The sequence below is a fragment of the Arachis hypogaea genome, chromosome 16, assembly GCF_003086295.3.
Source record: "Arachis hypogaea cultivar Tifrunner chromosome 16, arahy.Tifrunner.gnm2.J5K5, whole genome shotgun sequence".
Classification (NCBI taxonomy): Eukaryota; Viridiplantae; Streptophyta; class Magnoliopsida; order Fabales; family Fabaceae; genus Arachis; species Arachis hypogaea.
The window spans coordinates 128879455-129023633 of NC_092051.1; the positions used below are offsets into that span (position 1 = coordinate 128879455).

General features: G+C 34.0%; 5 protein-coding genes and 1 long non-coding RNA gene across 13 annotated transcripts; 1 reads left to right on the forward strand and 5 right to left on the reverse strand.

Moving 5' to 3' along the window:
* Positions 1-7960: 7960 nt before the first annotated feature.
* Positions 7961-8997, reverse strand: LOC112754963 (small ribosomal subunit protein eS27y). Its single transcript, XM_025802803.3, has 4 exons — positions 8844-8997; positions 8571-8672; positions 8395-8423; positions 7961-8293 (listed from the first exon to the last, which is right to left on the reverse strand). The coding sequence occupies exons 1-4, from the start codon at positions 8844-8846 to the stop codon at positions 8167-8169; spliced, it is 261 nt and encodes an 86-aa protein (XP_025658588.1). The 5' UTR covers positions 8847-8997; the 3' UTR covers positions 7961-8166.
* An 11786-nt stretch (positions 8998-20783) lies between these two features.
* On the reverse strand, positions 20784-25588 carry LOC112754965 (calcium-dependent mitochondrial ATP-magnesium/phosphate carrier protein 3). 2 transcript variants are annotated; one of them, XM_025802804.3, is made up of 4 exons: positions 24293-25588; positions 21636-22424; positions 21456-21546; positions 20784-21344 (listed from the first exon to the last, which is right to left on the reverse strand). In XM_025802804.3, the coding sequence occupies exons 1-4, from the start codon at positions 24756-24758 to the stop codon at positions 21167-21169; spliced, it is 1524 nt and encodes a 507-aa protein (XP_025658589.1). In that variant the 5' UTR covers positions 24759-25588; the 3' UTR covers positions 20784-21166. The 2 variants fall into 2 exon arrangements, with proteins under 2 accessions (XP_025658589.1, XP_072077297.1); XM_072221196.1 differs by having other exon boundaries at positions 20784-21337; positions 24293-25432.
* Positions 25589-25748: 160 nt separating this feature from the next.
* Positions 25749-29303, reverse strand: LOC112754966 (uncharacterized). 2 transcript variants are annotated; one of them, XM_025802805.3, is made up of 4 exons: positions 28504-29303; positions 28256-28429; positions 27331-27721; positions 25749-26827 (listed from the first exon to the last, which is right to left on the reverse strand). In XM_025802805.3, the coding sequence occupies exons 1-4, from the start codon at positions 28831-28833 to the stop codon at positions 25977-25979; spliced, it is 1746 nt and encodes a 581-aa protein (XP_025658590.1). In that variant the 5' UTR covers positions 28834-29303; the 3' UTR covers positions 25749-25976. The 2 variants fall into 2 exon arrangements, with proteins under 2 accessions (XP_025658590.1, XP_025658592.1); XM_025802807.3 differs by lacking the exon at positions 28256-28429.
* Positions 29304-50027: 20724 nt separating this feature from the next.
* On the reverse strand, positions 50028-56289 carry LOC112754967 (uncharacterized). The gene is made up of 5 exons (XM_025802808.3): positions 55802-56289; positions 53838-54014; positions 52165-52579; positions 51564-51653; positions 50028-50937 (listed from the first exon to the last, which is right to left on the reverse strand). Exons 1-5 carry the CDS (start codon positions 56066-56068, stop codon positions 50159-50161), a joined length of 1728 nt encoding a protein of 575 aa, XP_025658593.1. The 5' UTR covers positions 56069-56289; the 3' UTR covers positions 50028-50158.
* A 24169-nt stretch (positions 56290-80458) lies between these two features.
* Positions 80459-85463, forward strand: LOC112754968 (histidine biosynthesis bifunctional protein hisIE, chloroplastic). Of its 5 annotated transcripts, none has more exons than XM_072221198.1 (8): positions 80620-80929; positions 81098-81159; positions 81720-81991; positions 82863-83023; positions 84002-84247; positions 84351-84446; positions 84550-84701; positions 84939-85463. In XM_072221198.1, the coding sequence occupies exons 4-8, from the start codon at positions 82871-82873 to the stop codon at positions 85153-85155; spliced, it is 864 nt and encodes a 287-aa protein (XP_072077299.1). In that variant the 5' UTR covers positions 80620-80929; positions 81098-81159; positions 81720-81991; positions 82863-82870; the 3' UTR covers positions 85156-85463. The 5 variants fall into 5 exon arrangements, with proteins under 5 accessions (XP_025658596.1, XP_025658594.1, XP_072077299.1 ...); XM_025802810.3 differs by having other exon boundaries at positions 80645-80929; positions 83993-84247; XM_025802811.3 differs by lacking the exon at positions 81720-81991 and having other exon boundaries at positions 80459-80929.
* A 43799-nt stretch (positions 85464-129262) lies between these two features.
* On the reverse strand, positions 129263-131988 carry LOC112754969 (uncharacterized). 2 transcript variants are annotated; one of them, XR_003178863.2, is made up of 3 exons: positions 131622-131988; positions 131358-131412; positions 129263-129563 (listed from the first exon to the last, which is right to left on the reverse strand). It is a non-coding gene; the product is annotated as an uncharacterized lncRNA (long non-coding RNA). The 2 variants fall into 2 exon arrangements; XR_011874547.1 differs by having other exon boundaries at positions 131498-131988.
* Between the last annotated feature and the right edge of the window lie 12191 nt (positions 131989-144179).

Consider the following 144179-nt stretch of genomic DNA (forward strand, 5'->3'; position numbering starts at 1 on the left):
AGAAATAGCACCTGGACACGATGACCCTGTCGTGATCACGATGATACTTTCCAATGCAAACCTCCACAGAACCATGGTAGAAAAAAAAAGTTCGGCCGACATCTTGTTTAAACCAGCTATTGACAAGCTGGGTTTAGAAAAAAAAAAAAAGAGTTGAGGGCATACCCAAACACTCTCTTTAGTTTAGGAGACACGTATATCCGGCCTCTAAATTTCATTTCTCCATATACCACCTTTGGTAAGGGCACAAAATCAAGGACCTTGATCATAGACTACATAGTGATTGATGTGACATTGGCTTACAACACCCTGATAGGTCGAACAACGCTAAACCGACTTGTTGTAGTAGTCTCCACCCCTTACCTTTGCATGAAATTTTCTACTCTTGAAGGAATAGCCACTATAAGAGGAGACCAGAAACTCGCAAAGAAGGTGTTACATAAAATCCTAAACCTATGAGAGTATATAAAAGGAAAGAGGTTAATACCATAGAACTCGGAGATGTCCGAGTTCGGGAGAAACTGAGACCTGAACCTGAAGGAAAGGCCGACGAGGTCCAGGTTGGGGATAAGGACGAGAAGATAACAAATGTAGGGACTAATCTAAAGAAGTAGCTAAAAGAAGAACTCGTTAAGCTCCTACAAAACAATTCTCACTTCTTCGCCTAGAAAGCCTCTGACATGCCCAAAATCCATCCTGACCTCATGAGCTACAAGCTTGTTATTTACCCGGGCTCACAACCTATCCAGCAGAAACAACAAAATCTTAGTTTCGAAAGAGCAATAAGTCATAGAAGAGCAAGTCCAAGCGTTGTTAGAAGCCGAGTTTATAAGGGAGGTAAAATACCTCTTATGTCTCACTAATGTGGTACTTGTGAAGAAATAGAATGGAAAATGAAGGATTTGTGTTAACTATATCGATCTCAATAAAGCCTGTCCCAAGGACCTTTACCCTCTGCCCAGCATTGATGCTCTGGTGGATTCAGCTTTAGCTTCAGGAGAAGACATCTTTCATCACTCCTATGGCAAACTACTGCTACGTGGTAATGCCCTTTGGGTTGAAAGATTCTAGATTCTCATATCAACGATTAATGAAAAAGGTATTTTCATCTCACTTCAGAAAATTGATGGAGGTCTACATGGACGATATACTTGTAAGACTAAAAAAGAAATCAGGATGCTATCTGACCTTACAGAAGTGTTTAACACGATAAGACAACATAGAATGAGATTAAATCCCACAAAGTGCACATTTACAGTGGAAGTCGAGAAGTTTATGAAATTCATGCTCACCTAAAGAGGTATTGAAGTCAACCAAACAAATTCAGGGTAATCCTGGAGATGAAAAGCTCGACCTGTCTGAAGGAAGTTCAGCAGCTAAATGGCAGACTGGCAACCTTGTCTAGATTCTTAGTGGGGTCGGCCTGGAAATTCCTATTGTTTTCAATTCTCAAGAAGGGATATTAATTCCAATGGACTCAAGAATATTTTAAGACTTCAAAAACTTCTTGAGCCAACCACCTATCTTTACCTGACCTGAAAAAGGAAAAGAGCTCATATTGTACTTAGCCGTAGCGGACAAGGCCATAGCCTCTATCCTTGTCCGAGAAGATAAGGAGGGACAGTGACCTGTCTATTTTATGAGCAATGCATTGGAAGAGGCAGAATTGAACTATCAAAAAATAGAAAAATTCGTCTATGCCCTCGTTCTAGCTACTAGAAGACTCTGACCTTACTTCCAAGCCCATACCATTAGAGTCCGAACTAACCAACCCATGAAGCATATCCTCCAAAAGACAAATATTTGAGGGTGGATATTACAATGGGCTGTGGAATTGTTTGAGCTCCATCTAAAGTATGAAGCTTGTATAGCCATCAAATTGCAATATCTGACCGACTTTTTAGCTGAATACATAGGAGAACTATAAGAAAGCTCTACAGACTAGCATCTATATGTAGACGGATCGTCAACTAAAGCTACTAGTTGAGCAGAAATCATTCTTGAGAATGAAAATGGGACTCGGGTAGAGCTTTCACTAAAATTCGAGTTTCCAGCCTCTAACAACCAAGCTGAATATAAAGCCATGATCGCTTAAGGCTAGCCAAAGAAGTCAAGCATCAAAAGTTATAGTGTTTAGTGACTCCCAAGTGATAACCACTCAGATAAATGAGGATCACCAAGCCAAAGATCTTAACATGAAGAGGTAATTGGAGAAAAAACTAGAACAGATAGCCTAATTCCAAGAAGCAGAAGTTGGGCATATAACTCGAGAACTCAATTGTCGAGCTGATACCCTCTCCAAACTGGCTAGCACTAAGTTAGGGAGCAACAACAAAAATTAGATCCAAGAAACTCTCTGCACACCATCAGTGGCCAAAGAAGTCGACAAGTTGGAGCTCTAATGATCTCCAATCTAAACCTAGGTTGGATGACTCACATTATCGAATATCTCAAATTTGATATTCTCCATAAAGAAGAAATGGAGGCAAGGAGACTTATAAGGAAAGCATAGAACTACACTCTGGTTCACAACATCCTCTATAGAAGAGGAGTATCTACACCTTTACTGAAGTGCGTTCCGACCTCTAAGACTGAAGAAGTCCTAGAAGAAATCCATAGTGGCATCTCTGGAAATCATCTAGGAGCAATGTGACTAGCGAAGAACGTGTTACGAGCTGGTTTTTATTAGCCGACCTTATAAAAGGAAACAGCCAACTTCGTCAAGAAGTGCCCACCGTATCAAATGCATGCCAATTTTCATGTGGCACCACCGGAAGAACTCATCAGCGTCACTTCACCATGGCCTTTCGCAAAATGGGGTTTGGACGTGCTCGGGCCATTTTCTCAAGCACCTGGGCAGGTGAAATACCACATATTAGGGATTGACTAATTCACTAAGTGGATTGAGACAGAACCTTTGGCATTCATCACATCTTAAATAAGGCAAAATTTTCTCTACAAAAAAATTGTCACCCGATTTGGAATTTCGTTCTTCATCACTACTGATAATGGTACTCAGTTCACTGACTTGACCTTCAGAAGCTTGGTGGCATGCCTTAAGATTAAACATCAATTCACATCAGGAGAGCGCCCTCAAGCAAATGGACAAGCAGAAGTTGCAAATAAAGTCATATTGGCTGGCTCAAGCAAAGACTATAAGACACAAAAAGAGCACGGGCTGAGGAGCTCCCCCAAGTTTTATGGACATATTGAGCAACTCCCCATTCTACAACTGGAGAATTTCTGTTCTGACTTGCTTACGGCATAGAAGTCATGATCTCTACATAAGTCAATAAAGAAAGCTCAAGGATAAGATTCTACAATGAAGTGAAAAACATCCAAGCTCAAAAGGAAGAACTCAACCTCCTTCCAGAAATCTAGGAGCAAGCTCGAATAAGGGATGAAGAATTAAAATAAAGGATATCCATGAGTATAACAAGAAAGTCATCAGAAGAAACTTCGCCACGAACGGCCTCATTCTGATCTGGAATGATATTAGGGTACAAAGGTCGGGCAAAGGAAAGTTGGCTGCAAATTAGAAAGGGCCTTACAAGATCATTGAAGTCTTAAAAAAAAGGTTATTATAAAGTGTCCGACCTACAAGAGAACGAGCTTCATAGGTTGTGTCATGCATCCAACATGAAGAGATACTGCAACTAGAAAATGAATCATGATTACTGATGTACTCTTTTTTCCGACTTTATGGTTTTTTCCCAATAAGAATTTTCATGAAAAGGGTTTTAACAAGGCATCATAGTAAGGGCTATGAGGCTAGGAGGTAAGATAGAAAAACTCTTAGTAGCAAATAGCACTTGTAAATCATTTTCATTAATGATAATTCGTCATTTTTCTATTTTCTACGATTGATTGTTCTACTATACGCACCAATTTAAGCTTGATAAAGTGCGAAAATTATTGTCCGACCTAGATGGTCGACAAGATAAAGCGACGAGGTCCAAATTGGTGTAAGAAGTTATATAAGCATATCGTGGTCTGACCTCATCAAACTACTTATATAAAAACAAGTTAGTAAAAGAGGCAAATCTAAAACGAATCGCAAAAGTAAATTGATAAAACAAATATAACCGACCTCCCAAGGTCGGAATAAGCATAATTAACTCTCCAGATTCGGAGAACAAATCATTATCCGATCTTATAAAAATTTGTTACAAGGAGGGTGATTTAAATAAGTGTCCAACCTCCCCAAGTCGAACAACAAGAACAATTTATCTGACCCCATAGAAAAACTCAACCAAAACGGCCTTAAAAGAGACTCAGAAATAACTTGTAAAAATTTTTACATCAATGAAAACTATCAATCTCACGTAGTTAGAACAACTAAAAGTAATTCGGAACAACCGAATTATGAAGAAAAAGATTTGCAGAAAAGATAACATCTTCAATTACTAAAATATGTTATAAAGAAAGCAAACAAAACTACTACTATGCAAGTTAAAACTATAAACACTTATAACACTACAAAAATAATTAAGTGTGAAAAAGTTTTTAAAAGTCCAAATCAGGACAAAATAGTATCCAAACTACAACTATTAAAAAGGAGTAAAGCCCAATCAACACTTTACAAGTATTGTTCAGGTCTACACGACCTCATGGAGGTCGGTCACGGTGACATGGGCTAAGCTTTATGTATCCAAATAAGTAACTAACTCCTACTATCTTTCATATTCATCTAAAAAGGAGATCTCAACAACCTCCTACCAAAAGGGAGTAACTAACCTACTATCAAAGGTAGGATTACTCAAAAGGTAGTTATTGACTCCACATTTACACTTATAAATACTCTGATATTCTCAGGTATTTTTCGAATTCTAATCTACTAAAAATCGGCCTAAAATCCTTGCTAACTTAAGCATCGGAGTCCCTTGCAGATATTACCCTCTGCCTCTTCATGAAGAACTCGGACGGCTTCGTCCTACAAGAAAAAACATTGGATCTTTCATCTAAAAGCGTCTGGATCTCACGGTCAGACCCAAATCACCGTGGTTCTAGGTAAGTCTCGAAACAATAATATAAAAAAGATGACATTTATTTAGATAATTAGTTTTCAAAATATAATATTTTAACAATAAATTTTAAAAGATGTGACACATTGGTAAAAAAATTCTAAAATTGCATAAGGAGTTGGCAACTGTGGCAAAAGATGCCTTCTTGCTATTTTATTATTATTGGTAAATATTTTTTTGGTATTTTATTATTGGTAAATGTAGTAGTACTCCGTCCAGTCAGAGAGAGAGAGTCACAGGGACTCGGTTTTCAGTGTATTTGTGATGTGTCCCCCAAAAACTTAAAAAGATGCCCAACCAAAATCAATAAATAATTTAAAAAAATATATTTTTAATTGTTGTGAGTTTCACACATAATGTATGTGGCTATATGACCAAAGGAACATTCAAACGAGGATTAAGCCAAAACATAGCGTTAGCAACCACCTTATTCGGTCTTTTCCTGTGTATTCTTTTGGAGATCTCACGTCAATTTGGGAGCATATATATGATTGTTGAATATTGAGTATCAAAAATATATTCTTATTACTAAATGCAACTATGCAAGTAAGCCACTTGTTTATGTTGCTTTATGGTTTGAACTTTTTAGTGTTTACGTTCCACTTGTTTTCTTGTGCAATGGGAGAATCTTAAACTACTTTGGATTCATTATGTTTTAGGCAGAAAGATTATCACGTTTTGGCTTTTTGTTAGAAAGAAAAATAAAATTAAGCTTTAGTGGTAATTTTAGATGATTCTATATTAAAGGAAAAAGATATATGTTTACTTTTTTTTAATATGCTTATTTATTTATGTTCTTTTTTTTTTTTTATGATATTCTCCAAACCCGACAGGTTAAGGATTAATTCGTTGCAGATCAAAACTCTATCTAAGAGTTTGCCATTGGTCGCATGCAAAAAGTGGAATTAAAACACCTGTTTAAGCGGACTAGTGAACTAACCAAATGTCCAATCCAACTTGGTTATTCATATGTTTATCTTGATCTTTTAAAAATGGATACAAGTCCATGGGATAAATTAAGGAAGAGAGATATTAAAAGAATATTACACGGTATCCTAAAAATCATACTTTTTGGTTCAATGTGGATAACATACAATAGAATATTACACTTTCTGGTTCAATTTTTCTCCTCTGCTTTCTCTACTCTCAAGCTTCAATCATCTTGTTCATCAAGAAATTGTTCATAATCTTTACATGGTATTCAGAACTTCTGGGTTGGATCCATGGGAGCCTTTACCCCTCTTCCTATTAAGAGACAAGCTGGACAAACAGGATTTCTCAGCCTTAAAAGATTTAGCTCTCATTTCTATTCGTGCCCGACAACTTGAAAATCATCTTTTCAAAAAAAAAAAAAAAAAATCCCAGCCAAATTTGATAAAGATGCAGATAAAACTAATAAGACTTTATAAACTCTGAGATGTTGAGTATGCATCGAGTCTGTAAACTGACGGACATTATTAGGTCTATTTAGCTTTTTTGGATCTATTAAATAAGGCTTTAGACATATAATATTTGCTTTTATGTGCTATGAATTTTGTTGATTACTTTGGTTATTAAGTAGCAATAATTTGGGTTTTATATTTTAAAAAAAATATTAAAAAATATTAATTCTTAAAATATACACATGAAAAAAGCATTCCACAATTACACTTGGGCTGATTCACAACAACCAGTCACGAAATAGGCCTTTTCAGTTTTGACATTTGAATTGGACCAACTCAGAAAGGGAGCCCACGAAATGGCAGATAATTGAAAAATGAGAGAATAGTTAATATAAAATCACTAATATGTAAGTGATTGTTTCTGTCGAGATTTGCAGGACTAGTTTTGTTTTTTTTTTTTCCACAAGTTCATTAATATCTAACTAGCAATAGCAATTTCAGGCGAACCCTGCCAATACTAATTTCGTGGGCTCTCTTTCTTCGTTGGTGGTTGCTACGAATTGGCCTAAGCATAACCTTAGAAAGCCTTTTTTTATCTGCAACTTTTAAAAATTAATATTTTTGCAATATTTATTTAAATAAAAAGCCAAGAATTTGATGTAATTTTATGATGTCCAGATTTATAATATACATATTTGTTGGTCTTTTAATTTTTTATCTATTAATATAACTGTTAGATGCCTCACCTTTTATCACATGATTTTGCATTGTATTGCATCATGTGATTTTTCTTACGTGCACATCTATTCACCTTTCCATTTTATAATTATGCTGTGCATTTAATCATATATTTTTTCTTGACATATCCCTGCTATTGGTTCATTCACTGGTATGTATATTATATTTTAAAAAGAAAAACCTACGCACATAGTAATATGTTAACATACAAGTAGAATCTCATTCCAACAATTCTTCTAAGTTCTATCTTTACAGTGACCGGATGAAAAAGAAACTAGACACTGACACACAAAAATACCGAAAAAACATATTGGCAAGCAACTTCAGATCCATTTTGAACCAGCTTTCAACTAGTTTTAAGTCTTTATCAGGCTTTGGATCCAATCATTTAACTAGGATTCTATTTGGGGATCAAACGGAACCTTGCAAGTGTGTAGCACTTCAGTGGCTACTTCCATGAAGACATCTTGTAAAGATGATATTATAAACAGATAGATAATTCAGTTAAACATGTCAAACCATCTAACAATTTTAAACATGTCAAACCATCTAACAATTTATAATATCATTTTCACATAGAGATGTCTTGGTTTTAGTAGAAACATCCACCTAAGAGAGGACAAGCAAAAAGTATATGCACCTACCCACCACAAAGAATACCCTACTCCCTTAATATACCGTCTATGGCTTCCCCAAACTAAGTGAGAAGCCTTAAGCGCATCATCAAGCATATCCACATTGAAAAAAACTAAAGTAGACTCTATCAGATCACATGTATAAACCGATCCAAGCAAGAAAAAATTATAACTCAGGAACTGCCAAAATCATGTTGCAATATAATAAGACTAAACAAAAATGCTTGGTGATATCATTACAGTCCTGGAGATAATGTCTTTGGAAAAAAAGTCTTAGAATGTAGCAAAATTAAATATATCATAACTCAAACATGACAAAGCCATTGATCAATCCCAAAGAAAACAAAACTCTCCAACCAAAGGCTAAAAGAAAAGATACCAACTCATTTAGTCTCCCTTCTTCCTAAAGGAGCAGCCCTCGGTTAGCCTTGCTCTTCCACCAGTGGGCTGGCACAAGATCGTTTGGCAGTTTCCACACACCACTACGGTCTGAGAATGGCTGAATACAGTGGTACTGCATCAACATGGAAATCAAAACATCAAAATCACAAAGATCAAATCATTTGTTTGCACACAATTATAACTTCGCAATCAACAGGGAAGGATAAAACTTACATGTTGAAGCAACCTTGGCATTTCACATCCTACAACAAGACAGGAATACAAGAGACAAACAATTAACAATTAAAACTTGGAAAGGAAGGCACCAACATTGGATCAAATCAAGAGTGTGGTTCAACAAATGAGAAAATACATAATTTATGAGAGAACTATTATAAAAAATAGAATACCATGAAGAAAGAATTAGGAGACTGAACAAGACGCTTGAGCTTGTGCTTCCTCTTCTCAAGCTCAGCCGGAGGATTAAGCAAATCAATATCGTTCTGCAGAACCTACACAATACAAAATCACGATAAATTTCAGTTACTGTTCCTAAGGAAGGAATAAAACCTTAAAGAAAACAAAAAATTCGAAAGTATATGACAGAAAAGAAAGTCGTCTTTGTATAAAACACACATTCATCTACGAAGAAACATAAATATATACAAGAAAACAAATCTTACCATGCTGACAAAAAAAATAAGTAGCGGCAGGAGAAACTCCGAAGAAGAGAACCCTAGGAATGTGGCAGCAACAAACTTAGAGTCTGGCCAAGTTTGGCTGCATCAGATAAAACAAAAGAAAGAGAAGGATGTAAGTAATGATGCTTATATAAGGAGGGTTTCCTCTTACCCAGCCCAATATGACAATATATAATATGGCCCATTTGTTAATAATCTCCCTTTCAAATTTTGTGGGCTCGGGTAGGGTTTTTCGGCTTAACCCAAACCCAAATAATATTTTGTAATTTAATACATGTCAACCCAAACAGCCAAAATATTCTAGAATACTCATAATATTTTTGTGTCAATCATGCTAACGTGTATAGTTTGGCGCCAAATTTCATGCCCATTATATATTAGTAATGGAATTTGCTAACAATCAATGATTAATTATAGGAAAATTTATTAATAATTATAATATTTTATATCATATTTAAGATTATTGCTTCATAATAATAGTCGATTTTGTCAAAACACTACAAATTTTTAGCGGAGTCATTATTTATTCTTTACTAATTTCCTGAGATTTGTATGTATGTATTTTAACACGTACGAATAACATGTATAATTTGTCAAGCAACGGATTAACATGAAATTGAAATGTCATATTATAGGCACTTAATGCATGAAAATAAATAATTAAAGGGACCACACTGCGCTGCACGGAAGCATGGTGGTTGTTGTGACTGCCATTATCATCAATCTCATATTCATGCATACCCCCCTCAGCTCCTCCTTGCCCTACCTCACCCCTCATATAACAGTAGCATCTTTTGCCAACCTTCCTCATTCTACCACAGCCCACACTCATCACAACAATCCCATTAATAATTCCATACCTATACGTGCTCTATTCCATCTTCCAAATTCTCTCAATCAAAATAAAATTAATACACTTGCAAAATATTCGTCTTATTCTAACGATACATGCTAAGCTAGTTAGGTAGATAAATCTCTCGCCTATTATAATTAACTAGTGCATGGTTAACAAAAGCGAAAAATATATTTTGTGTTTAAAATATTTATTAAAAATTTTAAAAATATTCTTACATTTTATTTTATTTCAATTTTGTTCGTAAATTTTTTAATTTTATATTTTTATTCACAATGTATACATTTATAACTTATTTTTATTATAATTTCATCTATAAATTAGACATTAATGTATATTATAAATATTTTTATTGGTCTTGTACTTTTCTTCGTCATATACTTACTCATAGTAGTTTGATGACAAATATTTTGTTCTTAAAATTTAAAATTAAAATTTTTATAGAAATAAATAAGATAAGCATGTCAAGCAAAAAGTATTTTATTATTTATTAATTTTATCACTAAAGATATATTTATCATCTCGCCGGATTCTCTCTACGTCTGCTAGCTCCTATGCCGTGTTAATAGTGGGCAGTTTAAAAGTTTAACTATTTAAAAGGAGATTGCACGTTAATAGTGAGCAGTTTAAAAGTTTAACGATGTACTTATAAATATGTTAACGTGATTCCAAAGTAAACATGTTAACGTGATAAACAGTACATCTTCCCTCTTATTTAAAATGAACGATTTATCTTTCTTATTATTTGAAATATTCTATTCAATTATTTGTATCGTTTCAAAGATTAATGTATACGTAACGATTAATTCTCCTATGCCGTCTCTTATTAATATATAATTTGTAATTTTTATCAATTAGATTTTTTTTACTATTATCGTATATTGATCTGATTTGATGCTAGTGTTGTGAGTTGTGAGTAAGGATATGTGATTGTTCTTTGTTGTATATTAATTGTTCGATTTATTTTTTTTATGATCTATTCGATTTATTTTGATACCAGTGTTTTGATTAGTAGTGGCCCCGAACCGCCGAACCAAGATGCCAAAATCCCCAAAAAAGATAGGTCATGACCAGATTTTAGATCCACCATTTTTTAAAAAGCCGCCAAATAAGCGAGCTTTGACGGAACAAAAAGGGCTAGTTGTCTTTTTTTTTTTTTAAGTGAATACTCCATCCGATTTTTGATAATTATCTCAAAAGAACTATAAGGTTCTTGATAAAAAAAATATCTAACCTAATCTTTAATTTTTTTTTGGCTGATTAATTTCTGTGTAAAAAAAAATTAACATTGACTTTTTTTTGACATAGAGGATAATAAGTGTCATAAAAGTAAAGATTAGGGAGCGAGTTGGGTATTTTTTTTTGTTAAGGGCATCGTTGTCTTTCGAGATAATTGTCAGGGGCTGTTTAGAGTTTTTTCTCTTTTTCTTTTTGTTTTTAAAGTTATTTTAGTCATTTTAAAGCATGATATAAGAGTAAATACCTAATTCAGTCCTTGTCCATTTTTACAAAGGACAAAACGATTTCTGTCCAAAAAAATGGACACTTCAACCCTTAACCTTTTTATTTTGGGACAATACGATCCATCTGTTAAAAAAACTATTTAGATAATAATAAAAACTGGTTTTGTGGGGTTTTATTTGTATTTTTGTAGGGGATTTTAAATCTTCACAAAAATATTTTTAATAATATAACCAATTACTACCACTACTACCACTACCTTCTTTATCTTCATTATTATTGCTCCTACTTCTATTATTTTTATTGCTTTATCATCAGCATTTTCTTCTCTACTGTCATCATCACCAATACTAATATTATCAACATTAAAGTTCTCTTTTTTCATTTTTTATTCGATGTTATTTTTTTCTTTTAAAAGGTATTTGTACTACAATTACTTTTTTTTGCGGCATCATTTTTATTGATAGTTTTTCTTCACTTAACCATTATTGGTGAAGGAATTTTTCAAAAAACAAACTTATTAATAGTTTATGGAGGTTTAAAATCCCCACAAAATACAAATAAAACTCCCACAAAACTAATTTTAATTATTATTTAAATAATTCTTTTCATAGAGGGATCATATTGTCCCAAAATAAAAAGGTTGAGGGTCAAAGTGTCCATTTTTTTGGACAGGGATTACTTTGTCCTTCGTGAAAATGGACAAGAATCGAATTGGGTAAGAGAAATGCTATGAAGTCATCAGAATTTATTATTTTTGGTCATCACTAAACTATTAACTCAATTTTTTTAGTAGAGTTCTTTTAGTCTATTTCTTTATTCTATACTTTTAAACATTGATTGATGACTAATTGACAGACAAAAATAATAAATACTGATGATCCTCTATGATTTTTCAAATACAAAAATGATAGAGATTAAGGATTCAAAAAAATTGCCTCGCTCCCTCTTCAGTCTTCACTCTCATCTCTCACTCTCTCGCATTCCCCCTCTCTCGCATTCCCTCTCTCTCGCAGTAGTGCACAAAAAATGCAGAGGCTCCGGCTCAAAGCACCTGCAGTGGCCCTCCCTCCCTCTTCACTGTCGTCTCTCAATCTCTCGCATTCCACCTCTCTCTCTCGCAATCCCCCTCTCTCTCTCTCTTGCAGCGACTCAGAGCACCGACAACAGCAACAGCAACTCCCTCGCACCAGCATTCCTGACTCAGAGCGAGTTCTAATACAAGCAGGAGAGAGTTCCAATGGCACGGCAGCATCTTCTGTGAGTTCCAGCATCATGAGAGGGTTCTAATACAAGCAGTTCTGTCACTAACAACGTTTGTTCTGGAGACTCCAAAAGCAGCGGCGGGCTATGGTCGGGGTCCAACACTAGTAGCGGCATCTTTTTTTAAGCGAGAGGTTCTCCAGCAGCAGTCTTCCCTTGTCAAAAAAACTATTGCCAAAAAATTAAGTTGAATTGAAATTTAATTCAAACAATAGGAACAAAATTAAATCAAATTAACATTTAAAATATTTTTAAATTTTTTAAAAAATTAAAAATAAAAAATATATTTTACATTACTAAAAAAACTATTGAGAGGCTTTTTGTCCAACGTTGGTTACTCTATTTTAGAAAATGCTATTTGTACAATAAAATTCAATCTTTAAATTTAATATTTTATTATTTTAATTTTTTAATTAATCATATTTTCTATTTTTAAAGAACCATTTTTATTTTGAATACTTATCACCATACAATTTGTAACCACTTACAATGCATTAATTTTTTGCAAACTAAACCATAAAATTCGTAACAACTTTTTGTGTACTAATTTTTTATAAAATTAGTGAAGTTTTCAAAATCAATTAAACTCACTTCAATTTTTTTTTTATTCAAAACATTCAAAACTATGTCAAAAACACATCTAAAATTAAATAAACAACATAAACACATTTACAATTATGTATTAACACATCTAAATTAATGTCATTGTAGTTCTAAATTACATATTGAACACAGAAAAAATTACTCAAATACACATCCAAAATTATAAGAATGCACTCTAAATATTTTATCAACACATCCAAAACTCATGTAAAAAAACTTATATATGTACATAAAAACATAATGAACAACATAAACACATCCAAAATTAAGTATTAGGTAAACATTACAACTCCCAAATCAAACATATGAGTGCAAGAAAAAATTATAATCACAAATACATTTAGAAAAAAAGAAAAAAACACAGACACTTTCAATATTATACATAAATTTAAAAAAATAGAACTTTTTATTAAGCGAAAAAAAAGGGGTAACATATCTTCATGAATGAGCTCAACCAAATTTTTTTAAAATTTTGCAAGCAGAAATACCAGAGACAGAAGGAGTGCGACGTGGAGGAGGAGATAGGGGGAGGCGCGGGAGAAGGGGGCGGTTGTGCGTGGCGCGAGGGAGGAGACCAGGGACGGAGAGGAGCCCATGGATAGAGGAGGCGTGGGGGTGTGCACAGGGGAAGTGCGCGTCGTGGGGAGGAGCGCGTCGCCGAAGGAGGAGATTGTCACAGAGGAGTGCGCAACGCGGGAGAAGACGAAAGCGGTCATAGATGAGGAGGGGGAGGTGTTGCAGCTCTGGATCTTTACAGAGCAAAGATTTTACTAGTGATTTAAGATGGTTTAAGATTTATTTTAGAATTTTAAATTCGAAATTTTGATTTCTAACTAATTTGATTTTTGGATGTGTATTTAAATTATATTATTTTAATAATTAAATATATTAAATCTGAAACAAAAATTTAAAATTGAAATTGAAATTTTAAATTTTAGTTTTATTTAGTTTGTATTTTGAATGTGTATTTAATTTTAAAAAGACACTAAATCTATTTATAATTTTTAGATGTGTTTGTTTTATTTTTTTAAAATTATTGTAATAAAAAGCTGAATATTGTACAACTTTTAAAGGATACCTAATTGAATTGTTCTATTTTATCTGTTTGTTTATGGATAATTTAGATATTAGTTATTTATGTTGGAATATAAGAGGGACTAAAAACAAAATGTTCTGGGTGTAGAAATTTAGTGCGTAAATTCCATCCAACTTTTTTCATTCTTCTTGAAACTCATGTTCTTTTTGAAAGAATGAATCTGTTCTGGAGTAAGTTAGGATATAAGAAGGTTGGTTTGGTTGAAACCAGAGGTTATAGTGGGGGTATTTGAATCTTTTGTTTAGATTATTCTATTACTGTTAATGTGGTGGATGTGATTTATTAGTGTATCATTTTTGAAGTTCACAGGGATAATGTTTTTAGTTTTTGTAGTGCGATTTATGCCAATCCTCATATTCATCAGCGCATGGAGTTATGGAGAGATTTGTACAGGGATTTTAAGATATTTCAGGGGCCTTGGATAGTTTTAAGTGATTTAATGAAATCTTGCTGCATGGAGAGGTTAGAGGTGAAATTTCTAAACGTGTAAGATCAGAAGGGTTTGCTGAAGTTCTGAATAGCTGTAACTTATTTGGCATGGGAACTATTGAGAGGCCTTTTACCTGGTTCAGAAAGATAAGAGGAGGAGTACAGGTGGCTAAGAAGCTAGATAAAGCGGCTATTAATATGGAGTGGCAGCTGCAGTTTTCGAAAGCGTATAATGAGGCCTTGGGGCGTATGCATTCAGATTACTGTCCAATGTTAATTAGAAGTAAGAAGAATGAAGTGAGTAGAAAGGGGTAGTGTCCTTTTAGATTTCAAGTGACTTGGTTAACTCGTCTCTTTTTAAAAATGTTGTACACACTTCTTGGAACAATATTGCACCTGAAGTTGCTAATAGATTAATAGAAGTTCAGAAAGAGGCACTTAAGTTTAATAAAGAGATTTTTTGAAATATTTTTGTTAAAAAGCGGGAGTTAGAGATATAGCTTAATGCGATTCAGATTTCTTTAGAGAAGACCGAAGATTCAATGTTGAGAGCTAAAGAGCAAGATCTTCATAAGAAATTGAATATTATCCTTCTTCAAGAGGAACTGATGTGGTACTAAAAATCTAGGGAGCGGTTGGTGAAGTGTGGAGACAAGAACACAGTTTTTTCATCTCCAAACGGTTGTAAGGAGGAAAAGAGATAAGATTTATGGGCTATTTTTAGATGATGGGACTTGGAAAACTAAGACAAATGTGCTTGAAGCAAAAGCAAACTCTTTCTTTCAAAAGCTTTTTTTCAACTAGGGAAGAGATTGACCTTGATGCTATAGGGGATTTTCCTAACCATTCACTTAGTAGAGAGGTCTGTCGTAGACTTGTGGAGACAATGACTTTAGAAGAAATGAGAAGGGTTGTGCTAGGTATAAACTCTTTCAAAGCTCCTGGTTTGGACGAATTTCAAGCTCTTTTTATAAGGAGTTCTAGGACTCTATTTATCTTGATGTTTAGGGGGTTAGTCAAGAGCGCTTTTGAGGGAGAGTTGCTTAATGCATCCATCTTTGATACTCTTATTGTGCTCATTCTCAAAGTAGAAGTTTCTCTTCTTTAAAAGAGTTCTGGCCCATCATTCTCTGCAATGTCATTTATAAAATTATCAGTAAGGTACTGGTGAATAGGTTTAGACCCTTTTTTACGGAGATCATTAGGCCTCTTCAAGGCGGTTTCATTCCGGGAGAGAAATCACAGAAAATGTTATCATTGCGCAAGAGGTTATGCACTTCATAAGGAACACCAAGTCTAAGAAGGGAACCATGGCCTTCAAGATTGATTTAGAAAAAGTATATGACAGGGTGGATTGGAGGTTTCTTAAAGCTTTTCTTTGTAGATTTGGATTTTCGAGAATCACTATCAACATTATCTTGAATTGTGTGACTTCATCTTCTTTAGCGATTTTGTAGAATGGAAATAAGTTGCAAAATTTTAATCCTAAGAAAGGGGTTGAGGCAAGGGGACCCCATGTCTCCCTATCTCTTTGTACTTTGCATGGAGAATCTGGCTTGTTTGATTTCTCATAGAGTCTCCCAAGGCTCTTGGATTTCGGTCTTAGTTTCAAAGTAATGGCCTAAAATTTTCCACTTGATGTTTTGCAAATGATCTTTTATTTTCTCTACAAAGCTACAAAGTCTTGGGTAGTGGAAGTTATGAGGACCCTAAACATGTTCTCTAAGGCGTCGGGCATGAAAATAAATGTTAATAAATCCAAGGCTCAATATTCAAAGAATATCTCAGCAAGAAGAAAGACGGTTCTCTCTGGTGTTTCTAACATTCGCTTTTGTCAAGACTTAGGCAAGTATCCGGGGTTAATATTAGGCATGATCGGGCCTCTAGGAGGACGGCTCAGGAGGTTATTAGAAAAATTCAAAGTAAGCTTACTAGTTAGAAAGGGTGTTTGCTTAATAAAGCTGATCGTTTATTCTTGGTGAAATCAGTAATGACTTCTATTTCGGTTTATAATATGCAAATTGATCTTCTTTCGAAGTATGCTTGTGATAAGATTAATTCCTTAACGAGAAAATTTTTATGGAAAGGTTCTGCTAATGGAAAAAGGTTGTCTCTGGTCAACTGGGATATAGTTACTTCTCCTAAGAGGTCGGGTGGTCTTGGGATAAAAGAGTTTCAATGTGCTAATATAGCTCTCTTTGAAAAACTGGTTTGGATTTGCCTTGATAATAAAGACAAGTTATGGGTACAGGTTCTCACTCATAAATATCTTCAGAATTTCTTTTTTATTGGTAGTAACGGTTCCTCTAATTCTTCAGTTATCTAAAAACACATTATCAAAGCTTATAATTTTCTCAATGAGGTTTTAAGTAGTGTGTTGGAAATTTTCAGCAATCATTATGGTATGATGAATGGAATCCTCTTGAAAAAACTGTGTGATCTTACTTCATATGTGTATATCTAAGACTGAATTACAGTTGGGGATTTGTGGATCTTGGGATTGGGATAAGCTAGCTACTCCGCTCTCTACAAAGGCTAAGCATATTATTAGCAACCTTAGTTTTCTTTTTCAGACAGGGGAGGACGTTGGGTGAAGATGGTGGCCAATAGCAACAAAAAAGTAGTGCTAGAGAGGGTTATAGATGGCTTGCAAGGAGGGAATTCAATTGGAGTGATTGTTCTAATTGGCGGTAGCTATGACAACTTAATCTTCCTGAGAAGATAAAATTCATTATCTGGCTCAAGTTACATAATGCTCTCCCTACTGAGGTTCTCCGTTTCAAGCGTCAGCTGTAAACTCAGACATCTATCAAAGATTCAATAAGACTCCATAAATTATGGAACATTAGGGCAAAACACTATAATAAGTCAAGGAGAACGAAATTTTACACAAATCAGCCAAATAGAAAACTAATTCATGAATCCAGCAATGCATAATACTATATAGTTTGAATCAGTATGTTTTGAACTAGAATTACATGTAATCTGAATCAATGTGATTCGAATTACTCACACACGCAGACACACTATAATTCCAATCAACCTGATTCAAATTACATCCACGGTAATTCGAATCAGGTTGATTCGAATTACACTCACACACGCTGCACATAGTAATTTGAATTGGCCAGATTCGAATTACTCATGATTTAATTCTGCTCATTCTTTTATTAAAAAATTAATAATTGATTAAAAAATTAATAATTTAAAAATTAAAAAAATATATATTTTATTTCATGCATTAAAAAAAACTAACAAAATATTTAATTATGAGACTTCTTTAAAATATTAATGAGTTATCAATTCAAATTTCATACAATACTCTTTTGCCCATTTTTAATAGCTCATGAATATTTTTTTTAATAAATTTATTTAAATTATACCACAAAAAAATATTTTATTCTATACAAAATAATTTTAAAAAATAGTTTAAAAAATGTTAGGAGTACTATAAAAATTTGTAATGTCCTAATGACTTAGGATATTAAAGAAATACTCTACATAGTCAATAATAATTTAAAAATTAAAATAAATATAGTTATAACCAGTATTTACCTAAATTACTAGAATATTACAAACTTTTAAAATTGTACTCCTAACATTTTTATAGTACTCCTAACATAGTTATAACCATAGTCAATAATAATTTAAAAATTAAAATAAATATAGTTATAACCAGAATTTACCTAAATTACTAGAATATTACAAACTTTTATAGTACTCCTAACATTTTTAAAGCTATTTTTTTAAAATTATTTTGCATAGAATAAAGGGCATTTTAAGCCATTTTCTATGCAAAACAATTTTAAAAAAATGACTTAGAAAATGTGTTTTTAAAAAAATGACTTAGAAAATGTTAGGAGTACTATAAAAGTTTGTAATATTCTAGTAATTTAGGTAAATACTGGTTATAACTATATTTTTTTAATTTCTAAATTATTATTGACTATGTAGAGTATTTCTTTAATGTCCTACGTCATTAGGACATTACAAATTTTTATAGTATTCCTAACATCTTTTAAGCCATTTTTTTAAATTATTTTGTATAGAATAAAATATTTTTTTGTTGTATAATTTAAATAAATTTATTAAAAAAAATTTCATGAGCTATTAAAAATGGACAAAAGAGTATTGTATGAAATTCGAATTGATAGCTCATTAATATTTTAAAAAAGTCTCGTAATTAAATATTTTGTTAGCTTTTTTTTTAATGCATGAAATAAAATATATATTTTTTAATTTTTAAATTATTAATTTTTTAATAAAAGAATTTGCAGAATTAAATAATGAGTAATTCGAATCTGGCCAATTCGAATTACTATGAGTAACGTGTGTGAGTGTCATTCGAATTACTGTGGGTGTAATTCGAATCAGGTTGATTCGAATTATAGTGTGTCTGCCTATGTGAGTAATTCGAATCACATTCATTCGAATTACATGTAATTCTAGTTCGAAACATACTGATTCAAACTATATAATAATGTGCATTGATATATTCATGAACCAGTTTTCTATTTGACTTATTTGTGTAAAATTTCGTTCTCCTTAACTTATTATAGTGTTTTACCCGGAACATTATTTGAGGGACTATGCGAAATCTATATCTATTTAGTGGATGTTGGATCATTCTTTAGTTGATTCGATTGGTGGAAGGTCTCTTGAGTCTTGGCTTCGAAGGTCTTGCCTGACAATGAAGCAATATTTGGTGCGAGACTGTGGCGGGTGTAGAAAAATAGGTGCAATGACATTTTTAATGCTGAGAGTAGATTATAAGGTGGTTACGAATGCTAAGATCATGGCTAACATTATAGGTTTGCGGCTAAGAAGCCTTCTCTGTTTCAATGTTTTAATCATTGAATGAATCGGGAGCCCTCATTAGGTAATGGTTTTAAAATTTACTGTGATGTTAGCCCGTTTTTTTATTTGAATATGGCTGATTTTAGTTGTATAATTAGAGACTTTAATGGTGGCTAGGTTATGGATTGTTCGGATAACATTTTTCTCTGGTCTATTTTTAGATGAGTTATTCGCTGTGGAGATGTTTTGTTTTAGTTTGGGACTGTGGCATTTGTTTTAGTTTGGGACTGTGGCATCAAAGATATTGTGTGTGAAACTGACTGCTTGGATATCTTGTATCTTCTGAATGATAGTGCTTATGGTGGCATATCTGAAATTTTTGATCTAGTTGCAAAGATTAAGGAACTTCTGGCCAGACAATGGGTTGTTTATTTTGAGTGGGTTGATTGCGAGACGAATAAAGTTGCGGATTGGTTGGCGCGTTATGAGATTTTGGACAATCAGAAACACATTATTTAAAATTCTCCAAGCGAAGATCTTCAACAAATTATTTACTCCGATACAGTTTTGCTAATTTGCTTTGTTTTCTTGTTTGTTTAGACAACCCCCTAAAAAAAACTTGTGAAAAAAAGAAGACTACAAATTAGGCCATTGTTGTTACAATATTGTTACAATACTACTTTTACCCTTCTCTCTCTCTCTTATATATAGACACACACTTTGCGCGATCCCTTTAGTTAGTTACCTCATTAAGAAAATTATAATTAATAATTCAACTTTGCTTATTCGACCTAATCACTTTCCATCATTATGTAAGTATGAAAGCAACGTACAAAAGGGCAAGATTCATGGAAGTGCAAGGAACAAAAAGGCAAGCCTACTGCGTCTTGCATCAACCCAAGGTTTAAAGAAGGATCACATGGAGAGAATATAATTTAAACAGCCTAACTATATAAGTGCAAGAAATAAGAATAAAATACAAATAAAATCAATTATAAGAGTCAGATATCAATATGAGCCACTAAATATTACAAGGTACAATTACAAAATCGAATCATCAGGTTCGTATACCTTTCTATATCATACAATATATATATACACAAACACACTTAATAGTCCTTTTAATTAATTATTTCGTGAAGAAAATTGTAACTAATATATAATTCAATTTTGCTTAGAGCATTATAAAACAATTCTTCGGCTTAAACAGATTCAATAATTATAAAACAGTTTTTTGGCCTAAACAATGTCAAGTGTAACTATGTATATGAAGGGGAGTACAAAAGGACAAGACTCATAGAAGGTGCAGAGAGCAAAAAAAAACAGTTCGTTGCGCAAGCATTCTGGGTGCGCAAGGTTCAAACAAAGATCATATCCAAAAGGTATAATATAAGCTGTCTAGCCTGATAAGGGCGAAAAGTAAAAATAAAAATAAAATCAATTATAAGAGTAAAATATCAATATGAGCCACTAAATATTACAAATTACAATTACAAAATCGAATCCTCTGATCCGTATGCCTCTCTCTATCATACAACAAAATGTGCTAATGGATATGTAGCTTCACATTATTTTCATGAAGCACCATGCAGGACAAACCAATTTCGTCCTCCCAAGAATTTTGAAGAAAACAATGCTATTATATGAATGAATTTAGACAATTGTCCTAATAATCAATTGTGTACTTTATTCTTGTCATCATTATCATTGTCTTCATTGCAAAACAATTCCAACACTTGCAAAAGTCAGCCATGTCAATAATAGTAATATCTTCAAATGAAGCAGATGCACGAGTAGAGTTCTTCACTCCAAATCCAAACCCTTTTTCATAGACTCATAGACCAAGTAAGTGATACTTGCCGATGGCACCACTTTGAGTAGGTTAGGGAATATTCCTTTGTAGAATCCCCTAAACCCTTCATGTTTCATGGTTTTCCTGAATACATCACCCATTCCACTATAAGTACTTTGAGCCTGCATTCTGAAATTAACAGCTATGTCAGTATATAATTTCCATACAGAGCCAAGGTGATTTAATTTAATTATTAAATATTCAAGTAACAATTTAAGACGGTTTACAGCGAAAGATCACCTTGTTCTGATGACCTGCAACGGGTAAACACATGACGCTCCAAGGGCTCCTGATATAGTACCACATCCCAATTGCACAAGAGGACCAGGTTCTGCAGAAAATAGCAGATTTTCAATAAACAACTGGAGGGCACATCAGGAATAGGGCATAACAAATGAACTAGTTAATTAATTTCTCTACCTCCTTCATGAAGAATATACTTCTTGGACATATCCTTCAAGGTCTCATATGCAGCAAGATCTATACCAGCGTACGGGATAATCCCCAGAAGTGAAGGAACCAGTCCCCTATAAAATGCACGTGGTCCTTCTTGAACCCATATATCTCTGGACAGAGTTCCAAGACTAGGAATCTTTCCACCTTCACAAGCATGGGTTTGTAGTCGTGTTTTAACAAGATCCATGGGATATATTGCAGTTTGAGCAACAGCGCCTGCTATACCACCAGCTAGCAGCCGGCCCATAGTTCCAACATCTGACTTTACCTCTTCTCCTCTAGCATTTACAATGGCAGTCTTCAGCATCTCATAGGTATAAAATCTAATGGCACTCTCAGGGGCAACCTTAAGAACGTTTAAGCCATTGCCTCGAAAAAATCCTAAGAAACCACCTTCTTTCCATATATCTTTTACAGCTGGCATTATACGGGCTCGTGTTGTCTGGACTTGCAATACAACCTTTAGGCGATCAAGGGGGGCTGTTGCTGTGCGTGATGCAGCACCAGCTACTCCTCCTGCAATCAAATACCTACTTGCATGAATGTGCTTACTAATGCCTGCAGGTATAACAGTTTGTTCCCCAATATCAACCATGCATATCCTCTCCAAATAATGGTAAATGTTCTCCATAGTTGCTTCATGAGGGTAAAGCAGCAGAAAATCCCGCCATTCTTCAAATGTTATAACCCCATTGTTATCCTTATCTACACGCTCAACAAAACGAGCGAGCTCCTTATCATCAATCTGGATCCCTACAATAGAGAGACTAGTGTGGCTTATAGAATGAAACAGTCAACAAAAAATCACTAAATCAAGAAATACTAAAACACATAAACAAGACTAAACCAAATAAACTAGAGACCTGCTAGCCAGCTTCAACATTTGCAATAAAGATAGAAATCAAACAGCTTATAGGGTGCAATTTGCCAATCAAACACTGAAGGCAGGTAAAAATAAAATTGCTAACACTCTGTAATGTGTCAATCAAATGACATGCAGAGGTGGTACTTTGATATTTTGACATCAGAGTATGTTACTGTAATTAGTCACGGGCTGGTTTAATATAATAGAACCAAGAAACAGGTAAACCACTTAGTCAAAAGGAGCTGTTTGTGCTCTTGGCACCAAAAACCATCATTAGGTGGTGTTAACAAAACAATCAATGCAGCCTCACGAGGGCCTGGTTACTGAACTTCAGGAAACACAAACACCAGTATCAACTTTATTAACTATTTTAACCAGTGAACTTAAATTTTACTGCCCTAGATGTTGTGCATAATTCTTTCTCAATCTATTCATCCTGGAATAATCAAAACCAGTAAAAGTGAAGCACTCAACACAACTAAGTAATTGGACATCAATTTGCAACTCAAAATAACACATAAACACTAAAAAACAAGAAATCCTTGTTAACCATAAAACAGACCATATTCCTCTCGTGTTCTTCCAGATTTTTTCATTAGAGTGATATTATATGAACATCTAAGCTGTTCACATGGAGTTAACTCAAAATGAACAGAGAATGGTAGTTTGGATGCTCAAAAAAAAATTTCCTTATAAGATGAGAATGAGTTTAAAAGAATGTCAGCAGATACACTATGAACAAACCATACCTTACTTTCTATAACATAAAACTGTGACGCAGTTTTAACCAGATTCAGACAGTCTTATTGGTGTTGCTATACATGAATGGATGAAAAGTTCCATGCTTGGTAAAATTTAGTACACTGTACATCTAACACTTAGGCTGCGTTTGTTTTTCGAGACTAGGACTGAAACTGGGGATTGGGATTGAGTATTGTGTTTGGGTTAGTATTGTGTTTGGTAAGTAACCCTGGAACTAAAATTTCATAGTACGGTTAGTACCGCCAACAGGATACTTGAATTTCTAGGACGAAGACTGAAACTTTAATAATATTTCTTTTCAAAATACTCTCATTTAACTTTTCAAATTCTAAATCTACCCCTCAATCTCCATATTTATCTTAAACTAAACATGATACTAGGACATAACTTAGCCTTGTACATTTAACATTTCTCTGTCTCCCAGTCTCAGACTCTCTTTCAATCCAGCCTATAAAACCAATTGTAAGTTCATAACTACTCCCTCCGTCCAACAATATAAGTCACTTCATATTCAAATTTTGTCTAAATCTAAGTCACTTGAGTAGTTTAAGAATGTCTTAATATCTTTTTCCCCCCTTTATCCCTATTCATTAATTTATATTGAATAATCGTTCTACAAAGAATATTTTAATATCTTTTTGCTCACCAATATCCCTATTCAATAATTAGTAATTCAAATATACTATCTTCACAAAAAAAAAAAATCACCAAATCAACTACGGTATTTGTATATAAATACATGTGTTGTTTAACTCATTTTCAGTGTGTATTTTGTATTTCATGGAGTACAAATGGCTGATTTAGTGGCTGTAAACGTAGTTTTTAATAATTATATATGCACTAGCATTTAAGCTAAGAGAATGTTACCGTCAATATAATCTAAAGTGTAAACACTTCAAATATTGTTGAAGTTAACATCAATGTTAAATCCAAGTAAGATCATATATATGAGAAAGGATACAAAAATACGAAGCAAAAGAGAAGAATTACATGCCTGCTCTAACAAGTGCCTCCCAGAGCTCCTCAGGGAGAATGGATCCATTGTGCTCGACATCGATTGCCTGAAAAATGCGGTAGAGCTCAAGTTCCTTCTCATCCATGTACTTCTTGAACTCATCGTAGTCCACCCTCCCATCCTTGTTCTTGTCACAAGCGTTCAGAAGGTCCCTGGCGTACTTGTACTCCGAAGGAATCTGAAGCGCCGAAAGCCCTGCCTCGATGTGTGCGTATTCCAGGTAACCGCAATTCTCCTTGTCGAAGAACCCGAACATCTCGCAAATACGACTCTCACGTGCCTCCTTTGTTTCCTGTGACGCCAGCAGCACGTGATCCATCGTCACTGGAGGGTTGCTACTGCTCCGCTTCGACGCTCGCGGCGGTGGTGGTGCTGCTGCTGCTGCCCCCTCGCCCTCGCTCTTCTTCTTCGGCTTCAACCCCATCGATGCAAGAGAAGTTACCATAACCAGAAAATTGGAAGACAAAAAATTGTTAGTTACGCTAACGGAATTCGATTCCCCCAATGTGAGTGTAGTGTAGTGTGTTAAAGGAGCAACTTGGCCATTATTGAATTGGCGATGATTAAAATAGTAGCGTTAGGGATCGAATAAAAGAGGAACACGGGTTGGGGAGCAGCATATTCTTCCGCTTTCTGCGAATTGGGGAAATCGGTTTTTTTCCCCCCTTAAAAAAGGAGCGGGGTGGGAATTGGGGAATTCAACGAAACGCGGAAAACGACGACTGGGAACGATGATTGCGTAAACGACGGGAGGTGGAAAGAATTGAACAGCCTTGAATACTTTTCTTCTCTTTTTTTTTTTTCCCGCTCTGAGGGCTTTATGATTCGATGGGAAGGGTGGCGCCGCCGTAGAGGGAGGGAGTGATTATTACCGGCGGTGATGGTAAGATGCGTCTCCGGCGATTCCGGATGTGTTGAAGAACGTGCCAGTCGTCATCGCAGAAAAGAGGATTTTGATTCTGGCGTATAGTTAAAAGAATATTTAATAACATAAAAAATGCAAATAAAATAAAATAATATAAGAACGTGATCGTAGTGAATCCAACAGTGTGAGACGCAGAAAAGTTTGGAGTTTGGAATTTTCTTTTTTATTTTATTTTAATTAGTGTTTGTGACGTGTGAGCTGTGAGATTTTATTTTTGGAAGCTATTTATTATGCAATTTTCCATTTTTCCTAGTGTTAAGTGTATAGCAAACCGCAATCTCTTTTTTTTTTTTTTATTTAAACCGCTTACCATGAATGAATTATTGAATTCAGTTATTTAGAGAAGAAAAATTCATAAGAACATAATTGAAAATTTAAATTTTAAAATATGACCAAAAAGTAGTCATTATTGTTCAAGAGAACGCGTGGTTGGCGTGCTTCTACTCTGGCAACCTTATGCACAAAAACCTACTAATTGTTTGAAAAATAAAATAATTAAAAACTGTATAATAATATATAATATAGACATCATGTTAAACGTGGGAGTAACCAAACCCACAACCACCAGTTCAGTTACATCGATAGGACATAGGAGTTAATAACTTGAGCACAATACACACGCTTCATATACATAGAGGGAGATAAGAAAATAAAAACTAAGTAATAGGAGTTTTAATAACTTGAGCACAATACATACGCTTCATAAGAAATTAAAAAGTGAGTAATAGCAGTGAATATTCAGTTTTGTAATTGATGCTTGAGCTTCTCCAGAGCTGCCATAGCTGCCATTTGCTTCAGTTGTCTCTCCTCATTCAGTCTCCTTGCGGATTCAGCTTCCTCAGCTCTGCCCTTCAATTTTGTGTCAGCTTCCAGCCTCCTTCTCTTTAAGTCACCAAGACGAGACTCGATCGTCGCGCTCTCCAGCTCACAAGATTTCAGTTGGTTCTGCTTCTCGTGGAGCTCGGCCTTCATACGCAAGACTTCTTCGCGAAGCATTTTCCCTTTCCAGTTACATGCTTTGAGCATTGCCTCGGTCTCCACAGTTTCTTCCTGGATCTGTGCAAGCTTCGTTTTCTCCTCTTCGATAATTCGATTGGATTCGTCCAGAGTGAGGCGATTCTCCATGGACTTGTCGATTTCTGCTATGGCTGAAACATTATTGATGTAGTCACAAACATGGTCAGAAAAGAGCTTATAGTCAGCAGAAAGAACAAGCTCCTGCAATATCTTAAAACAGCCATCCACCGCTACTCTAATAGAGTCATGATCATGAATATCCAGGTCCTCGAGTTCTGTGAGAAACTCACGAAGCATATATGACACCATTTTCTTTCTTCTTTCGGCCTCCGACATTAGCTTCCGTTTGGTGCCTTGTGTCACTGTTAGCATAGCACTAACACCTCCAGGAACCTCAGTTTGCATAACATCATCTCCGGAAATCTGACCCAAAACCGTAGTATCGCTACCTCTTGAAGAAAGTTGTGCATCTTCATTAAGGCTAGTGATGGTAGACTGATTGCATTCAGGAGGACTATCGCCGGCAGTTGGGTGTTCAGAATCAGAGATCTCATCATAGGATGTGAAAGTGCCTTCAAAGAAGAGACACAATCAACAAATAAAATTTAGACAATAACAGGAATTTTGGATCATGCAACAAATAAAGGGCTGAGTTTAGGGGAATTTTTGAATTCCAGGCTCCGTGGGGAATGTAAAAAAATTCAGCTGTCCTAACCAACCCATTGAAAAACACCCTTCATTTAAATTAGATCAAGACTCGAGAAGTTCACACGACATCCCTAATGAAAATTTTTAAGAGGTGCTCATCTACTACAGCGAAAGTTAATCTTTGTGATCAAGACAAATGGTGTTGATTACTTGTAGCTTGAGGTGACATTTAATTTTGTTGAAGAAAAAGAAAGGCATAAAAGCAAGTCTCAAGTCTTTCCAATTACTATTCTACAATCACCATGACTTTGATTTAAAGGATTTGGAGTTTGTAAAGAATCAAGTAAGATAAACAAATCAAATGATCCCCTTGGTCTGAGAAAAGCAGCAGCAAGATTATTCCTAAAAATGTGAATGTGCCTTTCACCTGTTGGTGGTGCATTATCACCAATAGCATCATTGAAACTGTTGTTGCCGAAAAGATTTTGTGGGCAAGTTAGCCCTGTTGCAAATCTTGACCGGAATGACTCCGCTTCCTTGTCAAAGTCATCCCAGTTCACATCTTCTGCATCAAGATCATCATCAATAACCTCAAATTTGTTTAAACCAACTTGTCTTGGAGGCGTTGCCTTTGGTGATGTATCGTCACCCAGTGGAACCTCAGGTATGGCGTTCAAGGAGGGAGCCTCGGAAATGTCCATGGCTGTCATGCTTTCTGGATAATCGACAAGTAATTCACCACTCCCACTCAAGCCCCTAATTCGCTGCTTACCACGCAGTTCATCCTCTGTCACAATGAATCCACAGTTTCCATGTCCCTGTTTGAATCAATCAGATATTACAATAAATAAAATTATGGTTACAAAGAAACAATATTCTAGGGAAATCCATGTCCAAGATTTTTTTATAAAAGAACTTCATTAAGATGGTTAGAAAAACAATACAAGGAGAAGGAAGATACAGCCAACAAGATCAAAAGTAGAGCAAGCATCACTTTCAAATCCCTCATCATGAAAACGATATAGATAAATAAAATATGAGCTACCTTTTTTGTATACTACAGATCATAACATGCCTCTACCACCCTATCCTTCCCACTTCCAAATTTTTCTCGAGAACAAAATGAATATTGCAAACTGTAATAGTGTTGTATATGCCTAGAATATGTCAACATCATGCATTTATAAGTACCAAAATGAATATTACAAACTACAAAACAGCATTTAAGTCTTCATGTTTTCTAAAAGAAGTAAAAAAGAGGTCATCATCACAAATGACATAAATCAAGGGCAAAGCTATTAAAAAATAACTCCAAACCAAAAATGAAGCAACAGAAGATCATGCATGCATACCGGTTGAACAGGACAAATAAAACGGAACTTTCTATCAGCATTGGGGTCCCTCTCTTTTGCACAAACCCCTGCACCGCACTCACAAACAGGGTACTTATACGGCGGAGGATCAAAGTATTCTTCATCCCTAGGTGGTTCATTACAGAATCCAATAAACCCTTTACACTGTTTCCCCTAAACTCCAAAAACAACAAAGCTTAGTTAAATCACAAAGAAAAGGAACAAATTTGAAGGGGTTGGAAGCATACCTCTTTGATTGGGCAAACATAGAACATCTTTCCGAAGTTCTTAGTAGACTTTGAAGTCTTCACCAAGCAGAATCCGTACCCACAGCGGCAATATATCTTATCGGGGATCGGAGAGGAACCGTTACTGTGAAGAGCAAGAGGACATTGTCTGTACCAGTGACCTTTCTTGCCACAGTTGAAGCACGTTGAGTAATCTCGTGTTCTTGAACCCTGTTCTTGGGTGGGTCGAGATGGGTTTTCAGGAGTATATGGAACAAATTGAGGTCGGGTTGTGGGTTTTGATGGTGTGTTAGAGAGAGGCATGGCCATTTTAGTTTCTGCTTCACACATTCTTCTTCTTCTTGACTGAATTTATTAAAGGGAAAGAGGGAAATTGATGAGAGTTTAGGAGAGCGGGTGATGTAGTAAAATCACAGTGGGGTGAGAGAGTGTTAACTGTTAAGAGTCTGAGAGATTGATTACCTTCTGCAAAAGCCAAAGGCCAAAGCTGAAGGGTTAGTGTTTTCTTTTCACTGTAGTGATGATGTGAGTGGTGAGGGTACGGTTTATTCGACATGGAAATGTGACGTTTGAAAACCAATTGCTTTTATTACTTAGCTGAGAAGGGAGAGAGAGAATGAGAAGGAGGAGAAAACCAATTTCTTCGTTGTGCCTTGATAAAATAAGCGCAGAGAGAATTTAAAAAAACTTGAATCAGATGCCTTCAAAGTATTGAAAGTTCCAATTCTGATTAAAAAAATTAATTTTGATGAACATCAATGAAAAATAGTTTCATATAGAAAAAAACATTTAAACGGTCCTATCTCAAAAGATAATTGCTGTAACCAGGATAAATAATAATGGATGTTCATTTCTAGACAATTCATTTTTTTTTTAATGTTGAAAGGCACAAATTCTTAGGATGAAATAAAATAAACGAGGGTTAAACAACAAACTTTATATACCTGTTCATTCTTGTTCGGATCGAGATGTTCGATTTGGGATGATCGACGACAAACCAACTGACCTCTTCAGGTCAGAAATATCCGACTTCTTCTTTAAGAACTCGGCCAAATCATCAGGAAAGCCCAATAAGGGCCCAAACAGAGGAACACGACCCCAATCTAAAGACAACCCAAGCCTATAGAGATAAAGGTGGTTTCCTTGAAGATAAGATGACTTCACTCAAAGATAAAATAAGATAAGATAATTATCTTATCTCCAAAGAAGTCACTCCTTGATGATCGGATTTTCTATCGGTAAAGAAATTCACAAATATAATCGCGTTGTAAGTATAATTTCTAAACCAACAGAGAATCCTTTCGTACAAAAGTTTGGTTGTTACAAGTAACAAAACCCAATAAAATTTATAACCGAAGTATTTAAACCTCGAGTCGTCTTCTCAAGAAATTACAGGGAAGTATGATTTATTATTGGTTATGGAAAATTGGATATTTTTGGGTTTTTCAAATAAGGAATAAGTAATTTAAATGACGAGAAAAATAAATTAATAACAATAAAATCTCTTGGCAAGGTATAAGAAATTGAAGTCATATCCTAGTTATCCTTATTAGGTGTGATGATAATTGGATTCTGCTCCCACTTTAATTAACCCTTGCTAAACAAAAAAAAGTCAAGTGGATTAATTAATTTGATCCTCAAGTCCTAGTCAACTCTTATGGGAAGACTAGAGTTATTGGAGTACAAATTAACCAGCAAAGAATTTCAATTTCAATCAACAGCTGAGTTTGATAACTCAAGTATTACTAATTACTTAAACAAAGCCAAAAGGGGAAAATATCTTAAATTAAATTAAAAGCATTCATAAATAAAATAAAGCAAAATCAAATCTGAAATACCTTAATTTATATTAATTAGAATATTCAAATCTTAACATGGAAAAATTCATAAATCGAAGCGAAAAGATAAATATCAATTAAAATAATAGAGTAAATAATAGTGGAAGAGAAAATAAACTAAAAGGAATATTGAACCTGTAATTGAAGTAATAACCATAAAGTAAAAGAAATCCTAAATCATAATCCTAAAAGAGAGGAGAGAACCTCTCTCTCTAAAAACTACATCTAAAACCTAAAATTATGTGTAAGCCTCTTGGTTTATATGATGTGTGTTGGATTCCCCCATTTTATAGCCTTTAATCTGTGTTTCTGGACTTGAATCTGGGCCAAAAGAGATTCAGAAATCGCTGGGAACGTTTTCTGCAATTTCTTCACGTGGCGTCTGTCACGCGTGCACGTGGGTCATGCGTTCGCGTCATTTGGAGTTTTTCCTTGTCACGTGTACGCGTCAGTCACGCGTCCGCGTCAATTGCGTTCTGCTCAAGGCACGCGTCCACGTCGTCCACGCGTTCGCATCGCTGCTCTTTTCTTCAAAACTCAATTTTTGTGCTTTCCTTCCATTTTTGTGTGTTTCCTTTCTGTCCTCTAAGTCATTCCTACCCTATGAAACCTAAAAATACTTAACACACAAATCACGGCATCAAATGGTAATAAAGAATAATTAAATTTAATATTTTTAAAGTATAGGAAATATGTTTTCACATATATCATAAAATGAGGAATGAATAGTAAAATCATGCAATTTACATGAATAAGTGGGTGAAGAATTGATAAAAACACTCAATTAAGCACAAGTTGAATCGTAAAATAGGGGTTTATCAACCTCTCCACACTTAAACAATAGCATGTCCTCATGCTAAATACAAGAGAAAAGAGTAAAGGTAATATGGTGGAATCTTATGCAATGCAATCTATTCTAAATGCAAGTTACCTACATGAATCATGCAATTCTAATTATTATCCACCTCTATATATATATATATAAAGCTTACATGTGGTTAATTTGCTTCATATTTTCAAGGAATCATATATGTACAATTAAGGCCAAACCATATTAGAACATGTTCACAATTGAGTTGGGTTCTAATAATTCACAATCTTGCAAGACAATTAACAATTTAAATATGGATATATGGGAATGAGCTATTAAACCCTCACTGGATTTGTGTTTACTCTCTAGTCACTCAGTGTTTGGGGTTAATCACTCTATTCTTTTCTATTCATGCTTTCTAAAACTTTGTTCTTCATCTAACCGATCAACAAATATATAATGTATACATACAAACATCATGAGGTCTTTTTGAAGGTTGTAATGGGGTCAAGGTAAAGGTAAGGATATATATATATAAGGTCAAGTGAGCTATAAATTGAATCCTTGATTAGTCTAAGATCTCACCTAACATATACATATTCTATAAAATTTTAAAACTATCCTAGTCTTCCCATAATTTTTTTATGTCACATATTCATGTACCAATTTTATTTTGATTTTTACTTTCATGTGCATTGATTTCTCTACTAAACTTATTATTGGGGTAATTTTTGTCCCCTTATTTATTTATTTAACTAAGGATTTTTTTAATAAACATATATCAATGGGTAAAAAACGCATTTAAGCCAAGGAGAGAAGTTTATTACGCATATAAGCCAAACAAGAATCTGATACAAGAATCCGCCAAAGCACACTTTAATGTAATTCGAAACAACTTTATTCGAATTACATTCCTTAATAATTCGAATCAATACAACTCGAATTATTTCCAACTATTACGTACAAGTAATTCGAATCAACTTGGAACGAAATATAAAAGCATAATTCGAATTGTCTCAATTCGAATTAGTAGGAACACGTGAGTAGGAGGAAGTTCGAATCAAATTGATTCGAGTTACTCACATTTCGAATTAAATGGTAATTCAAATTACACATTGTGTAATAAGATACTAGAAAAAATACTATATAATATAAAAAAAATATACTAAAAGAAGTATAAAACAAGATTATAGTAAATTAATTTTAGTATAAAATTATTAAATATAAATTAATTTTAACTCCTATTAGTACATTGAATTAAAAATAACATATAAAAATGTACTTGTATTTATTTAATTTTTAATAACATATAAAAATTTAATGACTTTTTAAATATTTTTTTTATAATAGGAGTACATTTTTATATACTTTAAATACTTTATATAAAAATGTACTTGTATTTATAATACAAAAATAAAGTGTTATGCCAATATAATAACATTATAACATTTTAAATCATTTTTTTTCCAGGATTTTAGATTAAAAGTAGCACATGAAAAAGTATTATTGGTATTTTAAAGCTAACTTAATTAAAAAAGATAAAACTGTATTTTTTAGGATTTTATGTACATAATTAGGTTAATTAGGATTTTATATACATCAATATTAAAAAAATTAGCCTAATTATGTACATAAAATTCTAAAAAATACAGTTCTATCTTTTTTAATTAAGTTAGCTTTAAAATACCAATAATACTTTTTCATGTGCTGCTTTTAATCTAAAATACTAGAAAAAAATTGATTTAAAATGTTATAATGTTATTATATTGGCACAACACTTTATTTTTGTATGATAAATACAAGTACATTTTTATATAAAGTATTTAAAGTATATAAAAATGTACTCCTATTATTAAAAAAATATTTAAAAAGTCATTAAATTTTTATATGTTATTAAAATTTAATAAATACAAGTACATTTTTATATGTTATTTTTAATTCAATGTACTAATAAGAGTTAAAATTAATTTATATTTAATAATTTTATACTAAAATTAATTTACTACAATCTTGTTTTATACTTCTTTTAGTATATTTTTTTATATTATATAGTATTTTTTCTAGTATCTTATTGTACAATGTGTAATTTGAATTACCATTTGATTCGAAATGTGAGTAATTCGAATCAATTTGATTCGAACTTCCTCCTACTCACGTGTTCCTACTAATTCGAATCGACACAATTCGAATTATGCTTTTATAATTCGTTCCAAGTTGATTCGAATTACTTGTACGCAATGGTTTAGAATAATTCGAGCTGTATTGATTCGAATTATTAAGGAATGTAATTCGAATAAAGTTGTTTCGAATTACATTAAAGTGTGCTTTGGCTGATTCATTCTTGTACCAGATTCTTGTTTGGCTTATATGCGTAATAAACTTCTCTCCTTGGCTTAAATGCGTTTTTTACCCTATATCAATGCACATGGTGTTTTAGTTTAATTTGGTTTTATATGAGCATGCTCACAAATTTCTTATTATTCTTAAGAAATTAATCTTTTCCTATCAACCCATGTTTCCATGTTTTCCCACACTTAGTGGATACACAATCTCCTATCTTAAGCTAACTAAGGATTCAACTTGGGATTTTTAATTTGTTTTTCTGCTTAAGACTAGTGATGTGGTTATAGAACAGAAGGGGATTAAAAGGCTCAAGGGGGGCTAACAAGGGTGATATAAAAGGTAAGCTTATTTGGGATTAGTGAGGAAAATTTAAATGATAGCTTCAATCATTATTGGTATATATCTACATTCTATATTGGACATATAGACTGAAACAAAGTAAAGATCACCAGAATAAAAAAGAAGGGCGAACACACAAGAATAAAATATTTATGGTTAAATAATGTAACCATACAATTAAGCTCAAAAACTCACAGGTTGTGTGTTCTTTGGCTCAAAAACCATATATCAGTTATGTATGTCATGCAAGTAGAAATCAAGAGTTCCCATTATGCTCAATGTGAATCTTAGGGTGGCTCTTAAAATCTTAGTGTTCTTCCTTAAAGAAATGTTGTTAACTAACTCACATTTATTGCTATATATATATATAGTGTGTGGATTGTTGTGATTCTATTATACTAAAGTTTTTAGTTTACTCTTTTTATTTTCAATTAATCCAAATTATCATATGCTAAAAAAGGTAAACTAAACTAATTAATTCATATATTCCATATCACAACTTAATAAGCTAAAAGTGCAAACTAAACTAAATATCTAAGATATGTATATAAACCAAAGTGCAAAATATAGAAATAAAGTAAAAATACAGCAAAAGAAAAAAATGTGCAAGTACTGAAAGATAAATAAGATAAAATAAAAATAAAAATACAGAAAAATAAGCAAAATAGGATAAAAAGAGTCTGAAAAGTGGTTCACCAAAAAGATTCGCCAGAGTTGGCGATCTCCCCACACTTAAATAATACCATCGTCCACGATGCTCACTCAAGTTGGGTGTGAAGAAGTGTTATCTCCGGAAGGGTGTGCAGTAGGTGTCTCTATGGTGGTCTGAGGCTCTGCAGTCTGGATGAGTGGCGGAGAGTGTGTCTGCTGCAGTGGAGGCTCTGCCTGAAGAGGGATCTCTGGGTCTGCGGGCTGTATCTGATGTGGCTCCTCATGCTGTGGCGCAGCCTACTCCGGTTCTGCCTGCTCAGCCTCTCTCTGTGCAGCCTCCTCCTCATGATCGTCCGCTTCTGCCTCGGATGGCTCAGAAGGTGTGTCAGGCTCGGAGGGGATGTCATGGTGGCCAGATCGGATCATCAACTTTAAATGCTCATAGCGTCGATTGTTGCGACGCTCAAATCTCTCATATCGCCGCTGGTTGCGGCGCTCCATCTGGTCTAGCTGCTGAAATAGGCGGTACACAAGGTGGTAGATGGGCGCTGAAGCAGGTGAGGGTGTAGTGGTGGCTGGTGGGGCAGTGGATGCAGAAGGGGCATCACAAGATGTAGCTGCCTCAGCAGAGGCAGTGAGGAATGAAAGTCTGTAGTCCAAAGCCTGAAACTTCTTGCTGTGAGGGATAATCTTGCAGTCCGCGGCGGTTGGCTTCTCATCGGCCAGCTCCCATGACACCTCAGCTCGGCGGCCAAGCTGAGTGATCAAGTATGGAAAATGAAGGGTGCCTCTGTTATGGACTCTGACCATGTAATACCAGATAAAGCGGGGCAGATATAAGTCATTTCCCTCCATCACACACCAGATGAGGGTAATCATAGCAGCTGGGACCTCTGTCTCATGAGTGCTCGGCATCACGTAGTTACTTAGAATCTGCTGCCAAAGCCGAGCCTCATCATTCAAATAGATAATTTTGATTCCTTTTGGGGTCACAGTGTTCTTGCCCATGACCCATAGGACAGTATGATCAATGGTTATTCTCTGCTTTACTGCGTCCCAGTCAAATCTCATGAATCTCATATCCTCTTCAGCCTTTTGGTACCCATCCGGTTGATCTGATTTAGGCAGGAGGTGGAGGATTTCTTCAATGGCTTCCTCAGTAACCAGAATTTGCTTTCCTCTGAGTTGGACTGCATTCAGGGTCGTTTTGAAATAGTTACAGTAGAATTCTCTGACCCAGGATGAGTTAACTTCAGTCAAATTCCTTTCCAAGAAGAACCAGCCTCTTTGTTTTATCTGATCTGAGGTGTATTGCTGTAGTTCTTCTAGAATTTTGAGTGTTCTTTCCAGGTATAGGTTCCTGGAAGTGGCGAAAACTGGGTACTTCAACTCATAGTATTTGTTTGCAAATTTTTCTGGGTCAGTGGCAGGAACGAGCTGATCGGCCTTTTCCTGCGGGGTAAAGTTCTTTTCATGCCAGGAATTATCATGAAGGATGTCTAATATAGAGGTAGAGGATTCTTCTCTTTTTCTTTTGCCTGTAGTTGCTTTGCCTTTTCCCTTACTTTTGGGATCAGACATCCTAAAAAGCAGAAATTCTAGGATATAATTTAAGAACTAAAGCAGGAAAGCAGGTAAGCAAATAGGATATATCAATATAAGCATAAAGGCAAAAGAGCAATAAAAGCATGAAATGAGTCAAATGTAAGTAAAATTTTGGACTGTATGCAAGTGAAAAGTCTGAGAGTAAAAATCACAATCCAAAATATATGATATGTGGAATTCTTGTTAATTAGAAAAAACAGTAATCATGCCTTGAGTTAGAAAGTTAAAGGAGTTAGGTAAAAAGAGAAGTTAAAAAGTTAAAGCAGTTAGTAAATAAAGAGAAAGTTAGAAAGTTAGAGCAGTTAGTAAGTAAAGAGAAAGTTAAAGTAAGTGGCATGATAATGGATTTCCTAGGTGACAATAAATTCACAAATTTGAAAAACAATCAACTCATATTCAAGCAAAAATTGTAGTTTATGGATGATAATTTATAAAATTACAAAAGGAAAAAGAAATCATCAATAAAGCAATTTAGTAATCCGGGAACCAGAAAGAGTGAGAATGCAAGCCCAGTCATCCATGAATTGGGCTAGCTTGAAACCAAATAGCGCAAAACTTGAAATTGCCAAAACCAATTCATGAATGGAAGCTGAGTGAAACAATTTGCTGAAAAAATTTGGGCAGCATTCCGGCTAAAATTGGATGTTTCCGGGTGATGAACAGCAAGAAAACCAGTTCATACGACATTAAGTAGTGCTGAAAAGATTAACAATTAGCAAGATCATTAAAGAACAGTGTAACAGCAACATCAAACGTGAAAGAACAACATATGAACATCATCATCATCACAACAAATTTAGAATTGCGAAATAGATAAAACAGGTAACAAGAACGGCGCAATTATCAGGCCTAGATCCACTAACCACATCCTAGCTACCTAACCACCTAAAATCCACTACAATCATGCATCTCTAACTATCCTAATTTGAATGGAAAGTAAAAAATATGCAACTAACTAGCTACTGATAGAGGAATCGGTGTTCGGCGGAACCTGGTGTGTATGTATGAATAGAAATTGGATACAGAGAGGTGGTATGGTTGTGGTGGTGACGGTGGTGGTGCGGCGGCGGTGGAAGGCGGCGCGGCGGTGGTCCGGTGGGGGCAGTGGGGCTGTGTGGTGGGTGTGGGTTGAAGGGGGGTAAGGAAAAAAAAAGAGGTGAGGAGGGGGGTTTGGGGGCGTGGTGGCCGGCGGTTGAGGGTGGGTGGCGCGGAGGTGGCGGCTCGGCGATGGGGCAGAGGTGTCGCGAAGGGGGAAGAGTGGAAGGGAGAAGGAGGAAGAAGAAGAGAAGGGGGTGGTTCCGGCGGGGGCGGCGCGGCGGTTGGAATGACGGCGGTTCGGTGAGGGAGGTGGTGACTGTGTGGTTGGGGGGGTAAGGAAGAGAGAGTGCAGAGGGGGTTGGGGGTGGGTTTGGGGGACGCGAAAGGGGTAGGGTTTTGCGTGGGTTGGGGTTAGGGTATTTGAATCCACGCGGACGTGTGGTTCACGCGAACGCGTGGTTGGGGCAAAATGGGAAATGACGCGAACGCGTCAGCGACGCGATCGCGTAAGTCAGGTAAAATGTAAGTGACGCGTACGCGTAAAGCATGCGAACGCGTCGCTGAGAATTGTGCTAAATGCACAGTTCCAGCATCGTTTTGGCGCAACTCTCTGTTTCTAATAGGGTCCATAAAATCCATGCGACGCGTACGCGTTGCTCACGCTTTTGCGTGGAGTGTGTGTAGTGCAAGTGACGCATTTGCGTCGGGGACTAGAATGCATGGGCCAAGTTGTGCTAAACGCACACCAGCCGCACGATTCCAGCCCAACTTTCTGGGCGTTGGATCTTTATGCCGATTTCTAATCGACGCCCACGCGTGGCCTGCGCGCTTGTGTGGCGTGATTTTTTTTATATGTAGGATGCCAAATGCAAAGGTAATTCAGATGCTATGAATAGTTCCAGGTTCAATGAAGATATAATAAAATAAAACTCAAAAACAAACAAAACGAAATAAAATTATAATTGGAAAGGAACGATCATACCATGGTGGGTTGTCTCCCACCTAGCACTTTTAGTTAAAGTCCTTAAGTTGGACATTTGATGAGCTTCCTGCTATGGTGGCTTGTGCTTTAATTCATCTAAAAATCTCCACCAGTGTTTGGAATTCCAACAGCCTCCGGGGTCCCAAACAAGGCATGTAAATCCCTTGAGCAGTTTCAAACAGGTTCTCAGGCTCTCGGGGTGTTGAATGCTAGAATAGATTCCAGGATCCCAAACCTTGCTTTTGCACCCGCCTTTGTCTCGATGTATATTTTTCCAGCCGGGTGGTTTGGAAGTTGTATCCTCACCAAGATGACCAAATGTCTTCCGAGACCCATTCAATCGAACTTGATACCAATCCTTGCACTTCAAATTGAAGTGTGGAACCTCATTGAATCTTGTATACCAGCTTTGAGTACGAGCCATTTCCCTTTTGCTCTTAAAGCCGCAAGGAGCTCTAAGCTGGCCATCTGTTTCAAGTAAACCGTATTCAAGTGGAAAAGTAAAGATAAAAGCTAAGGATTTTATACACTTGAAGTTTGTATTGGGCGGTAATGGCCTCGGGACAGGTGTTTCCAGTGGTTTTGCAAGCTCTACTCCCTTGTATTCTTCTGTGAATTCTTCCACTTCCTTGCAAATTTCTTCAACTGCAACCACGTCTTGATCAAGGTCTTCGATATCTTCCTCATCACTCGAGTCATAAGTTGGAGGTTGAGAAAAGTCTACCTCTGCATCATCTTCGTATTCACTTGGGGAAGATTCTTCAATCTCAAAGAATTCACTTGCGGATGCAAGTTCATTACTAGGAGGACTTGACTTGTGAAATTCATCATCAAGGAAACCGACTTCTTGAGTTGTTCCGTCCAGTTCTTCATAAGATACCTGCTTTGGGGGTTGTGCACTCTTCTCCTTAGCATCAATTACAAATTTCTTGACGGAATTCTCCTCAATTCTGGATTCTCATGGGGGGTTCAACGTCTCCTAAATCTTCAACCAATTCTTCTTCTTCGATAATTACAGCTTCCTCCACTTGTTCTAGTACAAAGTCATGCTTCGTACTGTTTGCTAGAGTTTCAAGTATCTCCTTCATATGGAGGTGAATGGTAATAGGGGGCTTTTGAGTGTGGTGGTTCAAAGTGGTGTTGAGGAGGTGGTTCATAGGTATATAGTGGGGCTTGTCGGTAATTACAAGAGGGTCCACCATATCTATCATCTTGGTATGCACCTCGGAATGGCTCTTGACCATAGTAATTTGGTGGGTGTTGGTTGTCACGAAAGGGTCCACCATAACTATTGTCTTGGCATGCATTATGGAATGGTCGTGGTCCATGGTATCTTGGAAGGTGTTACTGCCTAAAGGGTTGATCAGATCCTCGTGGCTTCGTCCATCTCTGATTGTTCTGACCTTGATGCATGTTCCTGTTATAGCTTCCATTCCTTTTAACAGCATTGGAACCAAACTCAAAGTAATCGGGGTGAGAATTCATAGTAACAAATAAAAATTAAAAACAAAAATAAAAGCAAATAAACAAGTAAAATAAAATATTTACAATAATCAATAATAAGGCACACGTTCGCAATTCTCTAGCAACGGCGCCAATTTTGACGATCGGATTTTCTATCGGTAAAGAAATTTAAAAATATAATCGCGTTGTAAGTATAGTTTCTAAACCAACAGAGAATCCTTTCGTACAAAAGTTTGGTTGTCACAAGTAACAAAACCTAATAAAATTTATAACCGAAGTATTTAAACCTCGGGTCCTCTTCTCAGGGAATTGCAGGGAAGTATGATTTATTATTGGTTATGGAAAATTGGATATTTTTGGGTTTTTAAAATAAGGAACAAGTAATTTAAATGACGAGAAAAATAAATTAATAATAATAAAATCTCTTGGCAAGGTATAAGAAATTGAAGTCCTATCCTAGTTATCCTTATCAGGTGTGATGATAATTGGATTCTACTCCCACTTTAATTAACCCTTGCTAAACAAAGAAAAGTCAAGTAGACTAATTAATTTGATCCTCAAGTCCTAGTCAACTCCTATGGGAAGACTAGAGTTATTAGAGTACAAATTAACCAGCAAAGAATTCCAATTTCAATCAACAACTGAGTTTTATAACTCAAGTATTACTAATTACTTAAACAAAGCCAAAAGGGGAAAATATCTTAAATTAAATTAAAAGCATTCATAAATAAAATAAAGCAAAATCAAATCTGAAATACCTCAATTTATATTAATTAGAATATTCAAATCTTAACATGGAAAAATTCATAAATCGAAGCGAAAAGATAAATATCAATTAAAATAATAGAGTAAATAATAGTGGAAGAGAAAATAAACTAAAAGAAATATTAAACCTGTAATTGAAGTAATAACCATAAAGTAAAAGAAATCCTAAATCCTAATCCTAAGAGAGAGGAGAGAACCTCTCTCTTTAAAAACTACATCTAAAACCTAAAATTATGTGTAAGCCTCTTGATCTATATGATGTGTGTTGGATTCCCCCATTTTATAGCCTTTAATCTGTGTTTCTGGACTTGGATATGGGCCAAAAGAGATTCAGAAATCACTGAAAACGTTTTCTGCAATTTCTGCACGTGGCGTCTGTCACGCGTGCGCGTGGGTCACGCGTTCGCGTCAATTGCGTTCTGCTCAAGGCACCCGTCCGCGTCGTCCATGCGTGCGCGTCATTTGCATTTTGCGCTAGGCACGCGGCCGCGTCATCCACGCGTTCGCGTCGCTGCCCTTTTCTTCAAAACTCCATTTTTGTGCTTTTCTTCCATTTTTGTGTGTTTCTTTTCTATCCTCTAAGTCATTCCTGCCCTATGAAACCTGAAAATACTTAACACACAAATCACGGCATCGAATGGTAATAAAGGATAATTAAATTTAATATTTTTAAAGTATAGGAAACATGTTTTCACATATATCATAAAATAAGTAAGGAATAGTAAAACCATGCAATTTACATGAATAAGTGGGTGAAGAATTGATAAAAACACTCAATTAAGCACAAGATGAATCATAAAATAGGGGTTTATCACTCCTCACCATTATAAATACACTGGAACACTCAGGTATAACTCACTCTCTGATTCTACACAAATACCTGCTTAATACCCTTGCTAACTTAAGCATCGGAGTCCCTTGCAGGTACCACCACCCTCCGGTGACAAAGGATCAGCAGCATCGCCAGTCCAACAAGTCAGATACGACTGCTCCAGCCCCCATTCACAAGCCGGACACGTTATCACCGATCCGTACAGAATATCTCGTCCGAGATCGACCTATAGTTTCAGGTAACCCCCGGAATATTGGCGCCGTTGCCGGGGACCTAGAAGTCATCCCATCATTATGCTGGACAACCTTGACAACGACCACAACTTTGATTTGGAGAACAGAACACCACATAAGAATGCTGGGGTCACACTAGACAATACTTTTCAATCTAACAAAGACAAGAACTCACTAAACACGGGAGCCATGGAAGCACTTCAGGATCGCCTAAAACAACTCGAAAAAGAGGTCGAGTATCAGCGGGAAGCCGAGAGAGACCTACGAAGGGAAGCTAGGCGACGTCGCAAATTAGAGGACAAGCTCCTAAAGCTCGAAGTCGATCTCAAATCTAAAACTACTCGATCCAGCCATGAAGATAGCTCCCGCAAGGACCAAGACCCATTCACCAAAGAGATCATGAAGGCCAAAATCTCCAAAGACTTCAAACCTCCCGACATGACTCTATACGATGGCACGTCAGATCCCAGCCATCATCTCAGCAACTTCTGAAGCAGAATGTATCTCACCGACGCCTCAGATGCAACTCAGTGCAAAGCCTTCCCGACTACCTTGACGAAGACAGCAATTAAATGGTTCGACAATCTACCCCCGAGTTCCATCTCAAGCTTTGACGACTTAGCCAGAAAGTTTCTAGCGAGATTCTCCATCCAGAAGAACAAAACTAAACACGCCCCAAGCCTATTAGGGATCAAGCAAGGAGATCGGGAAAGTTTTCGCAGCTACATGAAAAGATTCAACAAAGCATGTTTGGACATACAAAACCTACCAACAGAAGCAGCCATTATGGGTCTCATCAATGGCCTACGAGAGGGACCTTTTAGTCACTCCATATCAAAAAAACATCCCACATCTCTGAATGAAGTGCAAAAACGAGCAGAAAAGTACATCAACATGGAGGAAAACTCCCGACTAGGAGAGACCTCAAAATCCGGATTTTCCTATTCCTCCCAAGATAAGGATAAAGAGTCCAAGAAAAAAGAAGATCAGCATGGAGAAAAGATCAAGACATACTACAATTACACCCCTCTTCGAGTGTCTTGTAGATGTCTATCGAGAAGTATGCCACACTGAAAAGATACCGCCACCTCGTCCACTCAAAGCAAGAAAGGAGGAGAAAATTGGATAGAATACTGTGAATACCATCGAATCTATTGGCATCCCACCAACGAGTGCTTCGATTTAAAGAACATCATAGAAAAATTAGTGAGAGAGGGGAGACTAGATCGGTACCTAGCCAGCAAAACAGATGAGCCAAGAAAAAGAAGAAGGGACGAAGAGGTTGGACGAACTGAACGACCATCTTGTACCCCGGAGAGACATGTCCACATGATACACGGAGGATTTGCGGGAGGAGGAATCTCCAAATCATCTCACAAAGACATCTGAATGAGGTATATCATGTCGAAGGAGGAGAAGGAGCACCCGAACTCCCCACTATCACCTTCACCAAAGAGGACGGAACTGGCGTCATCTCAGGACATGACAATCCCATGGTCATCACTATCATATTAGCCAACGCTAATCTCCACCGCATGTTGATAGACCAGGGAATCTCGGCCGACATACTGTTCAAAACCGCCTTCGACAAACTCGGCCTAGAGAAAAAAGAGCTCAGAGCATATCCGAACAGCCTATTCGGGCTGGGAGACACTCCAAATTCAACCACTTGGATGCATCTCATTGCACACAACCTTTGGAAAAGGGAATCGGTCAAGGACACTCAACATAGATTACATCGTAGTCGACGTAAGTACAACTTAAAATGCCTTGATAGGTTGGACAACGCTAAATCAACTCGGCGCAGTAGTCTCGACTCCACATCTGTGCATGAAGTTCCCAACCACAGAAGGAATCACTACAATAAGAGCAGATCAGAAGACAGCACGCCGCTGTTACAACGAAAGTCTAAACCTCAGGGGCAAAGGAGAAAAAATCCACACCATTGAACTCGGGAGAGCTCAAGGGCGAGAAGAACTTCATCCACAACCTGAAGGCGAGACCGAAAAAGTCCAAATCGGAGACACTCCAGAAAAAATAACTAATATTGGCGCAATCCTAAAAGGAGACGTAAAGGAGTCCCTCATACTGTTCTTAAGAAACAATGTCGACCTCTTTGTATGGAAGGCCGCAGACATGCCGGGCATAGATCCTAAGTTAATGTGCCACAAGTTGGCAGTTTACCCAGGATCTCGGCCAGTACAGCAGAGACGTAGAAAGCTCAAACCAGAACGATCCCAGGCTGTGGAAGAGCAAGTACAAGCTCTACTGGAGGCAGGATTCATAAGAGAAGTCAAGTACCCGCTATGGCTAGCTAACGTCGTATTGGTGAAAAAATCAAATAGGAAGTGGCGGATGTGCACCGACTACACTAATCTCAACAAAGCCTGCCCAAAAGATCCATATCCACTCCCAAGTATCGACGCTCTAGTAGATGCCTCCTCTGGATATAAATACCTCTCGTTTATGGACGCCTATTCAGAATACAATCAAATCTCGATGTACCCACCTGATCAAGAAAAAACCTCATTCTTAACCCCGAAAGCAAACTACTGCTACATCGTCATGCCATTCGGATTCAAAAATGCAGGAGCCACTTATCAAAGATTAATGAATAAGGTCTTCGCATAACACATCGAAAAATTCATGGAAGTCTACGTGGACGACATGTTAATAAAGACACAAAATGAAGAGTCGTTACTGTTTGACCTCACCCAAGTATTCGATACTATAAGAAGGCATGACATGCGACTTAACCCTGCAAAATGCACCTTCGCAGTAGAAGCTAGCAAATTCTTGGGTTTTATGCTCACACAAAGAGGAATCAATGCAAATCTGGATAAATGTCGGGCTATACTCGACATGAAGAGTCCGACCTGTGTCAAAGAGGTACAACAACTCAATGGAAGATTGGCAGCCTTGTCCAGATTTCTAGCCGGATCGGTAATAAGATCTCTACCCTTCTACGCCACTCTAAGAAAGGGAAAGAGGTTTGAATGGACAACGAAGTGCGAGCAGGCCTTCCAGGATTTCAAAAGGTTTCTGGGACAACCACCTATTCTAACTCGGCCACGGGAAGGAGAACCACTTGTATTGTACCTCGCAGTAGGAAATCGAGCAGTAGCCTCAGCGCTGGTTCGAGAAGGCGACAGTGGACAACAACCTATATACTTCATCAGCAAAGCACTACAAGGGTCCGAACTGAACTACCAAAAAATAGAAAAATTCGCCTATGCTCTCATACTAACATCTCGACGACTTCGCCCATATTTCCAAGCTCACATCATCAGGATTTGGACTAACCCCATAAAAGGCATTCTGTAGAAAACGGATTGAGCAGGTCGTCTAGCCTAAGTTTTCACAAGACATTATGTATTAAATACGAGAAATCAAAACCATACCTTACCCGATTTTCCGATAACCCAGAACACCTCAAGCATTTTCGAACCACAAACTCCACAACTCCAGCCCCCTCACCAATGATAGCCGACCTCCAAGGTAATCCTCTAGCTTCCAATTTCTCAAACTAACTCCAACTGATAACCAGTTTCAATCTAACATCATAATTATCACTATAATCAATATAGAGTTCACTAAATCAACATCTCACAAAAGGTTGGAGGGTTCTTACCTTGCCCATAGTTCAAGTGAGTCAAACCCAACAAAAACCCACAAGCTAACTCGAACTTAAACACCGAAATCATACAAAATTCAACATGCATTCGTATTGAATTTTGAAACTGAAGTGGGAACATATGGGTGTACTAGATTGAATTTTTTACTAAATTAGTTAGTGGGCTTTGTAGAGAATTCTGAGACAAATGCGTGGCCACTGATGGCTCGTCAATCGGAGCTCCGGATCAAAAGTTACAAGAATTTAAAGTTGAATTGAAATTGAAACCTAGGTTTTTTCTCCTTCCCTTACCTTGCATGGCTTCAGCATTCTTGGCTGAAGAGAAGAAGAGAATTGGCTCTTCTTATATGTGGTTGGGCTGATGGGTTGGACCTTGGGCCTATTTTGGGTCCGGTTTAATCGGTTCAACTCAATTTTGGGCCAAATTCTTTAAAATTAGTGTCAAAATTCTTGTTTTAATTAGTTCTACCTCAATAAATCATAAAATTTTATTTTCTAATTTAGTTGATTAATAATTAAATTATTAACTAATTATTCACCAATTACTCGGGGTTTACAATATCAATCCATCAAAAGTAAAATTTTTTTATTGAATATCATGTGATCTTTCAAAAAAATTATCAAAAACTGGGATGGATATTCACCCTTGATTTTTATTATAAAATATTTATATAATTTAAATTAACTATTAAACTTATTAGAATATCACCATTCTTAAAACACATAAAAATTTTCAATAGTATTTATAACTTACTAATGCAATGTTATACAATGAAAAAGATGATATTATGGCAATTCTTCAAACTCAGAATAAAAAAATGGTCAAAAAAAAAGATTGGCAAAACAAAAGGTTAAAGCAAGACGATGCAGACCCAAGAATAAAAAAAAAGGTGTGTAATAATCTTTTAAAATGATTTTTAGTTCTTGGAATGTTAGGGGGTTGAGGGAGGATGGAAAATTAAGAATGGTAAAGAACTTAAAGACAAAATATAGAGTGAATATGTTAGGATTGATTGAGACTAAAAGGCATGTAGTGACGAGATTTGATGTGGTGCGGCTTTGGGGGTGCGATAGTATGGGATGGCAATATGTTGCGTCTGATGGTGCATCGGGTGGGTTGCTATTACTATGGGATGAAATTATGTTTCAAATGAATGATTACTATAAAGGAGAGAGATGACTGTGTGTTGAAGGGGTTTTATTAAAGAATAATTTCAATTGCGCTTTCTTCTTAGTTTATGGCGCTCATACTAGAGATAAGGAATTTGTTGTGTAGGAGGAGTTGAACTCTATTGCTGGATTATGCCAGGTCCCTTGTTGCTTCACAGGAGACTTTAATGAGATTGTCCAGGTGGAGGAAAGAAAAGGTACTGATAACTTAACAGTATCTGTTGAAGAATTCAAGAATTGGATACAAAATATGCACTTAGTGGACTTACCACTTAATGACCGTAAGTATACATGGTTTAGAGGTTGTTCATGTAGTCAGATTGATAAAGTGATAGTTAGTCTGGAATGTATTAAGAAGTTCCCAGAGACTCGCCTAAGAGGAGGACCAAGGGGTTTGTCAGATCACTGTCCAATGATAGTAGAAGATACAAAGATGAGAGGCAGTCCATGACCGTTCAGAAGGTATTTTGAAGGTGTTAGTTAGGAAGATGAGATCAGTGATGCCAAGACTGGTTGGGGAGACTCAGAGTGCATTTGTCAAGGGTCGTAAAATTCATGATGGGACACTTATTGCGTGTGAAACTGTGCATTGGCTTAAAATAAGGAAAAAGAAAGCAGCAATAATCAAGCTAGATTTCCAAAAGGCATAAGATAGGGTCAAGTGAAATTTTGTGGACATCGTTTTGCAGAAGATGAGGTTTGGATGAAAGTGGAAGGAGTGGGTTATGGAGTGTGTCGGTACAACTTCTATGTCAGTTTTGATAAATGGTTCACCAACGAAGCCGTTCAAGATAGAAAGAGGTTTGAGACAAGGTGATCCACTATCTCCTTTTTTGTTTGTACTTGTTGTTGACGTCCTACATAGAATGGTCCGAGAGGCAGTTAGAAACGGACGGATAGCCCCATTATTGATTGGGAGAGACAATATAGAATTGTCGCATCTTCCGTTTGTAGATGACACTATGTTGTTTTGTCTGCCAAAGGCGGAGACTATTAAGAACTACAAGAGGCTTCTACATTGCTTTGATTTGATGTCGGGGTTAAGCATCAATTTTGACAAATCCAGTTTGATCCCAATCAATTGTGACCAACAGTGGGTGCGAAGTATGTGCAGCTTGTTGGGGTGCAAGAAAGCTACTCTACCAGTCAAGTACCTTAGAATTCCTCTAGGAGCTAACCCGATGTTGGTCAAGACTTGAAAGCCAATAATAGACAAAGTGGAGGAGAAGCTCACCTTATGAAAATTGAAGGTGCTCAACAAAGCGAGAAAGTTGGTGCTTATTAAAGCTGTTTTAAATAGCCTGCAGTATATTATTTAAGCTTACATAAGATGCCGAAGGCTGTTGTTGAGAAATTGATTTCATTACAGAGAAAATTATTGTGGAGTAAAGAGGATGGTAGGAATGGTATGGCTTTGGTTAGATGAAAAGTGGTTCAGGCTCCGAAAAAGCTAGGTGGTTTAGGAGTAGGGGATGCGATGGTTCGTAATACGACATTTTTGTTTAAATGGTGGTGGAGATTTTCAAAGGAGAAATGTCCGTTGTGGAAAAAGGTGGTATGCTCTTGTAATAATCTGAATCCCAACGAGCTACTTTCTACCCAGACATTACCTACTAGAGGGAGTCCATAGAAGGATATTTGTCAACTACAAATTAAGGAACAATATGTAAGAGACAAGATGATAACTGGGTTGACCATGGAGGTTAGTGATGATAGAAGAACTCGATTTTGGGAGGATGTCTGGGTATATTGTGGTCCTCTGAAGGATAGGTTTCCAAGACTCTTCTCGGTTTCAATCGAAAAGGGATATGTCATTGGGGGTTGTGGGTTCTGTGATGGGTTAGAGTGGATTTGTAATTTCTAATGGAGGTGTCAACTATTTCAATGGGAGTTGGAACTTGTGAATTAATTACATGACACTTTGAGGCTAGTTAAACTAGCATCTGGCAGAGAGTATAGGATTGTGTGAAAGTTTGATAGACAAAAAATTTTTTCTACTAACTCATTTGTGCAGGTGTTGCAGGAGAAAACACTTTCGGAGGATGTAACAAGTTATAGTTTCACCAAGACTATTTGGAAAGGTTTAGTTCCTCCAAGAGTGGAGCTGTTTGTTTGGTTTGTCTTGATAAGCAGGGTGAATACAAAAGAAAGATTATGTCGGCTTGGTATAGTTAATCATGAGGATAATATGTATGTAATATGTAATAAGGATGTGGAATATGTTCATCACTTGTTTCTTGGATGTGAATTTTCTTGGCAGGTGTGGTGCGCATGGTTATCTCTTTTTGACAGGCAATGGTCCTTTCCTGGTACTTTGAAGGAACATTTTCAAAGCTGAACAGGTGCGACTTTTAGCAAGAAGGAGCGCAAGAAATGGTTCGTATGCTTCTTTGCGATAGCTTGGAACGTCTAGAGCGAAAGAAATAGGAGAATTTTTCAGAATAAGGAAAAAAGGGTAGAAGAGATTATTAACGTGTCTAGTCTTAGTTATCAGGAGTGGAGGCGTGAAGATCCTTTTTGTTGTTGATGGCAATGTCAAAGATGACAAGAGGACATGTTATTACTTGGTAAGTTGCTATGAGATTACGGTTTAAGTTAATTAGTTATTGTTTCTTTGTTTCTTCGCTCCACTCTTGTGTTAAGCTCCTTTGTTTAAAAAAAAAAAAGTATTTATAACTTACATATAGTCATACTAAAATTAATGATTTTCTAAAATATTTCTGTACAAATGATCAAGGAGGACTCATTCTAGTGATTCTTTAGGAGCAGCTAGCTAAAATTAACAAAACAGGTTGGTTTATATTTTAGAGTAAAAGAAAAAATGTGAATTTGGTTCGATTAATCTAAGCTAATGAATTAAACTAGTGATTTGTTTTAAAAAAAATCTTTTAAAGAAATTACATAATTTTAACAAATTTTTTATTTAATATTCATAAAAATAATCTTCAAATTCTAAATCTTAAACTAGAAAATTATAATATATACACAAAATCAATAATTAAATTGACCATTATATGTATAAATATAAATATTATTTAATTTATTTTTAATTTATATTTTATATTTTAATATGTATTCAATACAAATGATTGATTTGGTGATTAATTTTTTATGCACGTAATATAATTACAAGATTACCAATGAGTTATAACTCAAAGAACATAGCCTTCTTATACAGTCATACTCACTTAAGAAATTATTGCGGATTTGAGTTTCTCTATCTTTGGTAAAAAAAAAAAACATAATTACAAGATTTATCTTACAATCATATATTTTTATAATAAATTATTTAACGTCTAAAATACTAGTCTTTTTTTTTTTTTTGGTGATTTCTAAAATACTAGTTAACAAATCTATAATAAATATTTCATAATATAAACTCATCAATATACTCATAAGAGAAATATAAAAAGGAAAAGTATAAGTAACCAACAACATTTTTGAACAATGTGTAAACAATATGAATTAATAGAATTAAAAGAGTAAATTTAATTAATAGCATTAAATTAGGGTATAATGTATTTTTATTTGATTGGTAGTTGTTCATATTGTTCAAGATAGTCATTGTTTACCTCGCATTCCTCGTATAAAAAAGCCCGGATGAGCAAACCCATATCCATTTTAATCCGAACCTGTATTAACTTGCGAGTTATCTTAGATTCTTAGTTCAAATTGACCCGCTTCTAACAAGTCTCTACTGGTCTATTTTTTTTCCGAATAAACCAAGCCGTGTTACAGCTCGTTTTGACTACTCTATTAGAAGGCTCAAAATTCTTGATACAAAACCCGGATTCAAATAAGCTATAAATGGAATTTTTTTCCTTCAATAAATAAAAAAATATATTTTTTTCAAAAATAATCTAAAACAACATTTTATTATCATACTTTGGTCTCCACTACATGTATTTCGGAGTCCGTCACTCCTAACAAGTTTAGTTCATACATAGCATTCAATCTTCTACTACCCGTTTGGCCTTCTCCAGAGCCACCATAGCTGCCATTTTCTTTGTTTGTCTCTCTTCATTGAGCCTCCTTGCTAATTCAGCTTCCTTAACTCTACCCTTCAATGTTGTGTCAACCTCAGTTATTTTTCTCTTCAAGTCTCCAAGACGAATCTCTATCTCCAATCTCTCCAACTCACAAGAATTCAGCTTGTTCTGCTTCTCTTGGAGCATGACCTCAAGACGCGAGACTTCTTCGCGAAGCCTTTGTTCATTCTGGTTAGATTCTATGAGCAAAGCTTCGGCCGCAAGGAATTCTTGTTTGATTTGAGCTAGCCTCTCTCTCTCCTTATTGATGCATTGACTTAACTCCTCAACTAGGCAATTTTCCAAGGACTTGATATCATCTACGGCCGAAATGTTATCGATGAAGTCCCAGATATGTTCGGAAAACTTTTTGTAGTCAACAGAAAGGTCATCCAATAGAGCAAAAGTGTCCTCTGCATACACTCTCATGGATTCATGATCATGCTGATCTAGTAGAGACTCAAGATCCCTGAGAAGCTGTTGCTGTGCGACTAACACCATTTGCCTTTTCCTTTCGTCCTTTGACATTGGTTTTCTTTCACTGCCTTGTGACACAGTGAGGGTATCACCGGCAAAATCTCTTGAAGAAAGTTGGACGTGCTCATTGAAGTTAGTTATTGCAAGCTGGTTGCATTTGCGGGAATTATTGACAATTATTGCTTCTTTAGGAGTGATAATCTTATCAAAGGATGGGAAAATGCCTGTGAAAATTGAAAATACAATGTAATTGTTAGCTGATATAATGTCACTTATAGTTAAAAATATCTAGGCTAATACTATGTTAAGTGACATTATATCAACTAACAGTAATATCATCCTGAGTAATGCACATAAAAAAGTAATGCTAGAGATCCAACCTTTTTCAATTAATATCAGCTAATTTTTTTAGATTATTTTATTTATCTTAAATTCTAGACTCTAAATCCTAAATTATAAATCTAAATCCTAAAGTTGACTACTGTTAACTAACTAAAAGTTGATTTCCTATAATTTCTCAAAAAAAAAAATATTTTTTTTTGAAAGGTAAATAGCTCGTCCCAAGAAGGTCAAGGTGGATCGGATATGCAGTTTACCTTTCAAACCTGTAATTTTATCCTTCATATGTCAAAAAAAAAAAAAAAGCTACTACTAAATTTCCCTTCCAAAATTACCTTCACATTAATGATGATGTGTTTTTTTTTTGCAAATTTGATAATTTTATTAAATCAAATTGCACACTTTAAAAGTTTAGAAGATAAACTAAAATAAGAAAAGTTAAACTACTAGAAGTTTTTACAAGAATTATATAGTCAAAATGATGTTAAAACTTTATGGAAATGATACTCACAACAAAAGAATGGCCGAGGTGTGGGGAACTCCAAGCTCCGGGAGGGATGGAGAAAAATAAGGTAACCTAGCCAGCCCATTGAACAACGACCTGCATCTTAAATGGATTCAAGAGAATTCCAACATGTCTTTTCTAAACTTCTGACAAGAATTAATAAACAAATTATGTTCAGACTATGTCTATAAACTTTTGTCATCTAGAGTTTAAATCTTTTTTATTTTCTTTTACCAAAGGTAGTAACGGGAGAGGGATGTGAGACGAACACATAACCCAAGTTTAAAATGAAATGCAAGAGATCAGACTTAACCACTATGTATTCTATACAAGTGGTTGATTTGGTGACTCATTTTTTGTGTACACCTAGACCTAGTATGGTTGTTTAGGAACAAAAGTTTGTATACCAAACTACTTCTCAATCCTCGTTATAAATAGTAGAAGTGGATTTGTACACAAAAGTCAGCATGTATATCCACTATCAAAAGAAGCTTCAGCAACAAGTTAATCAAATTGGAGAGTTCACCTAAACTCGAGGCTTACACGAGTTTAGGCCATATAGAATTTCAAAGCCAAATTCTAAACACGAATTGGTCAGCAACATCACCTGAAAAACTGTTATTTCTGAAAAAGACTTGCTGAAAACCGATCTTTGAAGTAGTTGACCAACTAAACGATTGCAGTGCTTTCTTTTCAACAGCATCCCATTCCCCCGAGTTTACAATTTCTTGAAGATAATCCACGTCAGCATCCTCAAATTCCGGAAAATCAACAAAACTTGAAGGGTCTCCGTTTGGCTCTTCCACTGCATTATCCCTCTCATCATGCCCATCAGATACAACCATCAATAAGGGACTCTCTGAATTTTGCAGCACTCTCATCTCTTTGGAACCGTCCGCAACCAAATCACTTCCCTTACCCAACTCATAATCATGGTTTTGGCTGATTTGCTGGATTGGAACTGTGACTTTGTTATCAAGTAGTTCATCCTCCCACACTATGTAATCACATGCTCCATGGCCCTGTTTGATGTTAAGTAGATACATAACAAAACATAGATTAGGTTTTTCACATACTTTGATATAAACTTGAGCAATACTATAGAGCAAACACAATTTATTGTTTTGGAAGAGTAGTTAAATGTATTGACTAAAAATATGGTGTTGGACTGGTAGTCTAAAGATATTGGACTGATAGCCAAAAGTACAAGTAAATAGTCAAATTCGTCCTGAAAGATTATTCGTTCTCTAAATTAGTTCTCGAAAGATTTTTTTAATCAAATTCATCCTTCAAAAATTGTAAATTAATCGCATTAGTCTTTTTTTGTTGATGGCGCCAAAATTTGTTAATATGACATGTTAAGTGATATTACAACACACACATAGGAGTCTTAATTGACTATTAACATGATAAGCTTATGAAATTAGATCAAATCAAAATCTAATTGAGGGGAGAACTTGAGGTATTGGAATCCCCCCATTTGGAATTTATTTAATCTAATTTCATAAACTTATCATATTAGCTATCAATTAGAACTACTAGGTATGTATTGTGGTGTCAAGTAACATATCACATCAACAAACTTTGACGCTATTAGCAATGAAAGGACTAAAATAACTAATTTAAAATTTTTGAAGGACGAATTTAATTAAAAAAATCTTTCAAAAACTAATTTGTAGAATAAATAATCTTTTTGGAGACTAATTTGATTATTTATCTCTAAAAATAATGATTAATATAAATTAAAATTGCTAACACTTAAACTTTTCTAAATAAACAATAAATGAATTGGTACCTATTAGCTATTTATAGTTAACAATTAGCATGTCTTTCCACCTTAAACTATTAAATAATAAATATTTTAAATTATGTTACATATATATAAAAAATTAACTATTAAATTAATTATTTATATAAAATACATATTAAAATACAACATACAAAAAAAAAGTTAAATAATATATGTATTTATACACAAATACTTCTTTTTGTATTGTAATTGTCTTGCATAGTTACTTGTACTAATAGTTTATAACTTTATTATCGCATTACTGTACAGACTAATGGTACCATGAGTAAAAAAAAAATGGATAAATTTCCATCCATTTTTTTACAAGATTAAGAAAGTTATACATCTATCTACCAAAATTTATTGACCTACATAATCCTCAATAGCAATATTCAATATTGCAAAGCTCAACGTGTTGAATATGACAAATATACAATTTGACAATTCCAAACATGAACAATATTCATATATATTGAATTATTCATACATACCCGTGGAACAGGGCAAGCAAAATAGTATTTATGGACATCCGGATCCTCGACCTTTCTACAGACACCAGCTCCGCAATCACACTCAGGGTACTTATACGGTGGAGGCTCCTTGTAACTCTCCTCAATATCATCATCACACCACTGAATACGCTTCTTATATCCTCCACATGCTTTGCCCTTAAAATCAAAACCAACAGAAACGAATGTGTGGAACAACCATCATTGCTTTACGGAGATTTAAAACAAAAAGTTTCTACTCGAATATTATCATCTCAGTGTAATAGGATATAAAATATGTTGCGCATATATTTATAGACAAATATATAATAATTAATTTTAATGACCAATCTTAAAATATTTTATAATATTATATATCCCAATCAACAGTTTATTTTATTTCAAACATATTAATTATATACAAAATTAATTATTAAATTATTTATTTATATAAAATATATATCAAAATAAAAAAATTTATTAAAAATTAGTTAATAAATATTTTTTACATATAATATTTTTATATTAATTTTATCTTAGAATAAAATAAAGAGTTAATAATTAAATTAGTTCCTGAAAGATAAGGTATTCTTTAAATTTGTCCCTAAAAGATTTTTTCAATCAAATTGGTCTTTTAAAGATTACAAATTAATTATATTTGTTCTTCAGTTACCCCGCTCATAAATTTCGTCAATGATTGATGATATGAAATGTTAACTAATAGCATACATGACACATACCATGTTCAATTAGACGTTGACTAAATATGTTTATAAAAATTTATCAATTTAGTCACTAGGTCATATTGGGAATAGGATTTTTGTAATGGAGAAAATAACTAAATTAGTAAATTTTCATAAACATATTTAGTCAATATCCAATTAGATATATCGGGTATTATATATGTTATCAATTAACGTTTTACAATATCAATCTTTAAAGAAAATTGTTAATGGAGTGACTGGAGGACAAATATGATTAATTCGCAATCTTTGAAGGACTAATTTGATTGATAAAATATTTCAGGAATGAATTTGAAGAATGTCTTATTTGAATTTTGATCCTCTAAATTTTGAATTTTTAATTTAGAGAGTAAAGTGTGATCTTCTACCTTTGAATAATTTCTCTCTCATATTTACTCTTAGTCCCACCTATGAAATGAATGGTGAGATATCACACTTTATTCTCTAAAACAAAATTCAAAATTTAGAGGATTCGTCTTATTTTTCAGGATTAATTTGACTATTAATTAACCCTTTTTATCTTTATTTAGTTTACATTAAAACAAAATCACACAGACACACACATAACAAGGGGTAGCAATATGTACCTTACCCGCGGGTACCCAACCCGATCCATAGCGGGTAGAGTAGGGTGTGAGTAGGGTTATCGTACAACCTCAACCCTACCGACCAATCCGCACCATATATATGTATATATTATATACTTATATAAAAATATGTTTTAAGTGGATGTTGAAATAAAGACCTCTCAATGCAAAAGATCCTTAGTCATTAAAAGAAAATCATTAATTGATAATTTAATATTTTTTTTTACATAAAAATCAATTCTATTTTAAATTATCATTAAGTTATATAATAATATTGCATTTTTTTTATAACCCGCGAGTAGAGTCGGGTACCCGCAGATTAAAAACGGGTAGAATTAGGTTTGAGATATTCTCAACTTGCGGGTAGGGTAAGGTTGAATTTATATAAAAATTTCAACGCACGAGAGTAGGGTTAGAGTTGACTCCTACCCTACCCTACCCTACCCTATTGCCACCCATACACATAACAATACCAAAAACACGGAATAGCCCATGTTTTTTAGTATCATAAATTCATAATAGACAATGAAACTGGTGTCGATGGAGCATTTTTAACGAAATTAATCACAGTTAATGACACCTTCGGCTTTAAGTTAAAAAGGAAGAAACTTAATGGGGGGATAAAGAGCAGGAATACCCTTGTGATGGGGCAAGCATAGAAGTTCCTTCTACTAGAGTGCGTTGAAACGATGCAAGGGCCATGGCCACAGCGGCAAAAGATGGTTTGGCGGTTACCGGATGATGAGAATGAGGTGGTGGGTTTGTTGACATGGCCAGCAGGAAAAGGGCAGTCCCAACTCCAGTGTCCTATCTCACCGCACCGGAAGCACTTACTCTCCTGCATTCTCTTCACCAGTTCCGGCCTGTACCGGCTTGACAAGTTTGAACAACAACTCGCATCCATTTTCACTTCTTCAGCGTAGCAATGCCGTATGGTATAGGCGAAGCTATTCTTATTATGACTACTGTGTGTATGCCATAGTCATCTTGTTTTTTCAACGCCTTTTTCTTTGATTCCCTGATTTTAATATTGGGCTAGCTAGAGACTAGAGAGACGTTGGCCTGTGTCATGAATCATGATTGATGGATTGATTGATGCTTGTGTATTCAAAAAAGGATATGGGACTGAAACGGGAATCAACGGTGAGCCTTGCGCTCTAACAACTGAACTAGACAGGCTTCTTATAATCAATGGACGCTCAACAAAATTCAAAATTAATTCAAATAATCTAAATTTATTAATTATTATTAAAATGATTATATAATTTTAAATATGAAATAAATAAATAAAGAATTTAGATATACTTATTTAGCAAAGGAACAAAAAGAGAAAATTTAGAGAGGCAGTAATTTTTTAAAAATTAGTCCAATATTTAATTATAAAAAAAAATTAAATAATTTTACACCATTACATTTAATCTCATATCATTAAAAATACTATTAATGATCAATTAATGATTACAAAATACAAAATTTGCTTGTGCGCACTCCTTGGGACAAGAAATGCCACTCCCAAGTCCGATTTGACGTCGCAGAGAGAAACCACATATGACTCGCATTTCTAATTTTTCTTTTTCTAATTGTATTACTATTTTTTCGAGGACAACTTCTTCTTTTTTCTAAGAACTTTGAGGATTTTTTTTAAATAAATAAAATAATCAAAATAGATAATTTATAATATTTTTACTAAAATATATAGTATGTCTTATTTTATTTATAGTATAAATGAATTAATACTATACGTATTTCATTTACACCATAAAAAAATAAAATATGAAACGAGAAATATTTACATGGTAAAAAAAATCTACTTTAATTTTTTTTATTTTTTTCTATTTTTTATCATCTATCCAAATAAAGTGTACATGTGATCTATCTTAAAATTTTTGCACCTTTAACATATAAAACTTCACACCTTAAAAATATTAAAAACTTAGTTATAGTTCAATGCAACTTTCACATTATTTTTATATTGCAAATTTTGATGTTTGTTGGCCGACATTAGTATTGGTCGACATTAAGCAAGTCGATTGAGGGAGTTCGATAGAAAAAGCATCGACAAAAAAATGGTTGATCCGAAGGGGTTGAAGACGAAAGTTGCAGAGTGGTTTATTAAAATAATGGTTGGCGGAAATAGTTACTATTAAGGTGAGTTAAGGGTCGACTAATGACAAGATTTTATTGGTTATGGGTAGAAAATGTCTATAAATATGGGAGTAAACGAAATACAAGATGTTGGAATTTTTCACCAAAAAATATACTTTACTTACTCACGTCTGATTGAATTCCTGAGTCTTGTTTAAATTATTTTTTTATATAAGATTCCTTCCATCTTCTTTTTCTTTTTTTGTATTTCAGTTCCAGCATTTTTATGTTTATGCAAAGTTTATATTTCTTGCAAAATTGTATTTTTTAATTTTTTAAAGTCTTTTTAATTGTAATTTTGACTCCGAATTCCTGTAGAATTCTATCTTATATGTAAACACTTTGAAAATATGCGAAGTGTTGTCAACTTTATTGAATTAAATAAATTAAATTTTTTTTACTTGTGTGTTTATGATTCTGTAAATTAAAATAATGACTTTCATATACATTGAAGTGGAATTTGTAAACGGGGTAGATTTCTCTCCCAAAATTTAAATTTTAAACCACGTCAAATATTTTTTATTATCAAAGACTTTTTATAAATTTCGATTGCCAAAATATCTGCATAACATTTCTAAAAGTTGATCATTCTTTTGTGGAGTAACCTATTAAAATTGTTTTCCTTTTTTAAAAATGCAAATAAAAATGCCTTTCATGATAATTTTAAAATATTTTAAAAAGTGATAAAAATACTCATATTAAAAATATATTCTCAAAAATTTATTTGAGAAATTAAATTTTAATATACTTTTTTACAAATATAATTTAAAAAATAAGATACTTTTATCATTAAAAATTAGTATTTTAAGGTTAAATAAATTCTTTTGTAATTTTTTTAAATAGATAAAAATATATTTAAAAATTAAAAACTCTCGAAATTGAGAGAATGCGTGAGGGTGTTTGTTGAATATAAGTGTACTGTAACTATATAAGTATCTACTTAATATATTAAAATTGAGTTTTTCCTTCAACTAATTAAAGTGGGGTGTTAATTTCTCATGAACTCTTTTTCCCTCTCAAATAAATTTAGGAAAAGTATAAGTAGCCAAGATAAACCAGCCAATTTTTTAAACAATTTTATTTAATAATTAATTTTAATTTTTTTAAAATTCAAAATTTAAATAATTAAGAGTTGATTAAGTAAACCCTAATAAGAAATTATAAAAATCCTTCCTCTTTTCTCCTACTCCCATAGTCGCGCATAGAAACCTTTCCCATTTTCTTCCATTCTCATAGTCACGTCGTCCACACCCCTCTATAGTTGATGCAGCTGCCGTGACATCTAACACCGCGTCATTAGGCGACATCCCACAGCCACCTTTTCACCGCCACAAAGGGAATCAGAAGCAGCTCCATTGTCCTCTCTCATTTACTTCATCGTCGCACCACCGCTTCGTCGTCCAAGGATCATTGTCCCTCCTCAGGAAGGAATGTGATCACCATTCCTTCTCATCACGTCAGTCTTCTTCCTCGTCCAAAATGCCCGTTCGTCGCTGCTCCAGTAAGCCACTAGTCTCGCCGCCATGACCACCACGTCGTTGTCTCCTTGGTGCGCCACTTTTCGTGCCGATAGCTAGTTTATTCACCACGCAATCGTACCGTCAGTCCGCCGCAAGAAACATCGCGCCGCTGCCGTTCTCGCTGGTTGAAGGTTTCTGTCTGCTATTTACTGCTATTTCTTATATTCTTGCAAGTTATTTTTCTTGTCTTTTATAAGCAAGTTCCTTTGATTTTATAACTATTGCTAGTGCTTAGTTGGTTTCTATATTTTTATTTGTTGTTTTTGGTATGAATTGTTCCAGAAATTCAAAAAAGAAGACCAGCAACTTTCAGGAAGGAACATAAGCATATATGCGAAGATCTAATTCTTTGCAAAGAGTAAGTTCATGTCTGTCACTATGGCCATTAACTCTCATTCTCCTAATATACTTAGATACACTCTTAAATAATAGACCAATCAACTTGCTATGCATAACACATATAGATAATATACTTATGTTCATCGCCATGGGCTAGGTAAAAATTGAATAATTGATAGAATATTAATTAGACTAGGGTGAAATCTACTGTTGTAAACTACAGATGAATGTGAAAAATTGAATAACTGATATTTATTTTTATATTTTTTGGATATTCTTTTTTGGTACATTTTGGATGTTTTTTGGGATGGTATTATGTGTTTCTATTTAAACAATCTGTGATTTAGTTGTTTTCCTTGCTGAATGAATTGGAAAAATGGACTTATAAGAGCAAAGGGCAACCCACAATTCATGAGGGATACATGATTACTATGTTTGTTAGCAAGCAATTGGATAATTGGCCAAAGATAAACTTCAGGAAAAGAAGATGGATGATTGTAGCAGAAGTAAAAGAAATCTGTCCTTGGATGAAGGAGGCTTTAGATATATTGGTTTAAAGACAAATTCAATTGTAGATTGTAAAAATTATACGCATCACTTGCTTTTGGAACCTGCAAAGGTGTGGAAGACCAAGAAATTAGAAAAGGGATATGAGATTTTGGAACTAAATAAGTCAAAATTGATTATCAACTTGGGAAATTATAATTCATGATGGTTGTAACTTGCAATTTATTCCTGGTAGTTTGTTTTCTTTCTTTATATATCTGTGTTGGTACAGTCAAAATGAAAGATTGAAATTGAATATAGAATGTAGAATTAGTTGAGAGATATAGTAAGAATGAGTGTACAAAATGCAATTCATTCTTTTATTCATTTGATTATTTTTGTAAGAATGACAAACAAATATTTAGAAGTGTAACAAAATACTTCTGTCAAGTCTCTTTGGCAAAATAAGATTGTGTTTCTTATCATTTGTTACATGTTTAAACATTGAATTATATACAAAACAGCAACAAAAGCTTTATTCCTATTACTAATGATTAGATTATAAGCATGTCTTAAGATTCAGAGAAGAGTGTATGCTAGTTTAACAATGTTCTTCATTGCTCTTAGATTTTTAGCAAAATCTTGTAACAAAATTGAGTTTTAAAGTCACATATTACACTAATGATTAGGAAGAGGTCACAATTAGATAGTTTCTTGAGCAGAAGCAATTTCATTCTTTTCTTTTCATTTCATGTTGAAGAAGTAACAAGAAGCAACTACTAATTATTGTGAACAATTTTGATTTCATCACCAAAATAGAAGAATCAATGATGCCAAAAGTTGTGTGATTATTGTTAGTTAAATTGCAATTGGTTTAGACAAATCATCATTGTTAATCATTCTATTAGGAAAAATCATCATTGACTAACACGCGTGTGATGTTCTATGTTTTGGTTTAGTTTTTTACTTATGTGGGATAAGCTTTTTTGATTTGTCATTCACATGGTTTCTGTTAAAGTAACATCTCTTTAGTATGAAAAAGGAACATCTTGATGCCTGACAGAAGTAACATCCACTTAGATCTTTGCAAAAACAATCATGTACCTACACGGAGAAACATGCCGAGTAAGACTTAAAAAAAAGGGGTCATCCAATCCCTAAAGAAATACAATCATCCACAACTGCAACACAAGAAAAATTGAAAAATGTATAAAGTAACATCTATTTAGTAAGAAAAAGGAACATGCTGATGCTTAACAGAAGTAACATCCATTTAGATCTTTGTAAAAAGAATCAAGTACCTACACGGAGAAACATGCCGAGTAAGATTTTAAAAAAAAATTCATACAATTCTTAAAGAAATATAGACATCCACAACTGCAACACAGGAAAACTCAAAAAATGTATAAAGTAATATCCAGTTAGTATGCAAAAGGAACATCTTGATGCTTAACAAAAATAACATCCACTTAGATCTCTGCAAAAACAATTAGGTACTTACTCGAAAAAAACATGTCGAATAAGATTTAAAAAAAAGAAAAATGTATCAAAAGTTTTTCAAATGATGATGACATCCCATGTATACATTATCATGAATTTTCTAGGTATCCTTATTCTTCTGTGGTATGACCTTGAAAACTCCATGTCTTCTGCAATGTATGGCGAAGAAGGTAAAAAAGAAAGAGAAGGATAAGTTCCATAGCTGAATCCAAAATGCAAAACGAAAAAATCAAGTGATTTTATCGTAAAATTCAACAATCCCAAACTCAATAAAGAATTACCCGCATACATAGCAAAATGAACATGCTTTTGATGTGAACATAAACATCTAAAAATTGGAGAGAAAAAAAAGGTTCCCAATTCACCATCTTTCAATAACTAATTCAATTGTGATTGACATACAACATACAACCCAGTTGAACATGTACAAGTAAAGTCAACTAATTACAACTATTCCCAATAAATTTGAAAACCATCCGAGGGAGAAACCAGTGGGCTCGGGACTTTGTGTTTCCGCCATTTTTTCCGTCTCAGTAAAAAAAAAATCCAGCTAGTTTCAAAGAAAACCGATTTCAATTCCTTCGATCAAATCTCTAATCTTAGACAACAGTAACATCCAACAAATCAAAATTCATTGTATATGATTGTGTCATTATATGCATATGATCTAATACAAAATCCACTTACAACTAATTTACTCATACCAAAATCAATCAAGTAACACCCATGAATAGATACTAACCGATTAGTACTGTCAGGCGAGGCTTCAAGGCGCGTATAGTAAAATACGGTCGATGATCGTAAAATTCCTGCCAATCATTTTAATTTTCTTGCTCATGCTGATATATTGAGACAAACAAATGAACAATCTAACTTATTTGGTATGTAGTTAATATGTATTAATCTACATACAATTATTTTTTTTAATTTTAATTTTTGTTAAGAAATTATATAATAGCATCATTTTATCGATAACGTAAATTTTAGCAGTTTATTTATGCAAATATTTGAAATTGTATTGTGAATTTTTTTAAAGGTATATCCTTTTATTAATATATTGTTAGTTTTATCGTTTAATATTAAATAAATTGGTAAATCTTTTTTAACTTATAAGTAATTTATTATGTTATTTATTTATTTGTCCTTAATTTGATGCTTTTAATTTATTTTTTTAATTAGATGTTATTAGACTCTTGACCAGAAAAGGAAAGCTTATATTATGATCAAAAGCAGGGAGAAGTGGCCATTACATTGTGGTTGTTCTTCATGATTTGCAGTATGAGAAATTTTAATATTTGACAATGAGATTTTATTTTGTAACAATTATTTATTCATATGCAAAATCTTTTATCTTTTTTATTATATATTATTACTTATTTCTCTTAATTCTCCCTTTTATTTAGAAATGAGTAAAAAATAAGGTGCACAATGTGGGATCAATTTACAACCCAATTATTCAATTATTTACGTGATCACCAAGCAACCGAATACATACTTATTCTCCAATTTGCAAAATTTAACAAAGGTATTGGTAAACATATTGGTTTAACCATTTTCTACTCATATTTTTATTCATTAGTTATTGTATTTTTTATATTTACAGTAAATATTGAATATAAAAATAATAAAAAATAATATTAATTGTTATCTATTTTATCTATTTAGAGCCATAATTAAATTTAACTCAGAAGAACTTCTTTTCTTTCTTTTTGTGGACGGGACACAGTCCAAAAAATTTCATTTAACCCCAAGCCCAAACACAAACACAGCAAAAACTCTCTAACCCATCCATTTAACTACCTCACCTACTTCCATAAATCTACCTAGCAATTTTCCTCTTCCCCTTACCAAGATCACGAAACTCATCATAATTAGGGTCTAATTGCTACCTATTACAACCAACCCTACAAGCAACCCTAAATCCAAAAAAGTGAACAAACTTAGCACCCACTCAACGACATAATGAATAAATCCGTCGCGCCATCACATGCTCACCATCGCTACCCAATTTTGGAATCGATGTAACTGCATCTTACCGCTCGGGATCCACCATACGCCTTTTCACTATTCCGGAATCTTTATTCATTCGTTTTTTCTTTCTTCATCTTTCACTTTTGTCCTCTTCTTCATTACGTTTTTGCCTATGTTGATATGTTGTTAGTTTTAGCTCATTAGAAAATAATTTGTTAAACTCGTCTTGATTCTGAATAGTATAGAATTATTACTGTTTATGTTATGTAAGCAAAAATGGGAGTCTCAAATACAATATACAACTCTGTATTGATGATCAATGCTGATTTGGAAGAAATTAAAAAATTCAGACAAATGTTAGAATTTTTTTTTTGTTTATTAAAGTTACAATTACATTGTAAGTATAGCTCTGTATGGTTGTATCTTCAAAATTGTAACACTAATTTTATTTTGTTTGAATAAAGGATAATGGGTATTGAGACTGGGACACCAACACCGGTTGCATAGATTGAGAAAAGAGCTCCACATTCAGTGGAAGATGATTTTTTAAATAAAACTCCGTACAAAACGATCTTATAGAGGTTTTTATGTAACTTGATTACATTCTAAGATTTTCTTATGCCAGATTTTTGTAAGTGGTGTAATTATTTGGTGATACTATTTTAATTTATTAAAAAACCAAATTTCAAAAAACAATTTGTGTGACCATTGGAGTAGTGAAGAATTTTTCTCCGGAAAAGTCTTGGTAGTATAAAAGTTGCAATGTTTGTCCTTTGGCTGTGAAAAAAAGAAGGAGATGGTTACAGATGTCCCAGATGCAAAGCTGAATCACAGAATTTTAATCCAAGGTATGTATTATTTGTGAGTGGGAGCCTAATTCCAATAGTTATTAAATGAGATTCGTGATAATAATTTTTTTCTTTATTTATAGGTATTTACTAAATTTGAAGGTTGTTTATGAGGAATTCTATGCATCATTCATCGTGTATGAAACTGTTAGTAGTGAATATCTAAATATTTCTGTTGCAAAGCTGAGGACAAGACATATAATGAGGGTACTAAAAAAATAACATGTTTACGTACTAATTGTGAACATTATAGCTCATGTATTAATATTTTATTGTTGACACTTAGTATTCTTCAATTCAATTCAATGTAGGGTGGGAACAAGATTGAATTTCCTGAAGAGTTAAGTAAATTTAAGAATAGAACGTTCCTTTTCAAAGTTTCTGTCAAGTTGGAGAACATCAATTCTTTTCAACCGGTTTCTATCACAGTCGTGAAGTTGTATCACGATGAGGCCATAATCAATTCCTTCAAATATAAGTACAATATTGAGCAGGTATTTTAAAATTAGAGTAAGCACAATATATATGTAATTTTTTCATATACTCATTGTGTTTTTAAAATTTCTTTAGGCTACGTTCTTCCCTTCAAATTCTAATATGATAACACTTCCAGCTGATTATTCAGATATGAATAAGGTAAATATCTTTACAAAATAAATATTCGTCTATTTAATTTTTTAAAAAATATTTTTCCAATTCGTATCTGTTAAAAAAGGCATGTAACAAAATCAGCATTCTTAAACCATTTAGGTATTGACAAACTATTGAATTAATTGACGGGATATAATGTATATCTCTTATTAATATTGATATATTTACCTCTTATATATTTAAATGATATAAAAAATCTCCAACTTTACCCAACTTCAAATGCACTTTCCTTATAACAAATTGAGTGGACTCTCTCTTTATAAAAATTCCTCCTTAGTGCACTATTCTTCGTAATTGTTGATATATAGTATTCCAAAATAGTTAATAGACTGCAAGTTTAAGTGGTGTTGTTTTGTTTAAGAGTGTGTAGTATTAAACACGGAACAATGATTGTTTTATGTATGGTTTTAGGACAATTCTGAAGTTATTGTAATTGTTTCTCAAGGTTCTGTAAATTTTGAGGTTGAGCTACGACTTTTTCAAATTGAAATTTTTATAATATTTAAACTTCAATGATGAGATTGTTAATTAGATTCTTATCTCTCTGTATAACTTTTACTTATTTTTTTATAGGATGTTGATTCACAAGTAGGTGACAACCAACTTGACATTGAGTCTTCCAAGTCTATCACACCAATCAAGTCTAGAGAGAAAACGAGTTCTACTGGTCAAAATCATACAGTTAATGAAGCTGTGATGGAAGTGCTATGATTACATGGGAAAACATAACTTAGTTGCAAACCCAGCTCATTTTATTTTTGCAAATGAACCTACAGCTACTTCTGGGAGTGCTTTTGAGATTGCTGAAAGTGAAAGATGGGTTTTACAACCAACTCATGTGGCTGGAGAAGATTACAATTTTTCAGCAACAAAAACTAGAAAGGTTGCCAAAGAATAGCTTATTAAGTAGTTTTTATAATTACTTCTAGAACGATAATACAAGTGCTTTTTTTTATTTACTGTGTACCCAACAATCTTATCTACGTGATAAGTTTAGTCTAAATACTTTGATTTTGTTTAGTTACAAATTAGTTATATGATACACTGGATAAAAGTTGGAAACTTTTAAAATACAACATTGGTATTATCGACATATTACTTTATAGTTTATATCTTACCTTCATTTTATTAAAGAAAAATTAATTGATCTGCGACCTTGACCTAAAACAGGGGAAAGATTTCGAAGAATGATTTCGGGTTAGCAATATAATATCCCAATGAAGGCCATCAACCATATATGATCACCCTAAAAGCCATCAAAACAAAATAGACACAAGGACCTTGCTACAATTAAAGACCTTGAACATAAATCTATAAAACGAGCCTCCTCTTTTTTTTTGTTTGGACAAAGCCCATGATGGGCTACAAGGACACAACTCAAATGTAATCCATAACCCAACACAGCAACCCGGAGTCCCTTACCCATGCTACTTTCACTCACTCCATCTTCTGCCTGCTGCCCACAACTTGGTCTCGATGGCCTCTTCGTCGGCATCAACAGTTGCTGCTCCCCCGACTCGGCAGTGACCTTCTACCTCTAAAGCTCCCCATGACGGTGCTGTTGATGATCTACGCTGCTGCTCCCTGTGACCTCCACAGCGGTTTTGGCATCCCCTTCGTCGAAGAAACGAGCCAGTGTGACCTCCATAGCCGCCGCTAATTCTTGTAGCCTATGCAGCATGAGCACTGTTGTCTGCGGCCCCCGTCATAACCCGAAAGACGCCAGACATTCTCAAATCCTGCTACTAGTAGGGGTGGCAATGGATAGGGTAAGGTAGGGTTTGGAGCTAACCCTAACCCTACCCGCAGGTTGAGAATTTTATATAAACTCAATCATATCCTACCCGCGGGTTAAGAATATCCCAACCCTAACCGTTCTTAACCCGCGGGTACTCGATCCTACTCGCGAGTTAAAAAAAAGATGCAACATTGTTATATAACTTGATGATAATTTAAAATAGAACTAACTTTTATGTAAAAAAAAGTATAAAATTATCAATTAATGATTTTCTTTTAGTGGCTAAGGATCTTTTACATTTAGTAAGAGGTCTTTAGTTCAACTTGAAACATATTTTTATATAAGTATATAACACATATATAGAGTGCGGGTTGGTCAGGTAGGATTGAGGCTCAATCTGCACAAAAACCCTATCTGCACCCTACCATATCCGTTGCGGATCAGGTTGGCAACCCTACCCGATCGGGTGGGGTCGGGTTGGGTACCCGCGGGTAGGGTGCATGTTGCCACCCCTAGCAACCAGATGACATGGGTACGTTCCTATTCAAGTCAGCATGATGCTTAATCTCTAATGTCTCCTACCTCTGGGTGCCATGTTGGTTCCGATCTGGGTGTGCCCAGATTAGCTTCTGTATGCGGCCTATGTCCCTGGCAAATACAGGGATCCCTCCTTGGTAACAATTATTCTGTCTGCATCTGGAGGACACACAAACCACCTTGGATTAAAATTACTCGAGCTAACCAAATTCGTACCGCATGCGCCAACTGATTACCCTGTCTTGGTACACAGGTAAATCCATAATTAGCATTCCCCTGTTGAATTCCCAGATATCTTGAAGTATTGACAAAATTTTCCCAATTTGAGTTTCTTGACTTTATTACTTTTATAATTAATTGATTGTCTGACTCAATGAGGACCCTTTCTAATTGCAAATTACTTATTAATACCATTGCATTTCTTGCTGCTAGAGCTTTCGTTGCCAAACATGATGGTTTCTGACAATTGCTGCTGACGCTTAGCTTCTTTGATTCTTAGAAAAAGCTGCATTAGCATTTACCTTTACCAAGCCATACGGAGGAGGTCTCAAGGTAATGTTACGAGCTCTGCTTTTTTTGAAGGAGCCTCCTCTAATATCTTAATTTCTCCTATAATCATATTTTAATTCCATGAGTCCAAAAAGGCCATTACCGAAACTTTACTTGAATATGTCACCTTTGGTCTATAGATTCTGCAATTTACATTGGTTATCGGTGTACCTTTGACTTTTTTATGGATAAGCCTTGCTTTGAGGTTTAAATACCCTTCCTTTTTTCCTCTTTTTAAATGTTTCAGCTTAAAAGATTTAGTTTTCGACATAACAAACTGGGATTCCGACACTTATTAAGGTTTTTTAATTTTATATATAATAATATAATAGATATGGTGTATCAATAATTTTAATTCACAAATATAGTTGCTCATGGTGTGATATTTTATTACAGTAACATATCTTTTTGTGTCTGTTTCCTATATAGCAATAATGTTATATATATATTTATATATCTCCTCTTTTAGCTTTTTTCTAGTAGTTCACTATTATATATTCCCATATATGTATATATGAATGAATTGCAAATCATTGTTTTCCTATCACATGATGTATCTATTATTATATTCCAAACTTGGCTTTCCTACAAGTTTCCTTGATCTAAGATTGCAAATGTAATTTTTCAATAAAAGGTATTGCAAGCAAAAAAGAATAAAAAAAAAAGCATGGGAACGTTCCAAACGTAATTATCCTACTCTAAATATAGATGATTAATTGTAGAGTATTAATTTCTTATTTTTACGTCATAAAATACTTTTCACATTTCCGTTAACCTATTTTTCTTCAGTTTTCAAACACTCCTAATGTACTCTGCATATATAACAATTTTGAATTTCATGTACCTCAAGTTTAGTGTGTTATTTTAACCTCTTATCAATGGACAATGAAAATTCAAGGATAAATTCAAGACTTGCAAGGATTAGGCATAGAATAATTCTGGACAGCTAAAGAAGAAGAAAAAGAACAAGTCTTTGTTTACAAGCGGCACCTCAAGGTAATCACCATTCATAATTATCTCATCCCAGTTCTTTCATGGCATGCTTTCTTTCTATTTCGTAATACTCCATTCTTTTCAAACATTAATTGTTTCAAGACACCTACAATGGAGCAAAGAGAAGAAATGTTGCCAATGAGAGTTTTGCGGCCAGTAGCAGCTCATATAATCAAACTCTCTTGATTAACAACTCAATATGCACACAAAATGAGAGCAACAAAAATTCATTGCATGCAATGAGGCCAGGTTCAGCTAGCATAAGGACTCCATTAACAAATATTACAAGTAAGTTAATTTTAATTTTCGTTATTTGGAGTGTGTTTCTTTATTAACGTGTTTACCAATCATAATATTAGAAAACTTTTCAGATGTGATTTGTATTACGATCTGTATTATTTTCTGACTATGTTTCATTATAATAAAATTAAAAAATACGTATTCTATGTTCCTAATTCTTTATTAGTAATTGGTTTAATTACTCTGCTGGTCCCTATAGTTTTGCAAAATTTTCAATTAGGTCCCTATATTTTTTTTCTTTTAATTGAGTCCTTGCACCAAAATTTTTTTTAAAATTAGATCCCTACACTTTTTTTTCCTTTTATTTAGGTCCCTGTACTAATTCTTTTTTTTTTAGTTGGGTCCCTATAAAATTAAGCCAATTACTACTAAGAGGGACTTAATTGAAAAAAAATTTGGTGCAGGGACCCAATTAAAAAGAAAAAAAGTATAGGGACCTAATTAAAAATTTCACGAAACTATAGGGATCAACAGAGTAATTAAACCTTAGTAATTCTCTACCTAATTTATTTTACTTATAATATAATAGAGGAAAACTAAATTATCACAAAATTATTGTTGTTATTATTATTTTTTTTTTTTGCTATAAAACGATGAAAACATGAATATGTATCAATATTAAGAACCTAGGAAACCTTGAACTATAGACAACATTTTATTAACAAGACAATTAGAACAACTCCTATTACATGTATTTTACTTTTTTCACCCCAAAGAGACATCAGGTATTCCCTTCATCCTCCCAAAAGTTTCAGGATTGCGTGCGACTTCAGCTTCTTCTTTTTAGAAAGAAATTATACCGAATGCATTTCCTGTGTACCCTTTATTCTGATTTTGTGAATGCATTACAAAATTGATACTCAACTAGCCTTATGATCTCATTTCTACCTTGAACCTACTATCCGTGGAAATTCTATAATCTCATTTAGTCCTCCAACCAACTATTATTATTATTATTATTATTATTATTATTATTATTATTATTATTATTATTATTATTATTATTATGTGCTAGGGTACTATAATATTCTTTTTCTTTTTTGTTACTTACTTTCAGATTTAGTGAATGAAAAATATCCCACTCCTTTGCTCTCAATTGGAAACTCTAGACGTGGACGAGAAAACATAATTCAAACACTAATTACAGTAACAATTAATTCAGAAAAGAATATCGATAGTATAAAAAATTGTGATGTGTAGTAGTTGTTAATGTTCTTCGATTCTTTAGTTAACTATTGTGCCAGTTTTTGAAAATTTATCAAACAGGTACATGTGAAAATTACATTCGCTCTCTCTTTACACACACATACACACAACCTTATCTATTTCAACATTTGTTTGCTGTTTTCTTATTGGAAAAAATGCTAATGGCATTAGGATAGCCATTGGAAAGACAGTGATCCAAAATTCACAAGTTATAAAGTCTGTCGCGAAGAGTGAAAATGAATTGTTTAGAGACTCTCGATATTGAATTGGTGAATCATCAATTCAAGCAACCAGAATTTCTAACATTGATCCTCTTAGAGATTATGAAGGTCCACATCTATGTTTTTGTTTTATTCTTGATAAAGTTGGAATTAATTTCTAATTCTATTTTTTTCTGCAAAAAATGTAAGAATTTGAATTTTTGTTAATCCATTGATATACGTTTATCTCAATATAGTGATCGAAGTCGTTGATGATATCGATTATGAACCAGAAGATATTGAAATACCACATGAGTATAATGGTCTAAATCCAATAGATGGATAAGGTATTGATGTATTCTTTTCTTTTTTTATTTTTAAATATAACTTCACCACTATATGTATATACAAAGCTAAATCTCATGAATTCTGGACAATAATTAACTATTGTAATTATCATTTAGATACATTAGACCTTGGAGATCCCATATACCAATGTCCGTACTATCAAGCCTTGATGTGGCTAGATGAATGCTTGGGAAAGTCAAGAGGCAGCTTCAATCCTATAATTTCCTTATGTTGTATGGAAGGAAAGGTTGAATTGCCTTTTTTGAAGCATCCACCTCAAACGCTGCAAGAGTTACATAGTGGAACAGAGAAAAAAAGCAAATACTTTCTTAAAAACATAAGGGCTTTCAATGGAATGTTTGCATTCCCTTCTATGGCAGGAAAAGTTGACCATTCAATTAACAAAGGTGGTGCACCTCCTATTTTTTGCATTGGAGGCCAAAATTGTCACCGTATTGGCAGTTTACTACCACTAGAAAGTAAGAAGCCAAAATTTGCCCAGCTATACATTTATGATACTGAGAATGAGATTACAAACCGCATGGAATCATTTAGGTAAATTGTTTGACTCATGCATGTAATTCATCTATTGCCTAACTTTATTTAAAATGCTAATTATATTAATATATTATTAGGAGTTAAATTCTCATGTGATCTTCTCGATGCTTAACAAATGAATCGAAGTTCTTATATATTGTTTATTTATTAACAGGTCAAACATCAGTTCAGAATTGATGGAAACTGAAATTATTTCATCCTTAAAAGTCACGATGGATGAAAATAATGTCCTAGCAAAGGCATTTTGTTTAGCTCGGGATAGACACCGATGGCTCCGCTGATGTTAAGCTGCGGTTAATAACCAGAAGAAATACTGATGCAAGGACATATAATTTGCCAATAACATCTGAGGTTGCTGCATTGATAGTTGGAGATATTGACGAGAATTGGGTTAATAGAGATATAATAATTGAGACAATGTCAAGAATGTTGTAGATGATAGAAGTAGTACATCCGATGTACCTTGCTCTTCAATATCCTTTGTGGTTTCCATACGGTGAGGATGGATACAGATTACATATAGCTACTTCTTGTCGACCAAATGTCAGAAAAACTGAGAAAAGACCAACAATAAGCATGAGAGACTTTTTTGCATACAATCTTCAAAAAAGGACTAACGAGTCTCAAATCCTTTTGCGGTAAAAAAAGATTACTGCAACAATTCATAGTAGCCGCCTACACTATGGTTGAGTCTACTTGCGATTGAAACAACCAAACTTGAGGCTAGGCAAGTTCAAGCATTTGCATGAGTGTATGGTTCGTGGTGAAACTAATGCCATTAACACCGGTTAAAGAATTATTCTCCCAAAGAGCTTTACCGGTAGTCCAAGGTACATGTTCAATAATTGCAAAGATACTTTTGCAACATGTAAATATGCTGGATGTCCAAGTTACTTTATCATTATGACATGTAATCCAGAATGAAATGAGATAAAAAGAGAGGTAACACCCCAAGGACTCCATGCAGAAGATAGGCCAGACATCTTATGTAGAATATTCAAGTTGAAAGTTGATAAATTAATTAGGGCATTGAAGAAACGAACATTCTTTGGAAGAATTTTTGAATGTAAGTATAACTAATCTTTTTACGAGTTTTTATTTACTTTGTCTAAATTATCTATCATACACTCATTATATAGTACACTATCAGTATTAAGAAATGATTATGTATAGAACACTTATATAGTATGCTCATTGGATAGTACACTATCTTGAGTGTATTACAGTATACTTATATTGTTTGTATTATCTCGAACTCATTGTATAGTACACTTATATAGTTTTATATGATTTTGTTTTAGCATAATTTTTTCAATTTACTTTATCGTGCTTATTTGCACTACACGCTTAGTTTTATATAGTTTAGTTGTACACGTAACAATTATTTTTTTATAGAATCAACTATTTTTTAAATCACACTATCTAACTTATTTGTAATATACTTAGTTTTATATGCTTTAGATTTTCGCATAAATCTTTATTTACTTTGTCCAAATTATTAGTAATATCATATCTTTAAATTTGTAGATTGTCTAACCATAGAGTTTCAGAAGAGATGTTTACCTTACACCCATCTTCTTTTATTCATGCATCCAGAATCAAAGCCACGAACTGTTGATGACATAGACAAGGTTATTAAAACAGAGATTCTAGATAAGAGGGAAAATCCAAAATTGTGTGCTGCTATTGAGAAATATATGGTTCATGGTCCATGTGGTCATTTAAATAGTAAGAGCCAATGCATGATCAATGGTAAATGCTCAAAGTTTTTTCCCAAAGTATTTAGAGATAGGACAATTATGGATGAAGTAGGCTTTCCAAGATATCAAAGAAGAGATAATGGGCGAACTGTATAAAAAAAAACTGTGGAGGTTGACAACTCCTTCATAGTTCCATACAATGCCGGTCTTCTTCTAAAATTTGGATGTCACATCAATGTTAAGTATACTTGTCAAACTTCATCAATCAAATATCTGTTCAAGTATCTTCACAAGGGTAATGACAGGGTGACAGCTACATTTTATAAAAACAATGGATCTCAGGTAGATGAAATACGTAATTATTATGATTGTAGATATATATCAGCATGTGAAGCTGCATGGAGATTGTTTGGTTATCCTATTCAAATGAAGGAACCAGTAGTAATAAGATTGCCATTCCATCTTCCTGATGATATGCCAATTGTCTACAAAGATACTGATACAATTTAGTCGGTTGTTGAAATTTCTTTTTTCAAGAAATCTATGTTGATTGAATGGTTCAAAGAAAATGAAGAGCATATTAATGCAAGAAATCTAACTTATTCTGAGTTTCTGACAAAATTTGTTTGGAATGAAAAACGTCATATGTGGAATCATAGAAAGCAAAGGTATGCCATAGGAAGGATATCTCAAATACCACCAATGAATAAAGAAGATTACTATCTAAGGCTACTTGTGAACATTCAAAAGAGATGCACGAGTTTCAATAATCTAAGAACAGTTGATGGTGTGGTTTATAACTCCTTCAAAGATGCATGCTATGCACTTGGACTGTTGCAGGATAACAGGGAATTCATTGACGCAATCTCTGAAGCAGTAACATGGCACTCTGCAACTTTTTTAAGGAGACTTTTTATTATTCTAATAACATCAAATAACATGAGTAAACCAGAGTTTGTTTGGGAAAAAATTTAGAACTTTCTTTCTAATGACGTACTATACGAACAAAGAAGATTACTGCAAATAGAAGGTAACTATAGTTTATTATGAAAATTTGTTGCCACTGTAAAATTCAACTTAGGCTATAATTATAACAAAACATTGGACAAGGGATGTTCAAAGTAATTAAATATAAACAATAATGCCCTTTTTTGGGAGTAAAATTATCATACATATGTTTCAATTATTTATTGGTGTTTACTTTAACTTTTTCTCTTTTTCTAATAATATTTTGGAAATATAACAAAAATAAATATATCTTAGTTTCATACTTGCTTTACTTCCTTCTTTTAATACTTATTTTGATTTATTGTCGTAAAATGTATCTACTGCATCTAAGAAACCATAACTAAATTAACATACCTTGAATACTTGCATTTGCATCGGTTGTCTATGTGCTTTTTTTTTTAAATATTATAGTGATTTTGATATCCATGTTAATCACAACAATAATTTTTAAAAGGACATGTTACTAATGAAGTATTTTTTAAACAAAAAATAAGGAGTGTTATTTATTATTCAACAATGCATTTCAGGTTTTCTTTACTAGAGACTTAAACAGATTTTTAATTAATTATGTTATTTTAAATTAAAAAATACAGATTTGATGATGTGAGAAGTCCAAATAAAAAATATTGCCCTTGCAAAAATTGAAGAGTTACTCCAGTCAAATGGCAAGTCATTGAAAGAATATTGTGGAATGCTATATCCTCCAGAAAATTTGGTGTCCAACTTAGAAGATAGAATTATAATGGAAGAGTTGAACTTTGATGTTAATGCTCTTGCGAGTGAACTAAGTGGGTATTTAGAAAAACTAACTGATGAGCAGAAATTTGCATACGATCAAATAATGGGTGCTGTTAGCGGTAATATGGGTGGACTTTTCTTCTTATATGGTCAAGGTGGTTGTGGAAAAACATTCTTATGGTCAACTATATCATGCTCAATTAGGTCTAAAGGAGGTATAGTTTTAAACAAGGTTGCGAAAATCGGACCGGTCAATAAACCGATAAGGTTACTAGTCCACAGGTTCATTGGTTCGACCGGGATTCAATCGGTTTAATTAAATATTAAATAAAATTATTAAAAAATCTATATATAATTTTAAATATATAATTCAATCATTTCTAACTAAATAAAATTTAAAATTTCATAATTTCACATAATAAATTATCCATAATTTAATATTAGAAGTTTACAAAAAACTTCAATCATCAAAATTGATAACTAAAAAATCTTGATCAATCTAAACTCTCAAATATAAATAGACCTAGTTTCAAAGGATTCCTCCATGTTGCACTTTGGACAAAGTATTAAACAGTGTGAATTTAAAGCATGATCTTTTTTCCTATATGGTTAGCTTTTTCTGGACACTACCATAAGTTTCAAAGTGAAATGAAGGAACATGCATAACAAATAAACAAAACAATTAAAAATGGATTCATTGAACACTTCATAGATGAATGGGACCGTGCTTTAGGTTCACCCCCAAAATTCTGTTAGTCGCTTTCCATGGAAGAAAGGTGAAGATAAAAAGCATGTTAAATTAAACAAGCCAATAAAGCGTACATTAAGAACTTAGCAGCATTGTCCGAGATATTATTCTTCTCGAACATTTCAGCATTCATCACCACATCTCCAGCTCTTCAACACCAGATTACCAGAATAAGCAAAACAAGCAACTCAGCAACTTAGTTTTATGAACATCAGCAACTCAGCAATAACAAATTCTTTCTAGAAAATTTCACAAAATAAGCAAAAATTAACCAAATCAATAACTCAGAATGACAAACCCTAAACCCAATAACTCATAATCGGCATTATTAACCACATAAGTAAAAATAAATTGTGGCAGCAATACTTATCGGCGGCAAGGGAGGGAAGGAAGTGACGGCAACGGAGGAAGGGAAGTTCTTCTCGTACAGAGAGAGCGAGAGAGAGCTCGACGAAGGACGCTCTAATCGGACAGAGAGAGGGGGGGGAGAGAGCACGCTAAAAAGACGATGACCGAGCAACCCTTCGCGACGGCGGCGCCACGAGCTCAACGCAGACCGTGCGACGGCAAGGAGAAGACGAATGATGAAGAGAATAGAGATGGTAGGGATGGTTGGAGTTCCTTCGCGACGAGCACAGAGACAATGAGAAAGAGAAGAGCGGCGGCGGCTGGGGGCTGACGGTGGCTGGTGGGCTTCACGACGAGGAGGCAGGCTGGGGCTGACGCCAATGGCGGTATTTACTGATAGGGTTAGGTAGCGAGTGAATGAGGGTGGAAAGGGAATTGGGATTGGCCTGGGTGTTGGAAGTCTGATAGTGGTTTTTTTTTTCAAGGCGTTAAAACGACGTCGTTTCTGGAGCATATAAAAAAACCGGATCTTTAAAAAATCTGGCCGGTTTGGTCGATTCACCGGTTAACTACCGGTTTTTTAATCGGTTTTTTACAGGCCAGTTTTATAGGACAATCGGATCGATTAGATGACCGATTTTTGGTTAATCTAGTCGAACTGGCCGGTCCGGTTCGGTTTTCAGAACCTTGGTTTTAAATGTTGCTTCTAGTGGGATTGCTGGACTTTTGTTGCCTAATGGAATAAACATTCAAGGTTTAAAATTCCTTTGACCATAAATGAAGATTCTTTGTGTAACATTAAATAGGGAAGTCCTCTTGCAAAGTTAATAACTAAGGCCAAATTAATCATATGGGATGAAACTCCAATGATAAGTAAGTATTGTTACGAAACTTTAGACAAATGTCTCAGAGACATCTTGAGATGCTCATATTCGTATAATGCTTATTTGCCATTTGGAGGTAAAGTTGTTGTCTTCGGAGGAGATTTTATACAAATTTTACCTATGATTTTCAAAGGCTCAAGGCAAGATATAATTCAGCCTTCTATTAATTCTTCATATTTGTGGCATAACTGTAAGGTTCTAAAGCTTACAAAACACATGAGATTGTCACTAGGTGAAAATAACAACATATAAGAACTCAAGAATTTTGCAGAATGGCTACTCAAAATTGGTGATGGTTTGGCTGGTGATACAATAGATAATGAATCGATCGTTCATATACCATATGATATTTTGGTTAAGAACTCTGAGACAGTTTTGGATGACCTCATTGATTTTGTGTATCCAGGTATGTTATTCAATTTATCTGTTAAAAATTATTTCAATGATAGAATAATTCTTGCACCAACTCTGGATTGTGTTACTGACGTCAACAACAAGATGACTGCAGGGTTACTTGGACAAGAAAAAGTTTACTTAAATTCTGACTCTGGTGTACTGAGGAGAAAAATATGGAATTTGAGTTAGATTCTTTCTCACCAGAGATTCTAAATGGAATAAATTGTTCAGGTCTACCACCACACAAGTTGATCGTGAAGGTTGGCGCTCTTGTTATGTTGCTGCGGAATATAGACCAAACTAATGGTTTGTGCAATTGAACGAGAATGCAAGTTAGAAGAATGGGAAACCATGTAATAAAATGCAAGACTTTAACCGGTAACAAAGTTAAAAGTATTGTTCTCATCTCAAGATTGAATCTAATTCCAAATAACGAAACATTACCCTGTCAGGTTTCAAAGAAGATAACTTTCAATTATTATGTCATTTGCAATGACAATAAATAAGTCTCAGGGACAAACTTTATCAAAAGTTGGAATATACCTTCCAAGGCCAGTTTTCACCATGGTCAATTGCATGTTGCATTATCAAGAATAAAGAGTAAAGATAGTCTGCGAGTGATGTTGCAAGATCACGGACACTTGAAAAATAACTGCATGATAAATGTCGTATATAGAGAAGTTTTTGATTGCTTATAAAAAAAAAGGTAATTTTTAATTCTCTTAATCAAATTTATTAAAATTTATTACTATCAATTAAAAAATTGACAAATTCTAGGTGCTAATGGGTAATATATTTTTATTCTACGTTTATAGTTTGAGAATATATTATAAAAATCTGTATTATTTCATTCTTTTGACAAACTATTTTAAAATTACGTTAATCATATAATTTTATATACTAATATTGATATAATATTATTTCAGGTATATATTTTGCAGGTATCAAAGGAGAGTATTGAGTTATTTTTTAGTAAGTTTAAATTATTTATTGGAGAATTTTATGCATTAGAATTCTCTAATAATTTGTTGTTTATTTTGAATTAATTTTAATATGTCCTTACTTAACAGTGAAACAACATATAAAAATTTGTTAGTGGGTCTAAGTATTACTAAGTTATTTATGGTCATATTGAGTATATATGTCTAATTTATTGAAAAAATTAGAATATTAAAATTAATTAATAATTATTTTAGAATTGATACACTTAACACTAAATTAAAAAAAATGTACAATATATTATTTTTTTTATTAATTAAATTATTATAATTTAAATTAATTTTAATAAAAATAACTTAAAATATAATTTCAATCTTATTTATAGATTAGAGTAATTACCCAAATCAGTCCCTAAAGATTTTAAAAGCGGACATTTTAGTCCCCAAGAAAAATTAATACACAAATCAATCCCTAAGGTTTTACTCCAGTAGACAAATCAGTCCCCAATTTATTTTTCGGTCGAGTAATTACCCAGATTAGACCCCAAGGATTTTAAAAAGGACATTTTAGTCCTCAAGAAAACTTAATACACAGATCAATCTCCAATGTTTTTCTCTATTAGACATAACAGTCCTCTATTAGACATAACAGTCCTCAGTCAAAAAAAAAATATTATTATTATTATTATTATTATTATTATTATTATTAATTGCATAATAATATTGTACCATAATTTTTTGTATTTTTTGAACAAAAGTAATAATAAATTTATTCATTAGATTTATATATATATAGTCACTAAATAATAATAATAATAATAATAATAATAATAATAATAATAATAATAATAATAATAATAATAATAATAATAATAATAATCAATAAAATTATTAGAGATTATTCTATAAGAAATTTAAAATTGAAATTATTTGATATTTTTGTATTTAATATAATAAAAAAAATCATATTTTAAAAATCATGTTTGTATTAAAAGAAAACATTTTAATTTAGATTTCAAAGCATCATTATTCACCTTACTTTTATTCACCTTACTTGTTTCTAACGAAAAAGAGTGTTATTATTATTATTATTATTATTATTATTATTATTATTATTATTATTATTATTATTATTATTATTATTATTATTATTATTATTATTATTATTATTATTGTATTTTTTAGACAAAAGTAATAATAAATTTGTTCATTAGATTTTTATGTATGTATTTATAATATATATATATATATATATATATATATATATATATATTCACTAAATAATAATAATAATAATATTAATACATTTGTTTTTGTTAGAAACAAGTAAGGTGAATAATGATACTTTGAAATCTAAATTAAAACATTTTCTTTTAATACAAACATAATTTTTAAAATATGACATCTTTTGATTATATTTAATACAAAAATATCAAATAGTTTCAACTTTAAATTTTTTGTAGAATAATCTCTAATAATTTATTGAATATTATTATTATTATTATTATTTAGTGAATATATATAAAATATAAATTTAATGAATAAATTTATTATTATTTTTGTCTAAAAAATTATGGTTCAATATTATTATGCAATTAATAATAATAATAATTATTATTATTTTATTTTATTTCTTTGGACGAAAGATTGTTATGTCTAATGGAAAAAAATATTGGGGTTTGATTTGTATATTAATTTTTTGGGACTAAAATGTCCGTTTTTAAAATTCTTGGGGACTGATTTGGATAATTACTCGGGCGAAAAATGAACTGGAATTGATTTGTCTGCTAGAGTAAAACCTTGAAAATTGATTTGTGTATTAATTTTTCTTGGGAACTAAAATGTCTGCTTTTAAAATCCTTAGAGACTGATTTGGATAATTACTCTATAGATTATTACACATGTATAGGGGTGGCAAACGGGTCTAAACCCACCGGGCCGACCCGCGTAACCCGCCAAAAAAGACAGATCGGGTTGAAAAATTAGGACCGCCAAATAGTAAAAGCCCGCCTAATTCGCACCGCTTAAACCACGGGCTTTGGTGGGGGCAGAGCGGGCTTCCCCGCCGGACTTAGTGTTTTTTTATTGAGGGTGTATTTTTACAATTTTTTGGCCAAAACCTAACTTTTCCCAACCTAACTTACAAGAGTATGAAGATAAAAATTGAGTGGTTTGGATTATGTTTATGTTACTTTGGAGACAATATTTATAATTATATTTTAAATTATGTTTTTTTTCTTTGGAGAGAATATTTATACTTATGTTTTGGATGAAAACTTGGTTTATAATTATGTTTATTAGATATTTATAATTACAAAGATTTTGATGCTTAGGAATATAAAAAATATAATTTTTTATACCTTTAGAAACTATAAATTTATTAATATGATTGTGAAATTATATATATTATGTAGTAGTTAATAGTAAAAAAAAAAAAAAAGAAATTTTGGCGGGTTTAGCCCGCCAACCCATAGTTAGACGGGGCAGGGTGAAATTCTAGGACCGCCTCACTAAGTAAGACGGGGCAGGCCAGCCCGCCAAAAAATGGCTTCTGGCAGGGTGGGGCGGGGCGGGACGGGACGGGCTTCCCCGCTTGCCACCGCTACACATGTAGATATAAAAACGGAACCAAAGTCGGGGGTGGTCAAATTAAGGAACGGAGATGAGCATAGGACCGGAGAAAGATAAGAACCGGTGTAAAACGGTTTGATCTGGCCGGTTTATTGAAAACTTTGAACCGGCATATTCTTGAAAGAGAATCGGTTCAAAATTACTCTTTTCTGAAAAAAAATAAAAAAAAAACCCTAATCTTCAAAGAAGCCCCCTGCAACCTACTGCTCACACTCACAGCACTAAAGCACACAGAGACAGAGCTCAAAGCCTCGATCTTCTCTGTCGCCGCCTCTCGCCGGCCCCCCTCTCGTCGCTGCGCCGCTCGCGTCTTCCTCTGCGTCACCGCGCCGCACGCGTCTTCCTCTGCGTCACCGCGCCGCACGCGTCTTCCTCCGCGTCACCGCCGCTCGCGTCTTCCTCTGCATCACCGCGCCCCTCGCGTCTTCCGCTGTGCTTTGCCGTGGCTCAGTTCTCTGTCGCCCTCTTCTCTGCGTGCGGCCAAGGTATGTCTTTCTTATTTTTTATAGTTATTCAATCATTAATTTTTAATGATTTGGCCATTTAGTTGATTGTTGCTGCTGATCGTGTTTTAATGTAGCTGCAATGGTTATTTTTTGCTGATTCTGACCCTTTTTGCCTCGTGCTTCCTCTGGCTTTGGTTCTGTGAATAGGAATACTGTGACATTTTATTGGAACATTGAGGCTTTGGTTCTGCTTCTGAACTTCTGCAGAGGTGAGCTTTTATTTTTTTATTTTTTTCAATGTAGTGTAGTCTGTAGAATAGATAAATTGATATTAATTGGAATTTTATAAAATGACAGTTGATCACAAATTTGAAAGCAATTGGAATTTGTATATAAATTGTTGCTGTTTTCATGTAAGTTTAAAATAGAAATTTGATACTAATTGGAATTTGTATAGAATACTTGATACTTGATTGTTGTTGTTTTAATACTTGATTATTGCTGTTTTAATGTAAGTTTAATATTTGATCGTTACTCTTATTTTATTGTTTTAATAATTTAATGTAGGATTAATGCTAATTGAAATTTTCCTATTAGTTATTTTTAGAAATTGATAATTGATTGTTGTTACTGTATTAGTGAAGATATGTATTTTCTATCAATGCAGGTTTAATAATTGTTAATTGATTATTTTATATTTTTATTTAAGTAGAACCGGGTTTGTGACCTACCGGTTGAACTATTGATCCAGTGATCCTATAATTTGACAACTATGCTAATAAGTGTATAGTATCACACAAATAATTGAAAGGAAATATTTTTCCTTTAGGTTACACAATTTTGGGCTAATACACATCAAGACCAAGACACAACCTCTCTTCCTCAGCAACCCCCTTCCCTTTGCATTCCTTCACTGCTTGCCGTCCGCCACTCCTTGCCACTGTTTGCCGCTGCTCTGATCCGTCATTCTGCTTTGCCCTCTGCGGCTGCCTGCCACTGCCATGTGCCTTGCCTACCCGTGTCTGCCACCGCTCTACTCCTTTGCATCGTGACACTCTGTTTTGTGTCTCCCTCTCTCACTAGTCACTACAACCCTATAATGTATTATAACAGATAATTAAGAATTTCGGAATTAGGATAAATTTATTATTAATATAGAATTTTCAATGCTGATGTTGTTTGTTTGGTTGAATTGTTGAAACTTAAAACTACTTGATATAATCTATAGATATATTTGATAACCATGGAGGATTTGAGTTGTAAGTTTATTGTTGGTTAACTTGTTAAGTTACAAATTAGAAACCTGCTTATGTTTGAACTTGTATACGCCTTGTGGATTTGAATCTGATTATTTAAGTATGTACACTGTAGCAAATGGTAAACTTACGAGTTAACTCGGCGAGTCAAGTCTACAAGGGCTCTACGAGTATCCTTTGACTCACGAATTTGACAACCATGGCTACTGGTTCTGATAACATTAGCATATCAAGAACTAGTGAATTTCGTGATTTGATTCATTTCTTGGCAAGCCATTATTGAATGGCATCGCTCTGTTGATGTTGGGTAATGAGATTGATAAGGCCATCATGTAAGGTTATTAGTGCAAAATTTCTAGGAATGTCAAAACATTTTTCTAACCACACGCCCATATTAATGTTGATTCCCGGGAATTCCAGGAATAATGTACCTACCTGGAATTTGATTTGTGGGTGTAGTATTCCCAGGAATTTTATTTCTAGGAAACACAAACCAATCTATGGACCCAACATATGGTTTGGGTATGGGAAAAAGAAAAAGAAGGGGGGGGGGGGGTTGCAATTTATAAGTGGGGCCTGGGCAGGTTCTGATCCCCATGGGCCTTGCAATTAAATACTCCTCTGGCATTTTTCTTGAAAACAATGCTATGCTTCTTTACAATTTGCAAAGGCTCTTCGTTTGTATTTACACTGAGAAACTTGCATGGCACTTGTAGGTTTGAAAATGACCATTTCCTATGCTCACATGCTTCAATTTTCCACTAGTTTCCTCAATGGCAAGCTATCATTTACCAGTGACAATAAAGGGAGAAGGACACACATCTTACCTTTTGCTTCGTTGGAGAGACCAGACAAAAATATTGTCATTGACCCCAAGGTACACCTTGAAATTTTTATAGGATTCCATGATGTGTGTATTCAAGTTTTATGATGCAATGTTATAGCGGGAATTGAAGCTATTGATAAACATAAGAGACCAATTTTATTTATTTGCCAAATTAAAAGTGCACTCACTATTCAGCTAGATTTTAGATGGTTCTCAAGGTGGAATTCATATGTTGTCTTTGAAATAAACAGCATGGGTTTATGTATATGATGCATTTATGTTTTCTATTTTCAATATATGAGTTTAAGACCACCTGGTAGTATATGTAACCCAACGATAATGGTCATGGTCATTTTGCAAACTAATTTTAGATTCTAAAACATATTACTACGCCACTTTGTTGATGATATATTACATTTGTTCAGTGTTTAGGATTTCCTATTATTTCATTATCCAATGGTCTTGTGATTTGACATTGCTCCTGCTTTTTTTTCACCAATTACATTGTGGCGAAGTATGTGGTGTAAGCCTTGGCTCTGCTTTTGAGATTTGTTACATAAACATCTATTATAGTAGTTTTGGTTAAATCCCTACTGGAGGTAGCTAGATGCTTGAGAATCAAATGGTGAATTTTAGTGCTTTATAATTGGGCCGTAAATGATCCAAATCAGAAAACACTAGAAGTTCTTTATTATCTTAATTGCATGATTATTTTTGGCAAGCTATTATCATTGTTTTCTTTAAATCTCCAATACTGCTAAACTAGTGTAATTGTCTATTATACTTTACATTAAATTGTGAAGATCACCTCTTGTAAGTTAGTTTCTTTTTAGATTTGTCGGTCTACGTTGGGGGGAAAATTTAATTACACAGGAACAAGTCTCTAGGGTCTCTATTCTTTCACAGTTAAATGGTGATTGTATATTTGGGTTAATGCTAAGGAATTTTATTCATTCCATTGCACGTGTAATTTCTTGGTGTCTTTTTTTCCCCATCTTATTTCACATTAAAGTGTTAAAGTTTTGTCAGGTAGACTCTCTGCTGGACAGTGTAAAATGGGATGATAAAGGTTTGGCTGTGGCAATAGCTCAGAATGTTGACACTGGAGCCATATTAATGCAAGGTTTTGCAAATAGAGAAGCAGTGTTTACAACCCTATCTTCCCGGAAGGCTACGTTCTTCAGTCGGTCACGGTCAACATTGTGGACCAAAGGAGAGACTTCTAATAATTTTATAAATATTCACGATGTTTTTCTTGACTGTGATCGTGATTCTGTATGTTTTTTTCCTTTTACCCTTGAATTATTATTACTATTTGATTCACAGGCATGTTAATTATTATTATTATCTTTTTTTCTCTATGGAAAATGCTTCTTAGATAATATACCTCGGGAAACCTGATGGACCTACCTGCCACACAGGGGCAGAAACATGCTATTATACATCAGTCTTTGACTCACTAAAACAGCAAGAGGTTAGCTTTAGGCGATTACAACCTAGGGCATGTTGTGTTCAGATATTGTATTTCTGGAGGGAAATTTCAAGTGATATTCAAATTTATTTTGGTTATGTTACAGATTGAAGGAAATAGGTTGGCATTAACCTCTTTGTATTCATTAGAGTCGACAATCTCCCAACGCAAAGCAGAGTTAGCAGAAGAAGAGAATGGAAAGCCCTCATGGACTAAGCGATTATTGCTCAATGATAAGTTGTTGTGCTCAAAAATCAGGTTAGATATATCTCATCATGTTGTTATCTTGAGTTTGAATTTAAGTTTGTTCATCCTGAAGAAAGCGAAAAATATGCATTTCCTGTGATTTCCATTGCAAAGTGTTATATAGCTGATAGAATTGCCTCCACATGAAAGTTTTCTATTAAAAGAAACATTACCTATACGTTTAATTATAGTTCCATTGGCTTGGAGAAAATACATGCACCTTTGTGACTTGTATCTTTGTATCCGCAGAGAAGAGGCAAATGAGTTGTGTCAAACACTAGAGAATAACGAGGACAAGTCACGTACTGCTTCAGAGATGGCTGATGTACTCTATCATGCGATGGTACTGTTGGCAGTGAAAGATGTCAAAGTAGAAGATGTTCTGCAGGTTCTTCGGCAGAGATTTTTCCAATCTGGTATCGAGGAAAAGAAAAGTCGAGTATCCAAGAAATCAGAGCAAGATTGAACTTAATGTTAAGTACATATCTCAAGCACTGTATTCGGATTTTTTGACATATCAGGATGTACTATAGGTGTTCTTATCATTGTGACTGCTGAGGTATGCATATGAAAGTTGAGAATGTCAGGAGCACCATGTTGATGTTACTTTTCAACTTCGCTACTAGATATCAGTTGTACATTTTTTAGAGGTTTTCTTAAGTTAATTCAAGTATTGCATTCATGCTTATATGTAGCAAGATGTAATTCTGGATTGAAGACTTATCTGCATAACTTTTTGGTCTTCGTAGTTATTTTGTCTCAGTTGGATTGTTATATCTTTGTGTCATCTTTTGGTTATTCTACTATTTTCCTTTTGGCGCATTGTTCACAATTATCATTGGGATTTAAATTAAAAACTAAAAGTATAATTACAAGGCAAATAACACATTATATAAGCATTATTTAAGGAGAACAAGCATGTTATTTATATAAACATTATAAGCATTTACCATTTAGTATAGCATATGTTATTTATATAACATTTGAGGAACTCAGTATAAATGACACAATTCAGGATGTTTTCTAAGTGAATTTGTGCAAAATTTGCTATATAAAATATTTATTTATTCAAATCAAGTAGTAGTATAACATCATTTCCTTGGAGAAGAACAAGTAACATTGGCGTTGAGTTCAACAACAACGTCAATTATAATTCAAATTGACCTGTAATTATTTTCTTAATAATAACATGCTGGAATTATTTTTCCCCATATACGTTAGGGTGAGATTGCATCATATTTAAGATGCGTATCAGGTTGATGGTGGTCCCATTTGAGATGGTGGTACGTTGAGATATTGTGGTACCTTGTGAGATGGCGGTGCCGATGGTGGCACCCGATGATGTGGTGGTACCCGGTGAGATGGTGGTACCTTGTGAGATGGCGGTGTCACCCCATGAGTAGGCGAAGGAATCTCGATATTGGTGCATGATCCCATGCACAGGTTATTCTTGTTTTCACATTTCATTGCACAATTCAAGAAGTGCTGCATGTCCTTAATGTAGCAATCAATCATGCAGGAAACAATGTCGTCTCCACATAAACCAAGGCACTGCCCAGTTTTGATTTTGTTGATGGCATTATCAGCCATTCCCAATGAAATTAGCACAAGCACTGCAAGAATTTGGATTGCTTGCTTCCCCTTCAGACCCATCTTGCTATTTGAGTTTTTCTGTTTAGTTCCTCCACTGAATACTCCTTGAGATGTTTGTGAATGAAATATGTTGAAGCTTTGCTATGTTTATATACTAGTGTTGTAGTGAAGGTGGTGGTTGTCTTCACGGTTCAAAGAGGTGTCACACACTTTGCATGGTGGTGGTGGTTTGTTATTTGAAAAAGAAACTTTTGATTGTACGGCACATATAAAAAGCGATGCATATAGATCATTCTTATGCTTCAGGCTTCGGTGAATTCTTAAATTCCTAATTACGACGCAGAGTGCAACGGGAATTCAAACAAAGAGGAACCAAATCCTATTAATATTATGGACATAAATTGCAATGTTTTCTATGACACAATTTGATTATGATATTTATGATATTACTTGGGTTTTAATTTTCTATTGAATTATGAAAATTAATGGTTTGTCAAGCACACTTTTTTAGCAATTTTTATTTTGTAAAATTACTCAGAAATATTTATTTGTTTATTTATTTTTGTTAGTTAAAAGGAAAACCAAAAATGATAAAAATTATAAGTGATTAACGTTTTTTTAGTAAATATATAGTGAATAGACTTTTTCTCTTTATGTTGCACACAATAGTTAACATTTTTCCCTTCTTCCTTCTTGTTTCTGGTTCTCTTTTTTTTTTTTTTAAACATATTTTTGCTCTTTTTCAATAATAATAATAATAATAATAATAATAATAAGCATGATGATGATGATGATGATGATGATGATGATGATGATGATGATGATGATGATGCAAGTGCATTCAGAGTGCAATAAAATATAGATCACAATGCACTCACTTGTATGTTTTGGAATGGGCAATCTTTTTGTATTCACTTGAGCTTTGTTTATTGATTTGGATTCACAAGCTTGATTTGATGATTGATCTGGGTTCAATTTTATAGATGCCAAAGTTTGCACCTTAATATGTTTGATCCTAAAGATGTAAGTCATCGTATTACCAAGACAAATTTCATTTGTTCTGTTATTTTTTCTTTGCTTTCCTTCGTATTGTGCTTAATGTACTATTCCTTTTTTCTCACCAGCTTGCATTAATATATGACGGAATTTCATGTGTCTTGTTATGCAGCTTATATAGCAGACAAGACCAAACGTTGCAAATAAACATAACTAATAATTAATAATCATAATAATAATACTCTTGACTTAACAATCAATTAACATATATAGAAGTGATTACTCCCTTTTATATCATAAATGGTAGTTATTGCTTTAAAAATTTTTCTCATGTTAACTGCCAGTAGCTGGTGATAATGACAACTTGAATGTTACAGATATAGGATTTTTGAATGCTAGCTCTTTTTATTTGATCTTAGTATTGCTAACTTTCGGATGTGAGGGTCCTGTTGTGTACTTGTATAGGATTTTTGAATGCTAGCTCCTTTTATTTGATCTTAGTATTACACAACTTATTTTTTATTTTTTTTTATTATTTTTGTTAATTTTTCATAATTATATTTTTTATTATTATATTTTTCTTTCCAAATTTTTGAATGAAAAAATTGAGAATAAATTGGACTTTCATAATTTAATTTGTTCTAGTTCATCACCAAATAAAATATAAGAACACTAATTTTTATGTTTTTATCATTTATATTTTATTCTCAATATCTTATCTTGTTCTGTTCTCAAAACTAAATATAGTCATACAATATATATGCATGTAAGTTTTTTTTTTATTTTTATTCCGTTAATTTTTTTATTTATTTTTTTTTTCTATTTCATTAAAGCTGACTCCATTAGTTGATATGTGTAGTTGTTGTGATTAAAAAAAAAAATGTTAGGGCTAGCAACTTTTGTGAATTGTAGCCATCAAATAGTCATCAATGATGGTTTTAATAGTGTGAGATTGGTGTAAGATTTCATCTAATGACTTACTTTTCTTTGCTAGTTATATGCTGACCAAAATTTAACAAAGTTGCTGCCCCTAGACTTTTCCAAAAAGAAAATCTTGAATAGATGTGCTCTCCATGCTAATATGGAAGGTGCTTATTATTATCTGTAACATACAAGGCAACCTTCACGGCATTGCGTATTCAAAAACAGCATTTTGATTATTGATTTATTTAAAACTCAAAACTTGATTGTTTCGGTAAAAGAAAGAAGTTATCAACTAGAAATCTTGGATCTTAATAACGTAAAGAGAAAATTAGTGTCAACGACCAGTAAGAGGCTTTAATTAATAAAAAAATTAATTATATTAAAATTATTAAAAAGAATCAAGGAGATATTATATTAAGAAAAGACTAATAAATAAGATTTGAAATCCTATATTCATCACATCTAGGTGGCTATCTTTCCTTTGTCATTACTCGAGTTCTTTTTATGAGTTTTTTTCCGTTCTTGAGTTCTCATAAATCTATTTTTTCAAGTACACTATGTAATTTTTGCCAAAATTACTAGCTTCTTTTTTATGTTATGGGGTTTAATGGATTTTGTATTTTATCATTTGTTTGAATTGAATGGAAGGACCTAAATTTATTTGTTTGTCCATAATAAACAAAAAAAAGTATCACCAAAAATTTATATATGTTTCATTTTAATTTCATTTTGTTATTGTAAAAAATAAGTAATTTACTTTGTTGAGTACATTATCTGTTTGCTTTAGTTACAAATTAAAACAAACACTTGACTCGATGTCAAAGTAGAATTTAGCTAATGTTCCAAAAGGTCTATTATGTCCTGTGTTATGTTAGAAAAATTTCAAATTTTCAATTTCATGTTCTATATTTTATTTTTAAATTTTTAATTTTCAATTTTTTAACATAAGAAAATCTCCAAATTGCTTAATCACGACTGCTTCAACAGCAAATCAGGTTTATTTTATGCTTAAAAGATTATTTTTATTTGCATACTATTGAATGATTGATTATAGTATATACTTTTATTGTTGGCTTAATTTTTATTTTGAGTATAATAGAATCCTATTCTGCTCTTTATCAAACAACTCTTTACTCTTATCTATTGATTGTTTTATTTTTATCTTATCTTTATCTCTGGAACTTAGTTGTTATGCTAATAAGTTAGGAAACTTCTAAATAATATTAGGAATAATAAATATTCTAAACCAAAATTTAATCTCAGCCATTTGTAAAACATGCTAACTACACAATTAGCTCAGAGATTTAAAACAAAACTTTTGATCTTAAATGTGAATGAGTTAGTGACCATAATTTAAAGTTAACTGCTTAAATATGAAATGCTAGTAAATTTTGATAGTAAATAGTATTTTCTTTAACTTTAGTGAAACTCTAAACTTTAATTACTACATGTATTTTATTAATAATGTTATATTTATTTTTCTTTTCAAATTATGTAAATTTGTATGTATTGTTATGATATGTTAATGCCAATGTCAATGCCATACCTTCTGTAGTGAACTCCAAAACTTTTCAAGTAGCTGAGTTTGAGCAAGGTAATGCCAAGCCAAAAAAAAAATGATATTGAACATGAAAAATTTGAACTAGAAATTGCTTAACTTCAGCATCAACTTCACTCGAATAAACCTGGTACACTAACATCATCTACTTGTATAGAAATATAAGAAATAGTAGTATTAGTATAGAATCTACTTGTGTAGAAGCATAAGGAATAGTAGTATATAAGCATTAGAGTTGTCTAACTTTAGCTAATGCACAATTATTTATTGAATTAGTTAGAAACAAAAGAGTAATCTGAAGAATGTATTATTGATTGAGTTGAAAAGTACAATACATAGGAGTATATATAAGTGCTAGAAGAATCAAAGTCATAAAAGCATACAATCTTATAATTAATATACAGATATTCTATATAAATATAAGTGATACTAATTGATCTAAATTGATTCTAATTTAGTCTCTAACATCCCCCCTCAAATTCAAGTGGGAGCTAAGAATACCATCTTGAGTTCGGATACTAGAGTCCGGAAACGAGTAGGATGATGAACCTTCGTGAAGATATCAGTAGTCTAATCCAAAGTTCCAACAGCGATGAGGTGAACAGTATCAATAAGAAGACGTTGTCGGACAAAGTGACAATCAATTTCAATGTGTTTGGTGAATTCATGGAACACATCATTATGCACAATCTGAATAGCACTGCGATTGTCATAAAAGACATCGGTTAGGGATGACTAAGGAGCACCGAAATCTGCAAGAAGCCAAGAATCGAGACAACCTCAACAGTGGTGTCAGCGAGAGCATGGTATTCAGCTTCTGTGTTTGATCGAGTAGTTAACGTTTGTTTCTTAGCTCGCCAAGAAATGAGAGCGTCGCTAAGAAACAAACAATAACCAGTAGTAGAACGACGATCAATGGGATCACCAGCCCAATCAACATCTGTGTACGCCTGAGAGGACAAAGATGAATGAGCAGAAAAATAAAGGCCATGAAATAGGGTGCCTTTGATGTAGCGAAGAATGCGAAGAACTGCTGCATAGTGAGTAGTACGAGGAGCCGACAAGAATTGGCTAAGTACATGAACTGGATAGGCGATGTCTGGTCGGGTGACAGTCAAGTAGATGAGACCTCCAACTAACTGTCAATAAAGACTATGATTATCCAAAACAGTGCCATCCATAGGGGTAAATCTAACATTAGGCTCAAAGGGAGTAGACTCAGTTCGACTATCTGTAATCCCGGCACGAGCAAGAAGATCTGAAGCATACTTAGCTTGAGAGAGATAGATGCCATCATCTGTGAATATGACCTCGAGACCAAGAAAATAACTAAGAAAACCAAGATCTTTCTTCTCAAAAGTATGGTGAAGGAGGCTTTGAGATAAGAGATGCCATCAACATCATTTCCAGTAATGATCATGTCATCAACATACAAAAGTAGAAGAACAACTCCATGTTCACTTTTAAGAATAAAGAGAGCATTCTCATGAGGGCTGCAAGTGAAACGGAGATTGCATATAGTGGTGCTGAACTTGTCAAACCATTCACGAGGAGCTTGCTTAAGACCATAAAGTGCCTTGTGAAGGAGACAGACTTTGCTAAAAGGACAAGGATAACCTGAAGGTGGTTTCATATAGACCTTCTTTTTCAAATCTCCATTAAGAAATGCATTCTTCACGTCCATCTGACTGAGAAACCATTTTTTGACCACAGCAATGGCAAGAAGAGCTCAAACAGATGTGAGACAAGCAATAGGAGCAAAAGTCTCTTTATAGTCAATACCATACTCTTGCGCACAACCTTGAGCAATCAATCATGCCTTATAACGGTCAATAGAACTATCAAAGCGAGTCTTGATCTTGTATACCCATCGACTGTCCACAACTTTCTGATTAGAAGGAGGATCAACCAAATTCCAAGTGTGTGCTTTTTCAAGTGCCTGTATTTCTTCCTATATTACTTGTTGCCAACTCGGATTTGTGGAAGCTTCTCTGAATAACTTAGATTCATGTTGATGAAGAATGATAAAAAACAATTATAATCAAGAAGATGAGGAGATAAATTTCTTACCGTAGAAGAACGAGTGGAAGGAGAAGGCGTGATGGTAGGAGCAGGATTGTCCTCTGATCTGGAATCATCGGGAGATAGAGGAGGCAGAAAAGTAGGAGGCTGTAGAGGGTGACTCGAGATAGAACTTGTAGAATCATCAGTAGAAAAAAGATTAACATTGGGGTTAGTGAAAAAAGGTGTCTGAGTAAGAGGAATGGACTCAAAGGAGGAGAACTGAGAAAACATGTGATGCTCTCAGAAGACAACATGACGAGATATACGAATACGTCCAGAGAGAGGATTCCAACAATGATAACTCTTGTATTTAGTGGCATAACCAAGGAAACAATACATGCGAGACCGAGGTTCAAGTTTACTATGTTCATGAGGCTGAAGAAGAACAAAATAGATACAACCGAAAACTCGAACAGAACTATAATCTGGAGAGGTATAATAAAGATGCTCAAATGGAGTAACGTTAATAAGAACAGAAGAAGGAAATCTATTGATAACATGAACAACATTAAGAACAACTTCACCCTAAGTACGTTGAGGACACGAAGATGAAAGAAGCATTGCACGAACAGAGTCAAGAATGTGACAGTGTTTGCGTTCAGCTCGTCCATTTTGTTGAGACGTACCAGGGCAAGAAAACTCAGACAAAGTACCCTGTTTTGCAAGAAAGGTTAAAAGTTTGGAATCATGGTATTCCATAGAATTATCGCGTCGAAAAACTTTAATGACCTTGGAAAATTGAGTTTTAATCATGGTGGCAAAGTTAATATAAATCTAAGGTAACTCATAGCGATTAGTCATCAAATAAATCCAAGTAAAGCGTGAATAATCATCAATAAAAATGACAAAGTATTGAGAGTGGGCCCTAAACATCAAAGTGGATAAGATCAAAAGGAGAGCAAGCAATAGAGGAATTATTGTGAAAAGATAAAGCAGGTTGTTTGGTAGTTTGACAAGAAATGCAATCAAAAGATTCATTATTAACCTGACCCAAAATACCTTGAGACACAAAAGGACGCAATTTTTTCAAGGAACTGTGGACAAGATGTTGATGCCATAAGTGAAGGGTAGATGGAGAAGAAGCAGCACAGATATTTGGTACAGGAGGAATATGAAGATTCTCGAGTTCAAACAACCTTCTGACCTTACATCCAGTTTCGATGATTTGTCTTGTTCGACGATCCTCTACATGACAACCAGAAATGGAAAAATTAACATCAAAACCGAGATCAACAAGTTGACTAATAAAAATAAGATTAAAGTTCAATTTGGGAATATAATAAGTATCAGGGAGACTAAGAGTTGACTAGGAAATATAACCCTTGTGTGTCACGTGCAAGAAGGAACCATTAATAGTATTGACAAAAGGTGCATTTGTAGTGGTAGACAAAGACGAGAAAAGATGACATAAAAGAGACATTTGATTAAAGTAATCGGAGTCAAAATACCATTTAAAATTACCTGGAGGAGTCGAAAAAGTAGCAGGAGTATTACCAGAAAGTGAGAAAAGATGCTTAAGAAGAGACACAATATCAGATAGAGAGATAGGAGACGGGTTGAGAGGATCAGAGGTGGTAGATTCAGTAGTAGCAGCAACAGGAGAAGCAGACACATTCTTGAGGTGATCAGGACGTGGTGGGCGAATAGGACAGGTAGTAATCAAATGTCCCGAGAGCTTGCAGTAATGGTAGAACAGTTATGGACAATTGTAGCTAATGTGACCTTTTTGTTGGCATGTGTGACATTCAACAGAAGGTTAGTCCGAGAAGAGGTGCCCAGAACGGTTACAGTGACGACAGAATTTACCCTTTCTATCTGTGGCAGCAAAAATATCTGAGTTTTCCATAATAGTAGATACAAAGATCAAAGAGAGGAGAGAAAACCGCAAAAATATCTGAGTTTTCCATAATAGTAGATACAAAGATCAAAGAGAGGAGAGAAAACCGCAACTATAGGGCCAAAAACGAGAAAACAGACGGTAGAATCGGAAAGAGCTCACCAAAAAATCTTAGGGAGGGCACCACTGTCTGACACGTCAGTTGCCACGTCATATTCCATGTTAGCAACCACGTCAGCAGGAAAGGTGACATGTGGCGACGGTTGAGTGGAGAAGGGAACCCACGTCATCGCTGAGTCAGCGAGGGCGGCGCACAAGTCGCGAAGCGGTCCGGGTCAGGTCAGGTGTGGGCGCAAGTTGCTGGAGGCGCTACTTCTACGACACGTGGCGTGCTCTGGACCGTTTGATTGTTGTTGAAGATCGACAGTGCTGGAGACGTCTGGAGAAGAAAACGATGGAAGTGGACAACAAGCTTGCGACGGCGCATCCGACTATTTCTGGTGACGGGGCTGGTCTCGTTGAACTCACGACGGTGAGACAAAGATGGTGGTAATGACAGTGACGAACCAAAGCGTCGGAAGAGGATCAAAAAACGAGACCAAATAACACTTCCGAGAGAGAAAAATAAAAGGGCTATGAACGAATTTTCATGGAAAAAAAGAACCTATGCTCTTGATACCAAGTTAGAAACATGAGAGTAATTTAAAGAGTGTATTATTTAGTGAATTAAAAGGTACAATACATAGGGGTATATATAGGTAATAGAAGAATCAAAGTAATAAAAGCATACAATCTTACAATTAATATACAGATATTCTATATAAATATAAATGATACTAATTGATCTAAATTGATTCTAATTTATTCTCTAACAGAATTTTTGACTTGTAGCGAAATTATATCAATTGAAAATTTTATAGCTGTTTCTTTTTCTGAGGTTCTTTTGTTTTGTTTTATTAATTTTAGTTATGAATTACACAATTTTAGTTCAAAACTAGAAGGAGACCCGCGCGATGCGCGGGGCGGTAAATTAATGATAATATATAATAAATATTAAAAATTATTATATTTTGTAGAATTAAATTAAATGTGTAAACTAAAGTTAAATTTAAAAGGTATTTTATTTAAAATAATTTGTAGTACAAAAGATTTGGATATTAGAGTTGTATGTACAAAATGACATTTTTATTTGGTGGTTTGATTTTTGCATTTGTTTTAGTTGATGAACTTGTTCTTCTTATGTGGCGCTCGTCCTCTTTTTTTTTATTGGTTGTTGTTAGAATTGTTACTTTTTTCTTTCTGTGTAAGTTCTTGTGAAGGCATGTACTTTTTGAATTATTGAGTTATATGTACTTTCTATTGTGTTGTTTGTTCTATCTTTGCAAGTATGTTCTTCTTCCGAAGATGTGTCTTAAATTTGTATAGTTTTCTTTCTCCTTAATCTCTTGATGGGTATGTGATCCTCGTTTGATGATATTACTGTTGGCGAATTTAGTTCCTATAATCAATGAATAATTTAAATTAGAAATAAAAATGATGTCTAAAATAACTAAAATAAGTGATTTTTTTTTAGTATTACCTGTTTTATTTGTTGTAATTAGTGTTGAAATTTAGTGTTTTTGGTTGGAACAAATGTCTTGGTAACAGTGTATTGTTGAGAACTTTCTTTAAGATTAAAATCATTTACATTGACTTCAAATATAAGTGAGGTTGCACAAATTTTTCAATTGGGGTGGTGCTTCAATGTCATTATTTTTCTGGGCCATTAGACTTGAAGCAATTATACCCAACAATTTTTTTTGTTTCGCCATCAAATAGTACAAAAGTTGTTGTACCACTTTGATTTGAAAATTTTAATTGAATTTTGAACCTAAAATAAGTATTTGGTTAGTAACTAAAAATTTGTTAGATGGGATTATGAAAAGTATATAGAGTTACCTTATTGTTGGATATTGTGGTGTTTGATTACATGTGCCTCAAATGTAGTTATCTCCTTTTTCATATGCTTTTTTTGTACACTTTTCACATTCAACATAGTTATCTCCATTGAGTAAGTTTGAGATGTTGTGTAGTTCGAAAATAAATTTATTGTGCTAAATTTGATGTAATTTGAAGGAATAGTGATAAGAGACTTATATAAGTAATTCAAATAGTATGGAATTTGAATATTTGTAACGTAAAATTTATTATGATTAATAATATTATTATGACATTTGTAATATAGATGTTTATTACATTGAATGAGTTATTTATAGAAATTAATAAAAAAAAAAGTATAGGTAACTAACAACATTTTTTAACAATGTGTGAACAATGTGAATTAATAGGGTTAAAAGAGTAAATTAATCTTAAATTTAATTAGTAGCATTAAATTAGGATGTAGTGTATTTTTATTTGATTGGTGGTTGTTCATGTTGTTCAAGATGGTCATTGTTTACCTAGCACTCCCCAATCCGTATGCACTACAGCAAAGAAAAACAAATATCGTACTTTTGTAAACTAATCTTTTGAAGTACCTATCATCACTGTTGATTATATCAACACTGTTTATAAACAATCTAATTAACTATGGTGTTCTACATAATTAGAACACTTTTAAGTTTTTCATCTTCCTTTTTAAACAAAACATTATTAGTCTCGACACCAAGAGGTAAAATAGAACATGTACAATCAATATTCATCGTACATACTCAAAGCAATTAGTTGGAGACTCTTGTAAAATAGTACTGAATTAATCTTCTTAAAACACCTAAAGAATTTTATCATAATATTATGGTGTTAGTTAGAATATGACAAGACTTTACAAAAATCAGAATATGACAAGGGGAAAATTTTTCCAGAGGAAGGATGGAAATAACTAAGCTCTGAAAAAGAATCCACAACCTTTTATCTTTCAAGAAAATTGAAGTTGTGTCCACCATATTTTTGTTTGTAACTGACATCCTGTATATTCTGCAATGATTTGCACTAATGTTGTTTGAATCGCACATCATCCACCAATCGGCCAATGCAGTGCTCATTGGCAGTTAGTAATTCCAATCAACCATTCAATCAAATCGAATCAAAATAAAGAGGAGTAATCAATATACAAAAAAGAACAATTAAATGAAGAAATGGTGCCAATACCATTGGTCACAGCTGCGGTTCAAATTATAATTAGATAGAGAGTTTATGTCTTTTAAATAGATTCTTATTTTTGGATTTCTATTATTTTTTTTAATAAGCGTCTATTTAATTAGACTTGGTCAAATTTTTTCAAGATACGGTTATAAAATTTAAAATTCAACTAAAGATATCATTATAGACTTGATTCTAATTAATTTAAATCAAATTTCATCTTAATAGATTAAATATGATATGATATAATTGGATTTAAATCAATCAGAACATAATTAAGTCGTAGTTGCTTCCCTTAAATAACGTTCTACTCCTCTTTCCCTTCTTGAATATTTTCATTCTTGGCTTTCAAACAAGTAAGTCATCGTGGATCTTGATCACAATGGCTACAATGTCTAATGATGAGTTATTAGAGATATTGTCTTGGTTACTTGCAAAAGCAATCCACAAACTCAAATCTTCTTCAAAACTCTTTTCAGAGCTTCCACAAACTCCATACTTTGTAGCAAAACAAGCAGAAAACTCATTGAAGAAAGATCGTCCTTCATGCTTCTTTATTCAAAGAGATAACAATCTGAATCACAATGACCACGTCGAGTTGCATCCTTTGCCGGGAGAGGAACTTTCCTCCGGCGTCCCTGATGGGATATTTTCGTGGAAAAACGAATTTCTCCAAAACACCCAAATCTAACCGGCAAGTGCACCGGGTCGCATCAAGTAATAATAACTCACGGGAGTGAGGTCGATCCCACAGGGATTGAAGGATTGAGCAATTTTAGTTTAGTGGTTGATTTAGTCAAGCGAATCAAGATTTGGTTGAGAGATTTGTGATTTGCATAATTTAAATTGCATAGAAAGTAAAGGGAATGGGTAATTGGCATGAAATTAAAGAGAACAGGAATTAAAGTGCTGAATCTTAAAGAACAAGAAATTAAATGGCAGAAACTTAGAACGCAAGAAATGTAAATTGAAAAATCTTAAAGTGCAAGAAATGTAAATGGCTTGAATTGTAAAGGGAATGGGGAGTTGGATTTGCAGAAATTAAACAAGGAAATGTAAAATTGCAACAAGCAGAGAAATAGAAGAAGACTTGGATTGAATCGGATCTAAAACAGAAAAGTAAATGAGCATGAAAAGCAGTAAACAGAGGATGTAAAATTGGAATTCAGATCTCAGGACCCAAGAGACTAGAAAACCAAGTCTAGATCTCAATGCCTTCCTAGATCCAACAAGCACAATTGCAAAGGAAATTGTAAATTGCAAAGAAAGTAGATGAAGAAACAAGTAACCGAAACTGAAATTCAATTAAGCAGAAAATTAAACAAGATCCCAAGGTGAGATTGAAATAGAATTTCTTCAATTCTCCACCCAAAATCCAAGACAAGAAAAGTAAAGAGTGCTGGGCAAGAACAAGGAAGAAGAGAGATCAATTCTCCTCCCAAATTCTCTTGAATTAAACAACAATGCTAAGAAAAATAAAAGTGAGCTCTAAGCCAAACCGAAAAGAAAGCTATATGAAAAACTAAAAAGGGAAGCTCTTCTAAAACTTAAATTCTAATCTATTTATACACTTTCTTCAAATGGTCTTCAAGCCTTCAATTGGGCCTTTGCTCTTGATGGAATTGGGTTGATGGAGGCCTTGGTTGATTGCTCTTGGAGTTTGGAGAAGAACCGAATTGAACCAGGTTTGGAATCATGAAAGCTTGAGTAAAAGTTGGAGTAAAAGTTAGGGGCTAACTTTTGCTCCAACTTTTCACATCAGCACCCTTCCTTGCTGATACCAACGTTGGGGCAAAAGTTAGGGGTCTAACTTTTGCTCCAACGTTGGCCTCCCCTTGGTTATTCATGGCGCCAACGTTAGCCAAAAAGTTAGGGGCTAACGTTGGCGCAAACTTTTGCTAGTCCAGGGAGTGTTTTTCATGCGCCAACGTTAGCCAAAAAGTTAGGGGCTAACGTTGGCGCAAACTTTTGCTCATCTAGGGAGTGTTTTTCATGCCAAAAGTTAGCCAAAAAGTTAGGGGCCAACTTTTGCTCCAGATTTTGCCCAAAAGTTAGCCAAAAAGTTTGAGGCTAACTTTTGGTTCAGCTTTTTGCTTCCTGGTTCATTTTCAATTAATCCAAAAGTTTGAGCTAAAGTTTGAGGCAAACTTTTGCTCAAACTTTTTGTCCTCTCTTCCTCCTAGCCATTCCTCCTTGCTTCAACCTTTCTTCAAGCTTTCTTCACCTATCATTAATCAACCAAACACATCAAAGCTATGCTCAAAATCATGAGATATTCATTCTTTCATAATATGTGACAATTATAGCATAAAACCTCATGAAATAGCATGAATTCATACATGGTTGATTAAATCAAAGGAAACATGAAAATCTACCCAATTTGGCTTGCTTATGGCTCAAGAAAGTGCATAATTCAGTTGAAAACAAAAGAAAAAGGCTAGTGAAACTAGGCTAAGATGACTTGTCATCACAACACCAAACTTAAAGCTTGCTTGTCCCCAAGCAAGGAATGAATTATGCTCAATGGTTCTTTCATTTAAGATGGATTGAAGAACAACTTGTAAAGTCCTGTGAGTGAAGTGATCAAGTAACAGTGGGGTAAACTCTAAATTATATGCTCATACAAGGGCTTCAGTGCTTACTAGTCCTCACATATTGGGAGTCTTAGGTCTTAGGATTTTCATCCAAATGGTATCATGGAGATCTCTTTATATGTAGTCACCTTGAAGCAGCTTATAGTTTCTTTGCTTTGGCCTTGACTCTAAGTGTCATGTCTCAAAGCGGCTCTTTAGATAAGCTTTCAATCAATACTCCTAAACCAGTTGGTTTTAAGGTATTAGGTGTTGAAGCACCCCTAAGGATTTACTTGCTCAAGCCTCTTTCTTTGACACAACTCAACCACAAGCATTTTACTAGGCTAACAACTCTTTGAGTCATTGTTTCTTCTTTCTTTTCTGCCTAGTAATTGATGCTCAGAGCCTTGGGCCATGTTCTTTTTGTCTTTGTATTTTCTTTTCTTTCTTTTGTTTTGTTTGCTGCTTCTTGGATCAATAAATTTTTGAGAATCTCCACAATACTTCTTTGAACTTCATGTCCTGCCTATGAGCTCCCATGCAAGTTTTCACAAGCATGCAACCTCAATACATAATCATACAACTAGAACCACCACTTCTCCTAATCTGTTGCTTGCCTCAAAATTGTTTAATTCCTCAATCCTTCTTTTCAAAGAACTTTCATGTGATGCATTTTTTTGAAAAATTGAGTGCAAACAAGTTTTGGAGAGTATGATGTTGTGAATGATCAAGCATCTTGCTTATTGAATTTCAGAAAAAAACTATACTAAACAGACAGATAATCAGGGAAACAAAACCACTCTCAATCATAGCAGTGTTTGATGTAAGATAATCACTTAACAATACAACCTTTTGGAGTTTGCTTGCTTTACTCATCATCATCATCATCACTGATCCACACATTCCTCTTTCATCTCTTTGGTTGATGATTCTTAATCTTTCCAAAAGTTTGTATGGTACCCTGCAGTGATATTGAAAGTTGCTTGTTCCCCAAGCACTTGAAAGAAGAAATGGTTAGCTTGCATGATTTATTTGTGGGCTTTTGAACTTACTTTGGTGTGGGAACACCAAACTTAGTACCTTGCCAATGGTTCTCATGCATCAAATTAACCATGTGTGATAATTTTTTTCTCTTTTTTTTTCTTTTTCAAAAGCCATGGAACTGAAAACTAGGAAATAGCAAAATAGCTAACTAGTTCATCCAATATGCTTGAAGCCAACATTATGCAGAAAGTGAGAATGTGTTTTATAATGGGATTTTGGTGAAACACCAAACTTAGAATCCTTCATTCTCCTTTATATTGTTTTGGTGTTACACACCAAACTTAGCTTCTAGCAATATAGATAAAACTAATTAGCCTTTTTATTAAAATAGATATGAAAAGATGGTTACCTCCGGTTGGGTTGCCTCCCAACAAGCGCTCTTTTATTGTCACTAGCTTGACATCTTGCTCTTTGATTATGGAGGCTGGAAATCATAATGCCTCAGTTTTTCTCCTCTTGCTGTAGGATTCCTTTCCTCCATGACCTGCACAATCACAAACAATCCAAATGAAAATTGGATATTCTCATGCCAGAATGTAGTCAGAGGATTAGTTGACACAATGTGTCAAACAGTTAATAGGCTTTGAGAGAAAATCAGAAGAAAATTGCTTTTGTTGTACAGAACAACAAGAAACAGACATAGAACCAGAAAAGCAATGTAGATCTAGACTACCACCTCACTTAATCATTGTCAATCTAATTAATCCCCGACAACGGCGCCAAAAACTTGATGGGATATTTTCATGGAAAAACGAATTTTTCCAAAACACCCAAATCTAACCGGCAAGTGCACCGGGTCGCATCAAGTAATAATAACTCACGGGAGTGAGGTCGATCCCACAGGGATTAAAGGATTGAGCAATTTTAGTTTAGTGGTTGATTTAGTCAAGCGAATCAAGATTTGGTTGAGAGATTTGTGATTTGCAGAATTTAAATTTCATAGAAAGTAAAGGGAATGGGTAATTGGCATGAAATTAAAGAGAACAGGAATTAAAGTGCTGAATCTTAAAGAACAAGAAATTAAATGGCAGAAACTTAGAACGCAAGAAATGTAAATTGAAAAATCTTAAAGTGCAAGAAATGTAAATGGCTTGAATTGTAAAGGGAATGGGGAGTTGGATTTGCAGAAATTAAACAAGGAAATGTAAAATTGCAACAAGCAGAGAAATAGAAGAAGACTTGGATTGAATCGGATCTAAAACAGAAAAGTAAATGAGCATGAAAAGCAGTAAACAGAGGATGTAAAATTGGAATTCAGATCTCAGGACCCAAGAGACTAGAAAACCAAGTCTAGATCTCAATGCCTTCCTAGATCCAACAAGCACAATTGCAAAGGAAATTGTAAATTGCAAAGAAAGTAGATGAAGAAACAAGTAACCGAAACTGAAATTCAATTAAGCAGAAAATTAAACAAGATCCCAAGGTGAGATTGAAACAGAATTTCTTCAATTCTCCACCCAAAATCCAAGACAAGAAAAGTAAAGAGTGCTGGGCAAGAACAAGGAAGAAGAGAGATCAATTCTCCTCCCAAATTCTCTTGAATTAAACAACAATGCTAAGAAAAATAAAAGTGAGCTCTAAGCCAAACCGAAAAGAAAGCTATATGAAAAACTAAAAAGGGAAGCTCTTCTAAAACTTAAATTATAATTTATTTATACACTTTCTTCAAATGGTCTTCAAGCCTTCAATTGGGCCTTTGCTCTTGATGGAATTGGGTTGATGGAGGCCTTGGTTGATTGCTCTTGGAGTTTGGAAAAGAACCGAATTGAACCAGGTTTGGAATCATGAAAGCTTGAGTAAAAGTTGGAGTAAAAGTTAGGGGCTAACTTTTGCTCCAACTTTTCACATCAGCACCCTTCCTTGCTGATACCAACGTTGGGGCAAAAGTTAGGGGTCTAACTTTTGCTCCAACGTTGGCCTCCCCTTGGTTATTCATGGTGCCAACGTTAGCCAAAAAGTTAGGGGCTTAACGTTGGCGCAAACTTTTGCTAGTCCAGGGAGTGTTTTTCATGCGCCAACGTTAGCCAAAAAGTTAGGGGCTAACGTTGGCGCAAACTTTTGCTCATCTAGGGAGTGTTTTTCATGCCAAAAGTTAGCCAAAAAGTTAGGGGCCAACTTTTGCTCCAGCTTTTGCCCAAAAGTTAGCCAAAAAGTTTGAGGCTAACTTTTGGTCCAGCTTTTTGCTTCCTGGTTCATTGTCAATTAATCCAAAAGTTTGAGCTAAAGTTTGAGGCAAACTTTTGCTCAAACTTTTTGTCCTCTCTTCCTCCTAGCCATTCCTCCTTGCTTCAACCTTTCTCCAAGCTTTCTTCACCTATCATTAATCAACCAAACACATCAAAGCTATGCTCAAAATCATGAGATATTCATTCTTTCATAATATGTGACAATTATAGCATAAAACCTCATGAAATAGCATGAATTCATACATGGTTGATTAAATAAAAGGAAACATGAAAATCTACCCAATTTGGCTTGCTTATGGCTCAAGAAAGTGCATAATTCAGTTGAAAACAAAAGAAAAAGGCTAGTGAAACTAGGCTAAGATGACTTGTCATCAGTCCCTGAAAACATGCTAGAATTCATCGCGCACTCGCGGCTTAAGATTCTAAGCTCAAGCAACGGTTTACTTCTTTGTCTTCATCGAACAGAATTGTTTATCATCAATCCAGCAACTTGTTACCTTTTACACATTTCCCTTACCAACCACTTGCAGCAGCGAGGGAATCTTCATAGTGTCTCCATGACACTGGAATGTGACTCTGATGATTACAGGTTGATTCTTTTTGACAATGAAGATTGGAGTTCACATTTTGATTGCCATGTTTATAGTCATAAACAAGGTGCTTGGAGCTTAAGGAAGAACCATTTCTTTGCTGGATCTAGGAATTTGAAAGTTGACATGCCTGTGATTTGCAATGGCTCCATTCACTTCATCTCGGATTGCTACAGTTATCTTACTGAAGATGGCACTTATTTCAGGCATTATATCATGTCTTATGAAATCACGAACAGCGATGATGAAGATGAAAGCGTTGAAACCAAGTTTTTAAGGGTTCCTAAAGAAGCAAGAAGGGGTTCTCATGATGACAGTTGCCATATGAATATTTTCAAATGGGGGAGAAGTTGCTGGCTATCAAACTATTTGCTTAGTTAGATTGAGAAAGCGTGTGTTTACGGTTTGGATTCTAACAAACTATGAATCGAGTTCGTGGAGAAGGATCATGAAGGTGAGAGTGAAAGGAATGGGTTTAGTGGAACAGAACCCTGTGATCAAAGGCTTTACCATTTTGAATGGTGATCTTGTTTTTGCTACGAAGAAGAAGGTCTATACATATGGTTTAACTAGTGAGAAATATATGGTGCTCTCGGAAATTTGTGACCATGGGTGTGACTCTAGATTTGTTCATTTTGTTCCTTATTCAGATACTCTTCGTCCATGAAAAATTGGTGCTAAAAGTTTGCGTCCTTATCTTCAATTAAGGAAACATGACAAGTCGGAAAAGTTAGAATTAGACACATTAAATTACTTAATTAGGTTTACATAATTAGAGGATGAACAAGACTCTGAATTTTATTTAATATCAAATATATTTATATTCTGAAATTTTTTTGCCGTGGTTGAATTTAATCCCATTGTATGATTAACAGTTTTAATTTTTATAATAATAATAATAATAATAATTTTCTCTTATTATTATGGGGAGCTCAAGATTATCTTTATCATCCCAAGTAAGAAATGAAGGAGCACAGTTCTTTGTATAAGTAAGGAGAATAATGTGGAAGAATTTTAAGGTTGACTGCAAAATTGTAAATGCTCTTGATGTGGTTCAGGCTCCATGAGAATTTTTTATTTCTTGAATCATTGTTCGAACATTTTAGTCAATTAAATAGATTTTGATACAGGTGCAGTAACAGGGTAGTTAAATGTCAACTTGTGAATATATGCCATAGTTTACAAATAGTTCACAAGTTGACATTTAACTGCCCTGTTACTGTACCTGTATCAAAATCTATTTAATTGACTAAAATGCTCGAACACTGATTCAAGAAATAAAAAATTCTCATGGAGCCTGAACCACATCAAGAGCATTTACAATTTTGCAGTCAACCTTAAAATTCTTCCACATTATTCTCCTTGCTTATACAAAGAACTGTGCTCCTTCATTTCCTACTTGGGATGATAAAGATCATCTTGAGTTCCCCATATGATAAAGATCATCTTGAGATCCCCATAAAAATAAGAGAAAATTATTATTATTATTATTATTATTATTATAAAAATTAAAATAATCATACAATGGGATTAAATTCAACCACGGAAAAAAAAATTTCAGAATCTAAATATATTTGATATTAAATAAAATTCAGAGTCTTGTTCATCCTCTAATTATGTAAACCTAATTAAGTAATTTAATGTGTCTAATTCTAACTTTTCTGGCTTGTCATGTTTCCTTAATTGAAGATAAGGACGCAAACTTTTGGCACCAATTCCACATGGACGAAGAGTATCTGAATAAGGAACAAAATGAACAAATCTAGAGTCACACTTATGGTCACAAATTTCCGAGAGCACCATATATTTCTCACTAGTTAAACCATATGAATAGACCTTCTTCTTCGTAGCAAAAACAAGATCACCATTCAAAACGGTAAAGCCTTTGATCACAGGGTTCTGTTTTACTAAACCCATTCCTTTCACTCTCACCTTCATGATCCTTCTCCACGAACTCGATTCATAGTTTGTTAGAATCCAAACCATAAACACACGCTTTCTCAATCTAACTAAGCAAATAATTTGATAGCCAGCAACTTCTCCCCATTTGAAAATATTCATATGGGAACTGTCATCATGAGAACCCCTTCTTGCTTCTTTAGAAACCCTTAAAAACTTGGTTTCAACGCTTTCATCTTCATCATCGCCGTTCGTGATTTCATAAGACATGATATAAGGCCTAAAATAAGTGCCATCTTTAGTAAGATAACTGTAGCAATCCGAGATGAAGTGAATGGTGCCATTGCAAATCACAGGCATGTCAAATTTCAAATTCCTAGATCCAGCAAAGAAACGGTTCTTCCTTAAGCTCCAAGCACCTTGTTTATGACTATAAACATGGCAATCAAAATGTGAACTCCAATCTTCATTGTCAAAAAGAATCAACCTGTATCATCAGAGTCGCATTCCAATGTCATGGAGACACTATGAAGATTCCCTCGCTATTGCAAGTGGTTGGGGAGGGGAATGTGTAAAAGGTCGTAACAAGTTGCTGGATTGATGATAAACAATTCTGTTCGATGAATACAAAGAAGTAACCGTTGCTTGAGCTTAGAATCTTGAGCCACGAGCGCGCGATAAATCCTAGCATGTTTTCAGGGACGCCGGAGGAAAGTTCCTCTCCCGGCAAAGGATGCAACTCGACATGGTCGTTGTGATTCAGATTGTTATCTCTTTGAATAAAGAAGCATGAAGGACGATCTTTTTTCAATGAGTTTTCTGCTTGTTTTGCTACAATGTATGGAGTTTGTGGAAGCTCTTAAAAGAATTTTGAAGAAGATTTGAGTTTGTGGATTGCTTTTGCAGGTAAGCAAGACAATATCTCTAATAACTCATCATTAGACATTGTAGCCATTGTGATCAAGATCAACGATGACTTACTTGTTTGAAAGCCAAGAATGAAAATATTCAAGAAGGGAAAGAGGAGTGAAACTTTATTTAAGGGAAGCAACTACGACTTAATTATGTTCTGATTGATTTAAATCCAATCATATCATATCATATCTAATCTATTAAGATGAAATTTGATTTAAATTAATTAGAATCAAGTCTATAATGATATCTTTAGTTGAATTTTATATTTTATAACCGTATCTTGAAAAAATTTGACCAAGCCTAATTAAATAGACGTCTGTTAGAAAAAAATAACAGAAATCAAAAAATAAGAATATATTTAAAAGACATAAACCCTCCATCTAATTATAATTTGAACCGCAGCTGTAACCAATGATATTGGCACCTTTTCTTCATTTAATTGTTCTTTTTCTGTATATTGATTACTCTTCTTTATTTTGATTCGATTTGATTGAATGGTTGATTGGAATTAATATTTTACTAACTGCCAATGAGCACTGCATTGGCCGATTGGTGGATGATTTGCGATTTAAAAAACATTAGTGCAAATCATTGCAGAATATACAGGATGTCGGTTACAAACGAAAATATGGTGGACACAACATCAATTTTCTTGAAAGATACAAGGTTGTGGATTCTTTTTCAGAGCTTGGCTATTTCCATCCTTCCTCTGGAAAAAATTTTCCCCTTGTCATATTCTGATTTTTGTAAAGTCTTGTCATATTTTAACTGACATCATAATATTATGATAAAATTCTTTAGGTGTTTTATGAAGATTAATTGAGTACTGTTTTACAAGAGTCTCCAACTAATTGCTTTGAGTATGTACGATGAATATTGATTGTACATGTTCTATTTTACCTCTTGGTGTCGAGACTAATAATGTTATGTTTAAAAAGGAAGATAAAAAACTTAAAAGTGTTCTAATTATGTAGAACACCATAGTTAATCAGATTGTTTATAAACAATGTTGATATAATCAACAGTGATGATAGGTAGTTCAAAAGATTGGTTTTACAAATGTACGATACTTGTTTTCTTTGCTGTAGTGCATACGGATTGGGGAGTGCTAGGTAAACAATGACCATCTTGAACAACATGAACAACCACCAATCAAATAAAAATACACTACATCCTAATTTAATGCTACTAATTAAATTTAAGATTAATTTACTCTTTTAACCCTATTAATTCACGTTGTTCACACATTATTAAAAAATGTTGTAGGTTACCTATATTTTTTTATTAATTTCGATAAATAACTCATTCAATGTAATAAACATCCATATTACAAATGTCATAATAATATTATTAATCATAATAAATTTTACATTACAAATATTCAAATTTTATACTATCTGAATTACTTATATAAGTCTCTTATCACTATTCCTTCAAATTACATCAAATTTAGCACAATAAATTTATTTTCGAACTACACAACATCTCAAACTTACTCAATGGAGATAACTATGTTGAATGTAAAAAGTGTACGAAAGAAGCATATGAAAAAGGAGATAACTACATTTGTGGCACATGTAATCAAACACCACAATATCCAACAATAAGGTAACTCTATATACTTTTCATAATCCCATCTATCAAATTATTAGTTACTAACCCAATACTTATTTTAGGTTCAAAATTCAATTAAAAGTTTCAGATCAAAGTGGTACAATAACTTTTGTACTATTTGATGGAGAAGCAAAAAAATTGTTGGGTACAACTGCTTCAAGTCTAATGGCCCAGAAAAATAATGACATTGAAGCACCACCCCAATTGAAAAATTTGTGCAACCTCACTTATATTTGAAGTCAATGTAAATGATTTTAATCTTAAAGAAAGTTCTCAACAATACACTGTTACCAAGACATTTGTTCCAACCAAAAACACTAAATTTTAACACCCATTTGTTACCAAGATATTTGTTCCAACCAAAAACACTAAATTTCAACACTTATTACAACAAATAAAACAGGTAATACTAAAAAATCACTTATTTTAGTTATTTTAGACATCATTTTTATTTCTAATTTAAATTATTCATTGATTATAGAAACCAACTTCGCCAACACTAATATCATCAAACGAGAATCACATACCCATCAAGAGATTAAGGAGAAAGAAAACTATACAAATTTAAGACACATCTTCGGAAGAAGAACATACTTGCAAAGATGGAACAAACAACACAATAGAAAGTACATATAACTCAATAATTCAAAAAGTACATGCCTTCACAAGAACTTACACAGAAAGAAAAAAAGTAACAACTCTAACAACAACCAATAAAAAAAAGAGGATGAGTGCCACATAAAAAGACCAAGTTCATCAACTAAAACAAATGCAAAAATCAAACCACCAAATAAAAATGTCATTTTGTACATACAACTCTAATATCCAAATCTTTTATACTACAAATTATTTTAAATAAAATACCTTTTAAATTTAACTTTAGTTTACACATTTAATTTAATTCCACAAAACATAACAATTTTTAATATTTATTATATACTATCATTAATTTACCGCCCCGCACATCGCGCAGGTCTCCTTCTAGTTAAAGAAAAAGCTAACAATTTAATGCAAACCCCAATCCAAATCCATCTCATCAACTGGTCCAAGTGAAGTTTCGGACCCAGAAAAAGAAGCAAGGCAGGCAGGAGAGAGAGAAAGGCACCTTACTGAGCTAAAGACTATCGTATGGGAATTGAAGGTGGAAATACAATAGAATTGAATATGGTGAAACACGTAAGCAATTTTATATCCTGAACTACTTCATACTTGTCTGAGCTGCTAAGTGTCCATTGAATATGGTCTAATTAATCGGCTGGTTTAATTGTCAGGATTCTTGAACATATTTCAATTGGAAATAGAAATTCTAGAAGAGGTTGGCTCCATTCACGATTCTCTGTCATCAAAATTTTAACCCAAAAAATATTGTGACTGAGAGGGTTATAATCTAGATGGAAGCCAAAGATCAGAGTATATTTATATGCTGCTGCTAGTGCCCACATTGGTACGTGGATAAATTTAAAAAAAAATAAATAATATTTTTTAAAAGATCTTTCAAAAATATAAAATTAATTTAAGATTCAAATAAGGTTAAAAGAGTAAATTAATCTTAAATTTAATTAGTAGCATTAAATTAGGATATAGTATATTTTTATTTGATTGGTAGTTATTCATATTGTTCAAGATGGTCATTGTTTACCTAGCACTCTCCATTAATAAATTAATTATTAGAGTTATAAATTTGTTGTATTATTTATAACGGTAAGATATAATAAATATAGGAATATGAATTTAATGTCTTTGTAAATTACAAATTTGGTTAGACACTATTAATTTCTAATTATTGTCGTTGGTAATTACTATATTGTTTTTTTGTATGTTTTATTTTTTTTGCTGATTTGGAAATAATAGATGATTTGGCAAAAATTGAGTGGTTGATTCTAAAATTTTACCAAGTAAGCGATGTTGCTGACATGGCGTTAGTAAAAGAAGAGAAATAACTTAAAAATAATGTGAGTAAACTTATGTATCTACTTTTATATATTAATAATAGATTAGAAAGATATTGAACAAGCATTTATAATAAACTAATAATTATTACTTACAAAGATCAAGAGAAGCAATTTTTTTGTAGAAGATAAATAAGTAAAAAAAATATGAATAAAAAACCTTACTAATGGTGAATTGAAAATCAGAAGATTCACTAACAACAAATTATTATTATAGATGAAAGTGTGTAAATAAGGTAAAGAATAAAAAAATATTTACAAAAAAAAATATAAAAATTATTTAAGAATATATTTGTCTTTCTAAAAAATTAAAATTTCAACCTTTTCTCTAAATATTATAAAAATAAATTTTTAATAATTATTATATTAACAATTCTTTTTAATAATTAAATTTTTCTAATAGTCCTTCACCGTAATTTTTCCTAATGTAAATCTCTCGATGTCATGAATAAGGATTTTTGAATGTTAAGCAATATGAATGTTGAATATTAATACTGTATACTTCTGGATGTTAAATATAAAAAACTTTGGATAAATATTGAATGTCATCTCTCAAGAAAGGGTGTATTATAGTTGATTTTGTTTGGGAACTAACAATTAAAAGCACAGAGAATAATCTTAAATAGGGACGTTCTAGTGTAAAGATGCAAATTGGGGAAGATGTACAGAGAATTTGTCTTTTGTACTTGGAGAAGGACATGTGTGATGTTCAGTTTCCAAAACGGAGCAGGGTGTCGGCATTAATGTTCCCCGTAGGCTTAAACGGAGTGAACCTAGCCGATACAGTTAAGCAGTCTGAGCTGTTGAGACACTGGGTGAATGGCTGGGTGGGTCATTTTGGGTTTCGGCTTTGGTCCAAAAAAAAAGGATTGATGGTAAGTCCTCCCAAAAAAAAAGGCTTGTGTAGTGTGTTGGAAGGGATGCATTGTTTTCCGCGTTCCAGCAGGGTCATGAAAAAGGAGGCAGCCCATAGTGAACCTTAGTGGTCTGGTTCATCGGTTTATGAAAGGATAATTTGTATCGACCAAAAAAAAATGAAAGGATAATTTGCGGGTTTAAATTAAAACAGAGCAAGATTAAATTTCTTAGGTAGTTTAATCGAAAATCAAAATCGATCATAGTGGCACTAAACTAGATTTGAATGGTTTTTTTTTTTTTGTGCTGCATGGATCGGAAGGGACTTCAATTATATGTTTGGAAACCGATCGAACCAATTCGAACCGCATAATTTGGTCATATGTGATTTGTTTATACATTATTTATAATTTCGCTGATAATGTATTAAATTCGTTATATAGTTTTTAGAAGTTGTTGTGTTATAGTTTGTTTTGAAGATAATGTGGAGACCTTTTTATGTTACTTTTGTTTTAATTTAGTTGAAGTCTAAGGTTCAGCCCTGTAATGTGAATGTAGGTGATTTGTTTGCGAAACTGTAATCTAAACCGAATCGAAAGTCATTACGAAAGACGGTCGAGGTCGATTAATTTGTTTGAGCGAGTCATGCAGTTCAAACTGCACCGATCAGACCTAAAAGACAACGAAAGAAGGGAAAGACTCGGGAAAAAATCGAACCGGACGTTGGTTGAAGGGTACAATCCAACCATCACACAACACCCAAATTTTGAAAATCAAAGAAGTGAAGGCAACCAAGGAAAGCACTAAAAAGGGGATTGTGACCAAGAAACAGAAGAAAATATCCATGAAAAAGAGAAGGTCAGTAAAAAACAATCCAACCTCTACCCCAACAAGCAAGGTGAATCAAGCTAATCACAATAAAAGAAAGCTTGTTAGGAGGAATTTATATCAGGGGGAACTAATTTTCTCCTGTTCTCCCTTGGAGTCATTTCTTTTAACCAACTGGAAGAAGAAGAAGAAAAAGCAACAATCAATCGTCAAGCTAGTGATATTAAAGAAGCGCTTGTTGGGAGGCAACCCAACTACTAGTATCCTTGGTTTTGCAGTTACTTTGGTTTTAATTTTATAGTTATTTTGATTTTAGCATTATAGTTATTTTAGTTCTGGTTTTAAATTACTTTATCTCAATTTTTTTTTAGAATTTTTCATGTTTTACATGTGTTTTGGTCACGCAGAGTGATTAGAATAGGAACAGGAGCAATTAAAAGGAATTTTTGACACCCTGGAGTTTTTCTTTACTTGGGAACAAGCAAACTTTTAAGTTTGGTGTTGTAGAATGTGCTCTCTGTTTAGCTTATCATCAGTGGCACCATGGGGAGATGAATGTTCTTCATGGAGGAGCAGAACCGGAGGAATGAGATGGCCACCAGCATAACTGAGGTGGTTGAGTTCCTTTCATTCTATTTTCCCTTCCCTTCTTATTTTATTGTCTTCTGTTTTCTGTTGCTTTGATTGCCTGCATGATCTTTAGTACTTTCAGTTCTTAGATTTAGTTTCATTCTGTCATTTGCTTTTAGTTTTTTTTTTAAAAAAAAAATTGTCTCATGTACTGCTCACTAAGCTTGAATCTAAAATGAAAAGAAAAGAAGTGATGTATTGCATGAGAAATTAAGTTTATATTTAAAAGTAGTCTTATTTACTTAAATGTGGTAGTATTATCTGAATTTGAATCAAAGGATGTTGATGTATAAGGAACAAGAATTTAGAGAATTATTATAAATTCTCTGAAGTAAACAAAAGCTTAATCCTTGAAGCAAAAGAAAAATAAAAGCAAGGTCCAAGGCTCTGAGCATCAATGACTAGGGAGGTCAGACATGATTAAAAGCTCAAAGAGTTGTTTCCCTAGTTATATACTTGTGGTGTAAACGTGTCAAGTAATTCTTGAGACAGAGTACTAAGAGTCGAGATCAAGTACATTTAACAGAGTATGCCAAAGGCTTTGAGCACCTCTGTCTGGGAGTAACTGAAAGAAAAGATCAAAACCGAAAGAGAGTTCCCTAGTCAAGTGCTTGTGATGTTTTTGTGTAAAGTAAAGCTTGAGACAAAGCATTTAAAGTCACGGTTAGGCTCAAGGTGCAAAGTGCCAAAGAAAAGAGAATGAAAGAAAATTGGCTGTGTTCAAGGATTAAACCACAAAGTATAAAGGCCAGAAAATTCATAATATTATCCGGATTCTAATTCCAAATGACAGTGACATTCCTCTTATTCAAAGGATAGTGAGATGCCAAAGCTATTCAGGATTGTAGTGTATAAACCCCACTTTAAGAAGAGACAGGAGCTTAATTGACCACTCACTTCTCATGCAAATTCACATCTTAAGTCTATATTAGTTTTGGTTGCTTGAGGACAAGCAACAATTCAAGTTTGGTGTTGTGATGCGTGAGCATCTTTTCTATCTTTTCCTAGTAAATTTGCATTCGAATTGTTGAGTTTAATCAAGATTTAAATATCTTTTAGCCACTATGGATGCTACTTTAAATTGTGTATAATTTTGTTTATTTTAGGTAGCATTCGGATGGATTTAATGGAGTTTCTGCAGAAAAAGAGAAGAAAGTGAATGATGTTGTCAACCCTGATCTCCCTGCACTCCAACAAGAATAACTCGAGTTACAGAGATCCAATTGACATAATTTCAGTGGCATTGAAAATCTAATTTTCAGAGCTTTCCAACGATATATAATAGTCTATACTTCTCTTTTGGAATCACTGCCTTGGTGGTGCCAAACTTGGGATTTTCCAAGTTTGGCGCTATGATCATATAATATTCCAAAGCATTCAGTCTCAGTGAAGCCAAACTTGGAATTTTCCAAGTTTGGTGCCACACTCACCCACCTCCAGGAAGTGCATAGCGTTAACTTGAAGCCAAACTTGAGAGGTTTCAAGTTTGGCGCCAACGCTAAAGAACCCCAGGAATTGCAAGGCGCTGAAGTGAAGTTAAACTTGGAGTTTTCCAAGTTTAGCTCCATGATCACCATAATCCAAGATTTCATTCGGGCTATGTGGCGCCAAACTTGGGATTCTCCAAGTTTGGCGCCACGAATAATCCTAAGGTGGTCCCCATTCGCTCAATTGAAGCTGCACGAAGAGTTTATTTTATTTTGATTTGAACTTTATTTTATTTACAAATAGGAAAATATATTATTTAGTTTTAGAAAATATATTTTACATTAATTAGGATTAGATATAAAAGGGAAAAGATTCAGCCCTTCGAGCTCATATCTATTCTCTTTTCTCTTACCTCATTCCGCACTTTACAGTTTTTCAGAGTCCTTGTTTTCTCTCTGAACCATGAGCAACTAAACCTCCACTGTTAAGGTTAGGAGCTCTGTTTATTCTATGGATTAATACTATTACTGTTCTATTTTAATTCATGTATTGATTTCAATTTCAAGAATTGTTTTCGTTTTTTATCTTATGAATTTGGGTGGAATAGAAGTTTAACCCTTGTTCTAATTGAGTTCTTCTATAACTTGGAAAAGCTCTTTACTTGAACAATAGCTTGAAAACAATTTTTCCTAAACTTCTAATTATCTGGATTTAACGGGATACGTGACATATAATCCTCTTATATTTGGGTAATTAGAATTTCTGTGGCATATAAATTAGAATTGAACTTAACCCTCTAATTGGAATCAAGTGACCAAGGAATTGACGATTGATGAAGGTTAGAAGAGACTAAAAAGGTCTAAGAAATTAGGGTCTAGTCACATATAGTTTACCATGAATTAAATCTTGCATTATTAAAATAGTTAGTAAAAAAATTCAACCCGAAAGATAAATATCTCTGAAACCTTAGCTGTTTTCTCTTATAATCTTCACACCAATTTACTGCTTGCTTTCTGATTTTCTGAATTTACTGTTTGATGCAATTGAACTCTCAAAACACCATTTTCTATTTGTCTGACTAAACCAATCACTCAATCATTGTTGCTTGATCCATCAATCCTCGTGGGATCGACCCTCTTTCATTTGAAGTACTACTAGGTACGACCAGGTGCACTTACCGATTAGTTTGTGGATTATAAATTTCGCACCACCATGTAAAATTCACATCGTCATTTTATCACATCCAGCCACAACGATTTGATTTGTTTTTACGTTTACAGTGTATTCATTTTTTAATTTACTTAATGTATGCTATGTTGTCATTATTTTTTTTAGGTTCGCATTATTAATTTAAGCTCCAACAACCCTATTTTCCCTCGTTCATCTCCTTCCTGTCAAACACCGTTAAAAGTTTAAAACACTAATCAACATACAATTTATAATTTGTATCTAATTACGTCTAAATACGTTTTTGTTGCAAAAATCCTAAAAAAATGAACACATTTAAATCAAGCCCATTCTGACCATCCTTAAACCGAGTCCCAATCCATACACACTAGGTCCAAATTGTTTCCTCTATTTGGTGTATAGCAACGGTTACGGAACCCACATCCAAAGCCCATTACGGGCTTCCCTCCTTCTGGCCACTTAGCGCGGCTCCCAGAACGCCCAGCCCCGACAATGCCTGCAACTATTCTGCCGAGCTGCTCCTCTCCAAATATCAACATGCCACTTGTCACTTCAACATTCAACACCAAAAAATCTCTTTAAATCTGTACAACTTTACTTCTGTACACTATAATTTTCCTCTTAGATATCACCAAGCCTCTAATTAGCATTAAACAGTTAGGAAATTAAAATCTCAACCCCTTAAAAGCTCAATACTAAAAGAAAATTAATCAAAGCTCAATTAACAAACTTAAAAATTAATTATGTACTTATTAATAGGAAAAAAGTCATTACCTAATCATGCATCTCATCACAATTATGAATAAATGCATAATTTAAACACCCAAATCATCTATTCATATCAATCAAAATATATAAATCCATAAATCGAGGAAGATTGAGTTAAAGAAACAATCATATACATTAAGAAACACGTGTCTCAATACAAACACTTGAACCTTTTGAATTCTTAAGCTAACTTTAAGGTCATGAAAAAAACATGACAATTAGGTCTTTAAAAAATTTTGTATTAAAACAATTTGGATCTTAAAAAAAAGATAACCATTAAATTCCTCAAAAAAAAAATTATATAAACACGTTACACCTTTTTGTTAATTTCTAATATAAAAACTAATGGTACTTTTGACGTATATTGTTAAAGTCGATGAGATGTTCTTAAAGGTTAGAGTAAAATTATTTCAAATGATGAAGACAAATTGATCATTTAATCCTCCTCTTTTGTTCAAATTTTTTATTTAAATAAATTAAATAAATATAATAATAACTGAATTAAATAATTTTAAAAGTTATTATTAAAATTTGTCGGCCTATTTTATCTCGTTTATACTGTGAACGAGATAATTTTATACGTATCTTGTTTACAGCATAAACGAGATAAGACATGTGAACGTGACACGTATATATGTCGTTTACAGAAACGTGGAAATTTATCTCGTTTACCGTGTAAATAAGATAAGGCTAGGCGACGGCTATATATGTAACTCGTTGATAGCGTTTGATCAGGCACCAATTTGAACTTTTCAACCACTTTTTCCTCTCTTTTACCCCTTTCTAACCATATAATCGATAAATACGACGATGGCGCGCGCAGCTGGTAACGATGGAGACATTAACAGGCTGAACGAGACTTGGCATTACGCTGGGGCAGCCGACTTTGTGGTCAGTTCTGTTGTGTTGAATGTTATACAATCCTATATAGATATATGTGTGTATGTAGCCATGGTTAGGGTAGTCACTAAGAATTAGAATATAGTTTGTATAGTTAGGAATAGGTCACTAGTTTGGAACTCTATTTTATTTCACTTGTGTTAGGTTATTACTACATAATTATTAGTTTGAAACTCTATTTTATTTCTTTTAGTTTCGTCAAATTATAATTAAATTTTTATATTTTTTAATATAGTTATTATACTACTTTTAGTTAGTTTGGAACTCTATTTTTTTGCCATGTGTCTAATATAGTAAGCGTGGAACGTCCTAGGAGGATGCCAACCACTATCATCGGCACTAAGTGCAGCCTTGATGGGCTGGGATCTGTCGGAGATAACCAGCAGACCTTCTTGTGGGGTGACATTGCGTCTCAGATTAGTAAGGAAGAACGACCATAACTCGGTACTCTCAGACTCCACAATGGCAAAAGCAATAGGCAGGATATTGCTGTTGCCGTCTGATGCCACCACTATAAGCAATACCCCACCGTATCTACCATACAGATGCGTGCTATTGACGGAAACAAACGGCTTGCAATGCTTGAAAGTCTCAACACAGAATGGAAAAACCTAAAATACTTTATCGAACATGCTATAGTCGCGGACCAGAAGGTGCCCATCGTAGTACGGTACAGTCCCTAGCTCACAAATAGTTCCCGGAAAACAACTCTGCAGTGCCTAAAGTAGTTTCAGCACCTTATTGTATGACTCCTCCAATCCCTGTAGATCTGAGCAATTACCTTCTGCTTTGTCATTCACACCTTTCTGTAGGAAGGTTTGAAGTGATAGCTCTGTCGGACCGCACCTTGCAGAACAGGGATGCTAACGGAGGGGTTGGACTGTATCAACGGCAAGATGACCTTACAGATGAGACTGCTATCCAACTCTCGATAGTCCTAAGACATGGTGGGTGCTAAACAAGTGTGCGATCCACCAACCCTCCGGACCTCCCTGACGAAATAAAATAGCCATGTTTAGACGTCATGGTTCAAAAATACTTAATATATGGCAACCATAAATGAGTAAGTACGCCTCAATCAAACTTGAACTCACCAGTATTTGAGGTTCTGTTGAACGGCAACACAGAGACTCCATGGGCAGCCATTTGCAGCTTGACGGCATTACACATGGTACTTTAATCGGTCCGATTCGATCACCCGGTACTCGGTACTCAGCACTCCTACGAATACTGTAGTTCTTCACACCCTGCATCACTGCATCTCTACATTTGAATCTGTGGCCGACCCGAAACTCTACCCCACCGTCTAGGTTGTAATCCTCCTCCCCCGTGTTGGAAAATGGAGTTCTCTCATGCATGACTTACAGATCTAATGTATGATAGTGACTTGGTACATCTGATAGTGCCGGAATTGAGTTGGGGAGGGGGGAGGTAAAACATAGCGCACAGCTATCTCAGCGGGCATCTCCGGTACAAACTCCTCGTCATCACCCCCCCGCAGAAGAATCACTGTCGCCACTATCGGCAATGTACTCTTCGTCACCCACCTCCATGTCCTCCATTGGAATGGCAACATGAATGAGTGGTGGTGTGAGAGGTCGGTCGTCCTGTACATAGATCGAGTATACAGAACCACCACCACCAACATCTCCAGCCTCTGTAGAAAGCTCCATCACTTGCTTCGCCATGATTCTCCCATGGATGTCAAGCATGAGTCGCACATGCTCGTGCCTTAGAAGCCGAAATAGTTGAAATCGGAAAACTCCATTACCCAACGGTGCCAGCAACCTATACCCCACGATTCTGACCTCCCTCATTTCTGAGCCACCAAGGTTGCTCAATATCAAACTTTTCAACTTGAACAATCAACTCCCACGCTGAGTGTGCAATAGAATCGGATTCTCACACTCAAATATCACCCCATTGTCGCCATTTCTCATACGACGATTGGGGTAAACACACACAACTATGTATACGCTATTACTGGCCATTGTTACCTTTTTTTTGTGAGAAAAACGGGACAGAAGAAGATATAAAATGAATGTGGAGAATATCAAAGATTAGACATCCTTTTATAGCTGCTGAAAAATTGTCTCACGGTATCTCGTTTGCACCGTAAACGAGATGATTTTACACGTATCTAGTTTACAGTATAAACGAGATATACATGTGTCATGTCAACATGTTTTATCTCGTTTATACTGTAAACGAGATACATGTAAAATAATCTCGTTTACAGAGTAAACGAGATATGAGAGACTGATGAATTTCGGTAATAACTTTTAAAATTATTTAATTCAGTAATTATTACATTTATTTGATTTATTTAAATAAAAAATCCTCTTCTGTTCCCTTCTCCTCTTGCTTGGACCTCCATAATCAAGTGCTACACTTTTCATGGCTTCTTCCACCATTCATTCTCTTTCTTAGGTCAAATGATGGCACTTGACATTCGCCCTAACCGCCACATCTTCCCCTCTCTTCTTAAATCCTGTGCCTTCTTGAAGGACTTCTACCTCATCCAATCTCTTCGTGCCTGCATCCTTCATCTCGGCTTTAATTTTGATTTGTACACAGCTAATACCTTGATGAATATGTACTCTAAGTTTCATGGTTTGGGTGGCTGTGCAGGTAAAGTGCTTGATGGATTGTTTGAGAGGTAGAGTCATCTATGCAGTACCATGGCTGTTGTCACTATGAACATAGATAATGTCAAAAAGGTATTTGATAGAATGCCTGTGAAGAATGTTGTTTCTTGGAGCACTCTCATTGCCAAAAATGTTTAAAATGGCATGTACGAAGAAGAATTGACCTTGGTCACGGAGATGGCTAGAGCCTTGGATTTAAGATTGGGACACAACAATTAAATCTTTTATTAAAGATAACTAAATCTAATTTTTGGTAATTTGAGTTTAAATTAATTAGTACTCAGAGAATTTTATAGTAATTGAGTAATTTTTATGGTTAAAATTTAAAATTTTAGTAATTAAAAAACAAAAATTTTATATGATTTAATTTAAATAATTGAGATTTAGAATTTAATACTTTAAATTTATGAGCAAAAGAAAATTAAGTAGAGTATTTTTAATTTTAAATTAGAGTACTTATTTTAAATTAATTAGTAACTTGACAAATAATTTTATTGTGCTCCTAAAGATAATTTCTATTGTATATATTTAATCCTAATTACTATTTTATCTCCTAATTTTACTAAAATTTCCAAACTATCCTTATCCCTTTTTTTCCAAACCAAACTCTAATCCTAAAATTCAAAAACACACACACACTCTGGGGCACGGATTCGGTACGCGCTCCCTCTTAGCGCACTGAAACGCCAAAAACGTGTTTGGCGTACCGGTAAGCCAAAAAATATCAAAATAAAAATATTTGTTTTCTGGAGTTCTTTTTGCAATTGCACAAAAAATAAAGGGGTCATTTTTTTATTTTTTAAATGAATATCCATATTTAATTATCTATTACTGCCATTTAACATTTTTCTCCAAGTTTTCTTCTTCCTCTTTCCCTACCGTCGTAAGCGCACGGCCTCCTCCATTATCTCCAACACCAACAACGACTGAATCCCCAAGACCTCTCCTACTCGCTTCTTCGTCACGCTACCAACTCCTTCTCCTCCCCCGCTCAGTCATGGTGGCTTTGGCAGCTTCTTATTGGGCACGTCTGAAGTCTATTACCCACATTCTACCGAAAATTTCAGTGACTCAAACCGTCCATCCATTTAGAAGTGCCCACATCCTCATGCTGCTCAACAGTGGGATTCACTTCCATAGCATAAAAATTGGTGAAGCTATTGACCAAATTTGGAGTCTTTGTGAATCGTTGTTGAAAAGCATCCCTGAGATTATGAGTTGGGTCGGTGGAAATTATGAGAACAGAGTCGCGAATAGTGGCGAGAAGAATGGAACGAGAGTATTGAGCTACATGTAGTTTTGCCAACGCCACTTTTGCCACAAACGAAGACCCATTTGAGAGTTTCTTGTTCTAGAATGTTCTGTTCCTTCTGACAAATTCTGCTAATTCGCCATGGCCACACACGCACACTGTTACTGTCAACTGCGGTTTCGAATATTTCATCAAAGCTTAAAATGAGATTCGTCATTTTTAACCATGAATTATATCTTTTGAACCATGAATTATCATTTATACAAATACAATTATATCTTTTCATAAATAAATTATTAAGCAGTTTAATGGAATTAATTTTGATTATTATTTTTTACTTTTATAATAACTAAAATAACTTAAAATTAAAAATTAAAAATTAAAAAATAAAATTTGTATTAGATATTATCTTTAAAATGATACTGATATCATATTAAAATATACGTGGACACAAATATTAAAATATTGTAAGCACAAATATCACTCTTATTATTTTTCTTTTATTAGATTTTGTGAAAAACAAAATAATTTTTAGAAAATATTACAAAAATTTTAATTGATAAATTTATTCTTTATATTATTTAACCATAATTAATAAAATTAATATAATAAAATTATTAATTTTCAATATATATAAAATTAATTAAACTACTCTTAAAATTACTAATTTTAAATTTATCGTTAAGGTTGATGAGGTTTTTATTTGTGTAACAAAATATATTTATCTTTTTTTTTTTTTAAAAATGCAAAACACTAATTATGAGAGTTTGGGAGTTAGAGTTGAAGGTTTGAAGTTATTGATTAGACTAGTCTAACTTAGTTAAAATATATTTATCTTATTTATTAATTTTTATAGCATCTTACTATAATTCATACTTTATATAATTAATCATCTTCCATCACATATTTTTATAATTAATAAAATTAATTTAACATAATAATTAATTTCTCATATCATATTAACATAATTAATAAGATTATTTTAAAAAAAATTAATTTCTTAGATCATATTACTATAATTAATAAAATTATTAAAAAAAATTAATTTTTTATGTATTCTCTGTCTTCTCTTTGTACTCTCTATTTGTACTAATTTTTATAGTATCTTACTATGATTAATATTCTATATAATTAATAATTTTTCATGACATATTACTATAGTTAATAAAATTAATTTAACATAATTATTAATTTCTCATCATATTAATATAATTAATAAAATTACTTTAAAAATTTACTAATTTCTCATATCATATTTCTATAATTTATAAATTACTAAAAAAATAACTAATTTTTTAAATTATATTATTATAATCTATACAATTATTCTAAAAAATTACTAATTTTATATATGATATCTTACTATAATTAATAAAATTATTTTCGATATCATATAACTATAATTAATAAAATTAATTGAACCGAATTACTTAGCTTATAATAATTGGTTTATAATATAAAATTAATTTAAAATGTAAATTCATTTATGGATTTTTTTTTTCATAAAGTGTTCCATTCTTATCAAAACTTTAAAAATTAATGACCAATAGACGAATTTGACTAAACTTATTTTTGACTTTTTTGTTTAACAAAAAATTTAAAATGGTAATCATCCAACAAATCGAACACTACTATTCATTAGAATTCCAAAGGATTAATTAACGCTGAGTTCGCACCAGTATCGAAGAAACTGCAAACGTAATTATCAATGCTGAGTATTGAAAATATCAATGTGTTCAATGAGTATGATCCGAATCTTGAATTAGTTCCAAAATGAATTTAAAATCAAATTTAAAACTATTTAAAAACCAAAATTTAATATTTAATTGAATTTAAATCTATAATAAAAGCCAAAGGTTAATCAATGTAAATATACATAAATTCACATTCAAAATATGGTGAGAATTAACGTGTCTAACAGGTTTTCTATATATATTAAATGACAGAGGTCCTCCGTAACGTATGCCTGTGGTCTCGCCAGTTACTAATACCCATCAGTGTACAGCAATCTTTGCTTTGCTGGCCACCAAACTACACTTACCACGACACGCGATTGTTTACTTCCCATTGTTGTCCGACGGTGATCTTTTTCAGATCCGGCGAGGACACTATGCAGATCTTCATCCTCCGAACCAACGAGTCGCGACAGATGCGCCATTCGGAGAGTAGGCAGCTTTGCAGTGTGATTCCGCGAGGGGATGGGGTGGGGGAAACTTCCTGCAACTCCATGGATGGTCAGTGACGGAAACGTAAACATCCGCGCGATTCTAGTATGTGTCAAACGACATCAACGGTGAAACTCCTTCCTTTCCAGTCCAATCCCATCGTTTCTGCAGAATCATTAACTTCAAATAATTTCATCTTAAAAATCGTTAACTAATTCTACATAAACCCAGATAGTTTTCAGATCTAACAAAACTAACCAGCAACAAAATAAATTTGTAAAATAGCCCCTCTGACACAAGATATCCATTAACCAATCAAAGGAGGGAAGAAAAAAGGTGATCTCTACCATTGGATTAAAAAAACGAAAAAAATCTGATGGACAGCATCTAAAAGCGCACCGGTCAACCAAAGAGAAGTGCTATGCGCACACTGATGTGCCAAAGATCTTCGGCACATGGAATCCGTGCCCCACACGATGGCGCCGGCGCGGCTGGGAGCCACCATCGCCATCGCTATTGAATGGTGGAGAGAGAGAGAGAGATTGAATTGAGGTGTGAGAAAGGGAGGCGTTGAGAGAGAAGACACGATCGAGGAGAAGGAGGCATTGTCTCGCACCGCCGTTGTGTCTATCGTTGCCGTCGAAGCTTTGATCACCATCGCTGAAGATCCCATCATCGTCCCTGCATGCGAGAGAGAAGAGAAACGCGATAGAGGAAGAGTTGTTCCTCCGCCGCTATTCCCATTGTCGCCATCACTGGAGGTTACGGTCGCCGTCACTGGTGGTAGTGAAACAGGCCGTCGTCCTTGCTGCCAGAGCTAGTTGGGTTGGTGCTGCTGCCACTGTTAAGGGTGTTCTTGCCTCTGATTCTCGTTTTTCAGATTGTTGGAGATGCCGCCGCCACCGTATGGTTGCTTCGGCTGCCGCTGAGACTTCCTATCATCGTTGGAGCTACTGCCGTTCCATTTCCTTGCACCTCCCTAATTGCAGTAAGTGTTCTTGTTCCGGAACCCTCGTCGCTAGTGTTTTATTATACATTTGTTGAGAATTTTTCAATGTTAACGTTTCAGGGTTGAGCCACTGCAGCTGCGGACTGGGATTGTTGCTTTTGCTACCACATTGTTATGGCATAGTTGCTGTGAATATTGCGGCTGTCGCTACCGCTATTGTTACCATGCTGTTGAGTTACTTTGAGGTAGGGATTCTTCTTAAACTTATTTTATTTCAAGAAATTGTTATAGATCGATATCAATGTGAAAATTATATTTTTAGTGATTGTGTGAGTCTTATGAATTAAATTGGACAATTTTGGAGAAATAGAATTTGTTAAATGCGGATGGATATTAAAGTAATAAAATAGATTAAAAACAATAGTTGAAGTTTCCTAATGGGTGGATTAGGATTTGTGAATATCTTGCATCTTAATTGAGAATATGAGTTGTAATTATTTGATTGCTTGGACCGTTGGATGTGCTTTATAATTGATTTTCAGTGAAAATAAATAGTGTTACAAATTGATGAATTTAGTTTGATTACTAGAATTTAGTGCTATGGAAACTTAAAACGCAAGTTGAATCCTAATTAATCATGTTGTGTTTGGTTTGAAATTGAAGGATTAAATATGGTTAATTCATAAGAATTGAATGAGCTATTAGTGAATTGTTTTGATTTCAATAAAAGGAGGTTGATTGTTATGTTGAGTTTATGGTTTTGTGCATAAGAATGAAGGATCTAAATTGATGTTGGAAAATGATAGAATATATGGTATAAAGTTGGTTGAATATGAGGGATCCTTTAGTGATAGTTATGTCTAAGTGAATTAGCACAAACTTTAATAAGTTTTTAAATTTTTTATCTCTAAAAGTCATGATAATTATGTGCGGTTTATTAACATGGATAATAATTATAATTAATGAATGATCTGTTATATGTATATAGACTACGTTTGAGGAAAGAGTAGCCAAGAAATGGTGAATTTTTTTTGGGTCGGTTGAGGTATTATGACCCTTGAGGTTTAAAGTTTCTGTTATTCAGATTATCTTAAAAGAATGAGACCTTTGGTTAAATTTAGAAATGTACTAAGAATCTAAAGTAGAATTTGAGTCTTAGGTTGAACCTAAGCATTATTTGAGTCAATTTGAGAAAGTTTAAAAGTGAATGGTATGTTATATTATCTGATAACAGAGTATGACGTCTGATTGAATTTTTGAAGGATATGTGAACCTAACTGTGAATTTAAGAATAATTAAGTGAAGAATATAATTTCTGGCATAGTATGGACCTAATATATTACTATTGAAAGTAAAGGTCAAAGTATAATTTTAAAAAGAAAAGGTCCAATATATGATTAAAGAAAATATGTTATTTGAATTATGATATGATTGTTTAATTAGCAAGAACGTGAATTTTGTCCCGCATGCGTGAATAAATATGATTATTCTGATTGAGAATTGGTTAATGATTATTGATTACTTGCCTAGAAAGGATAATGATTTTGTCTCGCTTGCTCAATGCTGTGGTGTGGATATGCGATGGTGGTTTTGTCCCGCCTACATTCTCTTTGATTGCAAGGTGGAAAGGAACTCTTCTTCGTTTTATATGACACGGCCTCACAGGAGAAGGTCGTAGGCACTCTTCCTCGATTTATTTTCTCTGGTGATACCTCCAAGAGAAGGTAGTAGGGCACACTCCCTCGATTATATTCCTCCTGGAAATGCGCAACAAAGAAATGATGTTTGGGTTAGCTACCAGATGTGTTAGGTCTGAAAACGTAATTGACATGTGAGTTCACAGCCAGTAGTACTGGCATGCATCATACTATATTTGTTTGTATATTGCTTGAAATTGGTTATCTATTTGTCTGTACTTGTATAATTAAAATATGTGTGATTGTTTGCTTGATTGTTTACTTTTTTGTGATTGAGGTTGTTGGTTTAGAATCAAAATAAGTGATGGTAGTCTTTAAAAACAGAGATTAACTGGATGGTAAATCTGAAAAGAAATATAAAGTGAGTACCCTATGATCAAAAGTATGAAAATTAAACAACGGAAAAATTAAATTAGTTATTTATGAGAAAATGATAGTTTAGAAAAGAAAAAGGGCATTGAGGAATGAGTTATGAGAGAGAAACAGTTGAATTCTAAAAGTTGAGAAAACAAAATAAATTTGTAAGAGAAAAATTCATAAGACAAGTATTGATTAACTGCCATAAGGCAAATTATGTTTTATATTCTTTTATGATAATTTTAAAACTCCCATACTAAGACTGTGTGGTTTGGTTCTCATCCCTCTATATTCCAATTCAAAAAGTGGACAAGGAAGCTTTTACAGAGATTATTAAGCATTGGACGTGCATCACTTTATTTTCTTAGAGTAAATTTGAATTTGGTTATTTTTTTCTTGCTATTATTTTAGAATTCATTCTTTTATGAGGGGTAGAAAATAGTATCTTTGTTATATGTATATAAAAGTATACTTGATGTATTTTATTCATGACAATAGATGTAGCTGTTTGAGTTATTGTAATTATTGAGTACCTTGTGATAATTGGATTATAGAATGTATGTATGTTAAAAAATGCCTTTAACTTTAAGTTTCGTTCTTAAAGACTCCTATTAATAGGTAAATAAGTAATACAGTGGATACGTAATATCTTTACCATTAGCGATATCATGACTTAAGACTGATATTTTGATAGTAAGGGTATTACATCATAGACAAAATATGGGTGGTGGGGCAAGGGGCTTATCCCCGCCCCTATGGGGCCGCTGTCATCCCTAACTACAAATGCATCTTCTGTCAACATTGTTAATGGTTCCTTCTTGTATGCGACACATAAGGATTTTATTTTACAATCAAATCTTAATCTCCACGATACTTATTTTATTACCAAATTAAACTTTAATCTTATCTCTGTTGGTCAACTTGTTGATCTCGGTTTTGATGTTAATTTTCTATTTCTGGTTGTCGTGTGCAGGATCATCGGACGGGACAGGTCAATGGAACTAGATGTAAGGTCGGAAGATTGTTTGATCTGGAGATTTTCATGTTCTTTATACGTCTAATCTATGTGATGTTTCTTCACTATCTACACTTCACTTATGGCATCGTCGTCTTGCCCACAGATCCTTAGAAAACTGCGTCCTCTTATATTTAAGGGTGTTTTAGGTCAAGTTAAAAATGAATCTTTTGATTGTATTTCTTGTCAAACTGCAAAACAACCAGCTTTATCTTTTCATAATAATTCATCTTTTGCTTGCTTTCATTTTGATCTTATCCACTTTGATGTTTGGGGCATCGCTTCTATCGCTTCTATGGGAGGGGCTCGATATTTTATAGTATTTATTGATGACTATTTTCGTTGTACTTGGGTTTATTTGATGACTAATCACCATGAGTTGCCTCAAATTTATATTAATTTTGCCACTATGATTAAAACTCAATTTTCCAAGGTCACTAAAGTTTTTCGACACGATAATGCTATGGAATACCGTGACTCCAAACTTTTAAATTTTCTTGATGGACAAGGTACTTTGTCTAAATTTTCTTGCCCTAGAATGTCTCAACAAAATGGAAGAGCTAAATGCAAACACCGTTACATTCTTAACTCTGTTCGTGCAATATTTATTTCTTCTTTGTGTCCTAAGCATACTTGAGGTGAAGCTATTCTCACTACTGTCCATGTTATCAATAGACTTTCTTCTTCTGTCTTTGGTAATATTACTCCCTTTGAGCGTCTTTATCATACTTCTCCACATTATAACTCTTTTCGAGTTTTTGGTTGTGTCTGTTTTGTTCTTCTTCAGCCTCATGAACATAATAAACTTGAACATCGGGCTCGCATGTGTTGTTTCCTTATTGGTTATGGCACTGAACACAAGGGTTATCGTTGTTAGGATCCTATCTCTGGGCGTATCCATATATCTCGTCATGTTGTATTCTGGGAGCATCACATGTTTTCTAGTTTCTCCTCTTTTGAGTCCATTTTCTCTACCCAGTCACTGTTTCTCACTAACCCCGATGTTGGTCTTTTTCCTAGTGATGATAATACAGGTTCTGTGTCAAGTTAACCTCTCGAGCTTCTCACTCTTCCGCCTTCTCCATCTTCCAATGATTCCAGACCAAACGATGAACTTGATCCTGTTGTCATGCCTCCTCCCTCCACTTGTTCTTCTAGAGTAAGAAATTCACCTCATAATTTTCTTTATCTCATAATTTTCTTTATTATCATTGTTTTTCTACTATTCTACAACAACATGAACATAAGTCATTCTGAGAAGTCTCCACAAATTCAAATTGGCAACAAGCAATACAGGAAGAAATACAGGCACTAGAAAAAGCACACACTTGGAGCTTGGTTGATCCTCCTTCTAATCAAGAAATTATGGGTAGTAGATGTGTTTACAATATCAAGACTCGTTGATTTGATAGTTCTATTGACCGTTATAAGGCATGATTGATTGCTCAATGATGTAGGTAAGAGTATGATATTGATTATGAAGAGACTTTTGCTCCTGTTGATTGTCTCACATCTGTTCGCAATCTCGTTGCCATTGTTGCGGTAAAAAAAAGGTCTCTCAGTCAGATGGATGTGAAGAATGCATTTCTTAATGGAAATTTGAAAAAGAAAGTTTATATGAAACCACCCCTGGGATATCCTTGTCCATCTAGCAAAGTTTGTCTTCTTCATAAGGTACTCTATGGTTTTAAGCAAGCTCCTCATGAATGGTTTGACAAGTTTAGCACCACTATATGCAATCTTGGTTCACTTGTAATCCACATGAGAATGCTCTCTTTATTCGTAAAAGTGAACGTGAGTTGTTCTTCTACTATTGTATGTTGATGACATGATCCTCACTGGAGATGATGTTAATGGTATCACTGATCTTTAAGCATCCATTCACCACACTTTTGAGAGGAAAGATCTTGGCTCTCTGAGTTATTTTCTTGGTCTTGAGGTAATTCCAATGATGACGGTATCTATCTCTCCCAAGCTAAATATGCTCATGATCTTCTCGCTTGAGCCGGTATTACAGATAGTCGCACTGAGTTTACTCCTCTTGAGCCTAATGCTCGGTTTATTCATATGGATGATACAGTTCTAGATAATCCTACTCTTTATTGATAGTTAGTTGGAGGTCTTGTTTACTTGCTAGTCACGCGACCAGACATTGCCTATCATATTCATATTGTTAGCCAGTTCTTGTCAGCTCTTTGCACTACTCATTATGCGGCAGTTCTTCGCATCATTTGATATATCAAAGGCACTTTATTTCATGGCCTTCATTTTTCTGCTCGATCAAGTACCAAAGTTGAATATCGTGCTCTCACTGACACCACTGGTGAAGTTGTCTTGATTCATTGGCTTCTCGAAGACTTTGGTGCCATTCAATCATCTTCCCCTTATGTTTATTGTGATAGCCGAAGTGCTATTCAGATTGTCTATAATGATGTCTTTCATGAGTGAACCAAACACATTGAGATTGATTGATACTTCGTCTGGCAACGTCTCCTTATTGGTGTTGTTCGTCACGTAGCTGTTGAGACTTTGGATCAGACTGCTCATATCTTCACAAAGGTTCATCATCCTACTCATTTTCGAACTCTAGTATTCAAAGTCAAGATGGTATCCTTAACTCCCACTTGAATTTAAAGGGAGATGTTAGAGTATAATTAAGATCAATTAGCATCAATTAATATATTTTTTATTATAACTAATTTCTATTGTGAACAATATAAAAATAAATTAAGGATATTCAATCAAGCAAGATAAAACTGTGCAAAACATTTATATACATAAGAAAATAATCAAAGTTGTTCTCAAACCAAAATAAGATTTATATGACGATCTAATTTTTGACACGTCATGACTAATGTCAATAATTAAACATTATTCATAGTAAAGACCTATAGGATTTTAGACTCAAGAAATTATTATAATATTATATGAGCTTTTATCATAATAGTATGATTATTTTCGCACATCGTGATAAAAATCGTAACGGTTAAAAATTTTTGAAATAAAATATTAACAACGCTTAAACACAGTTATATAGAGATAAGTAGTATATACATAAACATAAGTCAAAAAGTCAAGAGTATACATGCCAATAGATATATATACATAAAATATATACAACCAAAAGATATTACCGACCCTAATTCTCACACGGTACAAGAAGATCCTATCCCTCAAAACACTATCAAAAGAGCGAGAAATGTATCACTAAGGAACAAGGTCGTATAGATTCAGATATAGAGCGCCTGTCATCTACTCAAAAGTGATCCTGCGATCCGAGGATTCTTCAGTAACACCTTTGGACATCTCTGAACTCAAGTCATCAGCTGCCAAGTCTGTCTCCACCCGTGGACGTAGGAAGAAAATGGGTGAGAATTTAAAGTCCCCAGCAGGATAAAACGGAAAAAAAGGAATCCTAGAGTCTTTGTCTCTAAGTTCTCATTAAATAGAAAATCACCACATAGAAATAACAGAGTACATATACAGCAGGTAAACAAAATTAGTCATAGGCACTTAGGAAATTGCAGTAAATAATCTCAAGAAAGTCACATGCTCAAACAAGATGATGCATGCCTGTTCTAAGCGCAGATCATGAAATCACGCGTCGGATGACTATCCACAGCCTGACGTTACCCGGAACGGATTCCGGATATGGTTTCTCTACTGAATTAGTCGACACGAGTATCACATGCAGACCATGTTAGTTAGATACCAAAGCCACACGGGTTTACCAGTATCAGTTAGGCTAAATCATAATCATATAATTGCTATTGTATATGTACATTCAGTGAGAAACAGAGTACCATATGGACGAACTCATGTCAGTCAGATACCACTTTTGTTTGACTGCGGTATAAGGCATCTTGGGCTTTAATCTTTATTCAATACTTTTAACCCTTTTTTCTTTTGGATTAACGCCTACTTGACGACTATTTTTCTATTTAATAATTAATATAATATAACAAACAGACTCAGAATTGCACAAATTTTATATTTACGTATTCACAACGAACTCAAGTTTCTAATGATATAGGCCATATATTTTTTGGATTCCAAAATTAATCTAGTACTAAGGAAACCGTGACTACTCTTTGATTTTATCACCTAGTGCATTCTTTTCCAAAAATTGGATATATGTTACTAATTAATTGTGTAGTGACTCAATTCTTTAAATAAGATATTCTAGGGTCTCTAACGATCAATTTAAATCTGGTTTTGGAAGTTCGTATTGAGAATTCAATTTTCTATAATTTTGCAAAGTTTAGCTACCTATTGAAAAACAAAAACAAAAATAGCAGGTAGCAATAACTTTAGGAAATTCATGAAAAATCCAATTCTAATGGAATGCCTTTCAAATTTAGTAGACATGTACCTGACATACTAAGTTTTAATTGCAACAAGTTTAAGATTAATATCAATTCACATGAGAAAGATACATAATTAGGAATATGGTTCTGTTTTTAAGGTTAGCTTTTCTAAAATTCAGCAAGGTAGTTACACTTCTACTTGCATATCTAATTCTCCTAAATTGGCATTGATCTGAAATTTGAACTGAATATTCTAGATACAAAGGGTAGAAAATTTCTTTTAATTCCAACTCAAACTCTTATCAGAATTTAAAGTTAGGTAGATTTAAAGTTTTTGCATCAGCCACATAAACACAGAATTTTCTGCATACACCAGTTTTCAAAAATTCATTCCTCCCAATCTACCCATAAATCAATTCCAAAGTTTTATGGGATATTCTATACACATTCAGGTTTTACAAAAAATTTATTTCATTAAAAATTACCGTACAAATTTTTTCTAAAATTTCATTCAAGTTGGCGCCAATCTGCTGAATTTTCTGCAGCAAGCAATTCAACAACTTTATATGCCAAATTTTGCATCAAAGCTTTTAACATTCCTAAAACCACAATTCTAGCCTTGTTTCAGTTAACCAAAGTTGCTACTACTATCAACACAGCCCCAAGAGCTCAAATTCAAACATGCACACAATTAATGAAATTTCAGAATCTCAACAAAATCAGAATTTTCAGCATCTTATCACTAGCAATCATATATCAATTTCATCAATATAACAATACCAAACACAGCCAAAATCAATATCTAACTATCCTAACCCTTACCTCTTTGTTGATCAAATACACAAGACTTGCCCTGTTTCTCCCTTGAACCCGAACCCTAACCATTCCAAGAACTAGAGTTTTGGTTACATTTCACAAGGCCATTCGACGAAATTAAACACAGAGGAGAGAAAATCACTCACCTCTCTTTGCTTGTGGTGGTAGTTGTGTTAATAGAAATTGAATAAATTGGGAGAATGGAGCAAGAGAAGGATGAGAATTTTGAATTAGAGGAGGAAAGGAAGAAGATGAAGTCGTTGTCCTCACCTAGCAGGAAAACTCGAAGAACAGCCATCATTCTCCTTCTCTTGGTGGTATAGTTGATGAAGAGCGCTCCTGTTTTTGCTCCCTGGTGCTTCGGCTGTTTCTCTGCTCCTTGCCCTCTTTCTACTGTCCGTGAATTCAAGGAAACAAGACTGGTGAAGCCTTCGCTGCCCTCTGCTCCATGTAACACCAATGTATACTTCATCATTCACTTGGATTATCCTCCTTGCCGGTTCGGTTAGGAAGAAGGCAACAATTTGAACATAATCTGATTTGAGTTACATTGATACTATTCTTTGTATTATTGAATGTGTTCTTTTTTTTTTTTTATTGTCTGAGAACAAAGATTACTTTAAGAGATACAAAAGACAAAAAGAGTAACTCTATCAGTGTCCAAAATGAGCTCTGATACAGAAATAATCTCATAGGAAGCCTAACATATCAAAATAGAAGTTAAATAAAAAAGTTACAAATATTTTATAAATTTTAAAATAAATAATTATACATTTTTAATAAAAAATAAAATAATTAAAAATGGTTGGATCTTGTCTTTGACATATAGAGTATATAACAATCTAGAAACTTGATAAAGAATAGATACTCAGTGTAGATTATATTCTTGAATAAAAAGTTTCACATAGTCAAGTATTTGTTCTTGAAAAATATTTTAAAAAAAACGGTGTGAGTTTTGTAACTCAGTGACTAGACAATACATCTATAATTGACATGAAACCATATAACCATTATTATCAAAATAATTTTAATTAGAAAATAGTAGTTGAAAATCATAAGTAAAACAATAAAGAAATTCTCATACAGAAATTAAATAAAAAATTCACACTTGGACGGCTCCACCTCTATGGGTAGCCCTTTCCTCTAGTGTGTCCATACAGAATAACAGATCCAACGTGTGGTCTACACGTTAGGCTAGCAATGCCCTTGCTAGCTGAGGTCTGAGACAGATGCATCTAGGTTAACGTCATAACCGCCGTTAACTACAGTTTTCTAATACAAACCTCCCAAACCAATTCAAAACATATAATTTCAAATATAATAAATTTTTTATCTTTCAAATATATAATGTATCAAATCAAATCAAATCAGATGATACTTTCTAATCAGAAATCTTTTACAATCATACTTTTTTAATCATAAGAAATTTCAAACATATTTCACAATCTTTAAAGTAAGTGAGTACCAACAAATACTTCAATACTTCAAAAACAGATATTCAAGTAAAATCAAACATTTTGGAATAATACAAAATTTCATCAAAAATATATATGATCTCATGTATAGTTCCAGAAGTATAAACTTCATAAAAATGCATTATTTAATTATAATAAATCAATTATTCTAATCAATTTAAAATCGTTCAAGGCAAATATAGTGAGTATAATTCAAATATCATAATCAATATATATCAAAATAATTATAAATGCACAATCAAACAATTATAAATGTAAAGCCTACTCACAACGTGGTCTTAAGGGACCGAAGAGACCAAACCCGAAGTGCTGAATTAAAGGGTGAAGAAGATCGATGTAGAATGAAATGAAAAGACACAACTTGGACCGGGCAGCGAAAAGTTGTGGCTGCAACAACAACAGTTTTATGCCTACCAATATGCACAAGAATCAACAGAGCAATGACAGCACCATCAATGGCAGCAATAAAATAGCGGCAGAAACAAAATAGAACAAACAATCACTAACTAGACCAAAATGGTGGTGAAACGAACTCACGGTCGCATTGAAGTAACTCATGCGGCATTTTGAAAGGGCAAAGGCAACGGCTCTAGCAACCTCAACGACGAGCTCCAGTGATGACGACGGTAGCAACGGCGGCAACACCCACCACCGTCGCTTCATCTCTTCCCGACGACGAGCTCCGTCGCGTTCTCCTTCCCCTTTCTCGAAGTTTCCCTCTTTTTGGGCTCGTCGGCAGCGGCATTGAGGGAAGATTCGGCGGCGACAACGAGGCACGACTTGGTGGTGGTAGAGGCGGCGCCTTCTCCTCTTTTCCGTCGTGGTCTCCCTCTCTGGTCTTTCTCTCTCGCGTGTCACTCTTTTTCTCTCTCCCTCTTGCTCTTTCTTTGCGACGGCGATGGCGAGCGGCGCTCTTCCTTCCGCCGACGCCGTCCTCCCCCTTTTCCCCTGTTCTCTTCTTCTCCTTCTCCCTTCACAACTCCCCCCTTTCTCTTTTCTTTGCTTTCGTTCCTTCTCCATTTTTCTTTGAAATATGTGTGTATGTGTGTAAGAGGGAGGGTGTGAGTTTAATTTTGGGATTAGGGTTTGATAAAAGGGATAGGGGTAAAATAGGTATTTTGATAAAATTAAAGGGTAGGGTAGCAATAAAAGAAATCAAATATAAAATATTTCAAGAAAAATCTTAGGACATTACATTCTACCTACCTTAGAAAATTTTTCGCCCTCAAAAATTGATACAGTATAAAAAAATGTCACATGGTTTTGGCCTTTTACCAAACATGAGAAAGAAATATCATCGAGTGCAAAAGTTACAAGATAGGTGTGTGTTAAAACGATGCGGTTGACATTCACTGACTCTCATTCCGTTGACAACTCAAATTTACATAGCACTCTTCACTTCGTTCGTTAATCTCCTCAAAATACAATCTTACTTCACCATCTCCTTGGTTCTGTAGTATATATCTATAGAAGCAATCAGTCTTATGTCATGTCTTAGAATTACAACTTTCCGAACTTCAACATTGATAAGCTATGTCTAATGAACTAACATATTGTTTGCTATCTGGAAATCACACATGACACCGAAACAAGCACGAGTTTACTCAAAAGGATTCAAAACTTAAGAAAAGAAGAGCAAACATCACAGATGGTGTTCGCACAAAAATGGAAGGATGCTTAAGATTGTAATTAAGCAATGATATACAGAAACAATGAAGTATCCCAAAAAGAGAGTCAATTGCATCTTAACAAGAAAATCTTAATAAAAAAACTTTGATAGAAACAATAAAAGAAAAGATTGTGTATTAGGTCAAAACAAATTTAGGTTGAATCAAAGAAGTACAGAGTTCACAAAAAGAAGGTAACTAAAGTTAATGGCAATTTTTACAAAGATTCAAGAAGATGATTAGGGACACGATCTGACAAGAAAAGAATCAAATAAAAAACTTTTTCAAAGAAGATCTGGAATAAGAATTCGAGGAGAATACTAGAAGATATGATGTATCACAGTAAAGCAAATTCAGATTACATCAAGGAGTTACATAATTTACATAAAGGAATGCAACGTCAACACCTGTGTTGTCGAGAATCTATGGGATAGCCAAAAGCACGATCAAATCGAGATATGTATAAGATGTAGGACATGAAACAAAATCAAATTTCATTTCAACAAGAATTGAAACAAGAAACTTCTGACATGAAATATAGAGGAATGAACGATACGTCAAATCACGCGGCACGATTATAACGCAAACTTCAACACAAATTTTTCCAAGAAGAACACCTAACGTTCTCAAACTTAACGACTATCATTACTTAAATAAAAGAAACGAAGGAGTTTAGAACTACTATTTCTCATATGTTATAATTTCTAGCCCTCTGTATGCACTATTCTCAATAATCATACTACAAGATGTGACCACGCTGATAGAATATAGATTTTTTTTTCTTGCAACAAAACTAGAAAGCAAACAAAACAAAACAAAGCTCAACAGAACAATATCACCATAGCATAAGAGCCTTTAGGACATAAGCGAATGTTGAAATCACCAAAAAAACTTCACCATATTTCTTATTCCATAACCATTCCTCACATTATTATCAAGAATCTAAAAAGGCCAAAAATGAAGAGAGTATTGCCAATAATTGAGAGAGTAGATTAGAAAAAAGACATAGATGTTGTATCCAAAATTAGAAGCTAGCATATAAAAAAATAGTATCATATAGAGATTTTTACTTTTAAATATCAACAACAATAACAAAACGAACTATTCAAACACAATCAATCAAAGTATAGTAATAAAGAAAATATTTAGGACGAACAAATGCAACATATGAAAAAACTCCGAAATAAATGAACCAAATAAAAATAGGAATCTCATGAAAAGAAAAGAAAATATTGATAAATTTTACATCTCCAAGTTCAAACTATGATCAATCCATACCCAGCATTTCTCAGGTTAACAAGTTATGATGAAACAACTCAAGATTAAATCCAATGACTCAAAATAAACCTATCGATTTATTTAAAGTTTAAACATCTCCAATCTTCATACATTATAAACAAGTACCAAAGCTGTCCTAAAATTAAAAAAGTAATCAATTTTTTTTTACAATGCCTACTTAATAATAATCCGTGAATATAATAAGGGAAAAAAACTCATATAAAGAATTTGTTCAACTTTAAGGAATTAGATAGCCAATCTTTTTCATCTGAAATCGCCAGAAATTCTTTCCAATATCTAAGACCTACAATCTCAATCTCACAAACCCAGAAAATCAATCTTCCAATTTTTGAAAATAAGGACAATAGTTGAGAATAGAGGAATTTTCAAAAAAAGCAAGGGTTAAGAAAATTTTCAAGTTTTAGATCTTAGCCAAAAAGCAAAGTTCATCTTTTTACTCATCAACAAAAATCAAGCGTTCACAATTTATATTTCACCTTCACATGCATGATCCGTTTGAGAGTAGACCAAGTTCCTTCACAATGAATAAACTGAGATACCACTCAAGCAAATATCCCATTTAAAATCAAATTCAAACAACAAAGTAGCAATACTGCTATCATAGTTACAGTTATATATCTGAAATCAGCTAATAAAAAAATTAAAAGACAAACATCACCGAAACAAATAAAATTATAAGAGTTGATTCTAACACACCCTCATCTATATATAAACAATTTTTTTTGTCATGATAATACACATAAAATAGGTTGTTTGAGCTACCATTTAGTAAGGCATTCACGTCTAAATGTAATTCACTGTTGCAACAATGGAATCAAAACATAGCACCGAATTATTCAAAGACACAAACACATCAGCTGTGGTGTACACTTTAAAAGTCAGACCAACCAAATTATTTCGACTTCCAGTTTCAAAATAATGAACATGATTATGAAAATTCACTTGAAAATATGAAGTCAATTCGAGATAATCATGGAAAATATTTCTTAATCTAACTAATGATAAACTTGGAAAAAGTATAAATGTAGTATAATAGAAAGCCTTCTGAGCTTTACTCCCATCTAAATAAAATGGAAGGAATCCTCATTGAATAAATAGAAAGTTGTGTAAACCAATAAAATATTATATTGTAAGAATCCAAAAATAAAACAATTTCTCTCCTTACTCCTCAATTAAGTCTTTGCAAAGTTAGCAATCACCTCATTTCTTCAAGTATCATATATCTCTTAAAAATTTCTTGAAATAACTAATTTTTTTTCACAAGTATCACATTACCATAATAGAATCAGATCATCAAATTAAAAAAATTCAAACAAACTTCTAGATCAGAACGACCATCGATCTATCTAACTAATTATCCAAATAATTTACTATACCTAAGAAGATAAAATCACCAATTCGACAAACAACAATAACACTTTATTCATATGTTCATCGCATAATTTTTCTCCTTGAGCAATTGAATAATAATTTTTAAAATTATTGATTTGAAAGAAAGAATCACAAGTGGTTCAAAATTATGTTAGCTTCAACGATCATCAACATAAGAAAGTATTTCAACTAAACGAACCCACAATCCACAAATTCAAATACAGTACTCTAAAAGGAATCAGATTGTAATTCACACAAAGAAAATATATCGAATCTTCTAGATCATGGATGAAATCTTAAAATCGGGAACCATAGAGAACATCACAAAGACGAAGAAGGTTAAAGCAAATATTCAGAAAAGTGAGAAAAAGTGGAATCAGCTAAAAGATAAAGAGTCGAAACCGAAACGATTACACCAATCAAAATAACCTATCAAAGGATAAGTCGATATTGGGTATAAGAAAAGGATAGGAGTAGCAAGAAGCGGCAGAGGACGCATGATCACAATAATCAGAAAACAACAATGACACATAGGACAAGAATGACATTTCTATAGGCCTCTGATAGTGTCACAATATGTACAAATAGGCACGCTTCTATTTATACAATTGTGATCCTATTATAGGACACTTGCTCCATATTACACAGATTAAACCTAAGCTCTGATACCACTTTATCACGGCTCAAAATGAGCCATGACCGGCACTCAGAAAAATAATCCCATAGCAAGCCTAACATATCTAAATATAAGTTAAATAAGAAAGTTACAAATATTTTACAAGTTCTAAATTAAAATAAATAGTTATATATTTTTAACAAAAATTAAAATAATTAAGAATGGTTGGATCCTGCCTGTAACATATGGAGCATATAACAATCTAGAAACTTGATAAAGAATAGATACTCAGTGCATATCATACTCTTGAATAGAAAGTCTCATATAGTCAAGTATTTATTCCTGAAAAATATTTTTAGAAAAACGGGGTGAGTTTTGCAATTTAGTGACTAGACAATACATCTATAATTGACATGAGACCATATAAACATTATTATCAAAGTAATTTTAATTAGAAAATAGTAGTTGATAATCATAAGTGAATCAATAAGGGAGTTCTCATACAGAAATTAAATAAAAAATCCACACTTGGGCAGCTCCACCACTATGGGTAGCCCTTTCCTCTAGTGTGTCTGTACGGAATAACAGATCCAATGTATGGTCTACACGTTAGGCTAGCAATGCCCCTGCTAGCTGAGGTCTGAGCCAAATGCATCTAGGTTAACGTCATAACCGCCGTTAACTACGGTTTTCTAATATAAACCTCCCAAACCAATTCAAAACATATAATTTGAAATACAACAAATCTTTGATCTTTTAAATATATAAGGTATCGAATCAAATCAAATCAGATGATACTTTCTCATTAGAAATATTTTCGAATCATACTTTTCAATCATAAGAAATTTCAAACATTTTTCACAATTTTTAAAGTAAGTGAGTACCAACAAATACTTGAATATCTAAACAGATATTCAAGTAAAATCAAACATTTTGGAATAATGAAAAACTTCATAAAAAATATATATGATCTCATGTATAGTTCCAAAAGTATAAACTTCATAAAAATGTATTATTTAATTCTAATAAATCAATTATTCTAATCAATTTAAAATCGTTCAAGGCAAATATAGTGAGTATAATTCAAATATTATAATCAATATATATCAAAATAATTATAGATGCACAGTCAAACAATTATAAATGTAAAGCCTACTCACAACGTGGTCTCAAGGGACCGAAGAGACCAAACTCGAAGTGCTAAATTAAAGGGTGAGGAAGATTGATGTAGAATAAAATGAAAAGACACATAATTTAGACTGAGACAGCGAAAAATTACGGATACAACAACAGCTGTTTTATGCCTACCAATATGCACAGGAATCAATGGAGCAATGACAGCACCATTAATGACAGTGATAAAATAGTGACAGAAACAAAATAGAACAAACAATCACTAACTAGACCAGAATGGTGGTGAAACGAACTCATAATGGCATCGAAGTAACTCATGCGGCATTTTGAAAGGGCAAAAGCAGTGGCTCTAGCAACCTCAACGGTGAACTCCAGTGATGACGACAGTAGCAGCGGTGGCAACACCCACCACCATCGCTTCATCTCTTCCTAACGACGAGCTCCGTCGCGTTCTCCTTCCCCTTTTTCGAAGTTTCTCTCTTTTTGGGCTCATGCATCGGCAACGGCAATGAGGGAAGATTCGGCGGCGACGACGAGGCACGACTTGGTGGTGGCAGAGGCGGCGCCTTCTCCTCTTCTCCGTCGTGGTCTCCCTCTCTGGTCTTTCTCTCTCTCTCTCTCTTGCTTCCTTCTTTGCGACGGCGACGGCGAGCGGCTCTCCTCCCTCCGCCGGCGCCGTCCTCCCCCTTTTCCCCTGTTCTCTTATTCTCCTTCTCCCTTCGCAACTCCCCCATTCTCTTTTCTTTGCTTTCGTTCCTTCTCCCTTTTTCTCTGAAATGTGTGTGTATGTGTGTAAGGGGAGGGTGTGAGTTTAATTTTGGGATTAGGGTCAGGTTTTGATAAAAAGAATAGGAGTAAAATAGGTATTTTGATAAAATTAGAGGATAGGATAGCAATAAAAGAAATCAAATATAAAATGTTTCAAGAAAAATCTTGGGACATTACAAACTCACACAAAAGTCAAATAGAGTACTGATTTCAGTACTCTAGGTTTTCCTTAACTATGTTTAAGCCAATACCTAAGGTAGCGTTTGTTTACAGAGACTGGAACTGAGACTGAAAGACAGAAATTCAGTATTATGTTTGTTGAGGTAGAGACTGGAACTAAAATTTCTGTCTCTGTCTTTCAAATTTCAGTATTTCAGTACCTTCAAAAAGTAGGGACACTGGAGACAGAAAATTTTAAAGACGGGGACAGTAATTTCAATTATAATTTGTACCTAAATTATCCCTATTCTAATTCAATAATTCCAAAATTATCCTTTGTAAATCAGGGCTTCTTCAAAATTACTCCATCTTCTTATTCTTCTTCAAAACAGCCACGCAGCCTTTGAAGCACCATCTGAAGAACAGCCGCTGCCTCACCGCGCCGCTGGCCTCGCCACCGCTAGGTAAGTGGTTTGCCACTTGCAAGTTCATGTTCTTGGTCCCCATCTTCTCATCTCCCCTCTCTCACCTTCACAGGAAAGTCGAAGAACGAAGCTGCCGCCTCTCCTCAGTTGCTGTCGACGTCAACCATCAACTCCTCGTCCTAACTGCTCTGACCCAGGTTAGTTATATACAAAAGTTGTTTAATTTACTGATTTCTTTCATCTTTTCCATCATGCCCTAATCTGTGGATTTGTTCCTTTCATCTTTTCCCTCATGCCCTAATTTGTGAAAGTTTCTTTGATGAGAACGAAAGCCAAATTAATTAACCCATTTATTTCAGCTTTATAATAACATGAGTTTATGATGTTTACCTTCTATTTTTGTCTCCTAAGAACTAATTACTGAACAATCTAGGATCAATTGTGAAGTTTGGTCAGTTTGATAAAAGGGTCAGTGATTAAGTTTGGCCATTGTAATAAGTTTCGATGTCTTTGTTTGTTTTGTAATACTTAGATTAGTGCAGCTTCAAACCACAATAGGTGCAACTTTATAACAACATGCTGGTTTATAAGTTAGAACTATTGTTAGGTAGGCTACAATTATTAACATATATATTTGAGCGGATGAATGTTTGTTCTCTAAACTTAATTAAAACAAGGGTGAAGCTTAACAGGAGTATCACAATCTGCATAGAGATGGTTGCAATTTATTTGTTTATAGGTAACTATAATTACTGTTATGCTTTTTTGCACAATGTATTGAATCATTTTCCCCCCTCTATCGCTATTGCATATAAAGCTTATGCACGGGTGATTTATTGAAAAAATTTTCATGGTATAAGGTAACAGAATATCCCATTTAGATGTATGCTCTTTGCAAAATCCTCAAGTTTACTAAAATTTGAGTTTAATACTCCTTAGATGTTGAACACAACAATATTGGAGTTTATGCTAAAATTTGGTTTGATGATTACTTGAACAGATCCAGAAAAAAAAATAGCACACACTCACTTGGTCTATATATTAGTTTAAGCCGATACATGTTGATGGGGGGAGTTTAAATCAGCTTTTTACTTTTTTTAATGTTGTTTGGGTTTCCTTATTACTTAATTTGTGTTTTCCAATCTGAATAAAGTTTTTTCTTTCCTCTCTTCTTTCTTTACTGCAATGTGTAATAACTAAATTATCTCTATCTAACGTAATGAATAGTGCTGAGTACTACCCAAAATAAGTAAATAAAAATTGAATAGTGCAGAATAATAATGATTTACTTGCTTTGGAAACATCTAAAAACTTCTCATCTCATACTTGCTAAACACAATCCTAGTAACTAAAAAGGACACAGTAGCAACTTGAAAGTATAAACGTAAAGGAAATTTAGTTCATACTTTTGTTAACTACAAGCTCTAGTTTCTAGATTTTAGACAACAAGCAGTACACTTCATCCATCCAACTCTGCCTGCACTAACACCAATGCATGGTAGGAATTCCTGTTTTGTGATTTTGACTCAAGACACCCTCTTCAAGTACTTTCATATAAATTTTTTATTGTGTTTATATTGTATTTCCTGTTTTGATTTTCAGTTGAAACTTAATTAAAGTTGAGAAGTAAATAGAGTTAGATATCTTTTTATTGCAGTTTTTTATTCTTGTTTCTGGTTCTAAGATAATAAAGTAGATTTGGCATGAAGAAGTATTAGATTAACTTGAATGTTTATGCGTTTTTTAATATAATGACTTTGCTAGGAAGAAATGGAGCGGTCAGAAATTATTAAGCGATGCGTGTATTTTTATGAAGAGATGAGATCCAAGAATGAAGATTTGATGTTGTTCTTTGTGCTTACGCTATTTGTTTACTTTAGGGATAGAACTAGTGGCCAACTGTCGTTAGGTGGAAGAATGAATAGTAAAATTAGACGTGAGGCTTTAGAGCGTATTGTTGGTGAGGGTGATAGGAATTGTATTTGGGAGTTGAGAATGAACACAAATGCCTTTGCTAATTTGTGTGAGTTGCTCGAAGTTCAAGGAGGACTTAATGAAGATGGTCATGTAAGCCTGCCGGAGCAGGTTGCGACTTTCTTAATTATCTTAGCGCATCACAAAAAAAATCGTAGTCTGCAAGTTAGATTTTGTAGGTCCGGCGAGATAGTTAGTAAGTATTTTAATAAAGTTTTGAAGTCTGTAATACGTATTCAAAGCATTTTGTTTGCCAAGGTTACACCAGTTGAAGAGGATTGTCTTGACCCCACATGGAGAAGGTTTAAGGTAGAGCTTATTCGATGTTGTGTTTGATTCATACTTGCCTGAAGGATTCTATATCTGAGTATGATAACTTTCTATGGATGATAGGGTTGCTTGGGAGCATTAGACGGCACTTATATAGAGGTGACAGTCCCCGAGTATGAGAAGGCAAAATACCGAACAAGAAAGGGTAAAATCTGCACCAATGTCTTAGGAGTGTGTAACCGGGAGATGAGTTTTGTTTATGTACTCAGTGGATGGGAGGGATTGGCATCTGATTCGCGGGTACTTCGGGATGCAATAACTCGTCGTAATAGTCTTAAGATACCCCACGGTAATTATGCCATCCTTAGATATAAGCCTGTACATATAGCTTGAGTTCACAATAGTTAAGCTTATGTTGGTTGCATTACTTGTCTGTAGGTAATTACTATTTAGTTGATGTTGGTTACACAAATGGTCCGGGTTTTCTAGCACCATATAGAGGAACTCGATATCATGTTAGAGAGTGGGCCCAAGGAGCACGTGCACCGCGCAATTACCAAGAATATTTTAATAAGGTTCATTCTTCCGCCAGGAATATCATTGAGCGATGCTTTGGTTTGCTGAAGAAGAGGTGGTCCATCTTAAGAAGCCCTAGCTTTTACCCTATAAAGACACAATCTCAGATAATTATTGCTTGTTGTTTGCTTCAAAATTTCATTCGAAAGAGTATGGGTATGGATCCGGAGGAGGAAGGTAGCATATTGGATGAATTTATGCTTGATGGAGATGAAGCACAAGATGGAATGATTGATGTGGTTGAAAACACGAACGAGTGGTCTCACTGGCGTGACAACATAGCAACTGAGATGTATGAAGAGTGGCGTACACGTCATATGGAGTAGTGTTGTATTTGCAGCGTAATGAACATTGTTATCAATTGAGTATTGTTGTAATGGCACAATTTTAATTTGTATCACTTGTTGAGACGAGAAATATTGTAATGGCACCTCTTTGTTTGTAATGCAAACTAACTATTCGTGGTTCAGTTTTACATATTTGTACTTGCTTATGGCGTGAATTGTAGGCTGTGGATAAATTGTAGTCATTTGTGTTATTGTTTGCTATTTTATTATTTTTAGTTACATTATGTTAATTGATTTTAAGATTCTTAATTCATATACACAGAAATGATTGTTGCACAAGGTTGATTATCTTAATTTGTGTAGGTAAAAATGGAGAACAAACGCATGTGGAGTGATGAAGAGACTAATGCTTTTGTTGGCTTCATGGAGGAGTTTGTGGTGGATGGTCAGAGGGCCGACTGTGGGCAGTTCAAACCAGGAACATTCGAGAAACTGGCTCTGAAGATGCTGGAGGCCTTCCCCAGTTGTACCTTGACTGCGAAGCACTGCAAGAATAAACACAAGCAGTTGAAGGAGAAGTATCAGTACGCCGCTGACATGCTTGGATGCAGTGGGTTCGGGTGGAATAATGAGAAACAATGTGTCGAGGTTGATTTGAAAGACGTCCTTGATGCATGGTTGAAGGTGAGTGTGATTCATGCTTGGTAAAATAGAATGGTGGATTTGTGCTTGCTTCTTTTCTAAATTAGTTTTGGTTTCTAATTTTTTTTGTGTTGTTCTAATAATTTTGTTCTTCGTTGTTTTGAT

What these genes read in the sequence shown, in the direction of transcription:
- LOC112754963 (XM_025802803.3), bottom strand. An exon ending in CTCCTAATTCTTTCTTCATG is followed by an intron (nt 8,424 to 8,570) that starts GTATTCTATTTT and finishes GTCTTGTTGTAG; the next exon opens with GATGTGAAATGCCAAGGTTG. An exon ending in TGCCAAGGTTGCTTCAACAT is followed by an intron (nt 8,294 to 8,394) that starts GTAAGTTTTATC and finishes ATGTTGATGCAG; the next exon opens with TACCACTGTATTCAGCCATT.
- LOC112754965 (XM_025802804.3), bottom strand. Translation starts at nt 24,758, where the DNA reads ATGGTAACTTCTCTTGCATCGATGGGGTTGAAGCCGAAGAAGAAGAGC. An exon ending in GTATATTCTTCATGAAGGAG is followed by an intron (nt 21,547 to 21,635) that starts GTAGAGAAATTA and finishes TATTTTCTGCAG; the next exon opens with AACCTGGTCCTCTTGTGCAA. An exon ending in TTGCAGGTCATCAGAACAAG is followed by an intron (nt 21,345 to 21,455) that starts GTGATCTTTCGC and finishes TGTTAATTTCAG; the next exon opens with AATGCAGGCTCAAAGTACTT.
- LOC112754966 (XM_025802805.3), bottom strand. Translation starts at nt 28,833, where the DNA reads ATGTGTGAAGCAGAAACTAAAATGGCCATGCCTCTCTCTAACACACCA. An exon ending in ATGTTTGCCCAATCAAAGAG is followed by an intron (nt 28,430 to 28,503) that starts GTATGCTTCCAA and finishes TTTGGAGTTTAG; the next exon opens with GGGAAACAGTGTAAAGGGTT. An exon ending in TGATAATGCACCACCAACAG is followed by an intron (nt 26,828 to 27,330) that starts GTGAAAGGCACA and finishes TCTTCTTTGAAG; the next exon opens with GCACTTTCACATCCTATGAT.
- LOC112754967 (XM_025802808.3), bottom strand. Translation starts at nt 56,068, where the DNA reads ATGGATGCGAGTTGTTGTTCAAACTTGTCAAGCCGGTACAGGCCGGAA. An exon ending in TTGCTTGCCCTGTTCCACGG is followed by an intron (nt 52,580 to 53,837) that starts GTATGTATGAAT and finishes AACATCAAACAG; the next exon opens with GGCCATGGAGCATGTGATTA. An exon ending in ACCTCGGCCATTCTTTTGTT is followed by an intron (nt 50,938 to 51,563) that starts GTGAGTATCATT and finishes CAATTTTCACAG; the next exon opens with GCATTTTCCCATCCTTTGAT.
- LOC112754968 (XM_025802809.3), top strand. Translation starts at nt 82,871, where the DNA reads ATGACCATTTCCTATGCTCACATGCTTCAATTTTCCACTAGTTTCCTC. An exon ending in ATATTGTCATTGACCCCAAG is followed by an intron (nt 83,024 to 83,992) that starts GTACACCTTGAA and finishes AAAGTGTTAAAG; the next exon opens with TTTTGTCAGGTAGACTCTCT. An exon ending in TTGACTGTGATCGTGATTCT is followed by an intron (nt 84,248 to 84,350) that starts GTATGTTTTTTT and finishes AATGCTTCTTAG; the next exon opens with ATAATATACCTCGGGAAACC.